The sequence below is a fragment of the Copadichromis virginalis genome, linkage group LG20 (genome assembly GCF_057382275.1).
Source record: "Copadichromis virginalis isolate Kocher_CV1m ecotype Utaka linkage group LG20, C_Virginalis_male_GT1.1, whole genome shotgun sequence".
NCBI classification, from domain to species: domain Eukaryota; kingdom Metazoa; phylum Chordata; class Actinopteri; order Cichliformes; family Cichlidae; genus Copadichromis; species Copadichromis virginalis.
This window is the reverse complement of record NC_140637.1, coordinates 19903201-20019213: the sequence shown is the minus strand read 5'-3', so window position 1 is coordinate 20019213 and position 116013 is coordinate 19903201. Positions and strand designations below refer to the sequence as shown.

General features: G+C 42.4%; 4 protein-coding genes across 4 annotated transcripts; 2 read left to right on the top strand and 2 right to left on the bottom strand.

Moving 5' to 3' along the window:
- The first annotated feature begins 11971 nt into the window (after window positions 1-11971).
- On the top strand, window positions 11972-77435 carry LOC146684690 (nuclear receptor coactivator 3-like). The gene is made up of 23 exons (XM_085443392.1): window positions 11972-12240; window positions 50056-50142; window positions 59458-59565; window positions 60389-60549; window positions 62419-62519; window positions 62617-62791; window positions 65275-65457; window positions 65813-65899; window positions 66043-66183; window positions 66484-66631; window positions 66958-67448; window positions 67541-68661; window positions 68783-68915; window positions 70001-70156; window positions 70391-70624; window positions 70946-71051; window positions 71151-71322; window positions 71621-71947; window positions 72347-72445; window positions 73034-73286; window positions 73432-73609; window positions 73729-73921; window positions 74670-77435. Exons 3-23 carry the CDS (start codon window positions 59477-59479, stop codon window positions 74679-74681), a joined length of 4560 nt encoding a protein of 1519 aa, XP_085299518.1. The 5' UTR covers window positions 11972-12240; window positions 50056-50142; window positions 59458-59476; the 3' UTR covers window positions 74682-77435.
- A 1959-nt stretch (window positions 77436-79394) lies between these two features.
- Window positions 79395-100926, top strand: rbm38 (RNA binding motif protein 38). Its single transcript, XM_085444077.1, has 4 exons — window positions 79395-79676; window positions 81126-81249; window positions 84479-84533; window positions 99404-100926. The coding sequence occupies exons 1-4, from the start codon at window positions 79455-79457 to the stop codon at window positions 99753-99755; spliced, it is 753 nt and encodes a 250-aa protein (XP_085300203.1). The 5' UTR covers window positions 79395-79454; the 3' UTR covers window positions 99756-100926.
- Window positions 100927-103557: 2631 nt separating this feature from the next.
- Window positions 103558-104733, bottom strand: mipb (major intrinsic protein of lens fiber b). The gene is made up of 4 exons (XM_085442910.1): window positions 104374-104733; window positions 104014-104178; window positions 103844-103924; window positions 103558-103743 (listed from the first exon to the last, which is right to left on the bottom strand). The coding sequence occupies exons 1-4, from the start codon at window positions 104731-104733 to the stop codon at window positions 103558-103560; spliced, it is 792 nt and encodes a 263-aa protein (XP_085299036.1).
- A 1920-nt stretch (window positions 104734-106653) lies between these two features.
- Window positions 106654-112926, bottom strand: LOC146684687 (aquaporin AQPAe.a). The gene is made up of 6 exons (XM_085444409.1): window positions 112800-112926; window positions 112196-112387; window positions 111537-111698; window positions 111275-111439; window positions 110636-110716; window positions 106654-109866 (listed from the first exon to the last, which is right to left on the bottom strand). The coding sequence occupies exons 1-6, from the start codon at window positions 112812-112814 to the stop codon at window positions 109651-109653; spliced, it is 831 nt and encodes a 276-aa protein (XP_085300535.1). The 5' UTR covers window positions 112815-112926; the 3' UTR covers window positions 106654-109650.
- Between the last annotated feature and the right edge of the window lie 3087 nt (window positions 112927-116013).

The window sequence follows — 116013 nt, the reverse complement described above, 5'->3', positions numbered from 1 at the left end:
CTACCTTACAATATCAAGTGCGTTGAGGTGACAATTTAAATTGAATTGAAGTATATTATTATTTCTTTGGAAAGGGGGGGGTACTTTACTTCTTCTTCTTACTTCTTCTTCTTCTTCTTTTACAGATCTGTATCTCTGATCAGTTGCAAGCAGGTTCAGAGATAATTTGATCTGATAATATCAAAATACCAAATAGTCTAACTGGTAGTCTTGGTATTCTGTTGCACACTCGAACCATTCTCAAGCTGACTATTAGGTAAGATCCTGGGCATAACGTGGCCCAGACACATTCACATTTAGAACCAGAAGTTTGTATTTATATCAGATTCTCTCAATGGGTTTACTCACCAGAATAAAGCAATGTCTAACTCAACTTTGGTGAAGCTGGACATAAAATTTTGCACAGCTACTTAACCACACTTAAGCCTTCTCGACAGAGCTGGCCTTGTGGAAATAGAAGAAGTCCAATGAAAAGCAAGCTACTGTAGCTTATCAGCATTAAACAATAAAGTTCTCCACAAAAGGGCAACATTGTGCAAACAATGTTGTCAGGCTTTTAAATAAACACTATGAACTTATTTTCTCATTTTAAAACGAAACAAACAAGCTAGGTAGCTTTGACTGCACTTCAAAACCTTTTCAGTAATGATGAGAGAGCTATTAGAATTGACTGACTGAGCAGGTCACCGACTAAAACAGGGCTTCAGCAGCACTGTGAATTTTCTAAAAATTTGTCCAGATGAATGTTGCATGCATTTGTTAATGACCTAACAGATGTGCGCCAACAGTAAGTCCAAATACTTACGGGGGCCCCACAGGGAACGGTTCTGGCTCCGTTCCTCTTCACCATCTACACTGCAGACTTCTCCCACAATTCCACCCAGTGCTTCCTGCAGAAGTTCTCTGATGACTCTGCAATAGTCGGCCTCATCACTGATGGGGACGACAAGGAGTACAGAGGTCTGACCCAAGACTTTGTGGACTGGTGCCAGCTGAACTACCTCCAGATCAACGCCAGTAAAACCAAGGAGCTGGTGGTAGACTTCCGCAGGCACAAGCATTCTCCACTGCAACCACTGAACATCCAGGGTATGGACATTGAGGCTGTGGACAGCTACAGGTACCTTGGTGTTCATCTGAACAATAGACTGGACTGGACTCATAACTCAGACGCCCTCTACAGGAAAGGGCAGAGCAGGCTGTACCTGCTGCGGAGACTCAGGTCGTTTGGAGTGGAGGGCCCACTCCTGAAGACCTTCTATGACTCTGTTGTGGCTTCTGCTATCTTTTATGGCGTGGTCTGCTGGGGCGGCAGCATCTCTGCTGGGGACAGGAAGAGACTGAACAGGGTGATCCGAAGGGCCAGCTCTGTTCTAGGATGCCCTCCGGACCCAGTGGAGGTGGTGAGTGACAGGAGAACGGTGGCTAAGCTGTCATCCCTGATGGACAACATCTCCCACCCCATGCAGCAGACTGTGACAGCACTGAGCAGCTCCTTCAGTGGGAGACTGCGGCACCCACGGTGTGGGACGGAGAGATTTCGCAGGTCTTTCCTCCCCACTGCTGTCAGACTCCATAATAAAGACTTTAACTGATCAAGCACACACATCCACACATGTGCAATAATACTAAGTGCAATAATCCTTTCTGTCATCGTTGTATTTTTACTCAGTTGTATATAGTATTTGTATTTGTATTCTATTTTTATCTTATTGTATATTTATTTTATTTTATTCTACTGTATATAGTATTTTATTTTATTCTATTCTGTACAGTTGTGTACTGTATTTATTCTTATTGTATTCTAATTTTTGCCTCATAACTTTTGCACTGTCCACTTCCTGCTGTGACAAAACAAATTTCCCACGTGTGGGACTAATAAAGGTTATCTTATCTTATCTTATCTTATCTTATCTTAAATATATCCAAAAATCTTTTTCTTCTCCTCAGGTTCCCCAAAGTTCAGACCCTGTCAACACTGCAGGGGAAAATTTGAAGAGTGCATGGTGAGTGCACTAAGGATTTTTGTGCATTAGACTTATTGCACACTTCCAAATCTACGCGCGTATTCTCTCAAACCTGACATTTTGATTTCTTGTAGGCTTACCTAATAATTTTGTAGCTAATAAACTATGCTAAACATGGCCAGTTTGTACTACTGTGCACAACGACAGGCAGTGGGAGTACCAGGGGCAATGTGAGTATGATTTATAAATGCACTCTACAGATTGTGTGCGCATGAAGCTTGGAATCAACAAACTGCACATCTGGAACATGAATCCCTATAAATCTGCATGTGTGTGCATGCCCAGGAGGCAAATGGGACGGCTGACAGCACTAGCAGGGACACGTATTCCTTCATTTCTTGACCCCTCTCTGTAATGCCCAATTTAGGTACAACTGTGGTAAAAAAAAAAAAAACCTGGGATTTTGTTTTTCGAAACAGCAACTTCACTGTCCCTCGAGGCTTTCAAGCTAGTGATCCAACAATTCCCTCCTTTTTTGCTCTGTCTGTTCAGTTGTGTTGTATTGATTTTGCATTGTATGACGCTGAGCTATATTTCACAAACAGAAGTGGACACAGAGGGTAATAGCTACAGGGGATTTGGCCATATGGTGGAATGACAAACTAATTATTTAGCACAGCTCCACCTTTAGCTTCTCTGCTGCATTTGCTGACAGATCTTCTCATCTCCTCTTTTTCCATGTCCCAGATCTAAACCCCCAATGTGTTGAATACATTTCAATACATTACATATACTGCTGTCATTTGAGTGGCAATATAGAGGTGAGGTAAGTCCAACTGCAGCTTTCTGGCATGTCTGCAAACTCCTGCAGGCTCCAGCTGTGAACCATCTTCCTGTGAGATGACGGTGCTCATCACTGGACCACGTTGCTGAGCTACTTTCTTGAATAATCTTTAAATACATAAAGACAATGCCTAGATCAAGTTGATGGCTTCAAAAACCCTTTTTTTGTCTTAACAGCTTGAAACTAAGTCTGTTGATAGACATGAGAAGTCAATTAATCGACAGCTGCTTTAGTGCCACATACAAATGTAACAGTATTTTCTGCATATGGATTGTCTCTTTTCCCTCTCTCTGGAGGGTGTGTGTGTGTGTGTGTGTGTGTGTGTGTGTGTGTGTGTGTGTGTGTGTGTGTGTGTGTGTGTGTGTGTGTGTGTGTGCTGGGAGCTGTTCCACTACCCTCCTGAAGCCTCGTCCCTACCTGTTTGGAATTTTAAACAGCTTCCCTGTTGCTCTCACCTTCCCACAACTCTCTCTGCAGTCTTTTAAATTCTCTCGGAGAAAATGTCTCCATAATAATCTGCATGCCAGTAAATAAAGCATTATCATCTTCAGCCCATGTTTTAACCATCTAATGGAGTGCTACTGTACACTAAGTATGTTTTATTATCTTCGAAGATTCAAGGAGGTCAAGTCTCATAGTAAGAGTCAGTTCAACATTATGGTGCTGCTGCTGCTGCTGCTGCTGCTGCTGCTGCTGCTGCTGGTGTGTGTGTGTGTGTGTGTGTGTGTGTGTCCAACAGTTGTTCTGTTAAAGCCCATTAAGTTTGACATTTTCAAACAGATGCTTATTCACAATACATTTGACAAGCGGAGGAGGATGGATGGATGGTTGGATGAATTATATCAGTGGATTTCTCTGCTTTAGCCCTTTTCTTAATATTTCTGCTCCCCATTATCTAGAGTGCACAGTAGTTTTTTTTTGTATATTTCCTACCTTCAGGAAGCCAAAATTGGCCCATTGAATAAAATCTTGCTATTTGTAGTTTGAGAGACAGTAACAAGAACATTGTTATTCTTTTAACCAACTAAAAAAGTTTACAAAGTATCAATCTTTAAAAATACAATTCATTATGAAATTATTATCCACTGAGTGTGTGTATGTAAAGGTTCTAAAAGCTTCACAATGGATTTTAATACAAGAGAGCAGCTCTGTGGCAACACATTAAGAAGCTCACAGTGACAACGCTAAAATGCAGCTATGATAGCAGGTATCATGTTCGCCATTTTAGTTTAATGTGACAGCTAATTAGCACTAATTTCAAAATAAAGCTGAAGTTTTGTAGGAATGACACTGACCAAATAAAAACTGAAAACACCAGCAGCACCAGATGAAGCTTTGACCAAGCACCGATTACAGCTCCTACTGACGTGGATTTAAGCCATATCTAATGACGAGCCATTAACTCTAGAGATATTAAACAAATTAGGGCAATATTTGTGAAATCTTGATTTCTCAGTCAAAAAAGTGTTTATAAAGACCGTGTTTTGGAAGATTAATAGTGAAAAAGGCTTCAGAGTAAAGTTGTAGTACACGTTTGGCTGGGGTGGGGACTTCTGTTGAGTTATTTCTCCTTCTGCAAGATGAAGTTTCAGACATGTGTCTGAATTGTATCCAGTTTAACAGTGGGCAATAATTTTATCAAACATTATGCACAACTGTGCAATGACCTCATGATCTCATTTCCTCTAAATTTTTTGCTTCTAAGATGAGGAGCATGTCTGCCATCACTCCCAGTCAGTTGCCATCCTTAAAGTGACTTTGGTGCATCAAAATGGCAACAAAGCAGCAATAAGACAGAGTCAGTGTGATATGAGTTTTCGATTGAATGATGTCAAGATGACAATTAAAATTGCAATCTGTTTGTGATAATGCAGGAATTAACTGTTATAAATCATTAAAAATCACCAATCTGTTGCCATCTGTTGCAAATCTGGTGCCATCTACATACAGAAATTCACATTAGCATTCAGAATCCAGCCAAAACCTCATAGATTTGAAATGGAAATTCTAACAAGCAGTGATGTAGCTGCTGTCAGGTGGCGATTTCATTGCACCTTGGTTTCATACGGGAATAAAACCAGATAACAACCAATTGAGTCGAGTTCCCGACTGCAAAAAGATGCGTTGCACTCATCAATGCAGAATGACTGATTAATTACAACATGTTTGGCAATCTGTCTGCATTTATAAATTACTCAGCAATCTTTGCCAATCTGCAGTCATTCCAAGTTGGGCAGTGCTTGCTTAGAAACAGGTTGCCTTTTGCAATTGCCTTGCAGTTGAAAGCGGTGGCTGCAACTACAGGGAGTGCAGAATTATTAGGCAAGTTGTATTTTTGAGGAATAATTTTATTATTGAACAACAACCATGTTCTCAATGAACCCAAAAAACTCATTAATATCAAAGCTGAATGTTTTTGGAAGTAGCTTTTAGTTTGTTTTTAGTTTTAGCTATTTTAGGGGGATATCTGTGTGTGCAGGTGACTATTACTGTGCATAATTATTAGGCAACTTAACAAAAAACAAATATATACCCATTTCAATTATTTATTTTTACCAGTGACACCAATATAACATCTCCACATTCACAAATATACATTTCTGACATTCAAAAACAAAACAAAAACAAATCAGCGACCAATATAGCCACCTTTCTTTGCAAGGACACTCAAAAGCCTGCCATCCATGGATTCTGTCAGTGTTTTGATCTGTTCACCATCAACATTGCGTGCAGCAGCAACCACAGCCTCCCAGACACTGTTCAGAGAGGTGTACTGTTTTCCCTCCTTGTAAATCTCACATTTGATGATGGACCACAGGTTCTCAATGGGGTTCAGATCAGGTGAACAAGGTGGCCATGTCATTAGTTTTTCTTCTTTTATACCCTTTCTTGCCAGCCACGCTGTGGAGTACTTGGACGCGTGTGATGGAGCATTGTCCTGCATGAAAATCAGGTTTTTCTTGAAGGATGCAGACTTCTTCCTGTACCACTGCTTGAAGAAGGTGTCTTCCAGAAACTGGCAGTAGGACTGGGAGTTGAGCTTGACTCCATCCTCAACCCGAAAAGGCCCCACAAGCTCATCTTTGATGATACCAGCCCAAACCAGTACTCCACCTCCACCTTGCTGGCGTCTGAGTCGGACTGGAGCTCTCTGCCCTTTACCAATCCAGCCACGGGCCCATCCATCTGGCCCATCAAGACTCACTCTCATTTCATCAGTCCATAAAACCTTAGAAAAACCAGTCTTGAGACATTTCTTGGCCCAGTCTTGACGTTTCAGCTTGTGTGTCTTGTTCAGTGGTGGTCGTCTTTCAGCCTTTCTTACCTTGGCCATGTCTCTGAGTATTGCACACCTTGTGCTTTTGGGCACTCCAGTGATGTTGCAGCTCTGAAATATGGCCAAACTGGTGGCAAGTGGCATCTTGGCAGCTGCACGCTTGACTTTTCTCAGTTCATGGGCAGTTAGTTTGCGCCTTGGTTTTTCCACACGCTTCTTGCGACCCTGTTGACTATTTTGAATGAAACGCTTGATTGTTCGGTGATCACGCTTCAGAAGCTTTGCAATTTTGAGACTGCTGCATCCCTCTGCAAGATATCTCACTATTTTTGACTTTTCTGAGCCTGTCAAGTCCTTCTTTTGACCCATTTTGCCAAAGGAAAGGACGTTGCCTAATAATTATGCACACCTGATATAGGGTGTTGATGTCATTAGACCACACCCCTTCTCATTACAGAGATGCACATCACCTAATATGCTTAATTGGTAGTAGGCTTTCGAGCCTATACAGCTTGGAGCAAGACAACATGCATGAAGAGGATGAAGTGGACAAAATACTCATTTGCCTAATAATTCTGCACTCCCTGTATTTCCAATTGATTGACAGTGAAAAAAAATCCATGCAATCACTGGTCAATCTCTAGTATGACTGAAAAAAAACCAATTAAAATTATTATTGCATGTGGTATGGAAGGTAATGATGATGATAGTGCTAATTTTTTTTTTTTTTGCTTTAACCTCTGTTTGTAGTTTTTAAATAGCTTATGTAGTTTTTTTTTCTATTCAACCTCTTAACTGCTTTAATTTTTACGCCAGCTGTTTTTGGTTCTGTACACTCTGCCACTGCACCAAGTCTAACTTTTACTAAATAAAAAAAGAGGCTTAAGTTTCTGTGTGTGTGTGTGTGGGTGTGTGTGTGTGTGTGTGTGTGTGTGTGTGTGTGTGTGTGTGTGTGTGTGTGTGTGTGTGTGTGTGTCGCTCTAGGAGTGAATAGATGTGAAGCGCACACATTTATTTGACAGTTTTTATGTGATGGGCAGCTGATTTGTGGGTAGAATGGGTAGCTTTTCCTAATAAATGATGCTATGATAATAACACATCTCACCATTTTCTTATTTTCCTCCATGTATGCTCACCCTTCTTCACTCATCCCAGTCAAACCATTGTAGTTCCACCTTATTTTCACTCCCTCGACGATTCTTTGCGCTTCAACACTTCCTCTCCTCCATCCGCCACACTGTCTTTTTCTACTTTGTGTGTGTTTTACACCTTTAGGTTTTCTAGCTATCCTTCCCTCCAGGCAATATGGACCATTCATCATTATCTGTTAACTTGTCTCTCTGTCTCCTTAAACTTCCTTAAACTAAACTCTACTATCTCATCATCTTGGCTCACTTCTCTCTCACCTTCCTCTCTTCTACCCCTTCCATTCACACTGTCAGTGACACTTAGTGTTAGTGTGTGTGTGTGTGTGTGTGTGTGTGTGTGTGTGTGTGTGTGTGTGTGTGTGTGTGTGTGTGTGTGTGTGTCTGTCTGTCTGTGGTCTTGTCTGCCTAGTATTATCATGATGACGGATTTTGGTGCTATCTGTGCCTGAATTGTCTATCTTGGCAGCAGTCGGGGTGCTGTGTTGACATGTCCCAGTTCATAGGCCACCCGGATCAGATGTCCGCACTGACCCTGCCAGCTCGCATATGGAGCCTGCATATGGGGCCTCATCTATAAGAAATAGGTGCCCTGAAGGAGCTGCAGTCCCTCCAGCGACGCAAACCCAGTTCATGGAGGCCAGCTCTTCCAAAGGGGCCGTAGGATGTAAAGTGACATTTCAGCATTTGTTTACAGGATACTACAACAATCTGTAACACATACAGAGTGCTGTGAAAAAGTATTTGCCTGCTTTCTGATTTCTTTTTCTCTTTTTTTGGCACATTTTTCACACATTTGGGATCAACAAACAAATTTTAATATTAGTCAAAGATACCCTGAGGACATACAAAATGCTGTTTTTAAATATTGATTTTGTTTATTAAGGGCAAAAGGCATTCAATTCTACCTGGTCTTATATGAAAAAATAATAGCCCGCCTTTGTTAAATCATGAATATTAGGTTTGATTACTGCCAGACTTGTTGAATCATGAAATCACTTACACAGAGCCTGTCTGACAAAGTGAAGCAGGCAAAAGATCCGAAGAAGCAACAGATCAAGCCAAAATCTAAAGAAACCCACAAACAGAGCCACTTCTGAGGCTTCGGGTCTCCAGTGCCATAATCCACAAATTGAGAAAACTTGGAACAGTGGTGAACCTTTCTAGGAGAGGCCAGCCTACAAAGGTTACTTCAAGAGTGCATCGGCGACTCATCCAGGAGGTCAGAACTGCATCTAAAGAACTGCAGGATTACCTCAGTTAAGTTCAGAGTTGATGCTTCAACAATAAGAAAGAGACTGGCAAAAAACATTGTGATGATCCCGAAGACATTTAGGAAAATATTTTGTGGTCTGGTTTGTGTTCTGTTACATTTGATGTAAAACTAGCACAGCATTTCAGAAAAAGAACATATTTTTCCCTCTTAATAAATGACATCATCATTTAAAACTGCCTTTTGTATTCACTTGGGTTATCTTTGTCTAAAATTTAAATTTGGTCTGATGACCTGAAACATTCAAGTGTGACAAATAAGCAACAAACAAAGAAATCAGAAATGGGGTAAATAAGTTTTCCTAACATAATGCATTATTTACAGCAAGCAGAGCAGAGTTAATACTTTTATTAGCATTAACCCTGTGAGCTAATATTAGAATATATCATTTGATCTAATGATTAATCTATTCACACAGAAATTTGAGTAAAAAAATCCAGGATCTGCAATATGTTACATGAACCGATGACATACACATTACCACGTGAGATACTATGATTACTCATACTCTCACATTACATATTACTCAGACCTGTACACGCTATTATACAAAAGATGCTATTATTTTGGAAATAATTGGGCTCAGGGGTTGTTTTGCTGGTTAGTTCTGGAAAATTAGGACTGAAAAATAACTGAAATAATCTTGATTGACAGAAACTCAATGGTTTATGATGAGAGATTTAGTTGCCGTGCTCAACCCATGTGTATGGTTGTTTTGTCCACAAATTATTAATTTTTTATAAATGTTTTCTTGGAAAAACTTTTTAGAACTGCCTCAGATCTCTCTGGGAAATGGTAAAAGAAAAAATCTTTAGTATATTATAACAATCAATCCACCGCTTCCCATGGCTGCTTATCCAGCGTAGAGTTTGGAGTCCATCCCAGCTGACCTTGGGCAAAAAGGTATAGGCTGATCACGTCATAGTCCACCACAGGGCAAACACACACAGACAGATAACCACACACTTTAATACACATGTAAAGCAATTACGAATCACCAAATAACCTAGCATAGATGTTTTTGGATTGTGGGAGGAGACCCACTCAGGCACAGGCAGAGCCTGCAAGCTCCACACAGAAAGTCTTAATAATTTATTTTGATATAATTCACTACTGACAAAATCCATTAAACAACCCTGACACTGATGCCCTGTCATCCTCATTGGATGTAATTTTTTGGCATTGAAACATGTAAACATCCACTTACATCTTCCTTCTTCTTCTTCTTCTTCTTCTCCTTTTGAACTCCCTCTTATCTGTAAGTCCTGTGAAACAACATCAGAAAAGCGTACCTTTTCTGGCTTCAGCCGTGGACACGTGTTTTAATTTTTTTTTCAGTCAGTCGGTCATTCTCAGGTCAAGTCCCAGAAAACTTAATTCCTCAGTATGCTGTTAATATCTGCATGTGAAGTTAAAATGAATGTATATCACAAACACAGGCATCAGAACAAAATGAGCTGGTGCTCACGTGTCGCAACTCACAGCAACTCCGCACTTTACTTGTTCTGTGAAAAAAGTAAAACTGGGAGGTAACTTTTAGAAATGTCAATGTTTTATAGATGTGCGAGCTAAAACTAACATCTTAGTGACACAGATATTTGGGAGTTTAAATAAATATCTTTTCTTTTAAATGCTTAAGAATCACGACAACATTATACACTGTGCAGGAAATCTACAAACTGCGTACTGGGTCACTCCCTAGGTTATCTTGAACTTGAATATATCTTTGGCACGTTTCTGCTGCAGCTTAGCTGTTTATTCTTTTTTTTCATCTGTCTACTCACATTTTCACCAATACTAATAAACACATCAATCTCACTAATATCTATTAAGCCCTAAAGTGAGCACACTTTGACAGTTTTACTTCCTTTCTCTGGGAATTATTTTCTGCTAGTTGTTACCAGCTGGTCCACAAAGAAAACTGTAACTGTAACTTCGGTCGTGTAACTGTAACTTCGGTCGTTGCTGTGCTTTTTGGAAGTCGAATTTCCCAGAGGAACCCACCCGAGGGATTAATAAAGTTCTATCTTATCTTATCTTAAAAGCACACACCTGGTTTAGATTTTAAAATTGGACAGATGTCTCTATGGCCAAAGTAAATAAAAAGCATGTGTAATAAATGTTAGGCTACCACGTTTGATCCCAAAATGAGAAAAATACAAATATCATAACTTATGAGAGGTTATCATGATCTCATGAAGACAAAACTTTGTGGTTCATAAATCTGACAAATTCTTTAACAGCTGTTGATAAATCACTACCCCCTCCCCCCCCCCCTCAAAAAAAGAGTCATAAGACAGAGCTGAGAGACTGTGATAGGAGAATGAACAATCTTATGTTAGCTTAGTTTCATATTAAAGTCACAAGCCATAATACTGTTAGGACACCTTGCATAAAAAAGTTGTATAAAGTTGTATATATAGCCAAAGTAAAGTTTGTACATTTATTTATTTATTTATGTTTCTGCAAGAAGTTCTTTAAACGGAATTATATTCTAATGCTAAATATAATCCATTTTCAAATATACTGCTTTATTTTTTATTATTATTGATAAAGTTGCAGTTATTTACTTGTTATCCTGAAGAAACAACACCAAAAAAAGTTTTAATGGTTGAACGTCAGACTGGAGAGCTGCCCAGGGTGTGCCCCGCCTCCCGCCCTCCGTAGATGGGATAGGCTCAGTATTTATACAACATTGTAGATGGCTTTAGTTTGCATGAGGGCATGAACGTCAAGCAGATTACTGAAACTTGCTCCTATTTTAAGTATACTATACCGCAATCCCTCCGATGACACCTGACATCAACTACCAACAACAAGTGCAGACTTGATGTTCATTGAGATCAGTTAGGAAGGATCCAGATGAAATCGGTGCAAGTGCAAAAACAATGGCGACAAGTCCATAAAATAGTAACTAAATGCATAAAGTTTTCACTAGTTATTGACAATATGTTTCTATGGAATTATTTATTTAGCAATATCGCTTTCTTTGTTTCTTCAAATCAATGAACACAACGTTTAAAAAAAAAAAAGAAAAGAAACAAACTAAATTTGAGTATCATATTCAAAACAGAAAAGCACAATTATAGGAAGTGGTGTGGTTAAATATGCAAAACAAATGTTAAACTGTTCCAAACTCTTTCAATGAGGACCACACAGAGGCGGCTTTTATTTATCCAAGTGAACTTTTTTTTTGCACAAGGCAAGGACAGGACTTCTGCGTCCTTATTTGCTCTCAAGTTCGCTCTTTTCTATCTCCCCTTCAATCCAAACGCCCTCTTTTGGCTAAAAAAAAAAAAAAGTCTGGATATTTGCAGCCTGTAGCTCCTCCCATCAACACAAACAAGTCAGCTGTTTGCTTTTCGTGCAGTGAGGTTAACTGATAACACACACTGTGGCATCTTCCCTCTCGTCGCTCACATCCGTCTGTACGCTGCTAGACAGACGGTGCCTGCTCCTCCACCTCCACCTCTACCTTCCACTCCTCCTCCTTCCCCCGTGTGGTGGTGGAGTCTGCCTGTAGTCCGTATCCGGGTTGGACGAGCCATCCGGAAGCGCGGGGCTCGTCTAGAAAGAACTCGTTTACCCACAAGTCCCAGCGACGCCTCAACTTACAGAACTGGCTTCTTGGGCTTCGGGAGTGTTTCCCATTTAAACAAACAGAGCCGAAGATGGCGGAGAGTTAATGGTGTAAAGAAGAAATTATCGATTCGGGAGAGAGTCACGTCCACGAGGTAAGTACGTGCAGCACGCGCGCTCCTATTCAGTCAGTTTGACCAGACTTTGCGTTTGGTTTGCATTTCAATAGAGGACGGAAATGTCTTGACTTGGGTTTCCAGCGGCAGAGCGCACACAATATTGGCATCGGCGCGGTGCGGAGGGCACAGAATACATATTTTATTTTATTATTTTTTAAAAAGTAAATGACAGAAAACATTTGCCCTCGGTTTGTAACGGTGATGCGGTGCGTGTTTCGGTGCCATGCTTATTTGCAGCACGGCTGAACGTTTGGCACATTTCATAAACTTAACTTGATCGCACAAGCTCGCCAGTTTACGCACGAGCCGCTGGATCGCAATAGTGCCTCCAGTAGATTTGCTGCAGAACATGAATAAGTTTTGGGACAGCACATGCTTTGGGCTCGCACGCTCGCGCTTGAACGCAAAATCACGGGGTGATTTATTTATTTTTGTTTGTTTTAAACCGGTTGATGCTCGCTGTCCGCGACAGTCGGTGGGAAACAGCTGAGCCCGGTGCTGTCGCAACCTGAGGGAATTTGGACCGGGATGTTTGATGAGCAGGAGCGTGCAAACACACTCGGCTGCGTACTGTATGTGAAAGCGGCTCCCGCTGTATTGCTACTGGTCGCTTTACAACAAACGTGCGCTGCAGGAAGGAGGCAGACGACGGTGACCGTCCGTCAGTCAACCAGCCGCTCAGCCAGCCTGCAAGACCGATTAAATTCAAATAAATAAAGTGCAGCCGGTCTACGGCGTGTGTCTCCAGTGTGCACGTCAGCAGTGCACGAAGGGGTCATGCATTGCCTTAAAATGTGTGAGGTGATACGGTGAATGCTCGTCGTGATGGTGTCTTTTTCCTGTTAGGTCCTTCATAACCCCTCCTGCCATCTGCTTCATCCTCAGTAATGTCTCTAACTGTATATCTGCAGGGGGCAGCAACGTGGCCCTGTGCGTACCCGCTGCTCTGCAATTATGAAGGTGCACGGTTTGATCCCTGAAACAGCCAGCCGGTGGTGTAAGTGTGTGTGTGCGTACGCCGGAAAGCGCTGTGTCCTTGAGCATGACACCAGAGCCCCAGCTCACACTGGATAATAGCAGCCTTACAGTTCAGTGTGTGTAAACAGAGGTTGAATCGGAGTGATGCTGCAGGTGAGGGATGTGAGGCTGAGTTGATTATATTGAAGTCGCTGTCTAAATTTAGATGCGTGTCCAAACGTGGCTGCAGCTAACAAAGATGGTTTTCATTAGTCTCTTTTATAAGATATAAAATATTTAAAGGTTAAAGACAGTGACAGCTCAACACTCACAGATGTCCTTCTCAAAAGATGTCAATTTGCAGCGAGTCACAGATGAAATGCTGCAACCAGAGAATTCCCCGTGCTTATTTAGTGATGCATGACATTATAATGTCTAATGTTATTGTTGATGGCCCCTTTTTCCCCCCGAAAGGTTTACATGAAAATAAAAATGGGTTCAAGTTTCAGCTACTATAACAATCTGAACTATTTTAATTGGCTGAAATATTCAGTTATACAACAAACTAACAGTCAACTAAATATTAGCCAATGGGAAGAGTTTGTTGATCAGATGTTGGTTCGTTTGTTGGTCGATTAAGGGGAAGAAAACTGAGTTGCAAACAGACGTTATAGTTAGATAGTAATTACACACATCAGGCAGGAAGTCCAAAGTGTGGGATCATTTCGAGAGGAAGGGCATGACTCCGAGAGAATAGCATGCAAACTCTGTAGGGAAACATTTGCCTATCATTCTTTGACTTCAAACATTGCTTTTCATTTGCAACTTGTAAGTAGCTCAGTGGTAGACACTTTGCACCATAACTTACTTTAATGTTCAGCTGAGGGTGTCCTTGTTAGTTAAAAAAATATGGAAAAATATGATGGACATCATATTTGATCCATTAGGATTGCCAGTTCTAAATTGTGAGCAGCTGCTGGTTTCTTGTTTGGCAATGGTAGTAAACTTGGGTTTTGGGGCAGTTAAATTTGTGACATTGGGCTTTGGCAAACAAAGGTGGACTTTATTTTTACAGAAAAAAAATTATTTAGTAAATAACGGATGACAGGACAACTAAAATAAACACTTTCAGGCCAGTTAGCTTCTTCTGTTTATCTTACTGATGTTTCATATTCAGTCCTGTTAAGCCACTTACTGAAAGCTCTATTCTCCTAATTTAATTGATGTATAGTTAGTCAAATGCTCTCCGAACTGTCTGGCTGCTGCTCGTGACGGGGTTTTAATCAGGAATTTATTATTAACAGTAATTGTTTCAGCTCTGTGCCCCAAATGCGTCTGTTGCCCAAGTGAGGGGGGGGTTGGGTGTCGCAGCAAGGAGCCGTTGTCTCGTTGCACGGCACCCATCTTCTGACAGATTTACAGTCAACTCTGTGGACCAAGTCTCTGCACACGTGCTGTCGCACACACGCCTACAACCTGCTCACAAGGAACCGAAGGCAATGGGAACAGGGAGGTGCTGTGAGCGAGCCGCCAGGACTCATGAGGGGTTTCGCCAAGCGCATGGCCATCCCGCCATGCGCTTGGCGAAACCCCTCATGAGTCCTGGCGGCATTCATCCCAATGCATTGACAAGGAGGAGGAGGGTGACAGTGATGCATTATGTTTGCTGAATGGGGAAAAAGGGGACAGAGGTTAGCAGGGGATGCTGGTGACTGGGTCAGGCACTGGGGGCAGGGCTCGTGAGGCTGAAGCAGAGAAGCAGGACATCACAGCCTGGGAGCTTGGGAATCTGTGAGTGTGTGTGTAGAGGAGGAAGGAGGGGGTGTGTACCGAAAGGGGAGGGGCTCAGGTGGAGCCTCTTGCTGGAATTCCACCTGGTATTTCTCATCTTTTGTCTGCGTCCTGGTCTTTGGTCAATCTCGTTTTTACCCACCTCGACTTTGCTCGCTTGTTTCTGGGTGTGTGTGTGTGTGTGTGTGTGTGTGTGTGTTTTCCACCTCTATTGTGGACTCAGGAAGTTTTCTGCCTCAGATTGTTCACATTCTTTGCCATTTTCTTTCTTCTCTCTGTGGCATGTCTCTCGCTGTCCCCTTGCCTCCCCCAGCTCCAGAGTAGTGAGCTAACTGTTGTCCTGTTGTTGCTGGGGCCCCTCTCTGACATGTCAGTATGTGTTAAACAGGAAATAATCTTCACCAGCTCTCATTGATTTCACTCTGTAGAGGAGCGGGTGCTCATATTTAAATCTCACTCATTTTTGTCCACCTGTCTTTTACTTAAACATCAACACTCCAGCGATGAATACTGGGGCATCTGATTTGCAGGGTTTTTTTTCCCAAATAATATTTTGACCTCACTGACAATAAAGTATTTTAAGTTTCAATAAGCGTACAAAAATCTACTTTACAATCGGGTATAGAAATATATTTTTCCTCAATAACCCTTTAGTAGAATTTAAAAAGACTTGTTTTCAAGTTGGATTACTGAGCTAAATAATGCTTGTGTTGTGTGATGAAGAAATATTTATAATCATACTCTTATTACACATAAACCTACTGGGCTACTTGCATGTTTATGTTATAAAACGGGGCGCTCTAGGGCTCGACAGTTCATCAAATGTAATTTTCAGTTCCAACTCTGGCTTTTACCAATGAGTAACCCTGGACAGTTAAGTTTAAATGACTACTCTGCTGCATGTTTGCCCTTCACTAAAAGCCCAAATCTACTCCCCATCATGATGCTGCATCTTTAGTTCAGTGCCTTTGCGTAATGTGACTTAAATTATATTCATTGTGATATAGTTTAAGAGTGATTCTTCATTAAAAAGATCAGTTACATTTTCAATAAATACACAATGTTTCCAAGATTTCTTAATAATTCATAATTTGAAAATTATTTTGAATTCAGTAGAAGCCAGATACCTAATGGATGATGGTTGCATGATGTGCACATAGTGCATCTTTAAATACACATGATGCTACCTGCAAGCCTTCAGACCAAGACCTAAACCTGAGACCTGGAGACCATTTGGTGACTCTCCCTAGAAACCGAAGATTTTTTAGAGAAATTGACCCTCCTTGATTGGTTGGCGTGCAGTTCCTGGCTGATGCTGTGCGGCATCAGTTGCAAAGAGAGAGCTGCACTGAAAACCTTGTGATTGCTCTCGTTGTTTGTAGATTGCTACAGTCACCAAAGTTTTCATCTTTTCTGCAAAAAGTACTTTTGGTTTCATCATTACAAGGGGTCACTCCTTCTGGAATCGCACCGGAATCTTTTGCTTGTTATCCCAGCTGCTAACTAACCACCGAGCAGGAGTTTAACTTATAAAAGCATGATGCAAACAAGAAATGGAAAATGTTTACTTTCAAAGTAAAAGCTGTGCCTACGCCACCGTACACGTTACAGAAGTAGCAACTTTTGTCATGTGTAGGCCGTGTGCAGGCGGGAGCGGTGGTAAAGAGGACCCAAAGTGCAGACTTACAGAGATGGAAGATAAACTCAAACTTAGATTTATTATAAAACAAAACTGAAAACTACAAAAGCTGACAGGCAGAACACACAGCATAATAAGATGGTAGATTGCGACACTGACACAGAGAAACACAAGGCTTAAATACACAGAGGGAGCAAGCAGGGAATGAGAGACAGGAGGGAAACACAGCTGAGGCAAATCAGGGCTAACGAGACAAGGGAAGCAAAACCAGGTACATTAACATGAGACAAGGACTTTCAAAGTAAAACAGGAAACGTAACACAGACATGGACTTGACAAGGGGACACAGCAGACAGGGGAGACAAAGCAACTAAGAAACACAGACAGAAACCAGAACATTAACAAAGAAACCAAAAGACTAGAAACCAGTGAACCAGAACGTTCTCTGTTCCTTTCACAGGAGTTGGCTGCTGAGATTTCTTCCTGTTAAAAGGGAGTTTTTCCTTCCCACTGTTGCCAAGTTCTTACTTATAGGGGATCATCTGATTGTTGGGGGTTTTCTCTATTATTGTAGGGTATTCGCTTTGCAATATAAAGCACCTTAAGGCAACTCTCATGTTGCGCCACTTAGCAAGTAATTGGTATTTGGAGACATGTTAGCTTCTTCCATACAAACTATAGACAACCACGATAATCTGCTAGCAACCAAAGCAATTGCAAATGAAGCACTATATACCTCTTTGTGAACCAGTTCCATGTAGTAAGAAAAATCAGCTTCACACAACCACTCACCAGCTGTCAGAGACTACAGGTTTTTCCCTAGCTGGAAGCTGCCAGGGCTTCACTGACTGATCTTGGCCCGTGTGACAGGGGCTTAATGTAATTATTGACGTGCTTCAATGCTGTATCTCCCCATATGGAAAAGATATATATAAATCTTATAAAGTTTGTATCTGTCTTGTGTGAAACTTATATGAAAAGCATACAAGAGTGAAAACAGATATAAGATCCCTTGAAAAATGAAACTTGTATGTTTTGGATACTTACTAAAACAATATATGAAAGTAATGAGAAAGTGGCCACTTTCATGAGTAAATCATATAAGTTTTTACTATTTCTTTTCCATATGGGTAGGAACCTCTGTTTGGATCACTAGTCAGAAAAAGTAAAAAAAAAACCTTCACATTACTCATTACTTTTTTTCTAAAGTAATCTATGATGTTACTTAATTACTTCCTGGAGAAAGTAATTTTTGAAACTATTCATAATTACTTTTGCGTGCCCTGAAATGCATTGTCACATAATTACCAGTTAACAGTATAAACCATGGGCTACAGTCCCATACACTTACACAAACTCATCACAGCCAACGACAGGCAGCCAGAGCCTGTTGAAGATCAGGTTCTGGCTGCTGGGCTGGGATCTGCGTACACTCAGCTGTAAAGTCACTCTGGGTTCTGTCATGGAGATCCTTCTGTGTAGACCCAGTGTTGTATTAGCAGTAGTGGATAGTTGTTTCTATCCTGGATGGAGTTTGCACTTTACTTTTGTCAGGCTCTTGTGCTTTTTTGCAATAAAAGTAATGTCCATATCTCCACCATTTTCCTCCTACCTGCACACAAACTGAAATGTGCTGTTTGTTGTGCAAGAAAAAAGAAGCAGGAAAATGAAAATTTGTATTTTTGTTTTGTTTTTTTCACCCATTGTGCAGATAATTAAAGAACCTTTTATAACACAAATAATTACATAATTGTAATCTGATTACTCGATATAGGACAGTAATGTGTTACATTACTGCATTACAGAAAGATGATTAAAATCACATGTGGCACTGCCGATAACACACACAGATTCATTCATTTGTTCCACTTGTGTGTTTTCAGTACAAAACGTCTTGGCCAACAGTGAGATCAGCGGTTTAGTGGACGGCCAGTTCTAACAAGATTGTCAATCCAAACATTTAGATATAAACTTACATCTGGCAGGTGGTGCTACAGACACATTTTGCTCTACACTACCAAACACAGGACAGCATGAGCATAGAAAAGTGTTTTAGTAAAATAAGTAAATAGCTATCTTAATATGTGAAAAGCTAAAATGTGGCTTGTAGTGTAATGCACTAAAAAAGTGCTGCATAAATGCAGTTACTGATCTCAAACAAGCACATAGTTCTAGTCAGTATGGATCTCCTTCTGAGTCAGAAACCAGCAAGTTATCAGGAGTCACATACTACAGCTATTCATCTGATGACAAATTGGAGGTAGACAAGGGATTTATGTTTGGTACCAAATATGTTATATTTTATCTTCAAGCTAACAGTTTTAAATCAGAAATTCTACCCACAGTCAATGTGAAGGAAGCTGTTGTGCTTCCATGATTAAAGACGATACAAGAAGAAATCATGGCAACACAGATTTCTCTGATTTCTCGGTGTCAAGCTGCAGTATCATTGATCATTATTTTCCAAATATGGTGCGACACATAACGCCTCCCCAAAAAAAAAAAAAAAAAAAAAAAAAATATATATATATATATATATATATATAAAAAAAACAAACACCCAGCACGCCCCTGCGGGCGGTTTATCCTTCAAGCTCGGGTCCTCTACCAGAGGCCTGGGAGCTTGAGGGTCCTGCGCAGTATCTTAGCTGTTCCCAGGACTGCGCTCTTCTGGACAGAGATCTCCGATGTTGTTCCCGGGATCTGCTGGAGCCACTCGCCTAGCTTGGGAGTCACCGCACCTAGTGCTCCGATTACCACGGGGACCACCGTTACCTTCACCCTCCACATCCTCTCGAGCTCTTCTCTGAGCCCTTGGTATTTCTCCAGCTTCTCGTGTTCCTTCTTCCTGATATTGCTGTCATTCGGAACCGCTACATCGATCACTACGGCCGTCTTCTTCTGTTTGTCTACCACCACTATGTCCGGTTGGTTAGCCACCACCATTTTGTCCGTCTGTATCTGGAAGTCCCACAGGATCTTAGCTCGGTCATTCTCCACCACCCTTGGGGGCATCTCCCATTTTGACCTCGGGACTTCCAGGTTATACTCCGCACAGATGTTCCTGTACACTATGCCGGCCACTTGGTTATGGCGTTCCATGTATGCCTTGCCTGCTAGCATCTTGCACCCTGCTGTTATGTGCTGGATTGTCTCTGGGGCATCTTTACACAGCCTGCACCTGGGGTCTTGCCTGGTGTGATAGACCCCAGCCTCTATGGATCTTGTGCTCAGAGCTTGTTCTTGTGCTGCCATGATTAGTGCCTCTGTGCTGTCTTTCAGTCCAGCTTTGTCCAGCCACTGGTAGGATTTCTGGATATCAGCCACCTCCTCTATCTGCCGGTGGTACATACCGTGCAGGGGCCTGTCCTTCCATGATGGTTCCTCGTCTCCCTCCTCTTTCTTGGGTTTCTGCTGCCTGAGGTATTCACTGAGCACTCGGTCAGTTGGGGCCATCTTCCCAATGTATTCTTGGATGTTCGTTGTCTCATCCTGGACTGTGGTGCTGACACTCACCAGTCCCCGGCCCCCTTCCTTCCGCTTAGCGTACAGCCTCAGGGTGCTGGACTTGGGGTGAAACCCTCCATGCATCCACGCATATATATATATATATATATATATATATATATATATATATATACACACACAGTTTGGTAACGTCTTGAGTATTTGGACAGTTATAACATTTTTTTAACTGTACCTCTGTGGATTTTAAATCAAATCCCAACCAAATACAAGTTCAGTGCAAGTTTTGATCTTTTGTCTGCAGGACGATGAAACAGCTTGTTTGCCAGTTACTTTGGAGACTGACACACTTCCAAGTGCAAGTCACACTTTTTTGTGAGTGTGTGTGCAAATAACTAATTTACTACTAAGCGCAAGAGGGCTTTATGTAGCCTAGAACATTAGAAAACACTGAAAGAAACACAATGTCTCTTACTTATTCTTTTTTCTTTTTTTTCTCACATGGCACCTGGATGCTGCAGCTCGCTGAACAGTCTAGAAAGAGGCGTGCTTCCTTTTCAGAGGAGAGCTCTTACATAAGAAAAGTGACCCAAGTTGTGACACTAAATGCAAATTTTTAAAAAAGACTAATAAAACTGAAACTGAAAATCAAATTCTTACCCAAAAAGCAACGTTCTATACTAAAGAATACTGACTTAAAATGTTTCGTTTTAATGAGTGGATTTAAATACAAGAGCTTTTGGTATTTTTGAAATATGTTATTCTTATTGCTAACGTGAGCAAAACTAATGAGTGGGAGCGGCACAGGGAGTGGCAGAGGGTGTTCAGTTCAAGGTCGGCCCTCTAAAGCCAAGGCCGTGAGGATCTGTCATGGTTACGTCAATTGTTTTATAACTTTGACCTTAACATTTATATAAACACCTGTTTATATAGTTCCTTTTGTCATGTGTCAAAGGCGAGCACTGTCAAACCTAACGCTGGAAAACAGACCTCATTTGTTGAACTTTTGCTTTTGGCTTTTTAATATCATTGACTAGTAAGAGTTAAGCAGTGACCAGTTACATAATTTCTTTATTGGGGAAAATGAACATGTTAATATCCATCCATTCATCCATTCAGTCTTCCAGGGTCATGAGCGCCCTGGTGCCTTTCGCAGCTACCACCGGATGCAGGGCCAACACAGAGAAACAGACAACCCTTCATACTCACATTCACACCTATGAGCAATTTAGAATGACCAATAATTTAACCACACTTACTGCATGTCTTTTAACACTGATCTGGAGTCAGCTGTGTAATTGAGCCAGTAGAAAAATTAATTTTGTGTAAAAGCAGGTAGCTGAAAAACTGTTTATGTGATAATAGAATCACTAAATATCAAACATAGTTGGAGCGATGATAGATAGCGAGACACACAGAGGGAGAGGGATGATCTGATGGACTGTCAGAGTGTATCCTTGGTTTCTGTTTCCTTTCTTTCTCCAGAATGCCTCGGTGCAGCTCATGTCCTCTGCCGCTTTATTTTTCTGAGAGCTATTTCTTCTGTGAGAAGAATGTCAAGTGCCTATCTCAGTGCGCTTCTCCGTGTTCTGTCTTTTGTTTTCTTACTTGTGGTTCACTCTTGATTTCTGTCTTCTCTTCTCGCCCCGGTTCACCTCAACCTTTGTCTTCTTGAGTGTGTTTTTGTCTCCTGGCTGAGACTTTTTCTTTTTAACTTTTTCTGATGTCTGGGTCATTGCACTTTAACTAAATAAGTTTATGTGTTAAAATCTGAAAGACTGTATTCTTACGATAGTAGCTCTTTATTGTGTGTGTGTGTGTGTGTGTGTGTGTGTGTGTGCGTGTGGGTGGGTGGATGGTAGTGTTAGGCTGGGAGGGGGGGGGGTGGATACATAGGGGAGAGCGAAGAGTAGACGAGGGGGGAGGAGACATAGAGAGTCGTTATTAACGTGGCGACTCCCGCTAAAATTCAGGGAGTGCTGTTGCATCCAGCTGTTACTGGTTGTGCGAGGCTTCGTTGCCATGGCAACACAGCCCTGTGCGCCTGCTCAAGGTCGTTCATCCAGCTCTGAACCGAGCAGCATGCTGCACATAGGATGTACGGAGGGAGAGAGGAGGAGAGAGAGAGAAAGCAGGAGAGAGGGAGGGAAAGACAGGCAGAAAGAGAGAGAACAGAAGAACTACTTCAAAGTGACCAATCAAAAGCACTTCAGTGACGCTGTGGTCGGTGAACAAACTCGGCCCTGCCTCCACCTCGTCTCTGACACACACGCGCACGCACGCACACACACAGTTACTTTCCTCAATAAAGAAACAAACAAAAAAGAAGCCCCTGGCCTTGGGGCTTGTAGGTTCTTTTGCCAGCTGATAAAATATTTAGCTGGTCAGTGCAAGAGAGAGACAGAGAGAGGGGGGCACGGTGGCTGGAGAAGAAGAGAGCAGCAGAGCTTGGCTTTGTGTTTTCCTTTCTCTAATGGTGCATTGCTGTGAGGCTACCTGGGGCTTCTCCCACCTCCTCTCCTCTCTCACTTTCTCTCCTCTCCCCTCAGAGGGCTGCAGCAGCATCCCTTGGGGGGGCTCTGCTGCATGTTTGCAGGCGCTGACTAGACTCGGCGCAGCACACAGTGTGCACTAAACAATCCCGCGCACCGAGGAATCACGGCGCTTCATCGCACGACACATTGTAGGAAATTGAGTCTAACAGTAATCTTTGTTGGATGATATTAATAGCGAGGCACTGTGTGATGAATGCCCGCTGAATCGCAGCTTTACAGCTTACGACGTTGTCGCCGGCGTGCTTGTACATAACGACAGTGCTGATGTTTCGCAGTTATAATGTTTAGTGTGTTCGTCATAATGGTTTCATTTTCCTAATAAGCGACTGCACCTGAGGCTGAGGATGTAATTGAGGTTTCGGCTTGTTTTTATCGTAAAGTTTAAAAAAAAAAGAGGACAAATTGCTTGTAGAGAAAATGTGAAAACATCACCAGTTTGATTAAAATTCATCCTGAGGGGTCCAGTTGTTGTTCACGTCTTTGTATCGCTGTCAGAAGACAAATGTGGGTGAGCAAGGACATGTCCTCAGTAGACTTGGGCCATGCACTGTTATGCTTTAAAGATTTGTGTTAGAATGATATTAACAGTATTTGGTTGTGTTGACACACACTTGTGCCATACAGCGGACACAAGTGACAGTGAGTTTATTAGGACGGCACAAAAAAAATTACAGTGAAGAGGAAAAGAGCTGAGTGGGTACATGACACATGTGAGGCCACATGCGCCCTCATCTAGCAGCTGCAGTCACCACAAGATGAGACACGTAATGCGGTCGATCGCTTATTTTTGTGTGTGCTTTGCTGTATTGATTCAGAGATCATATGAATAAATTGGCAAATTAATCAAATGTAGTCACTTTATAATAAAACGCCACCCCTGAAGTTTAATAATGACACGGATCGTCAGGTTTAAAGTGTCAGCATAGTCTGTTTCTATATTATCTCAGCTGTTGAGGTCACAGAATGCATTCAAATCTAAAGTGTGGCAAACTTTTAGATTTTCCTCTCCTGCCTCTCTTCTTTTTCTGGGTGCACGCAGAGTTTAGCTGGATTTTTTTGACAAAGTCAAACATTTTCGGTGAAGCGCAGGGAAGAATCGCTTTTTGTGGTCGGTGACGTTATAGTGTAGCATAGTGTGTGGATGGCTGTTTAAAAGTTAGAAAAACACAATCGGTGACCTTTCTGTGAGCCCCAATCAAAAGGAGAGTCGGACTTTTGGGTCGGGAGGAGGTTAGGTTCACCTTTCTCTTTGCTCTTAGTTAACAGATGCCTGTTAAAGGGGTCCTCAGAGGGGTGTGTGTGTGTGTGTCTCTAACAAGGGGAGTTCTGTTTTTTTACTTATTTTCCATTGTAAAATCCAGACCTAGTTTATGTGTTTTAGAGTTTTACACACACACACACACACACACACACACACACACACACACACACACACACACACACACACACACATACATTTATGGGGTAGAGGATGAGGTAAATGTTACCAGCTGCAGCGTAGCAAGCAAGTGGCTTCAACTCTGCCTGAACCCGGCTGTTATGTGACCACCTCGTCAACTTAATTCACTCCTTTCCCTTAAATGCCACACCGACCCCCACACCACACTCACATATATGTATACACACACATAAACACACATCACTAGCTCCTTTTTCCCCGTGTCACCAGCAGCATCGCTCAACTCGGGGTAGTGGTGGAGCACTCCCAAAGCTTGTAACCCCCCACCTCACCACAGCAGTGTTGAGCAGCACACTGGCCGGGTGTGCTACGTTATATTGGCTGCCCCTCCGGTTACCCTCTGAGGTCACATTGTTGTTGTTATGATGTCACAAAGGCTTTTTTGTGCAAACCTCCGTCAGCTTACTTTTACACGCAGGCTGCAGTGAAACACAGTTGACGCTCTTTAACCAGTCGATCGGTTGCAGGAAAAAAAAACTGCACTTAATTTGTTAACTTGTTCACTGCTGGACTTATCATCCATCCATCCATCCATCCATCCATCTTTATTTATAAAGCACTTTAAAACAACCACAGCTGACACAAAGTGCTGTACATTGGAACGAAATAATAAAAATAAATACGATATCAGCTTAAATATAGCTATGCACATGTTTCGGCCAAGCTAGGAAGCAGAAAGAAGTCCCTCCGTGTGCTCAAGCTCAGTTCAGGCAGGGGGAGTGTCTTTAGTTAAATCAGGTTTTGCTTTTTAAACCTTATCCACCCCTCTCATTTTCTTTCTCTCACTTCCAATGAGTCTGTTAGTCCTGCGAGATCCGAGTCGTAGTAAACAGGCGGTGACATTCGCAGGCTCTCTGTGGAGGGAAAGGGGCCAGAATTTAAATATTGATTTGATGCAAAGTGAGATAAAATGTCCTATTCCTCTCATGCTCCGCTTTTAGATGCTTTTTATAGCTGTTGATTGTGTATTTTTAGCTGTTGTCGAGCACATCAGACTTTACCCAAAAGAAGGCTTTGATTTTGTTTAAGCACACTGTGTAAACATGCTGCTGTCTGTGACAGATCAGCGCTATATAGGATCCCTAGGATGAAATATCATCTCCTCTTGGACTCTGCTACCTGCTCAGGTAACCATCAGGTATTCAGGCTCGGCTTGTCTACGGATTCAAGGGGCTGTTAATGGTTATTGAGCTGGTAAGACTCCTCCAGTTTTCTGAGAAAAAAAAAAAGCGAAATGGAATTGGAAAACTCGATATTTAGATTTTATTCTAATTAAAATGTTTAATGTTGGAACTTTGATAAGCACTGGATCTCCAGACAGTTAGCTGGCTCCCAGTTAGCCGTTTTGAGCACCACAGTGTTCTAAGGACCAGCCACGACCCAGCAACAGGATGTTGGTAAATGCGTTGGAGCACGTAACTTGCGACTCACAGGAACTTCTGGTATTGGTGCCAAAAGCCACAGGACACCTTCACAGGTCTCCCAGAGTCTAATGCCCTTTTTCGTAGATCCACTGCAGCCTTGAATTTAAAGACATTAACAGCCAAATAACGCAAATGTCTAAGCTCTGCCGTGACATCATTTAACAGTCCGTGTGATGTGTGAATTAAGCCGACGTGAGAATAGTGCAGGTGGTAGTTTACTGCCAATGGAAGGGCATTGTGTGTGTCATCTTCTGCACATTGTATCTGGGCAGCTTACCTAAACCACAGAGTACTTCCTGTAGTCTGAACCCACCTAAAGCAGACTATTTCCAGCTGTGAGCTAAAGGCGATTTACTTAACATGAAGGTTAATATTAAAACAGTTGTTAGTTCATTTGTGTATTTTCTCACCTTCCGAATTTTGCCATGGAAATTATTGGCAGCGACTGTTAATTTTAGACACACACAAATGTTAACCCATCATAACTGTATAATTTAGTTTGTAATGTGCTTTGAATTTTTGTTGTGGTGGCACTCTTTATTTTTATTTGAATCAAAGATTGTATCTGTAACAAATGTCCATGCCACGGAGGACGTTCCTGTCTACCGGAAGGAGAGTAGCTTAGCTATATTTATGTGGTACTACAGTAAACACACACACAAACGCGCAGTGGAGACACACGACACCCTCTTATGTGTTAACTGAAAACCGTTGTCTCTCACACGTCTATGACAGGTCTCCAATAAAGGCCTTGTGGAGAGTACGTGTTAGCTAAGTACGATCTCTCTCCCTATCTTACAAAGGCTAAAAATAGCACCATATCTACGCTAGACTTCGAAAGAGAAAAAGAGGGAGGGAGGACGCAGAGAGAGCGGCAGAAGGAGGAGAAGGTGGGGATGGCAGGACGATGGTGAGAAAACAACAATCAAGGCACGAGAAAAAGGGGAGAGGAGATGAATAGAGGCAGAGCAAGGGTGCGGGAAGGAAAAGAAAACAAGCCATTAATAATTTACCTGCGGGACACTTCGAGTTCGACCTTTATTTCTGGTCAGTGGTGCACAATAACAAAATGCTGGGCTGAGTGTTGTGTAGTGCGAGGAAGGGAAACTCTTCTCGTGATCTGACTGCTGATGTACAGACTGGAGGTTTGCACCTGTGGGCAGTGGTCAAGCGTACTCAGGTAGTGGGATTTCAGACTCAAAAATAGCTCAGCTATTTTTAAAAAATGTAGCAGTGAGAAGATGAAAAATTATCCGGGAAGACCAGTTAAAGTAAAAGATTCATGATTTCAGGAAGTGCCAAGCACTGCAAAGCACTTTAAAGATTTTACAGTGCTGGGGACATGTGACAAAAACGAATCTCTCCCCAATCACATTACAAAGTAATTCACCCTTTAATTTAGTTCGGCTTTCTAAGAACGTTTCTAAGAAATGACAGGAGTACACAGTGTAATGTTTTTGTTCCCGTGTTGCTCTGTAGGTAGAGATGTGTTGCTGTTGCCAGTTCTATTTTGGATTGTGATGTTGAACTGTACAAAACACCTTCTTCATTCATGATTTCTTTTTAGGTAGTTACTTTGGCCTGTCTCTGACACTGCAGACTCCTTCAAGGGAAAAAAAATCTAAATGCATTCTACCTTTTGCTGACATAATATTTGTTTGTGGATGTGCACATGGACTAATGCAGAGACTGCAAATGACTAGTTCTTACTTCTATGTCCTAGTCCACTCGGACCAAGTTGGAGTTGGATTGTTTTCCACAGATCTGCACGCACATAATCTTCCTTAATGTAGTCGACTTTCTCCTCTGCAAATATTTTATTTGCCGTTTATTTTATGCAGAATAAAGTAACAATAAACAACTTTTTCCTCAGTGAGTCAGTTATCCTACAGATGAACTCCAAAGCCGCTGTCGTGGACGCCAGCTGGCGACGGTAGTCCTTGTTCTGCTCTGCAGAGCCGCTGAGTTCGGCATAGCGGATAATGAAGCAGTTCTCCACCTGCTGCAGGTTCTAGTTAGAGTGGCCCTCCAGCTCACAGTTGTTCTCCAGAGCAGACGAAGGACTGCAATCGTCAGCTGTCGCCCAATACAGCGGAGTTGGAGTGTGTCAGACTCGCCGATGAGATGGGAAAGCCTGGAGCTAGATGGTGAACGGCGGCTGAACTTTAAAAACAAGAGCAAAGGAATTAACAAAGTGACCACAGATGGTGCTCTTCTCTTGGACGGATGGAAAAAGTAAAAATCTAAAATGAAAACATACGTTTTCAAATATACTTCGATGTCCAATGACGAAGGACCGTTGCCTACTTATTGTTGTGGAGTGCGTGCCACTGCGATACCTCAGCAGAGCAGTTAACAACAACGACCACCTTAAACTTTTCAAATTGTAGGCAGACAGATCCTTTACAGATGCTCACATTCAGAATGAAACTTGTGAACTTTATATGCTTGTGTGTCTGGCGGTATCTCCTTCCCTTATCCAGTTCATCCACATTTCGCAGGTGTGGTGCTGGGGGCCCGAGGATGTGCAGCGTTGAGTTCAAAGTGGCTCGTTTGAGTTGGCCAAAATTTTAGGCTTACGCTTGAGAATGCTCTCGATGTAAGGTGTTCAGGATCATCAGGAACTTACAGCTACCCACCAGCCTGAGTAAAATGTAGCCTGCGGGAAAACTGCAGGCAAGTGTGAGCACATTTATTAATCACATACAACTTTCAGGTGGTTATGTCACAACAAGTGATGACTACTTGGAAAGTTCCTGTTTATTCACTAATCATCTTCGTTCAGATTATCTCTTCATTTCAGGCTCACTTCAGGTGTTTTTCTTCTTCTTCTTTATATTTATTTGCAGCAACAAGTACATATGACTACACACCCTTTGCTGAGTGTATCCTTACAGGTATCCTCTTTTGAAACCAGTGAAGTTGTGTAGGAGTGTGTCTGCTGAGTTTCACAACCTGGTTCTCCTGAAATGGTGCAAAGCTGATGTGAAAATGGCTTAAGATGGGCGTTTGACATTTTAGTCACACAGTGTCTTATTAAACGATTATTTACCAAATTTGCTGCTTCGGCTTGCTGCACTTCCAGTTCAGTTTAGCATTTCAAAACATTAACAAGCAAAAATGTGCTTAGCAAATGACTATCCTGAAGAAACAGAACTCTCAGTGTATCTGTTAGACTGAATATTGTTTCCTGTGTCCAAAAGTATTTTTGCTCCAAATAAAAATAATAATAATAATCCTTTCCGAGTCTACGGTGGAGAGCTTCTTCCATTACCTTGAGATCAGTTTTCACAGAACAGTTTGGCTGGACGACATTTGTTCCCAAGCCAGGAAACTAGTTGACAGGCTATTTATTACCACAGATTTTTTTGTGTGTCCCTTGCCATGCGGCCTGTTTCATGTCTTCTGATGCTTTACGTGTCCTTTTGACACCATTGTACTCATGAACACGTACATATATTCAGCTCTGTCTAGTCTGGACTAATTTGTTGCTGTTCTGCATTTAACCTTTGTCCTGACACACTTAGCTGCACAAAAGAACAGAAAAATAGCCGGAGGAGTTAAAGGGGGGGTTGTCGGCCAACTTGTTGCTGTGTGATTGTGGTGCTATGACAAATACTGTGTGTGTGTGTGTGTGTGTGTGTGTGTGTGTGTGTGTGTGTGTGTGTGTGTGTGTGTGTGTGTGTGTGTGTGTGTGCGTTATCAGAGCTTGTGTGGTTTGTATTTACCAACAAAACAAACTGTGAGGTCTTGGGTAAGGGACACAGTGACGCTAAATTTTCCACAAGGCCTCACATTTTCGTTTTACTTCTCCTGCACAAAAAATAGACAGAAAGAAGGCGAGGAGGACGGGGGGAGAGTGGGAAAGACTTTTGGTTTTAGTGCCACAGGGGGGTTAGGGATTTGAAGCAGAAGAAGAATAGGCAATGCAGTTGACATTGTTAAATTTCAAGTGTTTTTCAAACAGTCCATTTACTGTGTAACCCTAAACCCTTGGGTAACACTGAGGCCTCTCACCCTCAGGCAAGGTGCTATAGACCTTACTACTGCAGTTAGACCAGTATAAGTGTTTGTGTTTGTACTCCTTCTGGAATACTTAACATTTTTTTGTGTGTGTCTTTTTGCAAGAGTTTTGAATAGACTAAAAGTATGTGTTTAATGTAATAGTGGCATTTAAAACTGGAAACTAATAACTTTTCATGTTTGAAATACATTACACGCACATTAACAGTTCTTGTCAGCCCTCCATAGCATGACACAAAACAGCCCACAGCACCTCCGTGTGACCTAAGAACTTATTAGAAACGGTCAAACAGAAAAGAATGAAAGAGCTTGCTGGAAGTCGAGATGAGATGTAATGTAATCTGTCTACTCGAGACTCCAGAAGTGGTTTATAAAGTTGAGGTTCCTCTGCACATCCTTCAAACGTTGTAGCTTTCTGTTGACAAAAAGCTCCCACAAATTCATGTCGATCAAAAACTCAGCATGCCTCAAATTATTTTAAGTTAGTTATGTATACACATATGTTTGTTTGTTATGTATAAGTGACCTAAATAGCGATGTAGTTAAAAATTTGTGTGATTCAGTGCATTTCTCATGTAGTATTTAAATCATTTATGAGGGGGGAAAAAAGGCCAAACGTTTTCCCGTTTCTATTCTTTGTTGTGCAATTGGAATTTGAATATACACTCACTGGTCACTATATTAGGTACAGCTTGTTAGTATTTGTCAGGCCCCCTTTTGCATTCAGAACAGCCTTAATTATTTGTGTCACAGACTCAACAAGGTGCTGGAAACACCTTGTTGAGTATCTGCACAGCAGCTGCAGATTTGATGGATGCACATTCGTGATGTGAATCTTTCATCCCACCGCATCCCAAAGGTGCTCTATTGCATTGAGGTCAGGTGACTGTAGAGGGCTTTTGAGTACAAAGAACTTACTGTCATGTTCAAGAAACCAGGGTGAGATGATCTGAGATCAGAATCAGAAGATGGGTGCACTGTAGTTATAAAGAAATGGGCATGGTAAAAACAACACTCATTTGGTATTAAGGAGCCCAAAGCACCACCAGCAGCAGCAGCCTGAACCTTTGATGCAAGACATTATGGATCCATGACCCTACCATCTGAATGTTCTCGACTCCTCAAACCAGACAATGTTTTTGCAATCTTCTATTGTTTTGGTGAGCCCATGTAAATTGTAGCCGACACGAAGGGCACCTAGTGTGGTCCTCTGCTTGTGTTTTCAAAGATGCTCTTTTGCCTACCATGTAGGGCTGCACGATTTTGCATAAAATGAGAATCACGATTTTTTGGCTTAGAATTGAGATCACGATTCTCTCACGATTTTCTTTTCCAGTATAAATATTTATTGCACTTATTAACTGCACATCAACTTCGTAACAGTTGAGACTGAACATAAAAACAATAAATAAACATAAAAACAACAAATGTCTCACGTTTTGTTGTTGCCGCAAAATGTTGTACTGCTTGAAATTGCGTCTCCACCGTTGCTCGACGCTGCGTGTATAGAGCAGGTAGTGCAACAATAGAAAAATAGTTGCGGGACGGCACTGTGTAGCGTTTGTCTAGGGTGTTGATCATTCTCCTAAATCCCTGGTTTTGCACAGTGTTGATGGGAGCCATATCTTTGGTCAGGTGATAAGTGATAGCCTCCGTAATTTCTTTGTGCCTGCGGGAGTTCGACGGGTATAGGGAAGCGCTGTATAAGGTTCCCGTTATTGATGTTTGGGTGGTTGACCGGGACGGATTTTCTCCTGTCACTTTCTCGTCATCGCTGACGTGTTCTCCGTTGTTTTTTCCCTGCTAATTTTAGCATCACACGGCACAGCTTCTGTATCACGTCGTATAAGGCTCCGCCCTTGTCATTTGTTGAGCAGGAAGAGTGAGCGCTTGTTTTCATGCAGATTACGTCCCGGATCAAAATGTGGTACAATTGTCGTCGTGGTTTTTTTTGTTTTGTTTTTTTAAATCGTTGTCATTTGGAAATGAGATCGCACATAAGTATGAATCGAGATCGCGATTTTCTAACGATTAATTGTGCAGCCCTACTCTGGCACCACTTACTATGTTACTTTATATCACCTCACTTCCCTATTCTGATACACCTACATGCCTAAATGCATGGAGTTGCTGCCATGTGATTGGCTGATTAGATATTTGCATTAACAGGCAATTGAAGACGTGTATCTCATCATTTTTTCCTTTACTGCAAGAAACATTAAGCTTGAGGAGGCATGAATAACCAAATAATTTCCTTAACAAAACATGCCCATTTTGCAATTTCATGTCATAATAACTCAGATATTTTCTCAACTTCCTAATTGCTCCATTGCAGTTTTCCTTGAGTGTTAAAACATCTTCCATCTAATAACCCACAGCCTTAACAAGGTCAAAGGAAAGTTGTTTGGAAAATTCTCTGTCACATCCGCTGCAAAGCTCATAGAAAACGTTTTCCACTACTTCTAGTGTTAGTAAAGCTTCAGAATTGAACAATAAACAGAAAAAGCCTGTGTTATTTACTGATAGAGTGGAGCTTTAGACCAAACCAGCAGTGTACTGTTAGTTGTTGCTCTCAGATCCAAACCTGGGAATTCCCATAGAAGATGTAATGTTATTAATTGTTTATAAACATCTGTTTATCATTTTAAAAGGCTTTGGTGTGAGTAAATAGTTCGTTTGTTAAGCAGTCATGGAATCAGCACGGTGCTCATGAGATTGATGAGAAAATTAAAAGCAGTATACAGCGCAATAGTGCGCTCAACTCCCAACCTTTACAAGACATATAGGTTGCGTAGTCTCCGGGAATAAAGAAAAGAAAGAGAACACCGGCAATATTTAACTATATTTGTTAAAGGCCCCTTTAATAAATATATGAACATTTTTCTTTTCCAAAGTTAAAAGCAGTGTCATCAAAATTAAGGAAAGTCATCAGTACGAAAGTGTGGCTCATTTACAAAAACTTCAACAGTGAGCTCTAATATAAGGTGGAAATAAAACTTGATAACAGGCTAATTTATGTTTGCTTTTAGTCTCTTATTGGAATTCATTGTCTGTACAAAACAATGCAGAATAACACCACACGTCCTTTACATCAAGTAACAGAATCAAGTACATTTATTTATTCATTTTTAGCGGGTGGAGAACAGGATGGAAAGGCAGCATCCAAGTCAGCTACAGGTGGAAGGTGACTGTACATCTTATCACGTCTGCTATTTCATCCGCACACATTTGCGGGGTTTTACAGCCCGCTGCTTTCCCGAGGACCTGCGTTTGCGCGTGTGCATGTGCCTTATTATCGCAGTCGGGTGGATGGAGGACTAGGGTGGAGGCAATTGTGCAGCCAAGGTGGGGAGAATACAGCAACGGGGAGCTTCATCACTGACGGTGACCGTTAATTAATCAAATATGCACATATACACACACGCACACAGACGAGCAAGCAATAGAAAAACACACAAGCACGCCAGGCCTCTTCTTCTAACGAGAGGATCGAAGCCATTCTGCTTACCATCGCCAGTCAAGCTGATTCTCTGCTTGCTCTATTTGCAGAGCTGCCCCTCCCCTCTCTGATGCTGTGATCTAACTGCAGCCTCCTCCCCCTTCACAGATACACACTTACACTTTCTCCATGCTCACATGCCTATGCATACACATACACATGCACACGCAAGCCTACTACTCGGTCACACCGAGCGCGGCGTGTCTCCTCTGTTGAGTATTTAAGTGACATTAACGAGGAATGTGGTGTTCATTGTTCATTTTGAGGGGGAGAAGCTGTTGATCTTGTGGTTTCGCGACTCCCTAGCAGCCTATGTGGCATCTCATTTGGAAAGCAGAGGAAAAGTACTGAAATGAAATGCAAAAAAAAAAGAAAGAAAGAAAGGAAAAAAGTCCCCTTTTTCTCTCCTCCCCTCTCTTCTCTTCTATGCCCTTAGATAAACAACAATAACACTAGGGGTTTTTTGTTTTTTTGCTCCTCTGTGATCAAGGAGTTTCAAAGAAACATGGAGGGGGAGGTGTGCTTGGAAAAGGTGGGAACAAATAATAAAAGGAGAGGAAAAAAACAGAAGTATAAAGTGGAAAAACCGTAGGAGCAGAGGCGAGCTGTAGATCTTTACAGTCAAATTCTCAGAATGGGTCAAAGTTCCCCCAGCAGCCGGAGACGCGTTCTGATTGGCTGCGGAAAGGTGAAATTAAAACCACGGTAAACTTTTGACCTCGCAGGAATCGAGGAGAGGAACGCCCATTGCTGTAACAAGAGCGAGCTTCCCCCTCCTACTCCTCCTCCTCTTCCTCAGAACTTCTCTCCCAACAACGCTCCCTTCCCTCTTCCTCCCCCTCACGCTTTCTCTCACACTTTCTATTTGCCTCACCCCCTTCCTCCTTTCTTTCCAAGCGAGTCTCTCACTCGCTCTATCTTTCCCTTCTTTCTGTTCAAACCATCTCTCCTTTTCTGAACCCCCCCATCTTTCCCTTTATCTCAGGCTCCCCTTCACTGTCTGCCCCCCCCCCCCAAATGAATTTGTGCCCTGCTGCATATAGCCTGATGAGAGGTGGGGAGGGAGAGAGGCAGGGAGGCACAGAGCAGAAAAGAGCTGGGGGAAGGGTATGGAGGAGGGAGGAGACAGCCAGAGAGAGAGGGGGGATGGGAACAGGAGACAGAGGTAGAGAAGCAGAAGCAGCAGAAGAAGAAGACACAGGGAGAGGAAGGGCAGCAGATATGCAGCCTTATTGGGTGTAAGCTGCACAAACTGCTCCCTGTTAGAGAGGAAGAAAATCTCAAGAAGAGTGAATGTATAAATAGACACGTAACTGTGGCTCTGAGTAAGATCTGCTGAGCAGCAGGGTGGGGAGAGCCCATTTTTATTGCTAATGGTTTCTCTCATTACACATCAAACGGCTGGGGGTGCGTGCATCTGCGTGTGTGTTTGTGTGCAGCGGGCCGATTTTTAAATGATTTTATGAGCCAACTAAAAGAGCAGCCCACTCGCTCGCTGCTTTGATGCCGCGTGCACGCACGCACACACACAGGCTTGCAGCTGCATATTCGGTCACTAGCAGTTTCGTAACCGCACTGTGCGGCGGAGTACTACTGTCTAATTGTTGCTTCTGTTCACATGTAGACAGTCTGGTGAGGGAGTTCTTCCAGCGTGTGTCTTGTGCTGCACACGTGCATGTGTAAACACAGCCTAAATGCCAGTCACAGCAGAGATGGCGCTGTCAGTTTTCAGATTTTAATGCGATTGAAGTAATCCCTTTTGGTTTAGATTAAGCTCTGCGATGAGTTGAGTGGGCATAACTGTAGTGAAGAAAGACGTGGAGGAGACGCGAGCCTGAGCCGGTCATCTGGGAAGAGATGAAGGAGGAGAAAAAAGGATGAGATGATTTTCCTCTTCTTTCTTTTTTTTAAAGAGAAAAATTCTTTCTCTGCTAGTGAAAGACAGCAAACTAAGAAAAGGAGGCTGTGGATGTTATTGAGTTAACCAGACAGAGCCGGGGACTGAGAGGGAGGGAGAACAGTGGGAGCTGAGAGAGCGACTCGCTAGACGAGTGGATGAGGGCTGCGCTGTGGTGCTCTGCCTGCTCCTGCTGCACAGTGGGCACCATATGTTCTTATAATATACAGAGCACACACTGAATCTGTGCTGCTCCCTAAATCTCTTCTCTTCTCTTCCATCAGCTCTCATTTGCCTTACCAGCCAATTACCTTACCCAAGAGATAGGCCATTAGAGAAAACACACACACAAAAAAAGGGTGCACACAACCCTGCATGCACGCTTGCTATGCATCCCATTAGGTAAAGAGCACCTAGCCCGCACTGTCTTCAAGATCAGAGGCACCTCTAACAAACATTTGGCTCTACACGGACACACAAACACAAACACGCTTAGATAAGGACCCCACCCCCCTCTAATGGGAAGGAAGATTGATACAGACAGAAAAGAAAGATTTCTCAAGATGTCGTTCTGCCCGTGCTTAGCTCCTTCCTCTTTAAATATTTAAAGCAACCGTGGTTTTATGGAGTTGTTGGTTTTCTTTGACAGAAGTGCAACTTTTTACAGAGCAGCAGCAGCAGAGCCAAATGAGTGTATCCCTGAATGTGCAGCTGTTATGCACTGACAGTGATGTGCATGGAAGTGAATGCAGGCTGATTTGTGATCGGGGAGTTTTGTTTTGTTTTGTTTTGTTTTTCTTAGGAAGGAGTGCTTTCACCTTTATTGCTGTTGTCTGGATTCAAGGTGTGTCAGCTGCTCTGTGACTGATTGTGTGCTTGCTTGCTTGTTTGTTTGTTTGTGGGTGGTTATGCATGTTGCCATGCAGTTTCCCTGTCTCTCCACCATGTGCTTTTGTCTGTGGGAGTGATGGATTGAAGGCAGGCAGCTAATGTGATTTAGATGCTCAACCAGGAGTGTGTGCAGTGCTGCGCGTGCATGTGTGCGCGCCCTGTCCACATGTGTGCAGCCAAATCTGCAGTGTACGTGTGTGTTTGTCTGTCTACCTCCCTCTTCTCCTCTCTTTCACTCTTCTTCCTGCACCCCTCCCACCCGCTATCATTTTTTCCTTATGCTGTGCAGTTTTTGGACTCGGAGCAAATAAATAGAGGGAGCAGGGTGTTTATGTGGTGAATCTGCTGCTCCCTCGCTGTCACCAAGGAGAGCGCGAGCGCGAGAAGGGGAGGCGAGAGGAAGGTAGAGGTGGAGGAGAAGATGGTGTTCTCTCACTAAGGCTGCACTGATGATTTATTGTGAGCCAATTATGTCCCACTGACACTAACAAAGTCGCGCAGCTTATTCACTTACACACACACTTAAACTTATCATCACATGCATGCATCAGCAGATGAAGTGTTCTCACTGTTGGCAGCTTAAGCAGCGGAAGAGTTTGAGTTTTCCCTGCATGCAATTATTTTGTGAGGAAATAAAAGAAAAAAACAAAACACCTTTCCAGTGACATACTGTTTTTTTTTTCACACAAACCCCACCCTCCTGTTTTTAATCTTTTTCCACTTGGCCAAGTTTATCTTTTTGTATCGAGCTCTAAGTCTCAGAACACTTGCACATGGAAACCTGCATTTGAAACATGAGACTTGGGTCTGCTTCCAACTTTTGATCCTTTAGTTGAGTAAAAGTGGCAATGCAGTAACGCTCCTTTACATGTTACTGTCTGCTTTAGTGAAAAGCTTCAGTGAAAACTTTCCTCAATTCAATTTTATTTGGACAGTGGCAAATTATAATAACAGTTGCCTCAAGGTGCTTTATATTGTAAGGTAAAGACCCTACAATAATGCAGAGAACCCCAACACTCAGATAACCCCCTTTGAGCATGCACTTTTGATGACAGTGGGAAGGAAAAACTCCCTTCTAACAGGAAGAACCCTCTGTGAGAACCAGGCTCAGGCATTCATACCATAGGGGCATCTACCAAAAATCTTGGACAAGTTTGAATCTCAGTGACCATGAACTCAAAGACAAGGTCACAGATCACGTTCTCTGAAAATCTTGTGAATGCTATAAGTCAAGAACTCAAGGAAGTCGCCTGGGATACTCATGCCGTGCATGCATCGACTAGGAGGCCGAGGGGTAGCACAGGCAGTAGGGCTGGGCCATATTATACTGTTCACGGTAATACCGGTACAATGTTGGGCAACGATAAGAAAATGAGATCGTTGGCAGATCGTTGAGTAAAACAAATGAACCAGAATTGGTTTGTAAAAATGGTGCCGTATTTGTCAGACTAAGGTGCTCGTAAATCTGGGAGTAATCTGGGTCTATTTCGCAGGAAGTTAGCGGAAGTTAGCTCGATGGTTTCGCTAGTTACCTAAACATTATATAGCATGTTCTGACTGAGAGATTCCTGAAAAAATTCAAACGTACAGCTCTGCTAACACTTCCAACATAAATGAAGACAGAAAACTAAACAGCAGAGACGTTTGTAAGGTTACTGAAGTTGGGCTAGGTGGTATGTAATAATGTGCTATGTGATCGCTAGTTACACAGCTATGTTAGCATAACATAAACACAGTGAAGCTGGAGGATGAACACTAACACTTTTCCACTTATAAAAGTTAACGTGAAGGTTCCTGATGGTTAGGGACAAATGCAGTCGCATGGCAGGATGCTGTAAACGGACCAAACTTCAGTCATGAGAACAATTGAAATAATCCATCCACAATACAAGGTTAGTCATTAATATACTGCAACAACATGGGAATAGAGCAGCTGTGATAGAATACAGCATTAATGAATCAATGGTACAGAAGTGAAGGAAGCAAGAAGAATGAGTTGAATAAAGTTTGATTTCTCTGACTGCTTTGTTTCGCTTAATGTGTCTTATAATCCCGTGCACCTTATGGTCCGAAAAATACATACTGCACACTGCAGTTTAATGTTGCAAAGCACCTCTTTTTAACTTCAGTGGATATTATACATGGTTATGCTCAGGATATGTCAGCCCATTTCTACTGGAAATGCCTTTTGGTTAAACTTTCAGCAAGGAATTTGCATTTGCACTGTTACATTTTTATGTATCTTTAATACACAAAATGCATAAAAAACAGCTGCTTGTTTAAGTGAAAATAAATGGATGGGGGGTTTTTTTGCGCTAGTAAAGTTGTGGAGTTGTATTTTGTCTCGCATCAATTATCGTCAGTTACACCGTTATCGCAAATTTTCAAATATATATCGTGATAAATATTTTTGGGCCATATAGCCCCGCTCTAGTTGGCAGTATTTTGCATTTTATTGTAGTAGCCTGCTGATGTTAACTATGAAAATGTTATTGTACTGATAAATAAAATAGTTAAATAATATGTTAAATAAATATGACAGTATGGCATCGGGTGGCAAGGTGTGACATTTGTGTCTAAAAATTAAAAAAAATGTCTCAAAGTACATTTACTCCACAAATGTGCTTTCCACTGCCTCGGAAGCTCGTATCCTGTCCTAGACTCAAAGAATTATACATCAGATTTATTTTACATGGTCGTCATCTTGAACGTTTTTTACAGTGAAGATTCAGCGTGATGGTATTATGTGATTTTTCATGTAGTTGGTCACCTCATAAAAGGTTCATGTAAATCTTCCTGACATCTGCTGCGGAAGACATTCAGTAAACCAACTGCTGCTCTGCAGTAATCTGTAAGAGAAAACTTTGTTTAGCCTCTCGTATCAAAGCAGAGGATCATGAAGACTCAGGTTAATCTGAGTTCAGATGCAGGATTGCAGAGCCAGCTCACACCAGCCTCAAACAAAGGTTTATTTTAGGACACTGCACTGAATGAGTGATATCAGTGCAGAGCTGTGGATCAGAGCTGTTCATAGCATTGTGTATTTGACAGCCTGTACTTTTACCTGACATCCTTTGCACCTGCGACAGTATACACGTACATTTACTTTTAAATGATCACAACAAGAAGACATTATGCTTATTTCTCCAGCTCAGTTTTACGGCATAAACTATTTGGATAATTTAAATGGTAAAATTTGAATGGCGATCTCAACTAAACGCTTTTTTATGGACTCATTTGTCTGCGGCCTCAGCCATCCAGGAAGTATGCATTTGAAGTACATGCAGAGATGGTTATCTCCTCAACAGCAGCAGTGTCAGTAGCCCCACAGAACAATGCAGTGCATGTCCAGGATATATTTCTCTTTCTTTATTTCTCTCTTGCCTTTTTCTTATTTATCAAGCACAACGACTTTTAAAGAAAAGAGAACTGAGAAGAGAGTCTACAAAGATGAACCTACTAGTGTTTATTGCTGGTGGTAATACACACATAATATACTGCTCAAAAAATTAAAATAACTCTTTTTAATCAGAGTATAGCATCAAGTCAATTAAACATCTGGGAAATTGATCTGCTCTGCTAAGTAGCAAAGGGGGTTGTTAATCAGTTTCAGCTGCTTTAGTGTTAATGAAATGAACAACAAGTGCACTAGTGGGGCAACAATGAGAAACCCCCCATAAAAGGAATGGTTTTACAGGTGGAGGCCACTGGAGACATTTTTTCCACTTCTCATCATTTCCTCTTTTTCACTAGTTTGGCATTTGGCTACGGTCAGGGTCACCTGGACCCGAGTCCAAATCCTCCAATATATAGCCAAAAGGTTTGCTACGTCTCCAAGTACAGTCCCATGACCAATGGCGATTCCAGTAGACAGGCAGGTACTCTTAATAGAGCTGGACAGGGCTGTAGAGGGTCGTTAATCCATCAGCAGGATTGGTATCTGCTCCTTTGTGCAAGGTGGAACAGGATGCAAGACTCGTACAAAATTATCTCACTTCACTAGCCGGCATTGTGGAGCCCAACTGGCATTTGCCATGTGCTTTCACAGATGTGCTCAGGGTGAACCTGCTCTCATGTGACAATGGTTAAAGGTATGAAGAAGTCAAGGAGATCATTATGCTGCCTGTAACATTGTTCAGCATGACTGATTTGGTGGTGGGTCCTGGAGGCGTATCCACGGATACACAGACCTCTACAGGCTAGGCCATGAGGTAGTCAGGGCAGTCTTTGAAATCCTTGGAGTAGTGGGTGCTGGGTTCTTCCTGGTGCGCAATAATGCGCGGCCTCATGTGGCGAGAGTTTGCAGGCAGTTCCTAGGGGTTGAAGAAATTGATACCACTGACAGACTCGCCATACCTACATCCAGTAGAACACCCCTGGGACATCACGTTTTGGTCCATCCACCAGGCTGCACCTCAATCTGGCCAGGAGGTCAGTGATGCCCTGGTTCAGATCTGAGATCCCCCAGGACAACATCCATCATCTCATTGGAAACCCAATGCCCAATGTTGTCAGGCATGCATACAAGCATGTGGAGGGCACACAAACTATTGATTTACACATTACCCTGTCCATATCAGTATAGATGTCCAGCATGATTTTTTTTTCCATTGAGGTATGATGTGTTTTCAAATGTATTTATTTATTGAGCAGTGTGTTAGGGTCTTTTTCTTACTTTATAGAAGCAGAGAAGGCATTTTATTTGCTACACCTATCTACGATTATTTCAGTCTGAGCCAACCTTTTGTTTTAGAGTTACATGTTTCAGTTTTTATTGAAACCTACATTGCTGCCTTACAATAAATGATTTTTAGGTCATGTGGAAACTGCAGTTTTTAATTCCAGTTGGATTCTGCTGTGAGAAGTTGGCAGCAGGTGAACAATTAAGGGTGTGTTTAGATATGGAGAGGAGTGACTTATTGACTGACCTGTCACACTAATTAGATCATACACTAACAGCGATATTGAAAGCCCTTATTTTTTTCCCCTCATTTTTAATTCATTTTACAATCACCAAAAGGAAAGCAGGTGAGTGTTTTCTCTGCAGTTTCCCTGCATTTTTCTTTCTGTACCCCATGAGGCTTGTAACTAGGTAATTTATGCTCTGTGATGACAACAGTGTTTTAAGTATTTACCAAAGCTCCAGTCATTCATCGTTCTTTGATATGACAGCCATGCCTCTTGGTTCATTGTTAATTAACTCACAGTAACAGACCTCTATGTTATGATAATGCATAGTCCCTGCATAATTAATGGCTCCCAGTGAGGTGTTTTATTTAACCCTGTACTGTGTTTGACTGTGTAGGCACGTGTCAGACTTGGTGCTCCAAACATGTTTTGACCCTGAGGTGTCTTTACGACACGCTCATTCACAGAGTTCGTCACCGTGTGGCTGCAAGTTTTCTTCACGGCTCAGCCCTAACGTGCCAAATGAGGACATGTGAGGTTTTACTGTCCTTATCTTATCAGGACTCTTTGTGGCTCTGTGCCATTACTGATGAGCAAGAATGCATCGGCACTTTAATGTAGTTATTTAGCCAGTCTCACACTCTCCTCTGTCCACATGTGTTCAGCTCGTGGCAAGGTTCAGGTGTTGACAACAATCCCTGTTGACATTAATGCATAATTACAGTTCAGCAAAGTAGTTTTTTTTAATGACACATATCGTCAATGATTTATGGTGATACTGTGCAGCTCGTGTTCTTGGAAGTAACTTGGGCTCTCGTCTGTCACTTGCTAATTTACTGTGCACACAAACACAGCGTCAACTCGAACACTGTGAGGTTTTGAACTCGGAGCCAATGACTACACTTTCATTAAAGGTTCGTGTAGTTTTAACAAAGAAAAACAAGCAACGTGCTCTCGGGTGAAAAATTACGGGAGAAGTCTGGAGTAATGAATGGAGAAACATAAAAAAGGTTTGATTTACAACAGGAGGCCTGAAAAGTTTCAACACAATTCTGAATACTTGTTCTTTGCTTAATTTTTGCTCATGAGTGTGTGTCAGTTAAACCCCTGCAAAGTTGCCTGGCAGTAGAAGCTACTGAACAAATGAAACTAAATGCTGTGATGCAAAGCAGGGTGGTGCTTTTTCTCGTGCCACTTTTTTATCACTCCTGTTTCAGTTACAGTGCTGAGACCATGATCGCCATGGTGAAGCTTGAAAAAGTGAAGCTTGTTCTCCGTGGACTGTGATGTTTGCAGATGACACTGATCTGTAGTGAAAGAGGAGAGGTGGAGATGTGCTCTGGAGAGAAAAAAATGAAAGTCAGTAATAGTGAAAGTGTAGGGCTTTTGTTGTTAACTGTGAGACTTGCTGTGATGTATGGTTTGGAGGCGGTGGCATTAACAAAAGGACTGGTGCAAGCTGGAGGTGAAGATGCTGAGATTCTCATGGACAAGCTTAGGAATGAACGTATCAGAGGGACAGCTCAGGTTGACCTCTGAGAAAGTTCGTTGGTGTAGTGAAGGAGGACATGCGGCGGGTTGGTGTCACAGAGGAGGATGCTAGGGATAGGTTGAGATGGAGGCAGATGACCCGTTGTGGCGACCCCTAAATGGAAGAAGAGGAAACGACAAACTTCACGAGGTCACTGTTTTTAGTCATTGTCTGAAAATGATTAATTTATGTGGAGAGATGAGACTAAACACAAATAAAGGAGACTGTGCATGTGTGAAGTGATCTCCTTAGTTTTTGATCTTGAGCATTTCTATCAAGTGAATTCTAAAAGAATTTTTATTACAAGATTCATGTTTTTAAAATCATTTTAAAGTGCAAAAACCTGATACGCTAACTTTTCTTTTATTCTTTTTATATTTGCTTCACTTTAACAGTTCATTTAGCAGCTTAACTGCAGATTCATGTTTAATGTTGGAACTAACGAAATCTTGCACACTTCCTACTGTACTGTAGCACGATACAGTGTGCTGTGTGGTTTTCCTCTACCTTCTTGGAAAGGATGACTCATGCAAACGCCTGTTTCTTTTTTTGAATATGTAAATGCATGTTTGATGGCAGCCTACAGCAGACACACCCTGGATGGCTGGATGAGTTTTATTTTTTAGACCTGCTTGGCCTATTTCTGCCCCGAGCCAGACGCCTTCCCTCTGCTTTTCTTCATCCTCCACCCCCTCTATCCCCTCTCTGAAGTGTGAAGTTTGAAGTAGCAGGCTGTGCGCTATGATAGCAGTAATTGGTCTAAAGATGGAAAGTTCTCTCTCACTTTAGAAGCAAATTGCTTCTTAGTTTAGTGGCAATTAGTGTTTTTTAAGAAAGGCCTGTTGAGAACAATATAACATCAAAGCTCCATTTAAAAGCAACAAAAAGAGGGTGTAGATGATGGAGACAGTGGTGAAACTATTGCTGTTGGGGGTGAATAGAAGCTCTGAGTCTTGTATGGGTTCATTTAAGACGGAGTGGGGTAGCTGAGAGTGGCTCCCCTCTTTGTACCCCATTGTCTGTGGAGGCGAGCTTTGGACTCAGAGTTTTTTTTATTAGCCTCTGTGGTCTGATTTGTTTAAGGGGAGGTAAGGTGCCAAGATGTGGCTTGGCTCGTATTTTGCTCCAGTGTGAGCGCCGGGTTTGTTGGAGGGGGACTGAGTGAAGCAAAACTAAAGCAGAGTCACCCAGAGTACACACACTCACTTTCACACAATGTACTTTTATGCTGTCTTCACTGTGCTGTTGTGTATGCTGGCTAGTGCACACAATTTCCCTTATTCACAGCCATTACAGAAGATAGACACACGGAGAGAAAAAGCCTGTTATAAAATGTGAGGAGAAGGGAAGAGAGAGGGGGAAAGGAATAAAGCTCACACAGAAACAACTCCTGGATCAGTCTGAAGTTTCTGTGCCTCCATCAGACGCCTGAAGACAAAGATCTGTCTGGACGTGATTTTTTTAAAAGAAAAAACATTTTTAAAGCGTGTTTAAAAAAACTGATTTTCAGCTGTCAAATAACTCCAGGAAAACTTAAAAGGGACTTAATATTTCTTATTTTCCATCATGTGTGGATGGTGTCAGCATACATGTAAATGTCAATGTTAGATTTGTTTCTATAGCACATTTAAAACCAGTATCTAGACTGTAGTAGAGTCCAAGAATAAACAATATGGAGCTGGAAATGAGCATAATAGGTCCTATTTAATTAAGATTGTATAGCTGGTTTCACTTTGGATTTAGTTTTTTGTTTGGCAGAAACAAAACTAGGGCCGTTCAATATAACGATATATATCAGATGACGATATAAAAACATCTATCGTTTCATTTTACGCTATCGTTTGTTTCGTGGTGTCGCAAAACAAACTGTTTACGGCAATATTTTTTCATCGTTCTGATGGTCACTGTAGTGGTTATATTAATTTCTTAAAGTTCTCTCTTTCTCTTATATTTTATATAACCACACTACGGACGGACAAGCGCCTGTTTTTATGCGTTGTGGTTAGCAACAACAACGGAAACACCATCGCGTGTCCGCTTGTTTATGTTCCACATAAACCTTTAACAATAAAGCTCAAGATCCTGTTGAGACTTTTCTAAATAAATTGAATCGCGTGAAAGAGCAGATTATTTACAGATGAGAAGTAAAAAAGAGCCGCCAGGTGCTAAAAAATAAACCTTAGACTCAAACGTTAGAACAGACTTTTCCCCGCAGCACTCTGTGTAATAAATACTCACAAAGAAAACGGCGGCCGTTACAACTTATGTCTAAAAATGTATCGTTTCATCCATCGGTTAAAACACTCGACTCCAGCTACATGACGCGCAGCTGGAAACACTTCCCGCAAGTCGAGCTGCCCGAGATTCACAGAATTTACAGAAAATGTTACATTTGTGTGATTTATATCGTTATCGGACGACAGAATTCTTATATCGGATTATGAGATTTTGGTCATATCGCACAGCCCTAAACAAAACCCCAAAAAATTAACTATATGAGTGCTGTAGATGTGTTTCTCAGCTGAAGCCATTTCTGCTCACAAATGTTATGAGCCAAATTATTTAGTTCATCCTACATTTCATAAGTAACCCGATGCAAGTTTGACTTTATGACAGCAAGTGGACTGAATATGATTCAAATGAGTCATTTCACTTCTATAACTGTCCATCTCATTTGGACAGCTAGAGTTTGTACACATGCCAGCCATGGATAAAAGGTGAGGGATGCATCAGGAAGGGCATTTAGTGTATCAGTTACATCCCGGGTTTGTGATGACTGCTGCTGGTGCTGTTGACCAGCCTTGTGTCGGTGTTGGTTTACATTTCATTTAATCCAGTGTTTGTTGTATTTATTTGTTTATTCATTATTTGTTTCTATTTATTCATTGGAACCCGAATTTTTGTGCCACTTCTTGACATTGGAGCAAGGAAAGGGCAGGAAAATGTTCAGTGCCATTTATACAACGCAGGGCTTTTTTTCTGGCTTAAAAATGTACTTGTTCTTTTTGTAAAAGGGTCCAGTCGGTCCCATATCTAGCAAAGGTACATCGGGTCTTTGTCACAGTGTTTCTTTTATCTTAATGCATTTGCAGCTTCATGCACTTTGTACCTGGATTCATATTTTTCCACTGGACTTTTTAGTACCTCATTCTACAATTTTAGACCACCGATTCCCAGTGCTTTTACTGCAGTGAACTTATTTTGAAATATTATTTGTACTTATTTGTCTGTAGACGTTGAGTCTACTTAAGAAAGATCACCCGCTTACTGATTAGTCTCATATAAATCCACACTGTAATGGACTTTGTTAGCAAGAGGGATTATTTCACTTTCTTGCATGACAGCATGTCCCTCGTTCCTGGTTTTCTTCCTGGTTCAGCTGATGGTACCAGATGAAGGCACGTGTCCGGTTTTACCATCTTTATCTTATCCTGACTGCTCATTGGTTGCACGCAGCTTTACAGTCGTAATTAAGACGCCAGATGAGGAAGTGTCTGTTTCTTTATATTTTCTTCATCCTAAACTAGATTAAGTTGGAGGTGTAGCATGTCGTGGTTCAGCTTGCAGACCACTGCGATTTAAGATGAAGATGTTAGTGTAGATCACCATGGACGCGTGTTTGAGCTGAGAAACTGAAAACTTGAGAAGGTAAATTTTTATTTGACTATTTTTGGTTTTGTTCGGATTTGCATACATTTGAGTGAAAGTGTTACTTTTGTTTCACTTCTTAATACCAGCACTTTTAGCAGCTGTTAAAGAGGTCTGTAAGTCACCTGGTTTTTACGCTCAAGGCCAAACGAGGTGACTTTCAGGAACAAAGAGGAGGCCCAATAAACAATGATTCAGTGGATTCTGGAGTATCATGCAACAAGTAAAGAGGAAGAAACCTCAAAAGTCACAACAGCCTGACCGCTGAGCTAAATCAGCTTCTCTGATTGCGGCTTTGAAATGCAGAAATGCCGCCGAGACGAAATCTCTGCCGTAAATTCCCGCTCCTTCTGTAAAACTCACGATGCGCTGCGCATGTCGTGCTCATGAAGTCAACGGCTCTTGTGCGAGCATCCCCTTTAAACTGTGAACTGCGGCTGCATCTTCGTTGCATCTTTAAGCGCAGTCGCTTTAACGAGAAGAAGATGCAGCTGTATACGATATTTATTGTGTCGCTCGGGTTGCATTGATGAAAGACAAAGCAAGCAAACATTCAGACAGTACAAGGCTGAAGCCTTGTTTAGCTTTGTGGTGATGAGTAATTGAGGAGCGCGAGGAGATAAACAGACACGTGTTCAGAGGAGAGCAGACTGTAAAAAGGCCTAAGCTCAACATTTCTTCATTGACTCTGAATCTTAAGCTCATTCACACTGCTTTTAAATTCAAGGCTTTACGCCAGTATGAGCAGCGCTACATGCAGTTAACTACCATTTTATTCATTCTGGTTTTCACGGCTGTTTCAAAGTGAGCACAAAGAACAGTAATGATCACACTGAAGACTCTCTTGTCCCTGCTCGTGCACAGCACAAAGAACGACTCTTCCCCCCCTAAACTTTTTGCACAAAAAAATTGAGTCAGTTAGTCTTTGTCGCAGCTGAGCTATAAATTCTCCCTGCTTAAGCAGTCATTCTCCGGCTCTATTTTTCTCCCCTTTCAATTAATAGGAAACACATCGGTTGAAGGAGGGTCTTTGTTGGTGCGTGAGAGTCCATACATCACCTAAACTAGAGCGCTCACCCCTCCTCCTCCTCCTCCTCCTGTCTCCTGCCTGCTAACACACATGCACACACCGACAGCCTCCATCTGCTCCCAATCATGGGTGCAGCCAGCGGTCAGGTCGCTGATGGTGAATGGCATATAGGCACATAACACACACGTAAACATACACAGTGTAACAAACTGCTTTAAAATTACATTTTGTTCCGCAATTCACAGTTTTTGTGTGAGTATAACCAAGTAGTACAAAAGCTGATTACTCTGAGGTGCTTTTTTTCCCCTAATTTTTGATTCTGTCGTAACTCATCTGCACAAAATTATATTGAATCAAGTCCAGCTGTCTTATTTAGCACGCAACATAAAGAAGGTGAGCAAACAGTCAGTGTTCAAGTGAAAACCTTAAATTTAGAAGTATTCTGATGGTTGTGTTTTGAATAATTGCTCAAGGTGTGGCTAGCATGGGGCCACCATCTGTCCATCAATAATCCTGAGGGGATTGCACTATCTAATACAACATCTTTAAGGTCTTTAATGTGCCCGGGAGCGTTTCCAGTTGGACGGGGGCTGGAGAGGTATTTTCACCCACCCCAGACACGGTCCCGTACAGTTCTCCTAGATCCTGACTGTGCACCGGTAGAAACAGATGATGTAAGCATCTGTCTAATGTTGATTGGTTGACAAGTGGGCTGGAATAGAGAAGGAGAGGTGACAAAAACACTCAATAAATAAAGATCAATAAATATAGTATATAAAGTTCAAGCACCGACTGCAGAGGATGCTTTTCATTGTTTGTAACACTCTGTATGGCTTCGCTCTTCTGCGTGGCTGGCAGACAGACCAATCACAGCGCAAGAAAGAGTGGTCCACAGACTGCTTGCACCACATATTTTCTACACTGCCTCCATCTGACAACAGAACTCTCTGCAGGCAGACGGGCCGTCCCCGGACAACTAACCCGCTACCTGTGCTGGACCGTAAATCCTGCTTTAGAGACACAGTCCATCAGACATAAGAAAAAGACAAATTAGTTAGCGCAGGAATATACATCAGAACGCTGAAGTGCAAACAAAATGCAAAGTGTGTGCGTGTTAGCGATCTAACATGCACACACTGACGATCTGATGAATGCACTGGGGCCAACTCAGGGTTCCATATCTTACCCGAGGATACTTTGGTATGCAGAGTGGAGCCAACCTTCGTAGATGTTGATGGTTGACCTGTAGATGACCATAGATGAAGGTCACTGATCGTAACTTTCTTCGTTATCCATATTTAACTGAGAAAGTTAAATATGGCTAACAGGCTTTCTCCCACAGAAACATATTACACGTCATGTAACATGTCATGTTAGATTATTTAGTCATTTAAAAATTGGCTGTAGGTGTGAATTTAAGGGTGAATGGTTTCCTGCCTCTCTGTTTTTGCCATGCCACCCTTCGATAGTGTTCCCAGCATGTGTCAGCTAGGATAGGCTAGCTGGTTCAGAAAATGATGGATGGATTCTTTGACTTAATATTGCGTAACATGAAGAAATATTTCATATGGTTTTTGCAAATCTTCTTGCTGTTGCCTAATATGCTGTTTTTAAATCTACATTTGTCTCCTGAAAGACTCAGTTTTTCAGCACAACAGCTCATGAAAACCTTTTTTTCTCGATTCCAAAGCCTGTTGTTAGTGCATTCCACCGATCTCTGCTTTAAGGCATTTATCAGCTTTTGATGGCAATAAAAAAACTTTCTATTATAGAAGGATGACTAGAAAAATTAATTCGGGAGCTCATTTTGCTGCTGTTCAGTGCTCTATAGATAATAAATCTAAAGTAATTATATTTTAAAATAAAATGTTGATGAAATTTACAGTAGAAATACTTAACAATATATTAAGACTGAAACACTTGCAATAAACCATACGTTACATTTTTTGCATTTGTTTTATAGGAAGAAGAACAGCAGGCAAAAACGGTAAAATAACAGTTAAAGCCTGGTAGACGTGAGATTAACAATAGAATCACACAGACGCACTCAAACTGAACTCAGAGACTCCGACGTGACGCTCTCATCATTCATTTAATAAAAATGAAAGTAAACCTACTTTCTGTCTCTCACACACACAGACCCACACATGTGCTGAGGTACAGGGACAGAAGAACATGAGCCAGCCTTGTGGTGTGCTTCACCGATGACAGGGTGTCATGGAAACGCCCAGCGTTCCCCATGGTTACGCACTGTTTACCCCTACGGGATACTCTTCTTGGATTGTTCAGACGCTGAACACTTGAGCTTCTACAACAACTCATGGCCAAAGAACACACACAGACACACACACAGTGTTTCTTATCAGGATCTAAATGGACACAAATTAGCCTATTATGTGCTTTTGGGATTAGCGCAGTGATTTTAGCCTAATAGTCTGTTTTTGTGCTCTTACTCCAAGTCCCTACGCCACAGTGGATATTTGCCAATAAAGGCTTGGTGTTTATATCCAGTTGTGTTTTTAAAGTATTCATTCAGAGGGAAAGATGTGGAAGCACTTCACTTTGTCTTCTTTTTAAAAAAAAAACTTGGGTGGCTGAATTGTGGATCACATGCTGTCTTCACTTTCAGGTTTCAGCTCTTTGGCTTCCTGTAAAACTTGTGTCTCAACATCCCTTTTTGTGTGTGTGTGTGTGTGTGTGTGTGTGTGTGTGTGTGTGTGTGTGTGTGTGTGTGTGTGTGTGTGTGTGTGTGTGTGTGTGTGTGTGTGTGTATTTGGTCAGGTTGTGGGAGAGGTCTGCATGTTAATGCAAATGCACAGGAGCCATGATGTGTTTGCTCTGTACGTGTGCAGCCGTAATGAAGACAAAAGCACATAGCGAGGCTGGGCTCCCTCGCAGTTTCTTCTCCTCATTAAGACGTTAATGGTGCTTCCTGTGCATGTGTCTTCAGGCTGCTGATTAATAATGCTGCTTGTTATTCATTAATATTGCCCTAATGAACATGCACTGTTGAGCATGATTGTTAAACTTTTTTGCGTGTGTGTGTGTGTGTTTGTTTTTTCTTTTCTCTCCAGACTCCATTGATCAGCCCACATAGGACCGCGCCCCCAAAGCGAGGGGAGGGGGGACCTGATCGTCCATCATCTTGGCGCCGTCGAAAGGTGAGCTAACATCCCGCACGGTTGGCATGGTAACGGCCTCCTGAGTTCAGGTTGAACGGTTTGTCAGAGACAGTTTCTTGTTGTTGCCACACTCTTGCAACATCCTCCTGACCTGAACGCTGAAATGCAGAGAAAAGTGTGTGTGTGTCTGTTTTTGAGGCAAATATTTTATGGAGGTGGGGGGGTTTTGTTGTTTTTTTTAGTGCGTGTGTGTGTGTGTGGTTGAATTTTGGAAGGTGGAATAGTTTACGAAAAAAGACCGGTAGTGGCGGTAGCAACAAGGGAAACAAAGAGGGCTGCGAACGATTTTCAGGGAGATGAGAAAATGAAGAGTGGGAAGACAGCAGGGAGACAGGAGGAGAAATCAAATTATTCTTTGTGCTCTACCTGCCACGGAGGCTGAAAGAGAGCATTAATCTTTTACCCCTGTCTGCAGGTGACGACAACACACACACTCGCGAACACATAAGTGTACCCACACTTAACCAAACCACAGTCTCTCTTTCGTTCACGTGAATTCTCACACGCATGTTTTTTTGCAAACTCGCTGCTGTTGCACTTATAGCAGCAGTGATTGTGTGAGGAGTGAGGTTGGTAAGAAAGGGGAGGAAGGAGAGTCCAGGCCATAGGAGGGGAGACACTCAGTCTAAAGCAGAAGAAAATAGGAGGGATAAGAATGAGGTGAGGCAAGGATACTTCCAGGAATCTTCCACAGTGAGTTAAGGTGAAGGCTTTGTTGATTTCTCTGCATAAATGTCAGGTGATGGGTTGTTGAGGCACTTCAGGGTTTTGGATGAGCAGAAAACTCATTGAATCAATAGAAAAATAAAAATAAAAAACTTGATCTTTAATTACAAAGGTATTATCTAAACCCATTTACACATTCAGCAGTGTACTTTTAGACTGAGGCTCCATTTTGGTTCATTTTCATGTGCATTTTTTTTACAATTAAACAGATTCAACTATTACATGGTTGAGGCACGTGGGTACAATTGTTTGTAACACACACAGTAGAACTTCAAGGATTAATTGAATGATTTGCTAATTTCTTAAGCAGAGGTGCTGGACTTTTTTGATTTATCTTTATCAATCCTTTGATATCCTACTTTGATATCATCATAGTATCTCTGAATCTGCTTGCCCCTGATCAGACACACAGATCTGTAAATTTTGGGTACCTCCACTCAAGAAATGATTGACAGCTGTCTTTCCGCTTGTGGATAACCTTTCTGTGACTTACCCTCTTAATTCCTGTGGAACCAGGAAAGCAGGTTTTATACTTTACACATCCGGGAGTCCGCTTGGCTCTCTGTGATGTAAATTTTGCCGTTGCCTAGTCAGTGTGAGGGTCCACGCAAAAGTCTGCACACCGCTCTGTTTCTTGTGATCACAAGGACTTGTTTGTAGAGAAATTACATTATAATGCACCAACTATGCATGCACGTGAGAGCAGACTTCAAGCAAACTTTAAGGAAGTATAACAGGCATGACTACTCGGTTGTCCATGTCCACAACCAAGTATAATCCAGGTTTAAAGGTGTATGTAGTTTTTCACACAATGCTTCAGTATTTTGTCTTAGTTTTTGTTAAATAACTTACACTGTGTCATTTAAGGACCAGGTCTTTTTTATTATTAGGATAAACCAGAAGACAGTCTTTGCAACTTGTGCGAGTAGTTGAAGCAGCTTGTCGTGCTGCTGGTGTGAGTTTACACGGCCAGACATGGGCCGTGTGCCTCTGTTTTGTCAACAGAGATTATGAAAGACTGGCAGGCGGGGGAGGTGACAGCAGGGCTATTTGCATCACCCAGGCTGAGCATGCCTGCTCCTCTAACTCTGTCACCTTCTCTCTCCCTTTTCTCTGTCCCTTCCTGTCTGCTCCACCCTTTTGTCGCCAGCAACAAGCACTCTGGCTAGACCGCCCTGTCGCCACGGTCTTATCGCCTCCAATCAGGAAAAAATGGAAAGAGAGATGTTCAAACAAACTCAAGGAAAGCTTGATAGCAGGCAGCGCCACAGATCTGTTATCTCATTTGAGAGATGACAAATGAATTAGTTTCTAGATAAACTGAAAGATTAACCATGAGGCTTTTTGTGCACAGCAAACAATAAAAGTTTCTAATGGAGCCTGCACGTTGACTGAATCCACACAGGGGAAACCCAAGATATTTATTATGATGTTTAGATGGGAATAATCCCGCCTGTCTACAGATGATGTACAACACAGATTGGTGATAGATTGAGGTTGTATTTGCTGTTGCTAATCTTTTCCCATTCGCTTGCCGCCTACCCCCACTAACTCTTTCCGACTCATTCTTGTTTGTTGCACCTTTTTTCCCCCCACTGCTGTGACTCATTGTGTTGTGGGAGGTCTGTCGACTCTCCACTTTGTTTGCTATTTTCCCAAACCTAATTCAGTTTTTCTCTGCTGTTCATCCATTTTAATCTGGCGTCAGCGAGTGTTACTCATCAGTAATATTGAAGTGATGCTCATCTTATTGGAAATAATTTTATTGTTTCCACCAAAGTGCAAGAACACACACTCACGCAGTCCAAAAATGTGACTGAGCGGGAGCAGTGTTTGGTTAGTGTAGTTATTGAGGGATGGATGGATGAGATACTGTTTAGTCTTACTGACCACTTTAAGCACTTGAACACTACACCACATTCACACATATACATACAACACTTCATTCTGTGCATCTACAGTTGTGGTCAGAAGTTTGCATACAGTCATCATCATGGGCGTGACTGTCACTGTGATTTTAGGCTTTTAATTATTTCTTTGAACTGTTCTTTTTCCAGGGTGGAATCACAGTACAGCATGAATCCTTGATTAATAAAAAAAAACAAGAATTGTGTGCGCAAGTTTGAATTTATTTTGGATTTTCTCTAATAAACACAGGGTCAAAAGTACACATGCAGATTCAAATATGTGCATACACCACCACTGATAGTTGGTTAAATGTCCCGGAGCAAGTTGGTCACCATCAACAAGCTTCTGCCATGATTGTGGCTGAATCGCCTTTCTTGGCAGAATTAGTAGAGTTCCTTTAAATTGGTTGTTCCTTGCGGAGATCCAGCTTTTAAGAGTAGTCCACAAATTTTCTGCAGGTTTAAGTTCAGGACTTCGGGAAGGCTATTCTAAAAGTTTAATGTTAGCTTGCTTTATCTATTCCAAAACCAGTTTTGATGTGTGTTTGGGATCATTGTCCCCTTTGAACACTCAATTATATCCCACTTTCAACTGAAGCTTTTGATTTGAGGAAAGATTGAAGAATTTTGAGGTAGTCCTCCTTCTTCATCATTTCATTCACTTTGTGCAGTACACCAGTGATGCTACCACCACCATGCAAAGCCTCACTTTTAGTCCACCAAACTTCTTGTGATTGTGACAAGTAACTCAATCTTTGTCTCATGTGAAGATTTCTCTCCAGAAGGCATTTGGCTTGCCCATGTAGGTGTCGATTTTGGAGCAGGGAGTTTTTTCTTGGTCGGCACCCTCTCAGTCCATGGCAGCGTAAAACTCCCTTCATGCTGGGTGGTTCTTGGGTTCTTCCTGAACATCTTAATCAGTTCCCTTTTTATCTGAGGATGACAAAATTGGGTCTTCTTCCAGACGTTGAAAAAGCTTATGTTAACTTCTGACCACAACTGTATCTTGGTATCTTGCGTGGAGGGCAATTAGAGGCTCAGTATTTCCACATGCAGATCAGGGTAGTCAGGGATGGAAGCACGACAGTCCAATTATTAGACAACCTGAGCCCTGAGCCGCAGCTGCCATTGGGTCTTAAAAATTAAGGTGATTCATCTGTGGAAACCATGATTGTGCTCAATAATTGTCTAGAATCTGTGCTTTTCAGACGTGTGTCTTCAAAGTAAATGTTATAGCAGTTTGAAATGTTCATATCTAAAGCCGAGTTACATTACTTTTGCAGTCTTATTTGTTTACCTCAGAGCTTTTTGTCATTGGATTAAAGAAAATGTTTAGACAAAAGTTTAAAACATGTTTGGTTTTTATTATTCATATAGCCAATACTACAAGTACAATACAATACAATACTAAAAGTATCATCTCCGTAGCTCAAATCAAAACATGATGTACGTATGAGAGATTCGTATCATGGCCAGCTTCTGGAACAAATTGGAATGGTAATATTTGCTGTTTGCCAAATTTAGGTTGCTTGTGTTGGTTTCCTTGTGATAGTTTTTAATACTGTTTGCTAACTTCTTGGCTAATGCTAACTGAATGCAGAGACAACAGGATTGGTCAGTTGCAATGTGGACCAACGTTGTCATGATTTACTAGGAGCAACACAAAGCACGGGGAAATCACATCGTGCTTCACCGTAGCCCTGAACTTGCTTATACCTTACCTGATAGAGGTTGCTTGTGAGAAAGCACCATCACATCAGGCAGCTTCCTTCCAGGCACCACCCCTCCTCTTAACCACAAAGTGTGAGGACACATGAAATAGATTAATGCCCTGTCCTTATGCTCTGACTTGATTCTCCCTCTGGGCGCCATGAACATCTTGTGTCAGTTCATTAGTAAATCCTCTACTGTCTGCTTTTATAGCCAGGAGACAAAAGCAGTATGTGGTTTTTGTTTGTCTTCTGATCCAGTCTCTGCCTACCATCCTAACTAAGATTATGACATTGGCATCATATGTGCAAGAGATAAAAATAGTAGCAACAACAAAGAACCCCAAAAGGTGCCTCTAAAGGATGTATAAAGCCCACAAACTGCAGAAGTAAATTTGTTCCACCTAGTATTTGGTCCATCACCGTAATAGAACGACTCCATTTCTCCGTGGAGTTTCTTGTCCATCATCCATCTTTTTTTCTCTTTTCTGCAGGGCTTGCGTTAAAAAAAAATCTAGTAAACTCTCATTAATGTCAATTTGTGTTCAGAACTCATGAGAATGAGTAGGAACGTGTTCATCGTGGGATTTTGACAGTTGCCTAGCAATACTGCTTTGATTGTAGCTTACCCATCAGTCAGTGCGGTGTCTGTATTTTCTCCATAATGAATAATGTATTTCTTTCTTCCTGCCAAGACTAAAAAATCTGTTCTTTAGGTCTTTTCCAAAGTTAAGGGGGATATTTTGAAAGCAACATTGTGTGTGAATTAGATCCCTCACTAGTCAACAGGACTGTATGCTTTCTGTTTTATGAGGTGAGCCATTTCCTCTGGTTTTGCCATAAAGCCATAAACTTTGTGGTTCCTGGTGAGTCGTGCTCCCACTGGGCTCCGGGATCCAGGGTCATTGGCATGCTACTGTCCTTTAGCAGACCTCAGAAGTTTAGCTTCACCCTAAGTGACACCACAGCTGACCTGAACGATCCTCCTGCCTCATTCGCCCATTGACCCAAATAATATATGGGTCAGCTGTCAGCATGAAGGTGATGGCCTCTTGGAATCACTCAGTTCAAGATCAGGGTTGAGTATCAGGTCAAACTTAATATCAAAGTTCAGAGCTGCTTGCCTGCATGAGTCCTCTAACCTTCACCTGTCATCAAACGAGGAGACTTTCCCATGACCAGTCAGATGGGAACTAAAGCCAGTGCTGTTTCATAACCTCTCTGCAGGCATAGTGAGAACATACAAATTTCTTATGAAGTCTAACTTGGATTTCTGCTCTTATTTTACTTCCCAGTGTCCTTTAACCTCATCATTTGAGGTATATAAGAATACATTTGTGTTACTGTTTCTCTAACCCTGTAACTCCAAGCGTAGAATGTTTGACTTTTTGAGACCTCTAGATCACCGGTGCAAATTACACAACAATCCCGGACAAATTAAAACTTATACATACAAACTGATACTTAATTTCTTTTTTAGACACACCAAAAAGCTCAATAAACACTCCACTTTCGAAAAATTAGAATTCTTTATGAATTTGCTCATGATTCAGGCTTTAGGGGGCTAAACAGCGGATGTATGGTTAGAAAAGAAATGTACAGTATGCTGTCCAGTCACATCAGAGAGCAATGGCTACCACACGTATGCCTTTGTTTTGGATATAGTCGATTTATAGAGTGAGATTCACAAGTGAAAATAAGAAATGGAAAAAATGGGGCTTGAGGCAGAAGAAAGATGTTGACTGCTTTTTTTTTGCACAGTTGGACAGTGGCTGGACGAAGTGGGTGTAAAGTGTCAGATCTTGTGTTACATAAATTCTCATTGATGATACCGGAAATTGGTGGGGGCTTTCTGAAGCTGTTCGACCATCCTACAAAAATTTCTAAAGGAGTATGCCAGTCTCTTAACACCTCTAACATGAGCGCATTGTAGTATCGTAGGACACAAGTCACACCTGGATTAGGAACAAAGATCCCAGCATGATTTTGTGTTGGGTAGTCCGTACGCTGAGCTTTGCATGCCCCTGTCTACATGTTGTACCTGTGCACTGTCACCTGGAGGCAGTGTCAAAAGACAGTGTTAGCACCTACTGCCGAGGAGTTGGAACTTATAACATTGGAGTAAAACCAACTGTTGACACCTGCTGTTTGTTGTGATTCTGTCTCTACTTTTTTCCTAACTTCTTTATCCTAGTCGTAACCTCTGTTGCGGTTTCCTTTCCTTTTCAAACCAACTTTTTAACCAATTTCTTTTGGTTTCTTTTAGTTTTTTGGGGGAGATTGCATTTAAATGCATTTCTGTGACTGTGAATCGGGCTTTAAATAATTGCCTGCATGCATGAAGCAGTTGATTTGTGAAATGTGGTTATTGTACACTCGCTGTGAGTGTAAATGACCAGTGCTGTTTTCTGCCACAACTCGACCGACTCAATCGTGTCTTCTTAAGATAAGATTATAAGATCCTAGTATGGATGATTTGACTATTGTTAGTTTTTTGAACATTTGTAAGTTTTACTAACAAATGTGCTTTGCGACTGTGTGTTTTGGGGTTTTTCCTGCCAAAATTTCTCTTTCAGTTCCCAAAACAATATCCTCTTAATTTCCACAGTTTTTGTTCCAGTTTCTCTAATACTCTCATTCAAACTGCACATTAACCCAGGTGCAGGGAAGCTAGTTTGCAGTATGTTTTTTGCTCTGCACACTCCCTTTCACATCTCCAGTATCCCTACGTCTCCTTCAAATTGCCGTCTTCATGCCCATCTCTCTATTCCCTCTTGCTGCCCTCAATAACGCCATCACCCTCCATTTCCTTCTTTACGTGGCTCATTCCCACTGCCCCCTGCTGCTGTATTGTACCCACCGCAGCCCCGCTGCCTCTCTGCCACCAGGCCCCACACTGCCTGTGGCGTGTAATTGACTTTCTCCCCGCACTGGAAAAGCGGGCGGCCCGCGCCAGGCTGGAGGTGACCCATTTCCCTGGGGCATTCAGCAGGCTCCTAATCAACTATTCTCTGGGGCTGCCTCATTCACTCTGCAATTAGAGCAACTCCCCCTTTGAGAACTCCATCAATAGGCTGGCAGTCAGGCAGGCGGACGGGCGGGTTTGGTTGGTGTAGGAGCAAAGAAGGAGTTTCACCCGAACACTTTGTCTTGGCTCTTTGAGTTCTGAAACCTCCTTACTTTGTACTTCCCCCTCTCGCTGCTTTTAGCTTCTTCTGCTCCTCATCTCCCTCGTGGTAGGTTTCATCAGACAACAGCAAGCGGGGGTTTTGTCTAACGAAGAGCAGCAGACGGGGAGGCAGGTAGACGGGCACGCAGGGAGGCAGATCGTAGGATAGGCAAGAAGAGGTAGGCAAGCAGACAAAGGCACTAAGGCAGACAGTCAGTCAGTTAGACGGGAGGGACTCGAGGGAGAGATTAAAAGAGAAATTTGAAAGAGGGAAGGATTGAGCAAGAGTATCTGTGAGATTTCAGAGCATCTCATGCTTTTAGGAGAGTATTCCCAGTTGTTGTCTTGCAAGAGAATACACTTGTGGTTCACCTGGTCTTGCAGACATGCGTGAAAGCAGTCCTCATATTGATTCTGTCTCAGTAGGAAGGTGTGTTCTCGTTCTCGCAAGCCAAGTTCACACGACTGAAGACTGGGACCTTCTCTGTCCTGAAACCGAAAAATAAAAAGGCAACACAATCAGATGCTTTTGCTCCGATCCCACCAGAGATCATGGCGCATGATGATTAAATAACAGGCCGGCGTCTCTCCCCTGCCGCTGGCCTGATTTTCTATGCAGGAGAGGCAGTGCTCTGGTCAGAGGATAACCATGTAATCAATGGAATGAAAAAGCTGCTCTGGCTGTGAAGGTTAAGAGGGGTACAGGCGGTTTTCAGCCCACTCTGTGTGCCACACATGCATTCAAAACACACTCCAGACTGTCTGAATGTTACTGAATCCTCCTCCTTTCACCTGTTCCCCTTCCCTCCTGTCTTTCTTTGACATGCCTTTATCTCTCTTTCTCTCAGCTCGCTCCCTCCTACTGCCGCCACCTCTTTTTGCTCTGATTTCTCCCCCCCTCATCCTTGTTTTTTTTTCCTTCCTCTGCAATTCCTCTGTCTCCCACTATATTTGTGCTCTCTCTCCCCTTCATTTACTTTCCTCTCTTCCCTCCCTCTATCCTCCTTTCCCCTCCCTCCCTCCTACCTTTCCCCAGTGTCAGCTGCTGTCACTGTGGCAAAGAAAATGACCAATCAGAGCTCACATCACTGCACCGGCTTCTCCCTCCCTTCCTCATTTCTTCCTTTCCTTCCCTCTATTCCCTTCTCTTCCTCCTCCTCCTCCTCCTCCTCCTCTTCGGCCCATCTGCCTCTCATCCCCGCAACCTTTATCAGCTCACTTCCTGGAGACGAAATGTGATGCATTATGGGAGACAGACGGCTGTCTAACGGGGTTAGTTGTGTTGCGTGGCTTATCATCAGAGACACTGCTAATCCTGTGTCTTTGTGTGTATGTGTGTGCATGCCCGTGTGGATACTCCATGCGAGCTGATGAACTCATACATGCACAGCCACACACACACACACACACACACGCACACACACACACAGCCTCAGATGCTTACGCTCATATTCTCCAAATAAGAAGAGGAGGAGGAGGAGGCGGCCGACGAGACATGTTTATGTTTGTCAGTCTCTGCAAGGAGAATACGATTTGCATGATATAAGCATATTTTAGCCTGCTTGTGTACTGTTTTGCACTTTATTCATTTACAACCTGCCTTTATTATTTTTGCTGAGTTCAAAAGGATGCTTGCCATGCCTTCCTGCCTTCACAATTACCTTTATAATGAGAGCTAAAAGGCTAAGAGGGGACTGTGTAATCACTTCACTCAATGCATTAAAGTTTTATTTACACCTCTGTGTGTGTGTGTGTGTGTGTTTTTATACTCTTTTTCTATCAGGTGCTGATATGTGTTCACGATGAGCGGGCTGGGGGAAAACTCCATGGAGCCTCTGAGCTCGGAAAACCGGAAACGCAAGCTTTCCACTTGTGACACGCCTGGTATGGGGTGAGTGTGTGGGATCAGCAAACAAGAGGGGAAATGCAGGAAAGTGGGCTACTGGGTCAATGTCTTCTTGAGCTCTGGCTGTACAGCTATTATGTCGATGTCTGCCGTGATGAGTAACAGTGAAACCCTGCAAAAAAAATTTTAGTAGTTTTGATTGGAAAAATTCTTTTATTTCCTCTTTGTACTTTACGCTCTGAAAATTAGAAGGTAAAGCCATTTTCACCTGGTTGGAACGCAAGAAATAAAAAGTGCCTGTGTACTAACTTTGTTTTAGTCATGTGTTTTTATTCCAGTTAGGTCTTCATCAGGACAAACACATTAAATTGACCATTGCCACGTTAATGTGTGTAGACTCAGTTTTGTATTATTGATGCTTATTTCCACTGGCCTTTCACCCTACGTTTGATGATCTTTCTCCACATTTTCTGTCTCTGTCTCCACTGCAGCTGAAAAATAAAGGCAAATATGATCCAAAAATACTAGAAGTGGTATTGATCTACTCTTCTAAGTCTTGCCGGGAAAGGTGACCGTACTGCAAGCTTTTTAAAAAAAAAAGAAAGTAATGTCCAGTTAGCCGTATCAGCAAATGACTAACTCGTAAGATAGCCATTGTTCTCAACCTTCAATACAACCACTGCTGACATTTCAACTAGTCATTTTTTGCGGCACAAAGAAGACATCGGTCTCACAAATAAACTGCTTGCCATCTACCTCGCAGCCACTCTGCATTGTTTTCTGACATAGAAACAGCACTTTGATCACACTTTGAGAAAAGTGCATCGCTGTAGTTTAGCTTTAATCTTTGTTTATTGCCCCCCTGCAGGTGTGAGAGGAAGCGGCGGGAGCAGGAGAGCAAATACATAGAGGAACTGGCGGAGCTGATCTCCGCCAACCTAAGCGACATCGACAGCTTCAATGTCAAACCAGACAAATGTGCCATCCTCAAAGAGACGGTGCGCCAGATCCGCCAGATCAAAGAGCAGGGTGAGTGGGCACGGTGATCTGAAGGCTACTGAGGGGCAGTAAACGGACAGGTGCCCTGAAAGTTAGGTAGACTGCGAGGAAGTGTCTGTAGGAAACACTGGGAAAGGTGTTATGGTGCTATAGCGGCGGTATGGACAGCTGCAGGGTTAGCATGTACGCACGCACATGCACACGCGTGCCTCTTCTGAGCCCAGGTGCAAGGACAGATCAGTCATTCATCTCCCACAAATTTCACAGCCCCGACTGTTTATGTTTGGGAGGAAACACTGGCAATGCTTTGTGAACCTGTCATTTCCGAGTGTGTGTGTGTCTGTGTGTGTGTAATATTGCCATGCACAGCTGTGTGCTGGCCTTGCCAGGGGCTGTTTAATTGGACGTTTGCAGGTAATCACATGCCCATCCGTTCTGCTGAACTGCCAAATTATTAGTTCAGTTACATCTGCTCTTGTCATAGTTGTCATAGTTTCATCTCCGTGATGCGGCGGTCATTTCTGCAGCAAACCATCTAGAAAGCTGCAGGCTGAAGCGTTTGCCTTGCAGAGGCACCATCAGTGCACAGACTGACAGATTTAAACTCCTGGAATCGGACGTGTGTCAGGATCAATTTTTCCTTCCAAGGTGAACTTCAGGGAGATCAGGGGGAAGAGCCGGTGGTGAAATTTTGTTCCTTCTTGTTTCTGCTCGGCTCAGTCAGTGTCTGCCACCTCGACAGGAAGGGGAAGAGGCTACAGCTGGCCCTGACTGGCTGCTGACAGGTTGCCATAGTTACAGGAAGTGAAGACAGAAATGACACGGGTGTTTAGACTCGTCTCTCGCTTTCTACCTGTTCCTCTTCTCCTCTTCTCACTTTCAGTTGGTCTTACTGCCAGTCTTCATTTTGCTCTTTTCTCCATCAATCATTCCCGTTTTCTCATCTCACTTGGATGTAAGATTCTCTGCTTTTGCTTCACTTCTGCTCTCCTGCTTTTTTTTTCTTCCCTCCTCATGTCTCATCTGTATTGCAGCACAATGAGTTGCAGCATCTTCAGGTTTGCTCCCAGCATCTTAAGATATTGAATGAACTGATAGAGCGCAGCCTCTCTCTTTCTGTTTCATTCTCTCTCCTCTTCCTTTCCCTCATTTCTTTTCGTCCTTCTCTTCCTAACTTCGCAGCGCCCGGCTGCAGGCAGCAATGGCTTTTTTTTTTTCTTTGTGTGGGTATCAGTGCCCCTTGGGAGCTAATCAGATAGAATGATTCCTGTAGCCAAGCAGCCCCCGCCTCTTTCTCAGACCGAGCTCTGCATTAATACAACGAGCCAACACAATCCATTTTTCCCATCCACATCTCTCTGTCTCAGCCCCGGACCTCCCCATCTCCATCTTTCTCTCCGTCTGTGTTTCCCGCTCTCAGCCTCAGCACCTCCATTAATTCAGGTGTCTTAGCTCCTACCCCTGCACCATTACAGCTTCCAGATCCTCTCTAGCTCTCTCCCGCTCGCTCTCTCTCTCAGCCCCAGCCTACCAGCCAGTCCCTCACAGTCTGACACTGAATATAAAGCATGAGGACGGCAGCTACCTGCTCCACATGCACCCAGCCCTCCTCTCCTCCTGACGGGCTCCTCAGAGAAACCTGCCTCTATCCGTCTCCCTCCTCACCTGTATTTTTAAATTTAAAAAAAAAAAAAAAAGTGAAACTTGAGAAACGCTGCCCCCTGCTGATGCAGATTGGGTAGTGATGGACTGGCTGCTTCTTCTCAGGTAACATAGCTCTCACCTTGTTTCTCCTTTGCTCTTTTTTTTTCTTCTTTGAAAACAGCTGGGTTTGAACTGACTGTGTGTGATGTCATCGATTTATTTATTTCTTGTTGTGATTCATTTCCTCTCCTCCAGGTAAAGCTTCATCCAACGATGACGACGTTCAAAAGTCAGACGTGTCCTCAACTGGTCAGGGGGTCATCGACAAGGACCACCTGGGTCCACTTCTGCTGCAGGTGAGCCCAGCTCTCCTCCCCTGTCAATCACGTGCTTTTTATCAATGCTTACGATTGGCCACCTGGCCGTTGGTAACTTCCGGCCGCTCTGCTCCAGGCTCTGGATGGCTTCCTGTTCGTGGTAAACCGGGAGGGCAGCATCGTGTTCGTGTCGGACAACGTGACGCAGTACCTGCAGTACAAACAGGAGGAGCTCATCAACACCAGCGTGTACAACATTCTTCACGAGGACGACAGGGAGGAGTTTCACAAGAACCTGCCCAAGACCAACAGTGAGGAACACGCACACACACAAGCCTACACATCTCAATACACACACACACACACACACACACACACACACTGCAAAGCTACACATCTGCTCAAAAGCAAACCCTGCTTGACATCTTCCACAGGGCCGAGGTATAAAACTAACTTTGAGAGGTTACAACAACTCTCCGCACACGTCAACGTAAACTCTCAAAGTTATTTATTCTTGCACCTCCGGTCTTTACTCCATCTCCTGTTATAATGAGGAGCTCCTGGGAAGCGTGTTCATGTGCATAGGAGCAATTCAGAAACACATGCACGCATACACACACACACACACACACCTGACAAAACATACATGTGCACAGGAGCACCCACCCACTCGGTGCTAAGCAGGCAGAGCGTAGCGCGGCTGTCAGTCACACTCAGTGGTCCAGACAGTGTAAAACAGGCCCGAGCTCTATTCAGATCCCATGGCAGCCATCTGGAAACTACGTACTGCTGAATAATGCACCTCCTCACTTTCCTCTACTTAATTCACTGTGTTTGCATGCACGTATGTGTGTCTTATTGTCAGTTGTGGAGCAAGCACTCAAAACTTATACTCAGCTAAAAGTAGTACCACCACACCCTAAAAATACTCCATTCGAAGTATGGGAAATCTTTCTACTTTTAGTATTTGTGTACAACCAGAGTAATGTAAGTACCCTCTGTTAGGGCTAAGTATCATTTTATTGTTGTGTAGTTGGATGAGGTGAGGCTAATTCTTTAATACCGGAGTGCAAATGATGATTGCTCCTATTATGAATTCATCTCCTGGTTATTTTGGTGTTGTTATCTAAAAAAATTCTAAAAATGATAAGAAGTGATCGTCACGATAAGTGGCGCTTTCAGACTCGGTGGCTCAAAATTATTAAAAAATAAACTCAAATAAAGCATCACATCACCACGTTTGAGAGCGTGTCTCCAAGAAATAGCTAAACAGGAAAGAGTTAAGCGCAGTACTCGAGCAAATGTTGCTTTCTCCGACTGCTTATTGTGTATTTTCACACGTCTATGTCAGTAATCCACTCGTCAGGGTGCCGTGTGTGTGTGTGCGCGCGCGTATGTGAGCATGTGCGTGGAGAACTATTTATAAAGCTGATTAATTATGGATATGTGTGCTCGACTGAACCTGCTACTCGATTAACTAAGCAGCAGCAACCTCCGAGCAGCACCACTGCTGCTCGGAGGTTGCTGCTGACACGTTCTCCCACTTATTCTGCCTCTTCCCCTGCACGCTCCTTTATTCACTTGCTCTCTTTATCTTTTAACACTCATCTTTATCTACTTTTCCTCTCAGCGTCCCTGGTGCCTCCCTCAACTCGCTCTTTCTCAGCCTCATTCATACTTAATATGGCTGCCTACTAAGACGAATATTGTGGTTGTCTGTTTCTCAACCGGCTTCCCTTTCTGCTCTCCCACCCCTCATTGTGTCTCGCTCTGCTGCTCTGCCCCTTCATTATCTTTAGAAGCCGTGAATGAAATGCGCTCTCGCTGCACATTCCTGCGGGATGACCGCTGACCGTGCCAGCTACAGTTAAATACACACACACACACCACACAAGCACCCAAGAAACACACATACACCAACAAAAACAGACACACACGCTCGTCCCCAGAACATGAAGTGAGCTTTCATTGTTAGCCGGTGTGCTTTTGACCCCTCTGTCCTCCCTCGCTGTTGGCTAATTGCGTCTGAGGGGAGGCGTCAGCCCCGGTGACTGCTGGTGTTTCTTTCTTTCTGTTTTTTTTTTTTGTTTGTTTGTTTTTTTCAGAGAGAAACCTAAGGCCTTGTTAAATCACCTCTCACTATCACACAGCCCCTCCCCACCACTGCCATGCTTACCTCCCCGACGTGCCTCGCTCTCCCGGGTCCTCTCTTGTATCCTCTGCACACCTACCAGACAGAAACCTCCGGCCAGCTCAAGGCCCCGATAAGGCTTCACTCAGACCTTGGCGAACAGTCGGATCTCTCTCTGAAGTTTCATTTCCTTGTGCCTCTTTCTTTCTTCATCTCCCTGTGAAGGTGACCCCTTCTAAATGTGTGCGTGCATGCCGTGATGAGAAGTCAGGGTCTAAATGAGGATAGATGGCTGAGTGTCCCTGGCCTCTGCCCACTGCAGAGCAGACTGGGAGGGAGAGATATTGGAAATCGACACCTTGGCTAGATTAATCCCATGGTCCATTTAGCCAGGGATCCGAACAGCAGCGGGAGCTTCTGCTTCTCAATTAAAGAAGGACAATACATGTTGCAGTGCCATTTTTTATTTATTTTTTTTGCTTCCTTTGTCGTCCTTTGTGTGTCTGTGTGGATCTGTGGCAGGATAGGGTGTGAGCTGTTTGTGATATTTGATGACAGGCAATCCATTCATAGCTGTGTGTGGTTTTCAGTCCCACGAGCGTCAGGCTCATTCCATTTTACTCCCAAGAGTAAACGCCTTTTTGTTTGTGTTCCTTTTTTTAGTAAATGGGGTGTCGTGGGGAAGCGAGGCAGCCCGACAGAAGAGTCACACCTTTACTTGCCGGATGCTGGTCAAATTTGGCCATGCCCACGGCCCCATGGAGGAGGGGCCTGGAGGGCCACGCTACGAGACCATGCAATGTTTTGCTCTTACCCAACCCAAGGCCATGATCGAGGAGGGCGAAGGTAGGAGGAGCCAGTATATTCACAATAGTGTCTCTACACAGAAATGTGTTTTTCTTAGTTTTTGTCTCAACATCCACTGTTTTGTAGAAACCTCACAAATTTAGAGGCTCACATGCACATTTACAGTCTATTCATATATTTTTCAATGAGACACATCTTATCCCTTATTTTGTGTTTTTGTAAGAGGATCTCTAAAAGAAAGTGGAAAATCAGATATAAGTAAATGAATAATACAGAACATAAATAAAACAATAAAAGGTGAAAATTAATGTTAAATACCAATACTGAATAATCGGCCTCAAACGCACAGAGTGAATATGAAGTATCGTCAAGGCTGATCTCCTTTCGCCTGCAGACCTTCAGTCATGTATGATCTGCGTGGCCCGTCGAGTGACAGCCATGGAGAGGACGGAGAGTTTTAACACCAGGCATGAACTCTCAGGTGAGGAGCTGTGTACTCACTAAACAAACACAGAAGCTCAAACAGGCCGCGATGGTCTTTCTTTACCCACGAACAGGTTTGACTCTTTCTTCTTGCGTCTTGCTTCCTCCCTCCGCGTGCCCTCCTTCTGTCCTGCTTGGCAGGTAAACTGATTCAGATCGACCAGAACTCCCTGCGAGCGTCGATGCGTCCGGGCTGGGAGGATTTGTTGAGGCGTTGCATTCAGATGTTCCTTCAGCACAGCGATGGGCAGCCCTGGTCACACAAACGCCACTATCATGAGGGTGGGTAACGCACGTATAAGGACTTAGTGAATTCATCTCAGTGAAATCCACATTAAAAATATCAGCTGGTAAAGGCTTTATTTAATTAACTGTATATTTATTTATCTTGGTTTTGGCTTTGTTTTTAGTTTATTGTTACTACTTATCTTTTTAGAAAGAAGACTCTTACTTATTTAAACACAAACACCTCCTGCATTACCATCCCAGTACTGATCTCTTGAACAGACGGTTTCATCATATAGGAAGTGATTGATGACCTGTGTTGTGACTTAGGTCATCTTACTCTATCTGTCTGTGCAGCCTTTCTGCAGGGTCACGCAGAGACGCCCTTGTACCGCTTCTCCCTCTCTGACGGCACTCCAGTCACAGCCCAGACCAAGAGTAAGCTGTACCGTCACCCTATGAGCAACGAGCCGCAAGGCTTCATCTCCACGCACCTACTACAGAGGTCAGAAAACTGAAAATACACACACTGCATTCATACTCGGCAAAGTGCATTTCATTTATTGTACTAACAAAAAGGAGCACTTCAAGCATGTCTATGCAAGGCAGCCAAGGTATTCATGCCACATAAATAGCTCAAGTGGGAGCTGAAGTAGCTTTTATATACACCGACATCCTGTGAACAGTGAAAAGAATCCGCAGAGGAGCGAGTATTTTATATGCATTTATCTCAAGTCTACAGTCTGAGAGGTTATTGTGGGAGACAGTGCACTTTCAAGGTATGTGCTTTTTTTCAAAGCTTGTGCTAGTTTTTATTCTACTTCCACACAGGGAGCCGAATGGTTACCGCTCAGCACCGGGTGGGAGCATGATGCCAAACACGATGCGACAGCAGGGCATGGGAGGCCCCAACCCGAATGCCCAAATGAACACCGGTGGCGGAATGGGTATGGGGGGCATGGGGGGCATGAACAGGGGCTTCGGCATGAATGAGCAGGGTCACATGGGTCCGATGGGCGGCGGCTCGATGTATGGAGGAAATGGCGGAGGAGGAAGTGGAGGAGGAGGAGGCATGGGTAACCGCATGATGCAGATGAATCAGATGGGGCACATGAATCAGATGGGTCCTATGAATCACCCAGGCCAAGGCATGCCGCAGCACCAACAGCAGCCCCCGTTTCAGAGCAGTGGCGGCTTTGGCCTCAGTGGCATGAACAGTCCCTCGGGGAGCCCGAGAATGGGCGTTCCTCAGCAGGGTCTCCTGATGTCACCTCGGAACCGGGGAAGCCCAAAAATGGGCTCCAACCAGTTCTCACCTGGAGGTAAGTCTGTTAGCGTCAAGTGTTCAGCATATTTTAATTTACTGAATTCATTGTTGAATCCAGTTAATGTGTGACTCCTCTTTCTGTTCCAGGGTTGCACTCTCCTATGAGTGGCATTGGCAGTAATGGTGGAAGTGGGGGCAGCACCACCACCTTCTCCAGCAGCTCCTTAAATGCCCTACAAGCCATCAGTGAAGGAGTAGGGAGCTCACTCCCCTCTACCCTAACATCTCCTTCTCCGGCCCACAAACCAGACAGCTCTCCCAGCATCCACTCCTCCTCCTCTTCTTCTCAGCCCAGTCAGGCAGCCAAACCAGGCCAGGATGGCTCCAAAAGCCCAGCCGGGGGCTTAGCACCTGGACCCAGCGACCATCACCACCCCATGCACCATCACCACCATCATCAGCATCCTCAGGCTGAGAGTTCCGGAGACCGACCAGATAGCCAGGCAGCAACAGCAACTAAAGACTCTGGAGACGGAAGCAATGAAGCGGGAGCGGCTAACTCCGAACCTCCTCGCAGAGTGCCAGACAGTAAGGGACATAAGAAGCTGCTGCAGTTGCTGACGTCTCCTACAGAGGAGCTGGGAATAGGTGGCAGTGGGCCAACGGGGCCCCCTGTACCGCCCCCTCCGACCAGCAGTAACACTCCTGCGGGCTCAGACAGTAAGGATGCGACGGGAGGCATGACTAGCCCCTCATCAACTGGGGTTACCTCATCCTCTTCGGCCAGTGGAAATTCAGGCCAAGCGACAGGACCAGGGGGCGTGTCAGCATCAATGTCATCAGCCCACTATACTGGCTCGCTGCAAGAGAAGCACAAGATCCTCCACAAGCTGCTGCAGAACGGCAATACGCCAGATGAAGTGGCTAAGATCACAGCTGAGGCTACAGGCAAGGTGTCTCTCGGGGGCCAGGAGGGCGCTGAGGTTGGAACAGGAGGCTCAGGGGCCGGGTCGGGCCCTGGGTTGATCACAGATCCCAAACAGGAGCAGCATAGTCCCAAGAAGGAGAAGACCCATGCCCTCCTCCATTATCTCCTCAACAAGGATGATTCCAAAGAGCCAGCGGATGTTAAGCCCAAACTCGAAGAGCTAGACGGGAAGGGACCTGTGGGGGCTGCTGGCGGCCCACCACGGAGTATCCCTGGATCTGGGCCCGGCCCTGTACCTGAACATCCCGAGAGCAAGATCAAGTCAGAACCACCTGATGATGTAAGATTGACTGTACTGTACTATTGTCGTGACCTGACATTTAGCTTTCCATGAAGATTAATGTTTGATCTTGTCTTGTTGACTTATTGGGTAACTATTTTTATTTTATTTCTTTTTTTAGTTGCACAACCTGGAATCTATCCTGGGAGATCTGAGGAGTTCAAGCTCTGACTTTTACCCCGATCAGGCTGGAGGTGGAGGGGCCAACGACACAGGAAGCAAACCCCCGGGTTGCCTTGACGACAGCCTGCAGGGTGAGTAGTTTACAGATCAAAGCTTATGAGAAGTGACAGACGCAGAGCAGGCGTTATGATATCATATGTGATGATATCAGGATAAAATGCCACTGAAATAGCATCTGAGCATCTCATGCTGTCATTCAGAGTTTTCTTGAACTCTTAACGTCTGTGTGGCTGTTTCCCAAACACTTCTCTTCAGCTGTACTGAAGAGGGCTCCTCCTTTGCAGCATTTTGCATGTTGCAACACTGATCCTTTGACAAAACAGTAGCAAAGAGTACAACTTCAGTTTCAAAGCCAAAAAATACAAAAGTGAAGCGAACACTATAATCTCTCTCACTGGAGTTTAGTTTAGACCATATAGAGATTTGTATTCACACGCAGCATCTGACTTTAATAAGCTGTTAAAATGTTTTATATGTCATAGCTGCTGTTTTTGAATCCTGTGAAAAAAGCTCGTATATCCTCGCTCGCTGAATAAATGACGATTAATAAAATGTGAGTGAGTCTAAATCTCTAAAAGTGTTACAAAAGTTGTCTTAAAAAGAAGAAAGAGTAAAACATCCGTCCACTTTCTCAACCGCTTGTCCAGTTTCGGGTTGAAGGCGACTGGAGCCTGTTTAATTTTTAATACTTTCAATATTAACTGCATTATTTTATTAAGTCCCTGTATTTTTTAGTGGTTAGTGGCTCCATAGTGTAGTGGTTTATACATTTGCAGAAGATCCCCGGTTTGATCCCAGGAGGAGACACAAATCCCTTTGGGGTTGCGTCGGGAAGGGCATCTGGCATAAAAACTGAAAGCAGCAGTCAAATCAAATATGTGGAGCTACCCACTGTGGCAGCCCGCTGTGAGTAACGGAGCAGGGGGAAAATAGCTTAATTTTAGTCATTCGATTCTATTATATTTTCTGTTGGGTTTCTCTTTATTTTCATTATTTTCTCATTTATTCATTTATGAATCCATAAAAAGAAAGCTTGTGCAACAATGGGATATCAATACTTTTCAAGACAAATATGTTATTATAGGAGCTGTTTTTTCTCATGTCATACATTTACATTTTTATAAAGCACCGAAATCTTTTTATGCTGCTTGTACAGGGAGTCCAGGTATGGGTTCAGGACCCCGGGTGCCCTTCCAGAGGGCCATGTCCATGGATGCAAAGCCTCCTGGTGGGCCTGGAGGAGGCAGACGCCCCATGCTTGTCAAGCAGGAAAACATGATGGGCAGCCCAGACAGCTATCCAGGAAACATGGGTGTGTGGTTATGTGTTTATGGAGCTCAGAATTTATTTACTCCGCACATTTCCTCTCACTCTTTCTCTGCCTCTCAGTTTTTGGTTTTTTTTTTTTTGTATGTGTTCACCAGTTTCTGCCCTTGACTGTATCACAATTTAAATGGATAATATTGAGGACTAAGACTGGGCTAAACTGCTCTGTGTATACTGATACTGATACTGACACACGCATGTGGTGTTTATGTGTTGCCAGGACCAATGAATAGAGGGATGGGTCCTCAGAGATCCCCCATGGGTAGTTCAGGTGAGTGGGGCATGCCCCGCACCAGTGCCAGTCCTGTGGGCTCAGCAGGATATCCACCCATCATGCGCCCGGGCATGGAGTACAACAACAACGGCAAGGGCGTAATGTCAGGGCCCATGGTCAGCCGCTCCAACAGCGTACCAGCCACAAGGTCGATGTTGCAGCAACAGCTCATGGATATGGGTACGTCTGTCATACGGGGCCCAGGCGCCGATGGTGGTAGGGAAATGTTTACAAGCACAGACAGAAGGGTGAAATTTTAGAAATACAAGCCAAGGAGATTGGCAGGTATATTTATACTGTGTTCAGTATCTGTAATGTATATTCATAGTTTAACTTAACTATGAATAAATGAAACTTAACTTTTTGTTTGAATGATAGTGTGAGATGAAAAGTAAAGTAATTACATTTCTTGGGGGAATGTGAATGTTTCCTGCTAGAAACCTTATTAGCAGTTAAGCAGCTGACTGGCTATATAACTATACCCATGTCTTGCTGGTTTAGGAGGTTCTGCTGATATGGGCATGGGTATGAGCCCCTTCAGCCAGCAGGGCCAACCGAACCAGTCGCCCTCCTGGCCGGACACAATGATGGGCATGGAGGGAAGCAGGTCAGTGCAACACCCCTCTGGGTCTCCATTGAATTCTTATGTTCTTATGTTTTATCCTGAACCTTGTGCTGAGTTTCTCTTTTTCTGCGTTTGTTGCAGGCGGCAGTTTGGCAACACCTTAGATGATCTTCTGGTGCCTCCCACCACGAGTGAGGGTCAGAGCGATGAACGGGCGCTTTTGGACCAGCTAGACTCCCTGCTGAACAATACAGATGGCATCGCTTTGGAGGAGATAGACAGAGCTCTGGGCATCCCAGACCTCGTCAGCCAGGTTAGAAAACAATAAAAGGACAACATGTTCACCCATGTGCTCTTCCAGACCTCTCAATATGTGATGTAAAAGGAGAAAAATATCATTGCTTGCATGCGAGTGTAGCATTCATCTTTGCATTTGATATTTCAGTCGTGACTCACCCTGTTCAATCTGTTCCCTTACTGAAAGGTAACAGATGAGCCCAGAGGGATCAGTCTGTGCACTTAGAAAAAGATAATTACAGAGCAAACCAATTGGAAACCAATTGGAAGTTTGACAGACTTCTCTTTCTGTCCTCTTGTCCTATCTCCTCCAGACACAGGGAGCAGAGCAGCAGCTAGAACCTTTTCCAGGGCAGGATCCGTCCATGGTAGTGGACCAGAAGCCTCTCTATGGGCAGGGCTATCCTGGACCTCCTACTATGCCTATGCAGCCTGGCTATGGAGGGAACCCTATGCAGGGTCAGGCCCAGCAGGGGGGATTTGGGCCCATGCTCTCACAAATGGGCCAAGGCGGCAGTTTCCCCGCTATGGGTGGAATGGTGGGCATGGGCCACCCTCGTGCCAACATGATGCGACCCAGGATGATGAGTGCAAACAAACCAATGAGACTCCAGCTGCAACAGAGACTGCAGGGACAACAGGTGTGACCACAAGACCATCATGATTTGTTTTACAGGCAAATTAACTTGGGTCAGATTTGTCCCAGTATTGTAGTTTTTGTGATACAAACAGGATATGCAGTATGTTTAAATTAGAACGACAAACGCAAGTGTACCATTATGCAAATAAAGTCAGTGGTGGTCTTACCTTGGAAAATTGGAAACCTGTATTTGTTGTGGATAGTTTTGTCCATTTTGAAATTTGGAGCTTCCTCGCTCTTGCAGCTTCCCCCTGCAGGCCAAAGACATGCTTGTTAGGTTAACTGGTAACCAAAAGTTGGCCATAGATGTAAATATTAAGTCTGTCTCTCTGTGTTGGAGCTCTGTGTTAATATTTGCTTTTGTCATCTTGTCATCCTGGATTTTTGTTTTTTCCTGAAGTTCATGAATCAGACACGGCAGGGCATGGCCTTGAAAATGGAGAACCCAGGAGGAAACCCTGGCATGAGGCCTGGCATGCAACCTGGCATGGGAGGACAGGTAGATGTCAAAAACCTGTTTGGTTACATCTAAGTGAAAATGGATTTAATGTGACTGCAGTTACCTGTCATACTTTTATTAATGACTAAATAAACACACAAAAAGGTGTTTATGTACCAAGCAAATAGATATAACGGCTGTCGCAGTAGCTGTAGAGTTACTGTGTGCAAGCTCAGACCTTTTGTGTGTGCACAGTTTTTTAAATGTGGCACTGTGTTATAATAAATCACCCTTTTTGCATCTTTTTCTTCTTAACCATCGACACAAATTTTGTTAATTTAGCCGCGTGCAGACTTTCAGCCTTAATTTGGGGTTGAAAAAAAGTATTACAGTGACCTCTGATGAGTTGCAGCAATTTTAGACCCAGTCTATTATTGAAGCATTGTTGCAGTTTTCAAGTGCTACATCTTTAATAGTGTAATTGGCTGTTGTAGTTTAGTAAAATTTAGGAAAATATTATTACACCGTGTCCATTTTCCCATCAGTTTTAACACATTCTTCATCACATATTTTCAGAAAGGTCTAAATATGACTACAGCAGGTGACAGTTCTCCTCTGGAAATGTGATTATCTATTTATTTTCTCCAGCCGAGCTTCTTGAACGCTCAGATGATGGCTCAACGAAGCAGGGAGATGGTCACCATGCAGATGAGGAGGCAACGCATGATGATGCTGATGCAGCAGCAACAGCAACAGCAGGCAGCGGCGGCAGCTGCTGCGGCTGCTGGAGGGTTCAGCCCTCCTCCCAACGTTACAGCTCCTGGCGGTATGGACAACCCTATGGGAGGGCCAACCATGGGCCAGCCGGGCCCCCAGCAGTTTGGCTATGGTGGCAACTATGGTGAGTCTAATTAACTGCTTTCTAGGCAGAATACTGCTGCTCCCTGGTGGTGAGTGCTGGTACTGTATTTATCAACTGTGCCTTGAACATTACTGGTACCTAAACAATAGTGGAGAGAAGTTGAAGCTTGATGATTTCCCCACAGGGATAGGCCAGCAAGGAGACCCCTCTTTTGGCCCCTCAGGTGGAAGTCCTCCTAATGCCATGATGCCTGGCCGCCTGGGGCCTCAAAATCCCATGATGCAACAGCACCCACAGGGTGGCCCCATGTACCAAGGTGCTGATATGAAAGGCTGGTCACAGGGAGGCATGGGTCGCAACAGGTACGACACATTTACTCCCCTACATCTCGCTGTCAGGAGGATGGGAGAGGGATGGGCATAGTTTCTGTTCTTCTCTTGTTGAAGAGGAACAGTTTAACTCTTCTTCCTTCTGTCACCAGTTCGTACCCTCAGCAACAGTTTGCGCAGCAGGGACCTCCAGGGCAACAGCAGTTTGGCCAGCAGGGGAATCCAGGGCAGTATGGAGGCATGATGATGAACGGGGGCATGCCGCCTAGTGGAGGAGGAGGTCACATGGGGCAAATGGGTATGAACCCAATGGTGATGGGACGAATGCCGATGGGGCCTGATCAGGTATGTTCAGAGGGTGTGAGAAGCTAAAGAACAGGCTCATATGTGTTAAAGGCTTATTAACTGCTGACTAAAGAAGTCCTCTTATTCATAGTATACATAGTTTTTACAGCACAGGGAAGTGAAGCTTAAACTATAAGCTTATTTTAAACGTATAGAAACATTAATGTCGTCACTTATGGTTCTCAAACTCTTATAAGTACCTGCAGATCTGACTGACTGCTACAGTTTCTTTGAAGATCCAACTAGAAGTCCCGAGAAGCAAACTGAGCCCAAAATCTTATCTTTGTGCAGATTTCTTAAGCTAAGCTAACTTGATCAAGATGCATGCCTCCACCTTCTTGTTTCTGTAACACAAATAAATCCCAGAGTCCTTTGCACTTTATATGAAAAGGTGTGACGGTCCTCTTTGTTGCATATTTGTCAAAACGGGCTTTTTACCTCCGCTCTTGTATCTCACATACTAGAAAAACATTATATTGTCAAGTCTTAGAATACCTTTGCTCTGTAAGAGTCACAGTCCAGAATTACCTTTATTTATTCATTATTCACAATTTCAACAGGGCAGAAATTAATAAACGGCCACTTTAAATGACAGACACCAATGACTATATATAAGTATGTAAGTATTTTTTAGGACAGACTTGACTAAACCTGTCGTGTCTCTTTCTAGCAGGTGTTTTGTGGAAAACTTGTTGATTGCACTTCCCTGTCTCATTTTCTCTCTTCTCTGCCTCTGCTGTACGTTTAGAAATACTGCTGAACATCGTGGCAGACTCCTTTGCCTCACTGTGATCACCATTCAGAGACGGCAGACGGCTGCAGCACCGGGTGTGTTGGGCAGACTGGGCGATGTTAGTCTGTGCTGTGCTGTACTCCCACCAGGTGGGGGCGTGAACTTCCCTTTGGACTCGTGGCCAGTACCGTCAGTCTGGCAACCTGCGGAAACACAGACTCTGTCACATACATGAAAACACACAGCGATCATAAAAAACATAAAAAAATCAGAAACACTGTGACTTCTTTACACACAGATACATAACGATGGTCATACAGACACCTTTGCGATTCCTCTAACGGACCTTAGTATAATATCCCCCTCTTTGTGAGCAGTGTGTGCGTGCCCACGCCGAACGCACTCGCCGGACCAAGCGGTGAAGGTGGACGGACGCTCGAGTGAAACCACGTGGACAAACGTGTTGTGACATCCTCTCCTTTGTCGAATGTACCATGAAGCTGTATTCAGATCTGAAAAGATTGCTCTCTCGTTTCTGAACTCTTCGGGACTTTTTTTAATCCGCCGTCTTTCTGCTGCTCCTGGAGGATCTCTGTCAAAGCGGTTCTAGATGACGAGCCGTCAGATTGTGACACTCACACGAATGTGATTAAGCAGTAGCACATTGTTTCATTCCCTGGGACGCCCCTGGGCTAAAGTACGACTGAATTCCTTGTTGGCTGATTGCACTTTAAGGAAAAGCCAACATCAAAAGGATTGTGGCAATATAGAGGCCTTTACCCGAGAATTAACGCATAGCAGCAGACATCTTCTGTTTATTTTTGTGTGCGTTGTTCTTCAGGGTTTCCTATCTAAGAAAAGGCGCTGTTGATTGGAAATGGGTAACCTTGATGCTCTTTGTTCATTAGTGGGAACCAGTAGAAAGGCAGTAAGCACAGATTTGATCCAATACACTCGTATATAGTGTGCGGATTTATTAATATGACAATTTTTAAGCCACTTTAAAGTCACTCTTGGAACAAAGAGTCTTCTATTAAAATTCAAACACTCCACTTATATTTCTACAGAGTCATAAGGTGATCATTTACATTGAGGAGGTGATTTTTAGCTCAAAGTGATTCAGATATTTTGGTTACCTTGCACCCGTTTTCAGTGCTACTAGTAAGTAAATCAAAAATGGATTGCCAGTTATGAAATTATGCCTAGATTACCTAACATTTTAAAAGAAAGTGTTAGATTTGAGTGTAGGTGTGCATATTTCTAGCAATAATCCTTCCTCCTGGTTTTCCTCTGAGGACAAAGCTGAAGCATTGTTTACTCAAAGTGACGGTACTGCAGTATTAGACATGGTGTCTTGTTAGGAGCTTTTCTTTTCCTTTCGTCTGTGAAAATGAATTGTAAATATGCTTCAAATGTACTATATATAAATATATATATGCTTTTGTAGGTCACATACTGTTTTTTGCACAGCTTGTAAGGCTTGATATTTAAAAGTGTAATTTTCTTATTCTGTCATGGCTCGGCTTTTATTTTCAATACTTTAACCATCGGTTTGGAAAGGAAGGGCCTCTTTTTGTAAGCAGTACGTGTGACTTTCTTTCATACTGCCACTTTCCCTCTCTCAGAACGCACCTTTATTTTTATTTTGTGATTTCCGAATCAAGAATTTCTCTTTATTTTTCCGAGGACATAGTCTTAGCTAAAGAGGTGCTAGTGGGTTAACTTTTTTTTTTTTTAAGTAAATTATATTTCTTTTAATTAAAACAAAACAATTGCCTATATAAAAAGAGTTGACACATGATTGTGTTAGGCTTCAAGAGGCCCAGATGTCTTACCGGTATGTGAGGTGTGTATTCTCTGTACTTAACCTCAAGCTTCCATTTCTGACTTGTTTTCCCCTCCTGAGGTTTCTGTGCTTTCAGTTTCGTTCAGCCTCATATACGAGACTTTGGAAATCAGTCCCGCTGTGTCCGTAAGCCTGTGCGGTTTGTCCGCAGATATTTAATCATGACGAAAGCAACAAACAGAAGGAAGGAGATTTAAATCCCCTGATTATCTGCCTCTGTCTTGGCAGGGTGTTTTTTAATTTTACATTCAAGTTTTGAACTTTATTTCTGATGTGTTTCCTGTGGAACTTTCTGTTGAGAAATCTACCTTTGAAAACACGCTCAACCCAAAGATTTCTGTTTGTCATTCTGCAGTGCGTAGACACAGTTCCTGATGTAGATTGTGCAAGTACTCATGTGTGCTTTTACTGTTGCACATTACCTATAATATACATTGAGCTGAATATGTTTAATTGCATATATTATATCCCCCATCTGTATGAAATAGAGTAGACATGAGTCTGGTTCTGCTGAGGTGCTTTCGGTTTTTGTTTGTGATCGTTTCTTCCTTTCTGTAGACCTTATGGCCAGTTGAATCGTGGTGCTGCAAATTTCACACAGGAGAATGTTTTTAAGCTGGGAAAGGGAGGCTTCATTCATGATTGATGTCATTTATGTCTCAGAATAATAGCCTGGATTTCTTTTTTTCTAAAACCCTTGTCTCTCGATGAAGAATATGAAAGACTTATCCACAAACATTTCAAACAAAACATCTGTGTTTCTGCTTTAACGGAAAGGAACTCCTCTCAGTGCTTCATTGGAGCTTAAAGAAAAGAGAAAACACATCTGGGAATCATACAGTCATTAATACAGGATGTAAAATACTGTTGCGTTTTTCTTACCTTGTTTCTTGATGTTAATATTGATGTAAATACAAATTTATATTTAAACATTACAGTGGCTCTGCTGTGTTTGCTTTTGTGCACGACTCATCAGTCTTCACGCCCTGCAGCAACAATCCAGACTTACAGAAAGCGCTGAAACTGTGTTTCTGCTGCAGTAATTGAGCCTTTCAGGAGCTACAAGTGTATGTTACAAGCAGACGTTCTTCTGGTCCAAGTATTAATGAGACGTGAGTCTGTGTGGAGGAGGGAAGGTGAGTGTGTCTTTGTGTGGATGAGAGCTATCAACATGTAGTAGGGGGTTCGGGCGTTTGGGTGGCCATTCCTCTAAAACAAAAGACGAGAGCTTCTTCTCATTTACGTCTCGCTTTCATCTGCAGGGATGTTTCCTGCAAGAGCCCCGCCGCTCTCTCAAACGTGTGAGCTTTTGTCATGTATCATCCCGCTTTCTTCCCTCATCTTAATTATCCACCCCCACCCTCTAATGAAAGGATCACACACACACATCAGGCAAGGCCATCCGATCCCCACGAGTGCTGCAGCTTCTGTTACTGTACAGAAACTTTAAAAGACTCTATCCGCCTTTTAGAGCTTTAAATAACTTTCACTTGATTGACTTGCTGCTGTGGGGTGACTCATTCACCCTTTTAAATTCTCCAACAACTGCAAGTCTGAAATGCAAAGCATTTTTTAACGTTTCCCTTCAGTTTTAAGGTAACGTAACAATCAATCAGAGCTACGAGGGATTTTATTTATCCCTCGTAGCTCTGAATCATCACACAATCACGCCATCTGTAACCAATAGCCATTTACAATATGTAAGTTTTGTTTTTATTAGATTATTCTCCCACTTCTTATCGATCTATGAACAAAGGAAAAAATCATTCTAACTCCTTAAAAACTCCATAGAATATTTACAGTTTTTACAGCGAGGTCCTTTTTGCCTTTCTGCAAAATATACTACTTCTGATGATTCAGACCTCAGAGGGTTAAATAAATACGCAGTGTTTCAGTTGGAGAAATGGGTGATCAGCAGGTTGGAGATGTGAAGGTCTCCTCTACTCTTTATGAAACTTCGTCCACCGGTTAATGATTTCCAGGGGATGACTTCCAGCGCATGCATGTTAATGAAGTTACTCAGAATGGGGAACTATTGGGTGCAGTGAATTGCTTCACAGCGCCGCCAGCACTTCTGTGGAGTGTTAGTTTGGTTCAAACAGTCAGGACAGTTAGAGCTTTTGTAGTGGGTGAGGAACTTGGCATATTTTAGCTTAATCGAGAACAAATTTCCTTAATAGTATTTTATCTTGTAAATTATACAGTAGCACCATTTTTGGCTGCTTCACTCGCGGAGGCTGGTTTTGTTAAAACCTTAATTGCGAACTTTAGTTCAAAATAATTCTTCCTTAAAGCCATGCTGTGGGAATCTTGCCATACGAAAAAGTCCAAAGTTTTTTACAAACTGCCGGTTTTATGTGTATTTTTGGTTAATTGTCATTCTCATCACTGTTTTCCTCGCACCAACTTTCTCCGAAGCTTCAAGTCAAACGCATTCTCAGGCGCGCACACGATCCGGTTTTTCCTGGAGACATTTGGTCCCCAAATTATCCGGCTGTTCCGTTTCATCATTTCACTGACCAAGTTGGGGGTTTCCTCTGTGTGTGTGTGTGTGTGTGTGTGTGTGTGTGTGTGTGTGTGTGTGTGTGTGTGTGTGTGTGTGTGTGTGTGGCGGCAGGGGGTAGGGTGGAGCAGGAGGAGGGATGCGCGGATAGGAAAAGACGCACCGCTCGTCTATTGGACCAGAAACAGAGTGGGCGCATGTAACCGCCTGTCCAAGCCTGGAGACTTTGCCTTTTTTTTCCAGGGACGGGAGACAAGAGGGTCCAAGACAAGTACACATCTAAAAGCGGTATATGTGAGGCAACCGGGGGCTGCGAGTCAAGCCATGGACGCGCTGTTGGCGTTATTATAGGCTGTCGGTGACCACAGAGCGTAAAGTTTCCGCTACTGTCGTGTTGTGTTTTTTGTTTTTTCCTTTGTGTTGCGTTTTTTTTTCTTTATCTTCAAGCCGCATGAGTTCACCGCTGTTTTTAGGTCAGCTGGTCGGGGTTCCGTTAGAGATAATGCACCCCACCATGGAAAAAGACACAACTTACACCAAGATTTTCGTCGGCGGGCTTCCTTATCACACCAACGACGCTTCACTTCGGAAATATTTCGAGACTTTCGGGGACATCGACGAGGCAGTGGTGATCACGGACAAACAGACGGGAAAATCCAGAGGATACGGCTTTGTGAGTCAATCTAAGTTCATCTGCCTTTTCTCTGCTAGAATCAGAGAGCAACTCAACGCATGTAGAGTGAATAAACAAAGCAAAAAAGAGCGTTTAATTAAGGTTTTATCAGCAACTTCCAATCTAATTAAACGGAGGGCGCTTAAAGCACAGTAGCCCACGTCTGTTGTAGCTGCTAATCAGTTTAAAGTGACTTTATCTTAATAGTTAATTACATTATTCTTATGTTTTTCATCGGAACCTTTTTTTAATGTGTGTGTCTCGGGCTTGCACGCTGCAGACACTGCCACTTTGTTCAAGCAGGAGCCATGTGCAGCGTGTCTGGTGGTGACAGTCACATGCCAGAAGCATGAGAAGCAGGTTATAACTTATAAGTGTGTCATCAATTATCTCCACTCTCCCCAAGTACAAATGGAAGCTGGAACAGACACAAAACAAGGACACACACACCCACACAGATACACTTGAGTTGGTAATAAGCTGCTGCAGCTGTGGGCAGATGTCTGTGTCGTCTGTGTGTTTGTGTTTGTGTGTGAGAGTGTGTGTGTGTGTAGGGTGGGGAGACGGGGGTCCCTGGACTAGGAGGTGTGACATGTCAGTTGGCTCTGCAAGATAAGGCTGCAGCAGTTTCATGTTGACTTCCTCCCTCACAGCCCTTCCCCCCTCTGCCAGGTTGGGTTTTGGTTGTTTGTCTGAGTGACTTTGAGTTAATGTGTATTGAACTTCAGATTATCTCTACCTACTGCGCAGCCAATGAGCTGATCAGCTGAAGCAGCCATGTGTTGAGCTCCCCCCCTCCCTTTTTTGAGAGTTGGGTAGCAGCGTGCTCATTTCATACTTGACGTCTCTTTAGAGGTCTTAATTCTTGAACCACAGCGATCTAAAAACTATTCACTGCTTTATGTTTGCATAAAAGTCCAGAGTCTGATGCTGTAAAATGAAAGCAAGCATAGCTGTTTTACTTTCACTGTTCCACTTACTGGCAGTGGAGCCTGCAGCTGTGGTTCTGCATTGTGGTGTAACTGCACTCTGTGTGTGTGTGTTAACCTGTATCACCCCTTCCCAGTTTCTTTCTGCCCACTCCTCAACTCAATCCCTCAAGGTAGATTCTAGCATTTCATCCTTGGCAGGCCAGGGTGAAGGAAAAAAAGTCTGCCTCCTACACTTCAACCCACACCAACACAGCTGAAGCTCCACTGGCAGCTTTAAAACACACTCATTTCTCCTTTCATGTAGTGGAGTCAGTGTCCTGTCCTGCAAAAAAAGGAAGAAAAAAAAGATTAAGGAGACGAGGACAGAAGCATCCTCAGGGTCACCCCTCTGTGTTGCTTCATCCGAGTGCTCATGCTGGCATCCAGACTGTAGAGAAGCTTTCATGCGTTGCAGTTTTGTCGGTTTAAGAGATTACATGAGTGGTCTTAATGTGCAATGCTGTGACGCTGTCTACAGGTGACCATGGTGGACAGGGGGGCGGCAGAGCGTGCGTGCAAAGACGCAAACCCCATCATCGACGGCAGGAAGGCCAATGTGAACCTGGCGTACCTGGGGGCGAAACCTCGCAGCTCACAGTCAAGTAAGCATCATTAATCTGCGTCTATTTTCTTTCTTCAAAAACTCATCAAACAAGAGGTAGCACCGAGCTTCTTTTTAATCAAATGCTATTTGAAGGTTTGAAAAGGTGAGCTTTAAGTGAGTGGTTTTGGTGGTTTGGTGAGTATTTAGAGCAGTGGTTCCCACAACTGGTGCATGCAACCACCGGCAGGGGAAGGACAACCAATAAAAAACATGAAGTGAAACTCATTTGAATAAGTGTGTTTTTTAACATTTTTTAAAAAACAAAAAACTAATTTGCTGATGCCAGTGTGAAATTCTAATTCGATACTTTTTTATTGGTAAAGATTGATAAAAATTGTGGAGGTTAGACGTGACTTTCTTGACGTTTCAAGTTGGGAATGGCACAAAAAGTTTTAAAAAATGCTTATTTAGAGCAGGGGTCCTGCAACCACGAGAAACAAAAATCTTAGTTGATTTAAATTTGGCTCTTATCGTGCACCTCTGGATGACTTTGAGTGCTGCTGCTTAAAAAAGTAGAAAATATTGCTTTGTGGAAGTGCAGTTTGGACCACTTGTATTTGCGCATCTGAGATTCACTACTGGCTTAAAAACTTCTTGAATGTTTTTAAGGATTTATGGCACCAAATAAGGTATATGAGGTTTCCACAGTGCACTATCACTAGGCTTATTTAAAAAATATAATTTAGTAATTTGAGGACAGTATGGTCGCGTGTAGGTGAAGACCATCACCTCATAGCAACCAGCCTGCTGAGGCCTGCATGATCTCTCTGTTCTCCAGCATCCTCCCACAGTACAAAGATATGCATGTTGGGTTAATTGGTGATTCACCGTAGGCGTAAATGGTTGTCTGTCACCCTGTGGTGGCTCTGTGACAGACTGGCGACCTGTCTCGGATGTACCCTCTCCTACAGCCTTTGACCTTGAATTGGATTAGTGGAAAAAAGGGATATAATGTAGCAAATTGACAGGCAGTGGCTTCTAAAGACTTCAACGTGGAAGAGATAACATGTTTGAGATTTACAGTATAGTAAGCCACAACAAATACTTAGTTTTCTAGATTATATGGGGGTGGGGGCAGAATTAGTCAGTGACAGTAGCACAGGGGAACCTTTCTGAAGCCCATGTAAGTGGCTGACGGTGTTTCATATGCAGTCTCTGCTCTTTTTTGTTTTTTTCCCAGAGACAAACGTTCCCCCATATCCATTCTGTTACTTTCAGGAATCTTTCTCTAGGAATTTGCCAACATTCGTAAGTCCTTATACCAACGCTGTGGTTATTAATTCTCATACTGAGATGATGATTGTTATTCTCTCAGTGAATAAAAACTTTCAAAAATTGGAGAAAAAAGTAGCCAGAAATCTACAGGAGGCGTCTACAATGCTGAACAGGCCAATCACAGTAGCTGCGGGCTGATTCAACACGACATGTAGTTATGTTACTCGGGAGGTGCGCGTCAGGCTACGTTGGAGGTTTTGGTTACGTCGTAGGTTACGACTTAGATTTCCCGCTGAAGCATAAATTGGGCATCACTTCAAGAGCAGACACTGTTTATCAGTCGAAGCCTTGAGTGCCAGCTGAAGACAAGCAGCTGGCACTCAATGCTTGGGTACCAGGTGCCAGCTGAATAAATTCATTCACAAGCCACCGTTCTGTGGATGTTGACGAACACGGACGTTACTGAAAGAATAATGTGAATATGATAGATCATGAAGGTGAATATCGCAGCCTGTGATAGTCTGCACGGAAGGCTTGGAATAACACTTATTTGCATGAAGACCCTGGTTATGATCACATGTCCAGGGTACGTGTTGGCAGATTGGGAAACTGCATGTTATAAACATGTTATTCAGGTTTTACCTCATTCTGTCACAGCTTGTAGTTAGCAACTACATTAAAATAAAAAAACATAATAGGGAAGTATAAAGGAAGCAGAATATTGTAAGCCTTAAAGTGTATTGTTACTTTTAGTTTCCTTTACTGAGAAACTGAATCCAGCACACTGTTTGTCGTGTGAAATGTAAAAAAGCTGCAGGTAGACAATCAAAAATCTGGATACTGTTGAAATATGAAGTCTTCTTGTGTCCCATGTAAACAGCACATTCTGAATAGGATCAGACTGATTTACAGTAAGTGTGCTTCTAACCAGCTAAAGGCCTTCTACGTTGTTGAATGAACAAAGGCAGCAAATGCTCTCAAGCAGGCTTCAAATCTTTACATATTTACATTTTACTGAAAGGGATGTTGACCCAGAGCTTTGTGGAGGACAAGAGAAATCACAAAAAATATAAATATATGCTTAAATGTGACATTAGTTGGATAAATCATGGACGACCACTGGCATGCTCGTCGCCCCAGCCAGCTGCTTATTCCCACCATACATTCGCTCCTTGTGTGCTTGAGTTTACGCACAAGCTTTTGCGCTGCTGGGCTTTTTCAGAGATAACCACCACCGCACATGTTTTGTGCTTCCCCTTCAACATCTGGGTGCACACCAGACCTTGACAGCAGCTCTCCCTCACTACTCCGTTTAAAGCGTGCTGGCTGAAATGCCATAGAGTGTAGGTGTGATTGACAAACAGCGGTGCCAACAACAACTGACTGTGTGTCCTTATTTCTGGGCGAGGGCTGCGACGCAACTCCCCAAGCATGCAGCTGATGGGAGATGGCAGCGCTTGGTATTTTGTTATTGTGTGCGAGAGTAGCGAGAGAATAGGAGAGCGGGGAGAAGGCGAAAAAGAGCAAGAAGGGGACGGGACTGTTAAGAGCAACAAATAACAGTGTGCCTGTCTCCTCTTTGTCCTGGCGAAGGAGGAGGGCTGATGAAGTCATGTCAGTACAGTAAAAACGAGGAATGGGAAGGAATAAATAGCTGCAGGAATGTAAAGATGAAGTCAGAGGAGGTGCAGAGAGGAGGAGGAGGAGGATACATTTCTCCTTTCTTACTCAGTCTCAGCTGATTCCCGATGAAGTCTGGAGGCAGGGAGGTCACAGATGTTTGTGAGCAATAGAGTGCATCATTATTTGTATGAGTGTGTATGCTGGGGGAATAACAGTCGGTCTGTGATACTCCCGTATACATGCTAACCTCTGAGAGAGAAAAAAACAGACAGAGAGGGAGAGAGCAGCTCTGTCCTTGTCTGCCCGTCTCTTCTGTTGTTTGTATAGCCAGTAGCTAAAATATCCCGCCTTACCGCTGCCTCCCTCTTTGTCTTTGTCTCTGTCTGCAGGTCTTTCTGTTGGAGTTCAGCAAGTCCATCCTACGTGGGCTCAGAGGCAGTATGGGTAAGACGGGGAAGAATCAATACCACTGTTTCCAACACTCTCTCTCTCACTCTCTCTTACCTGCCTCCTCCTCCTCAACACAATACATTTCACTCCTCCGCCCTTGACATTTGTGAGCACTCGCTCCTTTTCTGCACTTGGGTCTCGGTAGTCGCTGGCACTCTGCAGCGCCTCCAGAATGTATTCGACCCTGTGCCCGTTTCTATATCGGTGCACTGGCTTTTGATGTCTTCTGTTGTCTCTCTCTCTCTTTCTGGTCCATTAAACCCATGAGAAGCTCAATTCCGAATTTCACTCATGCATGAGTTGGGCTTCACTGAGGCAACAAGCTTTTTAGTCAAACTTCCCCCATCCCTTCTTTTTCTCCCACTTCCACACACACACACACACACGCTTCCTCACATTTGTGCACACAGAGGTCTCATTGCATCACCGTAGTGCCACTCATGAGTCACTGTGTAGTTGTGTAATAGAAAGTGGTGTTTTTAACACCCTTTAAAAACCCTGAACATGATCCCAACTGGCTGCAAGATAGAGACTGTGGCAGGAAACCGGAAAAACAAGAGTCTATAAACATGCAGGTGCTAACATGTTTACTGTGCTCACTGCAGTTAGCTGTGTATATGGATACCCATAACAATCAATAAAAGTTTAATCTTGGTTGTTATGCTGACCCTCGATGTAGGAGAAAGGCAAGTGTCTGTCATCACTACATATAGCAACACCAGTTCCTTCTAGTTAATGGAGGCAGAGATATTTTATGTGTTGTTATGTTATTTGGTGTCTATTTAATACAGCAAGCTTGTAGGCAGCAGCATTTATTACTGCAAACAACATGAAGGGCAGTTTGCATCCCTTTTTTCCACCGTGATTCTGACGCTGATGACAGACTGCCTTTATTTGAAGTGTGAATTTATTGCCACAAGGTGACAAGACAGCAGCATTATAGCGCAATAGTAGTGACACAATAAAATATCCAGTGACACAGCGTGAGTCAAATGTAAGCACAAATGTAGCCTAGGCAGTGTTTTCCCTGAAGTTTTAAGTGTAACACAACTGCTCAACACTATTTGGTCTTCCTGTCATATGGAGTGAAGCTAGCAAGCGCTCCAGTGATGCTCGGTTGAGTTGTTTACTTTTGGCTTGCACAACACAAACCGCTAACATGTCCTCATAACCCTAGCCCTTCATAATCTGGTTTTATTTAATGGTTTATGTTTGCCTCAAATGTTGAAACAAGTTTGCTGTTTCCACTTCCACCTTCCACTTCCAAAAATTTAGGTAGCTCCCTTTTTAAGCACTCCTGCTCTCCCTCTCAGACATGTCTGGGCTTTGCTTTTGTGCGTGTTAGGGATGTTTAATCTATGGCATTGCTATACCATTGGTATCATGAGATGACACTTTTCATGCTGAAACATTGTGCTGGAATTATTGTGGATGGTACGCTGTGGCACAACCCTAGATAACATGCAACAGTTAGCGCAACTAGCATAATCAAACGCTGCAAACATTATTACAGAACTTTCCATGTTTGACAAGATTACTCTCTCAAAATTCACACATCTTGCAAATAATGATTAAATGATGCCACTGCAATTGTGTCCATTTAGGTATTTGCCTACTGAAAGAGTTTTTAACCAACACAAACATGCTACCCCAGGACAGGAATAGGAGAAGCGTTAAAAAGATGGGGAAAATACAGTATGATAAGTACAGCCAGCAGCTGCACTAAACACTTTTAAGTATTTTTAACACTCGGTTTCACTTTAATTTCCCTTTAAGTAGTTTATAATCTGTGTGGATGTTTGCACACTGATGCTTCAGCCCTGCACCTGATCAGAGGTGTTGTTTCTTATGAAATATTGTACACTTTCACTAAGTCAGGAAAAAGGCCTGTTTTGCAACTGGTTTCCAACGTCACGGTGTATGTCAATATCTCATGTATCAGAGTACAAAGGATTTAATGCCAAATTACTAAAGAGATGAATGGCAACAGATGTATCGTGCTGGTGAGCTGGTGCTGGTTTCTTGGAAAGAATCAAACCTTTCTGGGTTTGTGTAATTCACGGGTGACAGACGTTCTCATTCAGTGTCCCAGAGTTTCAGTGTGAACAAGAAAGGAAATCTTAATGACTCAGTTCCTGAGTAAAACAAGGGGGGTGACACATATCATAGACTGCTGCAGACAGTAGAGAGACGGTGCAGGTTGAACCCAGCTGATGTGTTGTTGTTGATGACTGGATGGATGACTCTTCTTCTTCTTCTGTCAACACCTACTTAGTCTTGACTCAGATGTTTGGTGTATCGCCGGTGAGGAGGTGATCTTAGGAGAAGATGTTACCAACTGTCACAGTTGTTGATTTTGTTTTGTGTGTCTGGCGCTGCTATTGACTTTTTGAGCTTCATTTCAAAATCAAATAGCTGCTATTTTGGTCTTTGGCTGTCACAAATCTGAAGTTTTAGCGATGGGATCTTCTATATTTTAGAGGTATTTTAAGGAATTTACAGGATGTAGCGTTTTGGAAATGATCTCTTCGCTCTGATTTTCTGAAGGCTGACAAGTTCCGATCCTGCGGCTACAGAAAAGTCCATTAAAAACCTCAACTGTTCTGAGTGCTATTAATATTGCAGTCCTCAATTTCTGAATGAGTGATGAGGGAATTGAGGCTGACCCAGATGAGTCTATGAATGAGTGATGAGGGGTTGATAGAAAGTCTCCCAGAGTGCGAGAGGAGATTTGACGCAGAGGGAGTCTTTTGTTAATCTCTGCTTGCAGGAAGAGTCACAGTTTGACACCTCAGACTGAAGAAAAACAGCTGAAAACATCACCTGGCACAGCCCAAAGGCAAACACAAACCACAGGTGGCACTTTGTTTGTTAGGGTTAAAACACCTCCAAATTCAGGCAGTGTGTAATGCGTGTGTGTTTTGCAGGTGGCGGTTTAATTTGCTGAGAAACTATTGGGACATCTGTGAAGAAAATAAATGAGACATATGAGGTGAAGCAAGAACACTTTCTGTTTTCTGTCAGTATGAACTGAAACATTGGATTAAAAAGCACATTTGTTTGGTCTGTTAACAAAATCCACCAACAGGTAATTTTAAACCTAATTATCGAATTATACTTTTTATTTCACACTGTGGTGTAAAATACTAAAACACAGTCAAGGTAAAGTCATCTTACATATCAGGACATAAAACATCATCTGGCCCTTGGCATCTCTTAAAATTAGGTAAGTGCAGCCTGTGAAGAACAACAACATGTCATACTAGATTGTGTCATTATTTATTCAACACAAACTAAACCAAAAATGCAGAAGCAGTGTGTGAAAAACAAACAAAGCACTCCATGATTAAATAGATAGAGCCACCTTTATCAGCATAACTGTCTGTTGCATCACTTTATGGAGATTTGCAGACTTTGACTGGGCTATTCTAGAGTTTTTGGTGTGTTTGGGATCATTTTCCTGTCGCCATCACACAGACCAATGTTTAGGTGTTGAACAGATCCCCTCACGTTTGACTCTAGAATACCATACAAGAGTTCATGGTCAACTGAAAGGTGGCTGAAATGTTCACAAGTCCTGTGGCTGCATAACAAGCCAAGATCCCCCCCGGTCTCTAAATGTGACAGTGTGCATCATGGCATCTTTGGTCTCGTCTGTTCAAAGGACATTGTTCCTATTGTGTTGTTTTCCGATTCAACTTTGAAAACCTAAGCTGTGTTGCCAGATTCTATATAGAGAAAATGGACTTTCGCCAGGCATGACTGAGGCATGTAGAGTCTGAGATGTAAATCTTAGTTTTTTTGCAGTTTCTCTGAGCATTTCACAGTTGGATTTGTTGTTACGTTCACTCCTGGGAAGATTATTGGCACATTATGTTAACACACATCTGAATGCTCCAGACCAGCAAATTGCCTAAACCTTTGCTTTAATAGAGATGGCGAATTTGCTGGAATGTCCAGACCCTGGAAAACTGGCAGCAGCCTTGAATGTTTGCCACTTGTGAATAATCTTTTCCGCTGTAGAATGATGGACTTTTAGAGGGCAGCAACAACTGCTTCTTTAAGATCACTGATGATGCCTTTACTCCTTGGCATTGTGTTAACGCACATCTGAACACTCCAGACTGTCAAATTGTTAAGCCGCTCTTACGTCCGTCTTGTAATTGCTATGAAACCAGTAAGGGTGTACTTAGTTTTTCACATTATGTCATATAATAGCAGTTTAATATTTAATATTTTACAGTTAATCTTAGATTGTATTTACTAATTTTAAGACCTGCTATGAGCCGCTTATATTTTATAGTTTTTTTCTATTTAAAGCATTAGATTTGAATGAGGGCATACTCAAACCGACGACCGGATGATACTCCAGCTTACCAAACATCAGATCAATGAAAACTACTGAGTGGGCTTTTATTTTGAAGAGTTGCTATTAAAAAAAAAAAAAAGCAAATTGTCACAATTGAGAACTGAAACTAGCAAATGCTGGGCTGTTTTTGTGTCATAGCTGACAAAGATGACTAATTTCTGACTAATATTGTTGGTTTGGTTTAAGATATCTCAGCCTGTTCTGCTTTGATTTCAACCACCCAGGTTTTTTTAATCTCATGTGTGCAACAACTGTGTGCATGTCAGTGCTGAAAAAAAGTGAAACAAATACATTCGTTTTGAGCATTCCCCTCTGTTTTTTCCTCTCCAACACTCTAAACAAAGTTGAGTTTCATTGTTCGAGGGTGTGTTTAGGGAAAAATCTGTTGCAAAAGAAGAAGCAATACCAGTGTCTGCCACAGCGTTAACCTCAGGAGGTCTCAGTGCACCACAGCTGCAGGTTACTGCCTTTTTCTCAACAGGAAACTGTCTATTTTTGAATTACTGCTATTACCGCTAACGTCGATTTTTATCTCTTTGGTGCAGATAAGAAACCAAATCTGCTGTTTGAGGAGGGCGTTCTGATGAATGTAGGATACCACTGCTACTGTTCTGAATCCACCACAGTGAAACAAGCAGACAGAAGGAGACTTGAGCTAATATTGACTCTTTAAACAAATGTGAGAGAAGTTGTTTAATCTGGAGAGCAGTTTTGACAGAAATTACATGTTTAAACTGGGGATAAATAAACCTTGCAGCCTGAGTAATGTCTAGATTTTTCAGTTTCTTACGTGCAAAGGGCACATCTGTCCCAGCTCAGATCTCTGTGCTCCGAGGCTCGATGTGTCTGTGACATGATCAGTATGACTGCAGTCAGTTTCAAACATTTCTTGGCTGCATGAAGGACTTTTATTTTAGGCTCAACTAAAAGAAATAGTCCAAAGTTTAAACAGGGTCATGCTGTTGAGAAAGAACAGTAGCTTTTCCAGTCTTTAATCACAAGATAGTTGGGCATTCACCGTTTTTCACTTTAACTGAGGGTGTCTTTTCTCTCTGATTATAAATCTAGGACTTGTTTTCCCTAACTAATGATCTTCATATTTAAATTTATTGAACTGATTGGGATCTTTTTTGTGTGTGTAAGATGTTGCCGTTGTCACAGTTTCTTTTTTATTCTGCATTTTTGCATTTGTGTATGCAAATATACACTTTGTTAGTTCCACCCATTCAACTAGTTGATAATCAGCCAATCATATGGCAGCGAATCGGTGCATTGAGGCAAGTAGACATGGACAAGACAAGCTGCTTGAAGTTCAAACATCGGATCAAAATGAGAAAAAAACAAAGGTTATTTAAGTGACTTTGAACGTGGCATATTGGTTGGTGTCAGACAGGCTGCTCTGAGTATTTCAGAAACTGCTGATCTGCTGGGATTTTACCACACAAACATCTCCAGGGTTTACAGAGAATGGTCCAAAAAAAGAGAAAATATATCCAGTGAGCACCAGTTCTCTGGGTGAAAATGTCGTGTTGATGAAAGAGGTCAGAGGAGAATGGCCAGACACCTTCAAGCTGATGGGAAGGCAGGAGAGAATCTTTAAATGCATATCACCAAGTCAGCTAGCTCATCAGCTAAGAACTGGAAACTGAGACCACAATTCACCAAAATTGGACAATAGAAGATTTTCAAATGTTTTGCGCTCATGCTTGTGCAACAGACAAATCTGCTCCAACTTTGATTGTAATTGTGATAAAATGTAGTTTATAATTTATTTTTGAATGCACTTTCATTAGAATTTGAAAAAAATGGTGAATTATTGTGATTTATTAAAACAAATAACCAGTGAGTCAAGGAGGCTTCAGTGATAAGAAATTATGCATATTCCTTTAGCAGAAAGGTTATTCTTATCATTTTAAGTGGTAAGTGGGGGTTTGTCAACAAAGTCCACCTATAAGCACTTTTAAATGTCACTAATTAAAAATTCTGTAAAAGCAAAAACAAGGATCTATGTGCCAGAATGACAGCTCCCTTCCAGTGATAAAAACCTACCAGGTGTGTTTCAAATCAGACTATTTCTTGGCTCAGAGCAGTAACTTAAACAAGTTCTAGCATGATAATTACGAGCTTTAGAGGAGCTAGTGGGTGAATTTTAAAGTTAATCAGCGGCTGGCCGTCATTTCATATTTAAGGGACAGATATGAAATTCTTCTCATCTAACTCAGTGCGAGAAAAGCAAACAAACATGTTTTTCCCAAACGTCAAACTACTAGACATAAGATTCGTCTAAATATATCCCCATGCCTTTTGTTGCCCCCTGTTCCCACTTCACCATCATCACTGTGGGGCTCCCAGTGGGCTTTCTTCCTTTGTCTGCTCACACAAACTCACACAGTAAACAGCAAATATCAAAAATAAACTCAAACAAAGCGCAACTCGCTGTCTGCTGCTTTGGCATATTTGCTTTAAGTTTTTAGAGGACAGAGGACAGACTGATGCCAAATGTGGCTTTGAGGTACAGCTGAGTTAGGGTGGAGGGCTGTGGGGGAGCATGTTCTCATATGAGGGAGGAGGGCAGGCGTCTGTCGCCCATAGCCGCCTGCTGTCTGCCTTCAGCACCCAGAAGCTGCAGCAACATCGATGCGGTTGCTTGGCAGAAGTGAGATTCTTTTTTTTTCTGCTCTTTAATTTCTTTTAAGTGAAAATAAAGGAGGGTGAGGGAGATGGATGTGCGGTGAGTCTATTTAAGGTGGAGGCGTGGGGGAAGGGAGGGGGGACTTCCTGTTGAAGCAGTGGAACAGAGCAGTAGAGGATGGGAGGAGGGGGTGATAGACTTAAAGCACACCTGTGGGTGGATGAAGTTGTGGCTGGGTTCAGTGAAGCTTCAGGGTCGTGTGATGTGCGTTTATTATAAAACGCTCCTCAATGAAACATCAGGAAATCAGTGAACGGCCTCAGCGGGCGCCAACGTGTCGACTTGTTTAATATGTTCACATCCGTAACTCCGTATCTCTCCCTGTCTGATTTTCTTTTCCCATTCTTCCTCTTGTCTTCTTCCCCCTTTAAATAATCCTTCTTTCTCTTTCCTCTCAGTCTGCAGTCATCACTCTTTCTCTGAAGGGGGGTTTAGGTAGACGGCGAACCCTCAGGTGGATATTTTTCTTACCCAGGGACCCAATTAGGAGCGACACCTCTGTTGGATGAAAAGCCTCATTTAACAAAAAATGTAAAGAGATGGTGTTGCAAGCTTTTCAGAGCACACAGAGCACAGTTGTCTGTTAAAAGATGACACATTTTGATCTCTGATTGCATCTTTTTCCACTTCTTCCACATCGGGTTATGTTTTTTTTTTCTTCTGATGTGCATTTAAGTACTAAAGTCATCTTCCCATCCTCTGTCTCCCACTGATGCCTTGATGCTGACAAATAAAGTGCATAAAATATAGATCGAGGCCAGTTTTTAATGAGCAGTGACTTCGCATTTCAGGCTAAATCAACACTTCTGTGTTCCTGCAGGCGCCTCACAGCAAAAACCTGCCAACCTGCCAGAAATGTGACAAGAGAAAGGCATGTCTTGTGTTTGCATCATGTAAAGTAATCCTATGACTGCTCAGAGCTACAGCTGCCACCGTCAGACAATTAACTGATTAGCCATCCACTGATATTGATTCATTGTAAATTACTTCCACTTAGTTGTGAGGATTTGCTGCTTCTCTGTGGTTTACATAGGGGTAAACTGAACATGCAAACAATTTAAAACAAACCACTGTGAAGACTTTAATGGGGATTGTACTCACCCAGAAGGTTATTCTAGGAAATTGATGAAAATAACTATTGGTTTAAGTCTTAATCAGAGCAGAAAAAGCAGAAAAATAGCAAACGTTGTTCTCAGTGAAGTTCCCAATTATGGTTGTGAAGCTCCAGCTGCTATAAACAACTATTTAAAATATTCAAAATACGCTCACTTCATTAGGTATACCCATTTAACTGCTCATTAACGCAAATATCTAATCAGCCAATCATGTGCTCAGTGCATTTAGCCATGCGGCTATGAAGAGACGACATGCTCAAGTTCAATCTGAGCATCAGAATGACAAAGGTTGTTGGCGACAGACAGGATGGTCTGAGTATTTCACAAACTGCTGGTCTGCGGGTATTTTCCTACACAAACATCTTTAGGTTTTTCTGAAAAAGAGAAAATATCCAGTGAGCGGCAGTTCTCCAGCTAAAAAAATCCCTTGTTGATGCTAGATGTCAGAGGAAAATGGCCACATCTCTGGACAGTAACTCAAATAAACAAGCACTGTAACCAAAGTGTGCAGAAGACCATCTCTTGAGTGAACTGCACATGAAGCTGCAGAAGACCATACCATGTGCCGCTCCTGTCAGCTAGAATGGAAAAAATGCTTCCTCGTCTGATGAATCTCAGTTTCTGCTGTCACATTCAGAAGGTAGAGTCATGGATCCATGCTGCCTTGTATCAACGGTTCAGGCTGCTGCTGCTGGGGATTTTTTCTCGGCACACATCGGCCACATAGGTTAAAAGCTTTACTTCCACGGCCTACCTGAATATGATTGTCAACAGTTGCTTAAGTGTGTCTCCACAGTTCATTTTAGCTCTGTGTCAACATTAGAGAGCAACCACAAATGGTCTGTACTCTCTCATTTATCAACATGATGAATGTCAATCACTTTATGTGCACACATCTGCAGACACTGGCCTGAGGAAGCAAGATTAGGGACTACACATAACTTAACAGCGAGCAGTTTCATTCATAACAGGTTTTCTCAGTATTACACTGAGAACCAGCTACATGTATCAACACAGAGTAATCTATAAAGGAAAAGTTATAAACATGTATTTTGAGTTAAATATCTTCGATATCTTCTTTATAACCCTTACAAATGGGTACATTCACATTAAAATTCTGAACAATTCATTGGATGTGTGTTTGAAGTAAAATTTTTACATCATTTTGACAGTTCTGAACATTTTCTTTTCTTTATGGATAAATTTGGGCTTACTTTGAAAGAAGCCATGGCTTGAAGGCAAAAAAAAACTGATGTAACATCCTTTGAAATCTTGAAATCAAAAGCAAACGGGGACCTGAAAGCTCCTTATTTACTTGATGATTATATTTGATGTCATTAGGAAGCTGACAAATAACTTCAAATGAAAGCTTTAAACCTGGAAAAAGTTAAAGCCGTTAAAGTATATAAATGCAGGTCCGGAACAGGATATTTTGAATGTTTTTTTATTCATGCAACAAGTGAACGTCAGATGGAAGTGAGATGGCGTTCATTAGACTGACATGTGCAGGATTAAAACTCAGGCGTGAGATGGGTTGAAGTCAGGAGACGTTTCCTTTTTTTGACATTTTCTTCTCCGTGTCAGCCTTATTTGAATGAATCAGATTTAAATGTCTTGCTTGCTGACATGTGAGCTGAGTGTCCGGCGCTGATGTTGGCCTTTCTATCACTCACCCCCCCTCGAGCTGCGTGTGTGTTTATCGACAGAGGACGGAGGGTCATGCGTGTGTCTCTCCATGAGTGTGTGTTTGTGTCTTTGACTGACTCACTCTCCTCACTTCTCTCATCTGTACTATTATAAGCGAGGCTGTCCTAAGGCATGAGGGATATGATGGCTGATCCTTCACCTCTCAGCATCGCTCGTTCCTCGTCTAAGGAGTCCCGACCTTGAACCTCAGCAACAACAAAAAAACCCCTCAAAAAACAAATAAACCCCTTTATGGATGTTTGGGTTTTTATTCTCTTTGGTCAGTGCATCCTCTCTCTTTCATGGCGCTGCCTGGTTTTGAGAAAGGACAGCGAGGGGGAGTGCAGAAGTGGAAGATGGCTGTGAGGGAGCGAACCCAGAGAGGGGAGGGAGAGCAGAGTCGGTGGAGGTTATTCTGCTCTCATGGGTCTGTTAGTGAGTGCACACCCATGCAGCTGCGCCAATTAGTCCTGCCATGCTTGAACCCCCCCCCCCTCCCCCCACGACACACACACTCTTCTAAGCTGCTTAACTAACTACACACAACCTGTTAAGTGTGTGCATATATTACGTTTCCTGCGTGTTCACTTCTTCGGGATGTGGCGTATTCGACTGTGTGATTCAATGTGCGCGCTGTAATTTAGAGTTTGCGTGCCTGTCTACGTCCCCTTTGAGTTTGTGCGTGTTTGTGCGCATGTATAAATGTGTGTTTGACAGTGATGCGATGATGCCAGGCACGGGGAGAAGAGAGGCGAGGCACAGCTCCCACTCGTACGATGCCACTGTCACATTGGATCAGTCAGGCCGGTGCAGGCAGGCAGCGGCACACAGCCGTGGGAATGACACTGCACTTCTGCTCCGGGGGGATACGAGATGGGATAGAGAGGGGTCGAGGAGGCAGGATGCTGCTAGCTTCAGCTTTGTTTTGACTTTATATGTTGTTGAAACCGTGCAGATGATGATCTTCGTCGTGCCAGCCAGAACTTCAGCAATTTTGTTGGCCCTTCCTTCCTTCCTTCCTTTTTTTTAAAAAATTGAGTAAAGTTTGTAAAAAGTTACCAAATCAGAATTTTGTAAGACTCAAATCAAACTTTAATGATATTTAATAAATTATAAACTCATTTTTTTCTTTTTAATTTAGTAATGAGTTTTTAATATTATAGAAGAAAAGGAATGGTTTTCAGGGGTTTTAAAGAAGCAACAGAGTAGAGGAGTCACATATTTGCAATTTATAAATACACCTGATAAGAAAATATCCCACATTTTTGTGGTTAATGTTTTAACAGTGCCTGTGTATGCATGACACCAGGAAGCAGGAATAAAAGCCAAAAGACCAACTTCAAAAACAGGCAGTGGCCTTAAACTTAAAGGCTGCCAGTGAGGACAAACAGTGAAGGCAAGGTCCAAAAACTGGCAAAAGGTCATCTGTGGGAAAGTACCAATGAACACAAGAAAAGAAAAAAACAACCCAAAACCCCACAGGAAATCTGAAAAGCCACAGGTGGAACACAGGAAGGATATACACTGAAGAGGGTGGCTGGTTAATTTGAAATACCCGTGAAAGACAGCGCAGATGAGAATAATAATAAGGGAGGGAAGGATGGAAAACTAACAAATCCAAAACCATGAAAATGGTCATGGACAGTCTCGTAGTCTCAAGAAGCAACTGAATTACAGACCTCAGAATCAGTTTCACTTATACTGCCTTTAGTGGTATTTTATTTACCCATCGTTCTTCTTTTGGTCCTTTTGTCCAGTTCAGCCGCACAACTAGTTAAATAAAAAACAAAAACAACTTTCAGAAATCATGAATCAGCAGTAGTTGAAAAAAAAAATATCAAATTTTCTTTCTATTGCCTACACCAGCCAATCAGACTAAGCCTGCAGCTATCTAGCATTAGAGCTCTGGTGATGAGGGGGAAACAGGTTTGTGGATTTTGTTTAGCGTGACCAATCAGAGGGCACGATAAGTTAAAATAAGTTCAAAAGAAGAGTTCAATTTGATTAATGCTTAAAATGAATATATGGATGCTGTATTTATACTGGCAGCTATCCTGCACATACTGGCGTGTGTCTGTGTGTTGTGTATACAGCACAGTGGCTGTGTGCAGACTCAGTGTTTGTTGTGTAATCACACCTGATCCCTGCTCGCTCTCTCTGTTTAGGGGTAAGCAGGAGCAGCGGCAGACCGCCTCTCACTGCTCCGATCACCTGCTCAGACGCAGTGACAAGGTTACTGTCAGGTTAATGACTCTGACTGCAGGCTGTAGTGTTAAACACTGTCATGTTCTGTTGTTTTTACTTAAGCAGCGTAGCATAACCTAGTTCCTTTGATATGATCGCTGTTGCTTTTGCCAGATGTAACTGAGGATGTTCAGGTTAAGTGGGCAGCCTCAGGCAAGGACATGATTGAATACAAGAGGACAGTGGAGCGCTTTTTTCTCTCATTATTGTTGTGGCTCCAAGTGCAGACAATCTCATACCATGCATCTATTGTGGCAGCTTGTGTGTGTGTGTGTGTGTGTGTGTGTGCGTGTGTGTGTGTGTGTGTGTGTGTGTGTGTGTGTGTGTGTGTGTGTGTGTGTGCACAGGTGTCAAATCCAGAAATCATATTTTGGAAGCAAAACAGATTTTTTGAAACATAAGCCAATCCCGATAAGAATAGTTTATTGCAATTTAGTGTTTCTTACCTAAATGTTTCATTAGGATCAAAGCGTCTTTTTTTTTTTTTAAACCTTTTTCAGGCAGTGTGCTAATTAAACTTAAACACAAGGGAGGCGATCTATTTTAAGGGAGCAGAACTGATAATTGCTTTTTAAGGAGGAGGAGAACCTTTTGTAGGACTCAGTATTTGGGGTATAGAGAAAATGAGCATTTGCTAAAGAAACTGTGAACGTAGAGCATCTCGTATTACCATCGCTTTAAAAATCAGACCTCTCAGTGATATACAGAGTGGCAGCTCTGCACACATATTTCCCTGATGTTGCCATTGGATATTCAGACAGAAATGGATGTTGTCAGGCCTGTGTGTGTGATTTTTACGACAATCTTTTAAGTCTCAAGAGGAATTTCAGCTTCATCTTTTGTCTTTGCTAACCACTCTGCCCATACAAAACATGTACTGACCTACATTATTTTTATTGTTTTTCTCTATATCTTAATGGTTTTTTTGGTTATTTGTATGTTTGTTTGTTTGTTGCATGAAAAAAGGTTTTAAAATTGGCAGAAAAGACCCAGAAACTATAACGTTATAGGCTAATTTGAGACATCTGCACTAACATCAAGTGCAACTTGTAGGATATACATTTAAAAAGATATAATAAATAAGACTTAACGCCAAGCAAAGCTACATGTCAGACCACACACTGACTTGCATACAAATTACATAAGTTAGCATGTGTTTGTAGTACGTGATGCTAATGTATTTACAGTAGCAATGAAAAACATGCTGGATTATTTAATTTTTAGCATTAGCAAGGTTTAGCATTTTAGCATGCTAACATGCTAATATCAACTGATTTACAGTAGAAGCCGAAATAATTATAATTTCCAACGCAGAAACTGAGGACAATAGTTCTTAAAATGTCATTTAAGTTTCTTTTCTAGCACCTACTGTGGCGTACAGAGGAAACCAGGCTGAGATATGAGCTTTCTCTGGGCCATTGATTCTTTTCTTTTTCAGCCATGCTGTTGTAGATTTGCCAGTGTTTGGGATCATTTTCCTGTTGTATGACCCAATTTGGACCAAGCTTTAGCTTTCAGGCAGATGATCCTACATTTGAGTCTAGAATACTTCGGTATACAGAAGAGATCGTGTTCGACTCAATGACAACGTGGTGTACAGGTGCTGTGAGTGCAAACAACCCAAACCATCACCCCCACCACCACCGTGGTGTGCTTGACAGTTGAAATGAGGTGTTGATATGAACACAGGGCGGTGCTGATATGCTGTGTTTGGTTTGCTTCAAATATGGTGGTGTGCATTGTGGCCAAACATCTTCACTTTGGTCTTGTCTTTCCAAAACTCTTCTGCTTTGTTCAGAAGCAACTTTGCTGCCGTGTACTTTATGGGGAGAAGAGGCTTTCTCTTGGCAGAGTCAGTCAAACAAATAATACTTATTCAGTCTTTATCTGATTGTGCTATCATTAACTTTAACATTTAACATTTAACATGCTAACCGATGCCTGTAGAGCCTGACTGACTGCACTGTATCGTCAGACTTTGGAGTGAATTTGATGGGACATCCACTCCTGGGAAGATTGTGGCATTTGGTTGACATACAGCTGAATGCTGCAGACTAGCAAACTACCCAAAATTCTGCTTTTTAAGAGTTTCTCACATTTATTGATGATTGATTTATTGATCAAATGCACTTAATTACACGCACCTGGCACATACTCTCCCTCTTATCTACTATGAAAGCAGTAAGGCTGCAAAATTCCATAAAAACTTGCTTTTTCACATGACTCCCAAAGAGTTCCCCAAAACTCTTAAACCCCAAAAGATGCTGTTAAACAGGTATGAGTGATCTTAACAATAAACGGTAATGAAACAATAAATAAAGACTCATCAGTTACATTTACAAATGATATGACAATTTTCAACAAAGTCCTACAGACCTATCCTTGTAACAGTTGTGCTTCAGTCAGTGTAATTTTTTTAATGATTTCAGTGATTGAGTTTAAAGAATTTACTGAAAGATCATGAGAAAATGTGTGTAACATATTATATGTTTATATATAAACACATTAAAAACGAGAAGTCCCACGTTTATTTTATTATGTGTGCTTTAGTGTTAAGCATATTAAGTGTATATTTCTGTTTTTACTATAGAACAATATGGTAATTGATTTCTTGACTAAAAAATTAATATTTATATGATAAATAATTGAAATGGTAATAGAGTTGCAATAATTAGTAATTTAATTACCGTTTTGTAAAAACCAGATAATGAATTACTTAATATTTGCTAACCAAACATGTGTTTCTGTGTCCCTCCAGGCTCACTCAGCAGTACGTCTACCCCCAGACGTTCCTCCAGCCCAGCCTGCTGCTCCATTCTCACCTCAGCCCGACAGCAGCGGCTCTCACCTCCCCTTACCTAGACTACAGCCCCGCCTACACGCCCTATGCCTCCACAGGACTGGAGCAGTACCCCTACACCCCATCGCCGTCACCCTCCGCTGGCTACCTCAGCTACACCTTCTCCCCCAGTACGCCAGCGCCCACTATCACAGCATCACCAACCCCTCCGGCTGCCATCCATCCTCCCCTAGCTGCACTCACTGCTGTGTCTGCTGCACCGCAGGCCTTCCTCCACTACCCTCTGCACCAGCCAGACCGCATGCAGTGAGCAGCTCTGAGCATGGCTGCAGCTGCTGACTTGATGATTCGAAACAGCGTGACTGTTGACTCGTGACATCATCAGGATGAGACTAGAAGTGGAAGAGAGTGTGATATAATCAAAAGGGCTTCTCAAGAGCACTCTAGTTCCTGTTTTTTTATTATTATTGTTGTTGTAATAGTTAAAGAAAACGTTCTATTACTATTGTCATCAGCATACACTCTGAATGTTTTTCATCAGTGGCAGCACTCAGAGACTGGAATTAGACGACTGGTAATTTTCTGGATGTTTCTCTTGCTGCTGAGTTCGGAGGCAGTCTGACTTCGGGGTAAAGACAACGAGAAAATATGTTTGACATGATGCTGTGGCTGCAGTTTTTCCAAAGGTACTGAGCTGAATGCTGGGCTCTAGCCAAGCTGGGAGTCAGTTCCTCCTTCAGAAACACAGCTCCAATTACCTCCTCTTCAAGGTTAACTTTCTGTCTATGGCCTTAGAGATCTGTCTCTGTACTTAGTTCATTTTGTCATTTTTATTAGTCTCACATGTGAAACAAACAAAATGTTTATTGTGTTCCCTTTTGTTTGTTTTCTCCACTGCTGGCAATTTGTTATGTAGTAATTACCACAGAATATGCAATATTAATGACAGAGGTGGAACATTAATAAGGTAGACAACACTGGTGTAATATTTTTGTGTAATGCTACTGCTAGATTGTCACTCTGAGATCGACTTTCTTAACACTTCAAGCATATTAGCCATCACATGAAGTTCCTGTAGCTGCTTTGTAGGCTTTCTCAACTTTTGCAGCAAAAGCATCCTCGGAGTCGGTCTTTATTCAGTTACTTAGGTGTCAATACAGATCAGGTAAATGTATTTGGATGTGGATGTCCAAAAGTGTGTGTATGTCCATGTTTGGTCTCTGTGAGTGTCAGCGAGTGAGAGACATACGGTATAATGCAGTATATGCTGGTGTCAGGTCTGAGCTTCTTTTCTAGCCTCTTGTACTGATCAGAGTTGTTTCTTTGTTTTTGTTTTTTCCTCGAATGCAGAAATCAGAGAGATTCTTTAGTCGTGATACTGCAGTTTCCTGGTGCCGCCGCATCATCTTAGTAGTCTTAAAACAAGCCATACATCACATCTTAAACAAATATGCAAAAATAAAATGAATATTTCTAAATGAGATGTGCTATCTTTTTCTTAAGCAGGTCAAATCTGAGTACTTCTGGACAGTACATACACCAGCAGCATGGAAAATTTACATTTCATTATGTCATTGAGCTGCTTTACACTGGTGAACTGGAAACCCGCTGAAGGCAATAGATTTTACAAATATGTTAATTGCCTTTCTTACAATGAAAAATCATCAACCTTGACCAGCCAATCACAGCCAGTAGAGCCACTAAACAACACATTATGTCTTGCTTGTTTAGCTACATTTGGCCTCAAGAAAGCCTGCCTTTTTCTCCTTCTTTGGTTCTCAGTGTTAAACTAAGCATTTACTTTATATTTACTGCACAGCACTGATGTGTTTTGTTTAATGATCCAAAAGACCAGTGGTTCTCAAACTGTGGCACACAGAGCAGAAAATATGGAATAAAATGAATATAATGTGACTTCAGTCGAGAAAGCAAAGAGGAATTTCTGACTTTTACTTCACTAAACTTTAACTTGTATGATTTGCTGTATTGTTAATGATTGATACTATTAAGGTGGTCAAGGAGGTTGTGGATCTGGTATGTTTACTCTGAAAATAACCTTTTTAAAAAGCAATGTAAGAATTACAGTAAGAGAATTATATTTTACAAGAGGTGGGTCTTGACTTGAAGGTGATCAGGAGGTAAATCCAGGATCAAGGAATATTTGGTGGCATTCTTTGCCATTGCAAAAGAAAAATAATAAAATAATATTCTCAAAGAGACATATCAATGACATATCAGTGCCCTTTTTTGAAGACATTGACTTGACATTCTTAAGAAAATATCCATACTTAATTCTCCATCTATAAACAGTAAGCTAACTCAGCTCCATGGAGTACCCCACCTCTCACTCCATGACAGCGAGGACAACTCTAGAGGATGGATGGATTTATTTAGATTAAATGTTAAATTGGGGGATTTCCTTTTATCACTCCAGCAGCAGGATTTAGTATGTTGTGTGTGCAGCAGTTCTTCTTAAAGAAGGGACTGCTCACTGTAGTGATGCGGCTTAATAAAGTGTCAAATCTCTGAAAAAGGTTGAGTCTGTAAATACTGTAGTTTATCAGCTGTAATCTACAATAAAAGCTTTAACCATGTTTCTTATCAAACTCAAGCAATAGTCCTGATGTGGGGTTGATCCTGTCTTACCCAAAAGACACTCCCTTAATCTAAAGCAATATGTCACTCAAGCCACACGCACACAAAACGAGAGCCCACTCTGAATGTTTGTCGTTTATGATTTTGAGTCTATGAGTCTAATTTTAGATGTGAGACTATCCCATGTGCTCTTTATGCCCTCTTCTGGCCAAGATTATTTATTACAACTCACACTTCCTCTTGCATTCATTTAAATTGCATTCATAACATTTAAAGGCGAAAAAAGCAAAGATGAGCCGACCCTCGTATCAAGTTTTTTTTATGTTTATTTTCATTGAAATTCTTATTGAAACGCTTTGTGCTCCCAGTTAAGGATCAAATAATAAAAGGAGACTCAATGTAAAACTCGCACAGCCGATCAGCAGACCTACTCTTGAAGTCTGGGATACAACATTTGCTTTGGATTGCGCTGATTCAGAACAAAAAAGCAGATGGTTTATGTAAAAATGAATATCATACCAAATAGCACAGTGAAGGCGGAGGAGAAATGGTAATGTCTTAAAAAGTGGGGACAAAAAATGAGCACAATCAGTGGTTACGAAACATGAGAGCGGTAAAACGAAATAAAAAGTACTGTATGTGCGACCTCGGTCGCACACGTACACACATAAACGCACTCACTTGCAAATACACCCAAACGTACAGGCGCAGGCGCACACAAAGGCACACACTCACTCTCACGCACACACTTGCGCGCACACACAAACACAAACCCACAGATAAATTGTAGTGATTGAAAATAATGAAACCCTGGTTAAATCTAATGGTATCATACATCCACGTCTTGTGTGGGAAGTGCAGAAAACAAAACAAAAAATAAACTAAAATGGAGAAAGAAAGAAAAAAGAATTCTTGTGAATAATGAAAAGCATGCCCATCTTCACTGGTCTAACCCAACTTGAAACGACCACAAACCCAGAAGTGCTGCCCTCTCTATCCACCCCTCTACTCCACCCCCACCTGCCCCATGCTCTCTTATCCCTTTCACATATCATTCCCACATCCCCGCCTCACCTCCGTCCTACCCCCCAGTCTCCTCCCCTCCTCAAATTTCTCTGCTGGATTTAAGGGGTTTCCACACGTTTCTGCATTGCAGATCAAAAGCCTGCCTGGGAGGAGGAAAGAGGCGGGCAGGAAGAGACGGGGCGGCTACTGGTTCAATCTCTGGTCACCATTTATGAAAACACAAAGTCCAGTTCAGAATACAGAGAGATGACTGGGTGTAGAGGAGTGTTGTTGTGTGTTGAGGTTAAAGGTGATTGACCTGCATGTTTTTAGAGTGGCACCGGAAAATGTTGTTAGGTGTTAGTCTACACGTGAGTTGTCTGGGTTAGTTTTGTGTCTGTGTGTGTGTATGTGAAGGCACTGGGTGGGGGCAGTGGAGGTGGGGTTGGTGTAGCTCAGGGCCTTGTCCCTCATCCCTCGGCCCCAGTCAGAGAAGGGGAGAAGGGGCAGGTTTATAGGGCTTGTGTCTTGAGCTCGATGGGCTCCCCGCGGGTGTCCTGCTGGGTCTCGTTCTCGGGAGGTCGACTGCCCTTCAGTGTGGCCAGACGCTCGGACAGACCCCTCATGCGTGGGAACAGCATGAAATCATACAGGAGGGCCCCCATGGCACCTCCTATCATAGGCCCGACCCAGTACACCTGTAAGCAGCAAAGTTAATATTTATCAGCGGTTGAGTCACTTATGAGACCTCTTAAAACAGAAGGAAGGTGAGGGAAGATCGATCGTTTCAGGTCTTACCCAGTGGTTGATAAAGTTTCTGAAGATCACAGCAGGGGCAAAGGACCTGGCAGGGTTCATTCCAGCACCCGTGTAGTACATCTAAAACACAAGAAGCACGTTTCTAATATTTACACTTCCGTATGCATGCATTTAACACTAGATTATATGCTAAGACCGTGTGTCTTTACCCCCATGAGATGTCCGATGGTAACAGAGAAGCCAATGGAGAGGGCAGCAGATCCGAGACGTCCGTTTCTCCTCTCATCAGTCACGGCGAAGATGCAGATGACAAGCTGCATGGTGAGGAAGACCTCCACAGTGGTGGCCATCCCCAGGCTGATGCCAGGCTGCAGCTGGAAATACACAAATATGATAAAAGGTGATATTTGGGCCGAGAGGTGCAGTGAATGAATGCATTTCATTTGAATCCAACCATGGTTTCATATCTTACCACATTAAACCTGAATTGGTAGTACAAACTCTAAACCAAAAAGGATTTCCCAACATTGCTACACTTATTTCCTGAAACATCCCTCTTTGGTCTTTACCGTGTTCATTGCCATGTTGCCTCTCATGTTGCCTGGTGTGACCCCATACAGCACAGCAGCCCCGGCTACAGCACCCAGGCACTGGGCAGCAATGTAGAAAATGGCTCGGAAAAGAGACATCTGTGAGCCGACAAGGTAGGCAAAAGTGACGGCAGGGTTGATGTGGCCGCCGCTGATGTGGCCGATGGACTGGATGAGGGTAGCGGCTGCCAGCCCAAAGCACAGGGCCACGTGAAGGACATGATGAGGCCCAGTGGTCCAGCGCAGGGCAGCGCCCATGCCAAAGAACACAAAAAACATGGTCCCGAAGAACTCGGCAAAAACTGCCCGCCAAAAATTCATAGACCGGAACTCCCACATGGTGACGGTTGAGGCTCTCCACCAGATGAAGAGGATTCTTCAAAAATAAATCTAGAAAAGGTCAAATGTGTACCTTTTCAATCCTCTTCAGATATCAAAAACTTTAAAAAAGAGTCTCCCTTTTGTAGTCAGCTCACTAAGCTGACCAAACACAGCTGGAAAGTCAGTTTAAAGACAAAACAGGATTTCAGAACGTCAACAGACGAATCCACTCAACAGATCTTTTACCAGACTGGGTTGGTAAAGTCAACTCAGCTGCATTCGCTTGCCACCTCTGTCCACCTGTCCAAAGACATAGGTGTGAGATAATGTGGGAGTGTGGGAGGAGATCTCAGGTGGAATGGGATGTCAAGAAGAGGTGGGCATCAATGCTAAAGGGGTGTTTCTAAAAAGAGACGGGGATAGATAGCGTCCAGTGGACCTTTTAGCCTCTCTGACGGAGGGGAGAGGGCCAGACGGGCGCTTTATAATACCCCCCCAGGGGCCCCAGGTGACGCCATAATCCCCCTGTAGGGCCAAGGGCGGGGGGCAGCAGTGCTGGACATCCTAAATCAAACAAACTTAACCCCTCTGTCTCCCCCCACATAACAGCGTATGGCCAAAAGAGATGTAGCATATCTAAGAGGAAAAAAATATGAAGTGAAAATGAGTGAGAAATTATTCTTTTTTAGAGTGAGGTAGTAACATTTTGCAGGAAAAAAGTCACAAGAGAGTGTATTCATCTTTAGAAGGAGTCAAAAATGACAGAGGAAAGAGTTGCAGTGAAGAGCAGGTTATGCTGAGTTTTCTTTCGGGAGTATGTCATCTGTTGATGTATCATAACTTTCATTATCAGGGGACATGCATGCTGATAGATTAGGGCAGAAAACACACATATGTATGCACAAAAACACACATGCACACATTCAAATAATACAGTTGGGGCCCCCGGACGGAAGTGCCCAAAGCTAACAGTGCTGGCCTGACCGATACACTGAAATGCCTGACCCTGTGAAACCATTGTCTGTAACAAGCATCTGGGCTACGTATGGACAGAGATAAGACAAAAATACATATTAAACCGAAGCACAAGTAACAACAGCTGGCAAAGCATTTTCTCAAATTTGCAAAGCTTAGTGCCAAAATGCATGTTTAAATTTGCAGCTTCTGTTTATTGGCGTGCACATAATTAATCCTGCCTGTGAGAATCAGTGATCTTTAATTGGCATTAAGCATTGCAGAGGCCTGGAAGTGTGAGCACTTTAACCTGAACTTGACACCGCCTCAGGGTTCAGTGTGCACTGACACCGCCCCACAACCAGCGCCATTTGGTGGCGCTAGAAAATATTGGCGAAACATGTTAATCTGGCTGATGTGTGCAAAGAAGGGGCGAAAGCAGCAATGCAGAGAGAAAACAGTGAATCAAGCAGCAAACCAACAATAATTCACACAACGCAGCAGATTGTGCCTTCTGTTGTGACAGGAGCTTCGAGGAGGTGCTTAGCAGAGGTTAGCAGTATGTGAGGCTGTGATGCAGGAGGACGTACGACCAAAGCCCTGAACGTTCTCAGTGTGTGCGCGAGGTTGGGAAAAGGGGAGAAGGGCAGCGGGGATGCGGGGGAACGATGGGGTTACTGTGCAGCACCGGGGCGTCACGCCGACCAGCCGAGCGACATCACTGGTGGAGGAGTGTGTATGCGTGCGCATGTGTGTGTGTGTAGCTGGGGCGTGATGAATGCAGATAGCTGAGCTTGCCGTTTTAACTCCCTTTTATACATGTTAGAAAGAACACACACAATGCAAAATGCTGGCAGCACAGTGGCAGTTATAGCTATTGTGCATGCTGTATGTGTGTCTGCGAGTGTATGTGCGCATGCTGCATGCAAATTTAAGAGTGTGTGTGCATGTGTATGAAAATTACACACATCAACACAGAAAGTATACAATAAATGGTTCGATTTTTTTTATTTAATATCAATTTTAAAGGGTTAGTTCATTCAAATTCTTTACATATAATTTGTTGTTGATTGTACAATGCCTGTGACTTAAGACAAACTAAAGCAAATTATCAGTAAAGAGCAACTTTTTTCTATTTCAACTGAACATTTAAACTGCAAACACGTAAAACACATTTTAATGCGAGGCAAAAATAAAGGCGCGTACACCCACGCACAAATATGTTTAAAGGTTTCATCAAAGTATTGTCTCTCACCCACATACACGCGTATGCTCAGCGTTTCCATTTCAAATTACAAAGCGTGTTGTGACTGAAGGTGTTCTTTCTGTAGAGCCATTACAGAGGAATGAAGGTCCATTTGATTGTGAATAGGAGACCTCAGAGAAGAGATAGACGCTAACAGGCACAGACATGAGAGAGATGCTGGATGAGAGCGTCATTGAACCCACGGTGCAGGCTAAGGACCTCTTTAGCATTTCAAAGCATTCGCAAACACAAGATGCAACTGAAACATAAGGGTGTTTTCAGCAGGATTTCAATGAGTGTCTGTTAGAATTATAATGACATGCAAATGTGAAAGTGAATACTGAATCTCACAGTATTGGCTACACTTTTGCATACACTAATGACAGACAACAAGGACCTCAAAGGTCACATCCACTCCTTTTAAAATTCAGCTTCTACATGAAATTCTCCCCCACGCGCATTGAAAAAAGGGGGAAAAATAAAAATTATCGTGTGCTTGTAATGCACCAGCAGAAGGTGAGAATTGCAACCCTCCCTTTGTTGCCTCATTATCACATGTGGGTTTTTTATTAGCTTTGGTTCTTTGAAAACATAAAACATTAGCTGCATACGTCCCAAAAACTGTGTTACTCTGAAGAGGAAATGGGAAGTTTTGCCATTTACAAAAGAAAAGCTGGGTTTTATCTCCATATCACACAGTCTGGGCTTTTTTTCTCCATCCCACTCATGTCTTATAGCTTTTTGTTAGTATTACTACTGCTAGTGTTCTCAAATTTAGGAATAAGATTGTATTTTTACCTAATTTTACTGCGTCACTGCAACTTTAAGACATTTCTGTTTTGTGCCATGAGGCCTGCAATAAAGTTTTTTTCACGTACTCTGAGCATTGGAAACAAGTTGTGAACACTGAGATTTCATCATCTTTTATACAGTAAATGCATAACTTTAACATGTACACATCTGGGGGTCATATTTCTGTCTTTCTGGTAAGTCTAAGTCTAACAATCATTCTCTTTTGTCTCTGTTTTTGGTCTCCATTAACTTATGAGGGGATATATCTGCTAACTAAGCACTCCATTGTGTGAATTAGTGAGTCGCTATCTGTGCCTGATTGCTGTTTTTAAGATAGTTTGTAAGGTTTCTAGAGCATTTTGCTTTGTAAATCTGCAAACAGCTCTCTCCTGTGACAAAAGGGAGAAATCAGAGTCCTATTTTGTGAAATTAGACAAAATAAATATGAAAAACTTACTTCTGAGTAAGTCAAAAGTTTTACATACCCAACTAAACACTTTGAGATAATACCCCAAAGTGTGGCGTAAACAAGCTTCCATAAACTTCAAACTGTGACTTGTACATTAAGATGATCTTCTTTAGAATAAAATTTGGCATTTGAATGTATAAATCGTACATTTGTACACTCATTTGTAACATGGAAAGATTGGAATATTTCCAATATTTATATTTTTGAATCACCTTCATGAAATTAGCCCCAGAATGACTGGAAACTGAAGCTCTTCAAATGTAAGGAGAGCTGCACATTTATGTGATAATTCTCTGTGAATCAAATTTAGCGACTGCTATTCAGTAAAAAGTCCAAGTACATGTTTTAAGCTGCAGTTAATTTCCATCTTGTGCTAGGTCTTCGTTCAAAATCAAATTAATCTTGTAACTGTAGCTAACTTAGTCTTTGGCCAGCTCGTAAAACAAGAATTGACCAAATATAACATGAACCTCCAAAAAACAAGCGTACTTAGGATGAGATCTTTCAGCTGAAAATTCAGTTTTCCCAGAAATCCGAACAGTGAAGTATCTCATTGAAATTCATTTTCTGGGCATTTTTGGTTGAGGATGTTTTATTATCCTACACTAAGAGAGAAATACTGTGCTTTGTGCTTCGTACCGTTTTATGACAGTTGTTGTTGAACTGTTTGCTAACCTGATTCCAAAAAATGATGTGTTTTTGTGCAGAAATCTTCCAAAATATTTACTAAAAGCAGAACGATTATACTAATACTATATCGTATTATATTACATGATTTTTTTGTTATTTATGGGAGAGTTTCTCAAATATTAGTGTTTTTATTTTCGATACTTGTTGAGTATGTTTTAGCTGATACAATTGAATTTTTTAAAGTACTTTTAATTGTAATGATACACATTTTACCGTATAATGATAGAGATAGGGCCTCATTTTTCTTTTATTGTGTTGAAACTTGCGAGTAATCACTGCTTGTTTTTGCTTTTTATTTTTGTTAGGTTGTACATGTAGACCTGCTAGTTTTAAAAATTGTTTAGACAGATGGTCAAACAATATCAGACATATAAATATTAAAAATAAATAAATAAAAGTGACTATTTGTGAAAGTAAATAGTAATTATATCCCATTGTGGTGCATTTTGGTGCACCAACACTCACAACCTGGGTATTAAGCCATCAGTCTTGCAGTTAATAGACGGGTCTCTGTATGGCCACAGTCAAACTGCAATTCGTGAGTTAAACTGCTTCTTTATCAGGATGTTACGATTGCTATTAGATGACATTAAACTCTAAATGGTCGAGCACTCCTGTCTGCTTTTGTATATTACAGCATGTCATGTGAGATAAATTACATCCTTTCACACACCTTCTTTCTTTTCTTTTGTCCCCATCACCATTTACTTTGATGGTGTGTACACCAGTGCATCTTTTAAAAAATCGCTGTTGCACAGAGTGCGCTTTTTTGGTACATGTCTCTTCAGTTGTTTTCCTGCTTGCTGGCCTGCTTGGCTCTCATGGCATTCTGCGTGACTGTAGACAGCGACGATCCGGTCATGCTTGCCGTCTCCACGATCTCGATGTCCTTACAGGTCAAACAGGCCACCAGCTTCTGACGAGAGGCGCTGCGTGCAAAGAAGAAGTCATGGGACATCCCTGCCAGTATGGCGCCGAGCACCGGCCCGATCCAGTAAACCTGCAGGTGGGCAAAAGTGAGGTATGTGAGTTTTCATGGTAACTAAATGATCTAAGACAAATAGAGGAATCCATTAAACTGAAGTACTGTTAGATTTGACATTATCACCTCCACCAGTGAGGTTATGTGATTGATCTGGCTTGTTTGTCTGTTTTTAAAAAGATTACTCCGAAAGTTTTTGACACGTCTGCATGAGGACCAGAGATGGGGACCGCCCTGAATTCCATGGATCAGTTCATTGTTGTTGTTGATTAAGTTTGAGCTACTTTTAGCTGTTTTATCCACCCTGTAGTTTGGTCTCATCACAAGATAGATCTTAAATATGCTGAGCTGATTAACAGAAGACATTTTTTTTTAAAAAATACAATAAAATTCTGCAAATGTTCCTTTCTTTCTTTAAATGTCTAATTTTTATCTTATGATGTTTAAAAACAAAAATATCTCCTATGAAACAACTTAAAGACACATGAAATGTCACCATTCTTTATTACAAACAAAAACCTTTTAAAATATGTGACCATGTTATAAGAGCTTAATCTGAAAAGAAAAAAATAACAATAGCAATCAATAGTAAGAAGTTAAATATTTGTCTTTATAGTGTAGCAAAAAATCAAAATCAGAAAATAAGTTCTTCAAAATGAACCCAAGTGAATGTAAATTTTGTTGACTTTACTTATGTTGCACTAAAAATCATGTCTTCATAACTTTTGTACACTGACCAAAAATCTGTGTTTAAAAAAAAGATTTGGATTTTGGATTTCTGTCTCACCCAGTGGTCTTCCCAGAAGCCTGTGATGATGGCCGGACCCAGCGAGCGGGCGGGATTCATACTCGCGCCAGAGAACCGAGCCTGAAGAAAAACAAACAACATCACAATAAGGCTTTTTGTTTTTCTACATGAGGATAATGTAGCTTTAAGATTTAAAGACATATATCATAATAATTAAAGTTTAAAAAATGTTATGGCAAAAGGAACACAACAACCACTCAGGTCTTTTGCTTAAATAAAAGTGATTTTAAATAACATAAAAAACACTTCTGAAGTTATTTAATGTATAAGTTGGTAAAAAGTGCAATGGATTCTTTATTTAACACCTTAAATAAAATCAAATGTTGATTTAAAAGCACACTTCCTCGTGTCGATTATATTTTAGTTCCGTTTTTCTCTGGTTTGGTTGTTTTTTGTTGCTCTTCTTTAAAATTGATCACACTTCCTGTAAAACTAGTTCCACTCACATATTTAACTGGGAGATCTTTTTTCTGTGTCAGTGTGACAGAAAGCAACAAAAGCTCCAGATTATGTATATTGAGAAATGCAACCCACAGTGGCTGTAGCAGTGGGGGGGGGGGGGGGGGGGGGGGAATAATACAAATAATACACTATAGGCATAAAAGAAGCTCATCTCACCCCTATCAGCACACCAGCAGTGTGTGCTAGTCCAATGGCCAGGTTTCCTGGTTCTGGGCTCTCCCTCCTTCGCTGGTCCTCCACCGAGAAGACGGTGAAGACCATCTGGAAGGTGCACAAGACCTCAATGCCCAGAGCCTTGGCTGCATTCAGCTCTAAAGGTACCTGGGTGAGGTGCGAGAAGAGTAAAAACATATTCTAGAAAGATGCAAATGATTGTTAGAATTTTTTTAAATGGCACACATACGTTCTAGGAACTGACCCTGTTGACAAAGTGCTCTGCTGTGGTTTTAAACGGCAGGGCCAGGTACAGGGCCCCAGCTCCTAAGGAGGCCCCCAAACACTGAGCGATGATATAAACGAGGGCCCGGAGAACATCAAGCCGCCGTGTGGCCAACAGAGCCAGAGTCACAGCAGGGTTCACCTGAGCAGGAACACAAGCACACACTGGCATATAAAACTATAGAAATCATAAACAGCTCGGTGGTCTCACGGTTCTCTACTTTAATGTTTATTGTAATAGATCAAATCAATGATCGCCAAACGTTAAAGTGCAAAAAGGAAATATGAATTTATGCAGGGTTGTTTTTTCCTTTCTTGTAACATTTATACTCTCTTACATTTATCAAATGTCCCTTTGGAGAGGAGACAACCCCCGAGGTTGAAACCGCTGAACTAAAACTACCTAATAGTATATATAATTATATAATTAACTAATTATGAGTACATTTTTTAACAAATGAGCAATTTCGAAATGAGGATGTTTAAATGCAGGACTTTTACTTGAAGCATTTTTTTACATTGTCGCATTCGTACTTCTATTCACTTAAATGAACTACTTTGAAGTACTTTGAAAGCGTTTCTGTCAAGTTCAGTTCAGAAAGAAAAATGAAAAACAACATGTTAAAATGACATAATTACCTGTGCCCCACTTATTTCTCCAAAACAGTGTCCCAGTGCTACAATCACCACACCCACTGCCACCGCTGGATACAGGGGTCCTCCAGGGGCATCTCCAGGGCCTGGCACAGAGGCACCCAGCACAGCGCTCACCAACACCAGGGTGCCGAGGAGCTCTGCCAGCATGGCGTGCCAGAATTGCCGACTACGTAGCTCCTCATAGAAAAGGGATGTAAACAAGTTGGGCTTTAGCTACTCCTCTAAATATATTGTTACATTTTTAGGTAAATAAAAGCAGAACACAGGTAAAAAAATAAATAAATAAATAAATAAATAAAGATTTTAATCATCAGAGCATGATGAACATGTAATCTCTATGCTGCAAATGATATTTATCCATATTTTTCTTTCAAAATATGTCTTAAAAACACTCTCAACGTAACCAGCTTAATGTTGTTTTAATCCATTTAGTTATAAAATTACTGATTATATTTAAATGTTAATATTCTGTACGCAAAGCCTAATAATAAAGAGACATTTTTTACTAAAATAGACAAGATTTAAACTCCATCCCATGTAAATTATAACACATTTAAACATTAATACATTAACCTAACATGCTTACCTCACGCCACGTCATTTCAAACCCAACAAGTAGGTTTATTCAGGCAGTTTTCTGGTGGTCGGTCTCTCTGTGTGTCTCTGTGTAACTGGTGGTCTCTGAGGACTTCAAGGTTCCTGCTACCTCCCTGATTAACCTGAGTGTGCGAGAGGTCCTTTGATGAGAACAGCCTCCTCCCTCTCTCTCTCTCTCTCCTCCTCGCCCTCTCCTTCTAGTGCACATCAGGCGTTATCAAGTAATTCACACACATCAGTCCATTTGCATACTTTACTCCTAAACATTCACTGACCTTCACTACTGTAAAAAAAATCTTCAAAGAACTATGAGAAGCATTTCATGGATTTTCTAACTGGAGTCACTTTGGCCAGTATAGAGAGGACAGTTTCCAGATAACTCACATTCACAGCTAGTTCATGTATCGTGTAGTGGTTTAGAAGGCAAAAGACCCACTGGTTTGATCCCAGGAGGAGACCCAGATGCCTGGCATAAGAAAGCTGTCAAATCAAACATGCAGTGCTACCTGCTGTGGCAACCCATTTATATTCAGTTTATATCTTAACATGAAATGCAGACCCAGGAGGCTAGATTGCCTTCAAAGACAGGGGGGAAAAAATTAATAGTCCTGAAGACAAATTGAACTAAACTTTAAGTCTATTTAAGTCACATGTTTCTTTATTATGGACATATACCATGAAAAGTGCAAAACAGAGGTGGTAAAAATCGGACCGGAGGGCCATAACAAACCTGCAAACAGTCCCAATCCAGTCCACTGGATTCACAGCAGAGTGAAAGTTTTGCAGGAAAGTATTAAATATTTATCAATAAATTATTAAAAACGAATCATTCAGTTTTGAAAATTAGTTTAATCATAAAGTAAAATACTGTTCATTTTTAGTTCTCCAAACTTTAATGACACTATAAAGTGAATGTGAAAGGTTGAAACCATTCAATGAAAAAAAAAATTATATATTATAAACAGTATGAGAAATAAATCATAAATTTGTGACCACTTTCTTTTTTTTTTTTTTTGTCATGTATTGATTTATGGACAATATTAATGTAATGTTGACCTGCAGACTAGGCAGGCCACAAATTCACAGAGTTATGGGATCAAAAGCCGAATCCTCTGGCACAGATATTTAACTGATGATTCCCAACCCCTCTAGTGCCAGGAAATGTTTTTAATCCCATAGGCTGTGGGTTTTCCAAAAAGCCTGTAAGCAAATCTATTCGCTGGTTTATTAGTTGGTTTGTTTTGCTCACAGGCAAATTGTGAATCCCACCTGAAAGCACGACCTGCTTCCTTACTCAGAGCTGCAGCTTTCTAAATAAACTTCATGTTGCATCATGTAAGACTTGAAACTAACTCCTGAGACCTAAAAAGACATTGTTAAGGTATTTACTAAGGATATGGACAACGGAAATGAAAGGCTGTTTTATCTGTAAAAATTACTTTTATACAACCAGACTTCTTTTTGTAACCAGAGTTGCCCCCTGCTGGCCATTTGAGGAACTCACTTGGCTACACCTTTCACACCTGAAACCTATATCTAGCTTATAAATTTAAATATTTGTGTGTTTTATATTTATCTTGAAAGTAAAAACACTGACATCATTATTATGTGTTTATGATAATTAGAAAAGAGCCATTTCTGTTACGATGACCATGGTACCATTGTCACTGTCACCATCTCAGCATGCTAACATTAGCGCTCCTTTTACAAAGCACATTTTAAAAGGGCTGGCTGGTATGGCTGTTTCCTTATTAAATTACATTTGTGCAACAGCATGACAGATACATTCAACAGTGGAAAAATTACCACAGGATAAAGTTGTTTTTGTTCCTGCTTTCTCCTGTTGGATGACCTGCGTTAGCGTGTTCTGAGCACCTGAAAAACAGACGTTCAGCCTTTATATCAGTTATAGAAAGAGCCAATTAGTGACAAGAGCACCAAGAAAACACCAAAACCTTAGGCTGTTGGTGTATGCACTGCATTTGTTCAGTGGATAAATATGTGATAAAAGCTTTTCCTCCTGGAAGGAAATTTGGGTTTCAACAGGCTCCAATGTGAAGCAGAGGGACTCTTTCCATCTTATGCAGCAGCATACTTACAGGTTAAAGGTGCAAACAAATGCCTGCTGTTTTGTTGACACTTTACCCAAAGATCTCAGATTTGATGTCGGCAGGCTCAGGGTTTTTTCCCCCTCCTCTACATACTACTTGTGAGGTACCGCTCTGATCACCATGGGGACAAACCCTTTCATGATGCTGTTGCCATAGAACCTATTGAGATGCTGCGTCTATGCACTCTTTTCATTTTCGCTCTTTGATATGAAACACACACCAAAGCAGACAGAATTCTTTGGTTTACGTCAAAACTCAGATTAATCACCTCTCTGACGCTTGTTTTCTTTCTTTCTTTTTCTAACATGTTATTTTTTTTTAGTTGTTTTTCATTTAGAGTATCTAAATGTTTGGAGTCCAATCTGATTTTCCTGATACCTCCAAGCATCAAAAGCCTTCAAATCTAGCAGAGTGAGTCCAGAATGAACTGGTTGGGCAGGTGGGGAGGAGGACTGCTGGTGTGCCCCATTATGTTGTGGATTACCCCCTCCTCCCTACAGCAACTGTGTAACTGTTATCCCCCCTTTTGTGGGGATAAGCCCAAATTTGTGGAGCAGGACGGGCGGAGGGCGCACTGGAACCCGCTGGCGTGGGGAGTTTTCAACCCCCCGCCCATACTGCTGACACTGAGACAATTTCACATACACACCCGCATATACACGCTCATACAAAGTGCAAGCTAAGGGATTTGGGAGTGAGGGGTAATGGGAAGAGATGCTCTAGGAGACACGATATACACATTTTTACATTTTAACTTTACCACACACATATTTTTGTCTTTAGATGCTTCCCAGATGAAAGTGTAGAATATCAATCTTTGCAAGCAAGTGTTCACTGAACTCGGATCTTTTCTATTGCAGAGCAGCTGGGCCTGATGGCAGGATGTTTTCAACAGCATGTGCTTCAGACAGGACTCTCCAGGGAGCTGCACAGTCCTGCAAGAAAACACTTCGCCGGTTTCAAGCCCTTCTTCACTCTTATATTGCATGTGCTCCTTGTATGTACACACAAAAGAGAGCAGGATTTACGCTTTTTTTCCCCTGTTTGTTTGGCTAATCCCCAATATTTAAGTAATCCTGATATGGGCAAACC

Coding starts and splice junctions, on each gene's coding strand:
- LOC146684690 (XM_085443392.1), top strand. CDS start 59,477: ATGAGCGGGCTGGGGGAAAACTCCATGGAGCCTCTGAGCTCGGAAAAC. Junction 65,900..66,042: donor CACCAGGCATGAACTCTCAG/GTGAGGAGCTGT, acceptor CCTGCTTGGCAG/GTAAACTGATTCAGATCGAC. Junction 70,157..70,390: donor CAGCTATCCAGGAAACATGG/GTGTGTGGTTAT, acceptor ATGTGTTGCCAG/GACCAATGAATAGAGGGATG.
- mipb (XM_085442910.1), bottom strand. CDS start 104,733: ATGTGGGAGTTCCGGTCTATGAATTTTTGGCGGGCAGTTTTTGCCGAG. Junction 104,179..104,373: donor GCAACATGGCAATGAACACG/GTAAAGACCAAA, acceptor GTGTATTTCCAG/CTGCAGCCTGGCATCAGCCT. Junction 103,925..104,013: donor CCATCGGACATCTCATGGGG/GTAAAGACACAC, acceptor CTTGTGTTTTAG/ATGTACTACACGGGTGCTGG.
- LOC146684687 (XM_085444409.1), bottom strand. Junction 111,699..112,195: donor GAGAAATAAGTGGGGCACAG/GTAATTATGTCA, acceptor GTTCCTGCTCAG/GTGAACCCTGCTGTGACTCT. Junction 109,867..110,635: donor GCTTCTGGGAAGACCACTGG/GTGAGACAGAAA, acceptor GCCCACCTGCAG/GTTTACTGGATCGGGCCGGT.
- rbm38 (XM_085444077.1), top strand. CDS start 79,455: ATGAGTTCACCGCTGTTTTTAGGTCAGCTGGTCGGGGTTCCGTTAGAG. Junction 81,250..84,478: donor ACCTCGCAGCTCACAGTCAA/GTAAGCATCATT, acceptor CTCTGTCTGCAG/GTCTTTCTGTTGGAGTTCAG. Junction 84,534..99,403: donor TGGGCTCAGAGGCAGTATGG/GTAAGACGGGGA, acceptor GTGTCCCTCCAG/GCTCACTCAGCAGTACGTCT.